This window comes from Netta rufina (assembly GCF_964035555.1).
Source record: "Netta rufina genome assembly, chromosome: 2".
Taxonomy (NCBI): domain Eukaryota; kingdom Metazoa; phylum Chordata; class Aves; order Anseriformes; family Anatidae; genus Netta; species Netta rufina.
This window is the reverse complement of record NC_140124.1, coordinates 3,936,708-4,065,573: the sequence shown is the minus strand read 5'-3', so window position 1 is coordinate 4,065,573 and position 128,866 is coordinate 3,936,708. Positions and strand designations below refer to the sequence as shown.

Genomic DNA, 128,866 nt, shown 5'->3' with positions numbered 1-128,866 from the left:
AGTGCATGTCTTTGGAAATGTTGAGAAAATTTTTACAACCTGTTCAGACTGTCAGAGCTATATAGACTCTGAACTTTCTATATGGGCAGAGCATGACTTATCTTGGGGGAGAGCAGAAATTTGGCTGAAATTCAGGCATGTTTAATGCCCTCGAAAATCATGTTATTTTGTACCCAAAATGAGTGAGGATTTTTAACATTGTTATTACTGAATGGGATTAATCTCACCTGCTAAATATGTGCATGGTGTAGCCCTCCACGGCTTAAATTTAGGGTCTTTCTGGTAATCAATGGAGAGAAACATAAACTTTGAAGCTGCAGCAGGGGGAGGCTCAGGCTGGATGTTAGGAAGAGGTTCTTCACTTAGAGGGTGGTCAGGCACTGGAACAGGCTCCCCAGGGAAGTGGTCATAACACTGAGTCTGTCAGCGTTCAAGAAGTGTTTGGACAATGTTCTCAGACACATGTTCTCATTTCTGGGTGGTCCTTTGGGGCTCCAGGAGTTAGACTTGATGATCTTTGTGGGTACCTTCCAACTCATAACATGATTCTATGATTCTAAACTCTACACAGTCTTGGATCTAAACAGTCTAAACTCTACACAGTCCACAGTCTTGGACCATAACCTGTCAAGATTATGTTCTACAGGTAGAGGAGTTCTGTGTCATGAAAAATAGGTAACTAATGAATGAATTTTCTGTTCTTAATCATGATTCCTTATTTAAGAAACATAGACTCTATCAAAAAGATGAATTTAGATGCAGGCTGCATTTTCAGCCAACATAAAGTACTGACTTCACAGAATCACAGAATCACAGAATTTCTAGGTTGGAAGAGACCTCAAGATTATCAAGTCCAACCTCTGACCTAACACTAACAGTCCCCACTAAACCATATCCCTAAGCTCTACATCTAAACGTCTTTTAAAGACTTCCAGGGATGGTGACTCCACCACTTCCCTGGGCAGCCTGTTCCAATGCCTAACAACCCTTTTGGTAAAGAAGTTCTTCCTAACATCTAACCTAAAACTCCCCTGGCGCAACTTAAGCCCATTCCCCCTTGTCCTGTCACCAGGCACATGAGAGAACAGACCAACCCCCATCTCGCTACAGCCTCCTTTTAGGTACCTGTAGAGAGCGATAAGGTCGCCCCTGAGCCTCCTTTTCTCCAGGCTGAACAAGCCCAGCTCCCTCAGCCACTCCTCGTAGGACTTGTTTTCCAGGCCCCTCACCAGCTTCGTAATCCTTCTCTGGACCCACTCAAGCACCTTGATGTCCTTCTTGTAGCGAGGGGCCCAAAACTGAACACAGTACTGGAGGTGCGGCTTCACCAGAGCCGAGTACAGGGGGACGATCACCTCCCTAGCCCTGCTGGTCACACTGTTTCTTATGCAAGTTAGGATGCTGTTGGCCTTCTTGGCCACCTGAGCACACTGCTGGCTCATATTCAGCCGACTATCAACCATCACTCCCAGGTCCTTCTCTGCCTGGCAGCTCTCCAACCACTCATCTCCCAGCCTGTAGCTCTGCTTGGGGTTATTGCACCCCAGATGGAGGACCCGGCATTTGGCCTTATTGAACTTCATGCAGTTGACCTCAGCCCATCGGTGCAGCCTATCCAGATCCTAATTTGATCATTTTGGTGAAAGGGTGATTTCAGTCTAATTGAATTTACGTCCTTAAATCCTAAGTTTTACTGGTATGACTGACAATAAATTTCAAAGCTATGCAGTAAAAAAAAATAAATAATATTTTGGTATCCTTCTGGACACATCGAATACGCCAATTCCACATGGTTTCTAAGCAAAAATTGAATTATATCAAGTTTAGTTGCGTACAATTTCATCATGATTCTGTCAGTCTGAAACTTCAGCATCACATACCACAATATCCACAATCAGGGTTTTTTTTTGCTTTCACTTCAATCACCACATTCAATAGAGAACAATAACCCACTTTTTATAGATTCTATTGGCTCCTATTCACACAGATTTTAAGGTTTTCGACATCAGAAAAATTCTGCTGTAATACACAGGAGATCCACTGAAATAAAAACAAAGCAACAATGGATACAGCTGATCCCTTCTAGTTGCATTTTAGTGGATTTATTTGCATATTTTTTATTTTGAAATTTCTTGAAACAACAAAAGAAGAGAGCATGTCAGATCTTGGCCAATACATTTTTCATTTGTGTATATGTTTACATGTCTAAGACAATGTTTATATGGTCAGGGCTGTCCCTATTCAACAGATTCTTCTAAGCTAATCAAACTGGCTTTCTGCTTTATTAGCTCTCTGCTTACTAAGATGAATACATGTTGTTCCAGAGCAAGGCTAACCCATGTGCCGCTGAGGTGCATTTTTCATCTTTTGTTCACTATAAAGGTAGCCAAGAGAAACCAGCATGGATGTAGACATTTCAGTTTTAGACAGCTGGATTTATGTGACACAAATTCCATTCTTGGTGTTGCAAGACCACATGCTGTTGAAGGTCTTAATGCTGTCTAAACATAATGAGTCCATTAACCACAAGATGGGATAAAGCTGCGCAAATTTTAGGCTATTTGAGGCACAGTAGAAAAGGAAGCCAATAATAAATGTGGGTGGAAATCAAAGGAATTATGTAGCTTGTCAGTGCTTATATCGTGACTTAGCTTTATCTCTCGGTGTAGGAATGAAACTCTTCTTTGAAACAAACAAACAAATGTTTTTCATCACTATTAAGACAGGGTTGCATTCCCAGACTTGTTCTGGGATACATTTCCTTGATAACTGAACTGAATATATACTTGAGGAATCAAGAAAGTAGGGGATTCATTGTCTCTGCACAGCAAGGAATCAGGAAACATATCTATTATTTTTTTCATCACGATAAGTTTTCATCACAATAGGAACTTTGGCCTGTAAAAGCTTTCTATATTGTTGTTCATATCTGTGGAGGAGGCCAATGGCTATTCGTCTGGGACATCACCATAGATTGCCAAGTCAAAGTGCTCAATGAAGTACAAGCTGTTATACTCAGAATGGCTCTGTTCTTTTTGTGGGAAAATAGCAATGAGGACTTGTAGATATAAGTAAAAAAAAAAAAAAGTTTGTTTGGTTGTCCTTTTTGAACACCTTGGTGATTCTTCACACTTCCAAAAATCCCTCTGTCAGTGCCTGTCTAAGTTCTATCAGACAGTTTTCTACAGACCAAGGTCATGCATTTTCTTTGGCATCAGGCAACTACTTATTTTATTTTCTGTCTTCTGAAACAATGGGTAACTCCCTTTCACTGTTTATTGTATTACTTTGGTTCTGCTTTCAGACTTGTTTCCCAGAGACAGTGCAAGTTGGGTGTGCAGCTGCTGTTCAGTGACTGGGTTTGCCTATAGGTCCATCACCTAACTGTAGGACGACTGCTCTGGAGCCTGCCTGTGCTACTTGGTGAAGTGCCTTATTAAAGATACCTCAGATGAGAGCACACATCACTTACACAGAGACTAGCTTGGGTATGGAAAGGAAATATAGGTTCTTAATGACAGCTCTGTGCTCAAGATAATCACTTCAGCTCATCAGAAGAGCTAACTAAGGGTGCTAAGGGTGGCTTTGCATTCAAGAAAATGCACTAGTTCCAGTTCAGGAGTTGTTTTGCAGATAATGTATGAATACTGCACTCGGGATGATCTTCAAACACAATAGGAATAAAAGGTTCTGATACAGAGCTACGCTTTTCTGCTCACACTCTTTCCTCTAGCCTCTTCCTTACCTATTTTAAGTGTTAAGGACTTGACAGGTATATTACAGATTCATTGACAACTGGGTAAATTAGATAAGATTATACTAACCAAAAAAAAAAAAAAAAGCTGTCTCCTTTACCCTTCTTTCAGGATTTTGATGCTGCAACCAAAGAAGTCACTGGTTCTGTATGACTGCGTGCATCCCAAGATCACGTGCATCACCTGTTCACAGCTTTTCTGTTACATCAAGCAACAATATGAGAGTCTCCCCTGTGGTTAACCAGCAGTAAGCCATCCTCATCAACAGAAGTAGATGAATGTACACACAGGAGGAGTCCGTCAGAATCATAGAATCATGGAATTGTTTGGGTTGGATGGAACCTTAAAGATAATTTAGTCCAAACCCCCCTGCCATGGGCAGAGACACCTTCCACTAGATCAGGCTGCCCAGGGCCCCAGCTAACCTGTCCTGTGGCAGTACTGTGTGGTCACATATGATGATGAGCAAATTGCGTTGGAGTGAGGGACAAGTGCAGCGGTTCTGTTTCCAGAAGTGTGTTTACATGCATAACTTCTGTCTTCATTTCATAGACTGTTGGAGGGTAGGAGTGCTTGGGAAATTCAAATTCTCATCAATGCTTTTAAAATTTTATCATGTTTCCTAGAAGAAATATGAAGATCCTCAAGCTGTTCACAGCAGTCTTGGTAGGACTTGGGTCCTGCATAGTCCTTAGCTGTGTTTTGCCTATTCTCTTTAACAAATTTCATTAAGATACACTCAGTTCTGGGTGAGGGTATATAAGTAGTTGTCAGACACAGAGAAAGAAACTCAAAAGACAAAAGGAACGAAATAAGTCAAGTGGTGTTTATGAGCAGACATCTGGCTAGCTAGTTGGGTTCAAATCAGAGACCAACGACAGTGTTGACTGTGAGGTCAGCAGAGTCCCTAAGAGATCCTATGTGATACTGAAAAAAGCAGTAGGTACACCTATGGTCAGGGAATAAAATGCAGATGACCACTCAAGGAAATCAAATTAATCAAGTAGCTGTTGTAAAACTTTGTTATGCCAGCTGGAGAATACATTTGACTGGTTGCATTGTAATTCTTTTAAAGGACCTTGCCAAAGAGATCTTAAAGCTCTTCTGGAATGGAGCAGCATGTAGTTATCTTCATAATCTCCTATTAGATTCATATTAGCTCTGAAGTGCTGCATGCATCACAGATGCTTCATACAGGTAATCAACCTGCCTGTGAAGATAAAGTTTCTTGTGCCATATTTTTACTTTGACTAATGCTTATTAAATACATGGTAGTTTAAAAATATTTAATCACAACTGATTATCTGTAGTCTTTAGTTAAAGAAATAATGCCATTTTCCTAATTCTTCGAGGAAGTCAAAAAAGTAAGTGCACAATAAAACCAGCAGATAACAGAACAGTGAAAAAAATCCGAATCAAGACAAGAATTGCTGGATGAGTTTTACAGGTGATGTTAAATGGGAAATCTGCCAAACAGCTATCCTGTACACAGTGAGTTATCAACTACATTCAGTAGTTGCTGCTACAATTGCAAAATAAGCTAGAAAACTTGACCTATAGACAAATGATCCACTCATGTCCATATCAAACCCTTTTGCAATAGCTCCAACGGAGAGTTTCAAAGTCATTGTCAAAATACTCAGATATCTAGAACAATCCTTTAAATGTCAGCACCCTTCAATATTTTACTGTTCATTCATATAGTTCAAACATCATAATATGAAGAAGAATTGTCATATCATGAAGAATCACTTAGAAAAGCCAAACTTTTTAACTAGAGTTTGTGAAAGAAAGCAAGCAAGAAAGCAAGAAAGCAAGCAAGCAAGAATCATCTATCAGAATCAATAAATAGTGCCAGAAGGATCTACACTAAACAAATCTGATGTAAGGTTTAAAAAAAGTGCTAGCAAAAGTGCTAGCAAAATTTTCAGATGATCAAGAATTGCTTCAGACCTTCAGAAGGTGTAAATTGGGATATCTTTCTTGAAATGAATGAGTAATACTTAACATAAAACTGTTCTAGAGTAGTTTTGAGAGTTTTTTCTTAATGTTAGGAAAATTCTGTAAAGTTAGACAGCTGGGAAATACGAGAGCTTAGAGGGCTATGGCAAGTATAGTCTACTCTTGCTGCTACATTTGTGTAAAATCTATTTCATGATTCTGTTAATGACAAGGGTATATAGAAACGATAAGGACTGTATTTTGGAAGAACCAATTATAATAGTCTTACGTCTTCAGGGAATTTCAATTTAATTGAAACCACTGAAAGGAAAAGAAAAAGAAAAAAATAAGCCTCTACCAAATTTATAATTGGGAGCAGCTGAACTAAAACATGCACGGAAGCTATTAGGCTATGTTAGTAGAAGGAATAAAGATAGTACTGAAAGTACAAAAATGCCATGACATAGATGGAAATCAGTTCTCAGTTTTGCTTACCATTAATATTTTGACATCTTAAAAAGATGGAATTTTCTCTGTTCACCTTAGTCCATCTAAGGTGAGTAGAAAGAGAAAAAAAAAAAAAATATATATATATATATATATATATTTACACATACTGTATCAAAGCAGAATCTTGCTTTTTCCAATATTAGGTATCTATCAAAAAGATACTGAAATTGTTCCTTGAGGATACTTACCTCTTCTCTAAGAGAAAAAAAAGAGCCTAGTCTGAACTATAAGTGTCTAAGATATCAATGGTGTCAATGCCTTTTAATTTTTTCATTAATGACCTGGGCGCAGTGCAGTCTCATTAGTTTGGATATGATACAAATTTTGAATGAATGATTGTGATATCAAACGATGGGTTCTGCTGTCATTCAGAGGGAAAGAGACAGACTGAAGAAATGGGCAGAGAAGAAATTCAAGCTCAACAAAGACAAATGCAAAGTCCAGCACCTGAGAAGGAACAACCCAATGTACCAGTACAGGCTGGGGACCAGATGGTTGAATAGCAGTTTTGCAGAAAAGGACCTGTGGCTCTCAGTAAACACCAAGTTGATCCTGATCCACCAATGTGCCTTTGTGGCTATGAAGGCTAAAAGCATCTTGGGTATGAGGAAAAGCACTGGAGCACTGCAAGGCAGGTGATGCTCTGTATTCAGCCTGGTGAGACATAACTGGAGTGCTGTGTCCAGTGCTCACCCGCTCAGTACAAGACAGACAAACACACCAGAGTGAGTCCAGCAAAGAGTAACAAAGATGAGTAAGGAATCAAAGGGAGTCTGAGAGAACTATTTTCAGTTTAAAAATGGAGTTTTAGTAAAATTCATAGGTGTTTCCTTCATGTTATATAATAAAAAAAATAATAAAGAAAAAAAACAAAGAACCTATTCCTCCAGATAGAGAGATAAATATTACCATGTATTACTAACAGGTTTGCATATTCGTTAATACTGCAATGTCTAAGCTAGGCATCAAGTTGAATATATATTGATTTTTATATCTTTAATATCTTTATTCATGATTTAGGTGAGGGAATTGAGTGCACCCTCAGTAAGTTGGCAGACGACACCAAGTTGGGGGGAAGTATCTGTCTTCTGGAGAGTAGGAAGGCCCTACAGAGGGACCTGGACAGGTTGGGTCGATGGGCAGAGGCCAATGGGATGAGTTTCAACACGGCTCTGTGTCAGATCATTCACCTTGGCCACAACAACCCCATGTAGTGCTACATGCCTGGGGGAGAGTGGCTTGAAAGCTGCACAGAGGAAAAGGATCTGGGGGTGCTGATTGATGCTCACTTGAACATGAGTCAGCAGAGTGCCCCGGTGGCCAAGAAGGCCACTGGCATCCTGGCTTGTATCAGGAATAGTGTAGCCAGCAGGGCCAGGGATGTGATTGTCCCCCTGTACTCTGCTCTGGTGAGGCCACACATCAAGTACTGTTTTCAGCTTGGGCCCCTCACTACAAGAAGGACATCAAGGCCCTGGAACATGTCCAAAGAAGGGCTACAAAGATGGTCAAGGGCCTGGAACACAAATCCTGTGAGGAGCAGCTGAGCGAACTGTTTATCTGGAGAAGAGAAGGCTCAGGGGGACCTTATTGCTCTCTATAGCTATGTGAAAAGAAGTTGTGGGGAGCTGGAGGTTGGCCCCTTCTTGCAGATGACTACTGATAGATTGGGAGGAAATGTCATCACACTGTGCCAGAGAAGGTTTAGGTTGGAAATTAGGAGACATTTCTTCTCAGAAAGAGCAGTCAGGCATTGGAACGGGTTGCCCAGGGAAGTGGTGGAGTCACTGTCTCTAGGGGTGTTCAACGAAGGGTTGGATGTGGTGTTTAAGGACATGATTTATTGGGTGACATTGGTAGTAGGGAAGTGGTTGGACCAGATTATCTTGGAGGTCTTTTCCAACCTTAATGACTGTGATTCTATGATCACAACTATTTTAATGAAAAATCAGCTTTGTATCAGCTGCTTGCTTTAATTTTGTTCTCTGAAGTCAAAAACAACATCTCTCCTAAATAGTGAAAACAAAGGATGTTAGAAGAGACTACCTGATTGTACAACCAATGTATATTTTGCAGCACATGACCCACACATCAGTCCACATTTTATAACATGTTATAACATATGAATCTTTTCTCATGGACAATCCTCCTACAAAGTCCAGGTTGCTCTTTACCAATTTTTTCAGACAAAAGTGTGGCATTTCTGCCTAGTGCTGTCAAGACATTTCTATATATCTGGAAATGGCTGGCCAAATTTACATATCCACAATGTAGATGTCAACATAGCTAGCTGTTAAGAATTCCTTTACACTCAAGGGAGAGAAGTTGAATGTTTAAAGTAGACAGCTAAAATAGGTCAGACAAATTGCTCTCTTCCTATGTCTACTTCTCTCTTTATATACTTGACTATATAAAAAGAGACTTAACAATGAGCTCATTTATGAGTAAGTGTCTTCTGTGCTTCTAAAATTTGGTGACAAGTCCTAGGTCACTGAAGGGTTGCTTCCCCAACTGTGCTTATTTCTTGCTAGCAAGAGTCTCAGTTGACATGAGAGACACATTCACTATGTCCTTTAATATAAATTATGAAAGTGGCATGTTACATTCAGGGTGTTTTAGGGGGGAAATAATAAAATGCTCTGAATTCTACACTTTACATTGAGAGCCTAAAGAAGATAAATAGAGTATCAATTACATAACTACCTGTTCATTTCTAAGCCAAAGGTGTCCATCTAGCAAAATTTGTGTCAAAACCAACCTTAGAGTCCCCCTTCCCTGGGGAGAACTTGGAAATGCTGAGGTAGTGTTCTGTGAGACAAACTGACTGGTAACAGCTGGAGTATTCTCCTTGGCTGCTTCTTTCTTTTGCACTCTTTCATTCTCCACCCATGTGTATTCTGCATAACAGAATTCTGTTCATGCCAACAAGAAACACTGAGATAACTGTGCAAGGAATGGGTGGCTTTGATGCAACATATAATTTTCAGTCTGCAAAAGTGTGATCGATCTTGCATATTTTCAGAAGCTTTCAGATTTCTGCACCTGTGCAGTAGCTCCAATATGCTGCATGGGAAGGATGTGGTGAACAGCCCTGACCAGACTCTGAATTAAGATTAATTAAGTAATGAACTCACAATTGATCACCTCTGGTCTAAGCCTTTGTTGGTCAGCTTTGAAATTTATTACTTTTCTTTCAAACCACTGGAACACAGTCAGAAGACCACAACCAAGAGCCTTGCACATCACGTTTTCCTTTTTTTTGAGTGTGGTCTCAGTAACAACACATAACTGCCTTATGCAGTCTCTAAAATCCTCTTTTGTTCATCCTATATGGGTACAACTCTTGAGTTACGGTATAACAATTCCATCTATTATTCGATATGGGATTCGATATCGAATTTGATATAATTGGATATGAGATTTGTTTTAAGTATCAATTCTTTTATGCCTACCTGGGAGCAGACATGTCCTGCTTGGAAGGGTCTCACTATCTATTTTTATTGGTCGCTGACATCATAGTGTATACTCTGCGTTTATGGGCTTCCCACAGTGGGATCCTCCTCAGCAGGCCTTAGACTTCTGTAATATATAATTCACTTATGACCTAGGTGCACCAGAGTCCTTTTTTAGATAGGAGAAAGAAATGGACACTTGCAGCAGAGCAAATTACCAGAGCTCTTCCAACCTGCCCTTGAAGGACCTATGATTCTCCACTAAGTAACACAAAGAATCTTCTGTGGCACTGAAAATGTCTGCAGTGGATAGATGAATCTCCTTTTATAGATAATGTCTGACTTTCTTAAGTCATCAGTTGACCTAAACAAGTCATTTTTCTTCCTGTGTTTCAGCTGTGCTTGAAATTATTCCCTGAAGACCTTCAAGGTTGTTTTTTTTATTATTATTATTTTTATTTTTTTTCCCTTGGAGGGTGTAACCTCTGTACTGTTGGCTATTCTGGTTTCACTGATTTTAATTATGGTAGCAGATGCAGATAAAACAACTGCATGAAGCACCAACACCTCCAATTTACTAATAAAATGACAGGATGTGACTAGAAGTGACATCAGAAATCTATACAATAATTCAGACTTTCCTTCCAAGCCTTGTATTAATATTTTTATTTCTTCTCCCAGTACTGAATGAATTTGAAATGTTTTATAGACAGTGTCTCTACTTTTTTAAAGTTCATTTTTCTTGTAAAATATAGCTGATTGTACCTAATTGTGAGATAATTAGCCTTTTATTGGTAATAAGTGGACTCTGCACCTGTATGTGTCATACACTGTAGGAACTGCTAAACTATATGTGCAGATTTCAGGTCCAAGACACAGATTCATGGGCCTGGTAGCTGGTATTACCGAAAAAACACTTGGGCCTCTGTGGATGATATGAAGACCTCAGTCCATTTTTTGATACAGGTTTCCGTGACTACCTTGAAGGCAAAAATGAAGCTGATTCTTTTACTTGCCCTGCAAAATGTCAAAGAAAGGCAGTAAAATGGTTAGCAGATGTTCTTATATCTTTAGAAGTTTCTTTGAAACTAGCATAAAACACAAAACCTCCACTCTTCAAGCCTAGTGAATGCCAGATTAAAGTAAAACCCTACCTTTAAAAAGGTATATTGGAAAGAGTGTGTTCTAAAGGTTACCGCTTTACCACAGGTTATCTGTCCATACATTTAGTCAGCCCTCTCCCACCCTTCTGTTGTATTTAAATCTTGTTTTTGATGCATTACAGTGGCACAATCCAAAGACAAAATTAAATCTCCATACCACTCTCTGGCCTTTCTGGCCAGGCCTGCCTGCGCACAGGAGTGCAAATTATCAAGGAATAATTTCCAATTCAATGTCTGCTGATGCGTCTGCAAGGTTGTCTGTTGCTTCTGTTAATGGAGTGACTTTCTTTTTCCATCTTTTTGCTGCTGAATGTCACCATGGATGTTTTTGCTCCTCCTCAGTAGAGATCTTATCAGTCCCTCATTATTTGATAAACCATCAGAAATACAGTTAAGTAATTAAATTCAGTACCAGAGCAGAGCAAGAATGACTGATCGAGTGGGGATGGAAGAAGGCAGATCAGTTCAGAGAATTTTATGAATCATTGTTCTCCATTTAGTCAGGGTCTGGATAAAGAAGACAAAAATCTATTGAGAGCTTAATTTTCTTTTTCTTTTACTTTTTTTTTTTTTTTTTTTTTAATTGAAAGACTTTAATTTGTAAATGCTGATGTGTTTGTGGTACATGACAGTAAATATAAAAATTGAGTGTCCAGTGATTGTAAAGGTTATTCCACATTTGCCTTTACCATTCCTGTATTTACTTTTTGTATTCAGTATGATTTCTTTTCAGCCTTTTCTCCTTTGCCACATTCTGATTTTTTTTTTTTTCCCAATATGACCTATTCTTTCTACATACATGTTTGCATGTTCTCTATCCCTGAATTTTTATTATTTGTGACTTTTTTTTTCTCCCTTTCTCAAGAATTTGTTTACATGTGTAAACGTTACTCTAGTTTGGAAGATGTATGCCAGTCTTATTTATGCCCACATAGGTAATAGGTGGCATACAAAAAACCTGCATCACAGAGTAAGATTTTAAAAAGCACCTCTGCATTCAAAGTCTTCATTTACATATGTGTGGTGGTTTTACCTTGTTAGGCAGCTGAACTCTATCACAATCATTCTCTCACTGCCCCTCCTCAGAAGAGGAGGGGAAGGAGGGGAAGAAGAAAAGGAAAACAAACAAACAAACAAAAACAAACAAACAAATAAAACAACCTACAGGTTAAGATAAGGATAATTTAATTAAAGGGGAAATTATTATAAAGATAAAACTATTAATAATTAAATAATTTAACTAAAGGGAAAAGAAAAAGGGGGAAAGAGAAAAAAAAAAGAAAAAAAAAAAAAAAAAAAAAAAGAAAAACAAGTAAAGGCCACGTGGAAGCACAGAGGAAAGAAATTACTCTCTACTTCCTTAGAAATTACTCTCTACTTCTACTTAGAAAGAAATTACTTTCTACTTCTACAAGCAATGCTTGACCACATCCTTGAAGTAGGGCCTCAATGCACATAGCCAGTGTTTGGGAGGACAGACGTTTTCACAATGAGAGCCCACCCCTTCCCTCTTCTTCCTTTTTCCACCTTTTATTGCTGAGTGTGACATCATATGGTACAGAATATTCCTTTGGTTGGTTTAATCCAGCTGTCCCGGTGATGTTCCCTTCCCACCTCTTGCCCACCCCCAGCCCGCTCTCTCTGGGGTGGTTAAAGGGGGTCCTGATGAGGTGCCAGTATTACTCAGCAGTAGACACAACACTGGTGTGATACCAGTGCTGTTCTAGGTTCAAGTACAGAGCACAGCACTGCTGCTGCAGGGAAAGTTAACTCCATCCCAGCCAGACCCAGTACAATCTGTAAACAAAACAGATGAAAGAATTTTTTCTGGCCTTGAGAGGGCTAAACTCATACCTTCCTAAGCAAAAAGATTTTGTATAAACTACTACAGCCATAGCCAAAGACCACTAGCTGAGTTTATCTTGTAGGAATTTGGTCTGGAGTGCAGAGATAAATGGAAGGGGATCCATCTCAGGTGATGGACAAATAAATTTTTAATGAATATCTCAGTGCTAAAACCTGCCTGTAGGTAGGACATCAAGCTCAGACCTCTATCACCAAGACATGAATATCTCAGGCAAGATGTTTTTTTAAAAGGTAATGAGGTTTGGATCCTGCCAGAGATTCAAACAGAAAATTTCTTGTCAATATTATGTAACTATTTTGAGAATCTTAATGAATTGGACTACATGGGAGTTTTTAAACAACGAATTATGACATAAAGAACTAGGATGTATTTAATGCAAGGGATACAATTCTGATGGTGTCCTGACCACATGTTTAGCTCCTTGTCACAGACAAAACAGCGAAAGTCACAGATATGTATGGCACTGTCACCCATGTAAATCAATCCTGCTATGGATAAAACTTTAGCCTGTCTGAGAGTACAATTAATTTCTTTCCATCTCCATTGGTGTGTGCTTGAAAAGCTATCAGTTTATTAACAAATCTGGTCATGGATTTTGTTGTCTGGACAAGCAAACTCTAGGAATAAATCTTCAAGTCATACCATCTCTTAAAAAATCCTCACACAGTCATGATTCTGAGCCATTACTGAAATCAGGACGGTCAAATCATGACTTCAGAAATGAAGCAGACAGGCCCTTTGGCTGGTTCAAAATGTTCCATTCTGCCTCTTCTTTAGGTACAATTGAGGCCTTTGTTGTTACAGAGTCTGTTTCAGTACTTTTTATGATGCAAGTGACTGATCTTAAAGCCGTGTCCTCTGGCCTTATATTTATTGTCCAAAAAGGTCTATAGTAGCTGCAATCAATAAGTATGATTGACTTCTAATATATGCAACTGACAGTTCAATTGTTGTGCTGTTTTCTGTCCATTTCTTTCTCATCCTCCACCATGTTTTACATATTTATAATCATTTTCTTCTTTCACTGCAGAAATTTGAGCCTTGACGTGAAGACATTGACAATAACATCTGCAGAGAGTGTGTGCTTCAGCCCCAGTAACAGTGTTAAAAAAAAGCAAATCTCAAGTAAAGATCAAAATTGAGAGACAAGATGGCCATCAACTGGAAGACCTGCTTCTTCACTCTCATATTGTTTCCCATGGTAAGGATAATTGACCTTGTAAATAAGATGTTATTATTTAAATACGTATTCCCAAGTCTAGCACTTGATAAACATTAAGGTTCTACTGTTAACATTCATTCTGTCTTTTTCTGTGTGGACCCATAAGTTATGATAAGCCTTTTCCGACTTCCTTTGTAGTTGCAATAGAATTGGGACCACTGCTCATCCTGCACAAGGGAAGTCTGTTCTGTGAAGGGATTTGTTCGGTGCTAGTGTCTGAGATTAAAAATAACAATAAAATAAAAGTAATAATAAAACAACATAAATAAATAGTGGAATGCCTATTTGCAATCTGCTTAAGATTGATTTTTCCAGGCAAAAGCGATAAAATTAGAGGTTTCCATCAGTCCTATGAAGACTAAGCCTTCAGATATTTCAGCCAGTGCTTTTGGTTGCCTCAATTTTCAGAGGGTCATTTTTCAGAAACTATACAGGAAGGCCATTAAAGATATAGGCATTCAAACTCTTTAGTCACTTTTATGAAGAACTTGGGCTTTTTATGAGTCGTACTTGGATTTATTCACATCATAATCCTTCACTTACCAAATAATGTACTATCCCTTGAATCACTCAGTCTTAACACATTTTTGGGGATTTGTCATGTAAGTCTATTCTTGCTTGTTGTCCCCATTTGCATTGTGGCTCTATCTAGTCTCACATGAAAGCTGTAAGAACATTGAATAAAGCATTTTTTTTTTTCACTTTGAAACTGTAAGCAACACTATACAACCACTATAATAAATTCATCTTGCATTTCAGCTCAGCTCTTAGCTAGATTATTGATCATAACTGTGCCTTTCATCATGTCTCAGGAAGCACTGCACAAAGGGATACCAGAGAAATAGCACTGGTATTTAAATTATCTATCTTTCATATTAATAGCTTTCTATAACTTCCATACAAGTACTTTACAATTGCTTAATATTCTCTAACAGACAGACATTTTAAAACACTCTTGAAATATAGTTTGGTTTTATTTTTAAGGAAGAAATAGTTAATATGGTTTTGATTTGACTAGAGCTGTCACTGTAAACTAGATATATTTTACCAGTTTTTACAGTTTCTGGCTTATTTGTACTGATTGTGTAACTTGTCATCTTCAATGCATAATGGTCAGCATACAGTATTCACCTTTTTTTGGTACACATAAATATGCATTTTTTCCTCTAAGGTCTTATTCAGAAACCGCTGTAATTAATTGCATATCTGAAATATAACATTGTTCAACTAGATTCTTTAAAATGGGAATGTTCATTCAAATAATTTAACCCCTCACCATATAAATATCTGATTTTTGATATTTTTTTTCTGGTAAATGATGCTTCTGACTATTCCTATTCAGATAGAAAATACTACTTACTATGTTTAATTTTTGTGTTTTATCTCTGAAATAGTTACACTAGACTTCCTCTAAGGTAATGGGGAAGGAAAAACCCATCAGTTAACCTATTTCATATGATTATTTTAGCATGACATTCCTGTCTTCCAGAGGTGCATGTATCTATCCACTATAAATGGAGGTTAGCTCAAATTCAGGTGCTGTGGTTTTGTGCATAGATTAGATTACATAACCTCACCTTGATGTGTCTAGTTTGAGACCCAGAAATGACAAATGACATGTCTCAGTCTCTTAGGAGTTCCCATCATACAATTAAGCCTAGGTCAACCTCAATGTTTTGTCATCTTAAGTGACAGTAAGTGGTATCCTACATCAGGTGAAACTGGAATGCAGATTGGTAGAGCTGCTGAATTCCTGGGTAAGAAAGAACATTTTTCAAATTGTAATAAAATTAGTTATGTGATCATGTGAAGTGAAAGTCAAATGGAATTTTTTTAATGACCAGTGATCACAGAATCACAGAATCACAGAATTTTCTAGGTTGGAAGAGACCTCAAGGTCATCGAGTCCAACCTCCAACCTAACGCTAACAGTCCCCACTAAACCATATCCCTAAGCTCTTCCACATTTCAAGATTTTCGGTGTTCAGCTTGAGACATCCAAAAGGTATCTACTTATTTAGAAGTGAACAATTTTTAATTAAGGAAAATAACTGTGACTGAATATATCTCTTGAGCTTTTAGATAGATGACCTTCCTGGCAAGTGTAAAAGGACAGAAAGTTTCCAATTCTTAGCATTTCAGGACATAACTGTGATCACTGAGCTGGATAATCAGTGATCTGCTCTTGCTTTTGGAAAGAACAGCTCTCTAATGAAATACTATGAAGCAAACCAGAATTAATAAGAACAAATATGCTTTTGTCTGTGTGGTTTCTGCAATGTTTATGAGCTTATTTCTGAATGCAAGTTTTAATCATAGACTCCTGCAGGAATCCAGGTAGTAAAATTAGTGATATTACATGCATGAACCTGTGAATATGCACATACATTTCTTTGGTCAGTGAAGAGACTTATGCCCATGACAGAGATTATACCATAATTTGTGTATACTATTCATTCTTTATTACCTCCCTAACATTCATTTTCACAGACTAGAACTCAGGAATGCTGAATGTTATTTATGGTTCTTCCCTTGCTGAGAATTTTTATAATGCTTGTGGTAACATATTTTCCCTCTGTTGGGACTCACTTTCTCTTTGAATCATCCCTTATATGCTGTGCTGATGTCCTCAAATTGATACTATTCTGTCATACAGATTTCCAGATTTTTTGGATGTGACATTTTAAAAAATTAAAGTAAATTTGAATGTCATCCTGCCCTCCAAAAGGTTCCTTAAAAAGTCTTGTTTTACCTTGCTGTTCTCTAAATACATCTGGTACCATTCAAGAAGTATCTGTTTACCTTGAAGAAGAGTTATTGTTTTCAGCAGTGGTATAATTCCCAATTTCAAGGCACATCTCCATCCCTCATTAGCATTAGCTCCTGAATCTTGAATCTATATACCTGTTTGGATGTGCATGTTTTTGTTACATCAACAGATAGTCCTATTTTATTCACAGGTAGCCAAACCACACAGACTATGGTCTACAATCACATACAGGTCAAAAAAGGGCAAAAAGAGGACAAAATGTATTAATGGAAAGCTATAGTTGCCTTCAATTCTAGTCTCGGACCAGAAAAGAAGAAAATAATATGCTACTTAAAATTTAGATGCTGTCATGTTAAGCCAATTCTAATTATCATAGACTAGATTGATTAAATTTTCATGTGTTTAACAAGTTATTTTGTATTTGTCAATCTCAAAGGTATTCTGGTACTTGAGGCAGGATCTAGAAGAAAGATACATGTAAGACCTGTAAAGGAAAATGTTTGAGAGCAATTCTTGAAATTTATTTTTTTTTCTATTTGAAATGTTTTTCAAACTAAATGTCTATATTGATATTTATTTATTTATTTATTTATTTTTTAAAGCCAGACTGCTTATTTTCAGTCACTCTCATAATTTTCGGTTTAGTCCAAACACCTTATCTTTTCATTTATACATCAGTTTTCTTCATCCCACCTATTTTTATTGTTTTTTCAATTCATTTGAGATAGCACTAGGCTGTTGCTTTTGGGGTTTTAATTTTTAATTGGAAATGTTAACAAAATTCACCATAAAATTAGTGAAAACATAGGATCCATAGGATCCAAAGAAACCATGGTTTCTTTGTCTGGCTCCAAATGTACTTGAGAAACAATGAAATTCATGACTCACAAAGTTGGCTTAGTATATGAACTGAATTTTAAATGTAACTGCAATGCAGGTGTTCTAACTGTCTGTAATAATTCTTTCATTTTTCAACTAATACTTGGAAATTCTTGTGGATGCGTTTTTAATATTGCTAAGCTTAAATGTTTGAAGTGAAAAGATATTTCTTGTAGTGTTTCATTAGTTGGCAAACATGTTCATGGACTTCCTCTAAAAATAATAATAATAAATGCAGAGATGAAAAAGAAAGGTGTTAAGTGATGTCTCTTGTATACCAACATTGAAGTGCAATCTCAGTATGAGGGTCAGATGTATAAATACAGATGTGTAGGCAGCATCTCACAGATCAGAGAATCAGACCTCAAAGTGATTGTTTTCAAGTCTCCATTCATTAAGAGAGGATGAGAGAAACTAGGTCTTTTTTCTTAGATCCTGTTTACTGGAGAGGTAACATCTTCTAAGGGTTTAGAAGACCTCTGTTCTTCTCTGTTTAGTCCATAGAGAAGAACTATAATTATTAATCTGTAGCTGTCATTTCCAGTGGCTAGCTACAGTCAAACAGAATCATCTACATTTCAGTCTCTGTAATTTTTTTTTAATATGGGAAGCAGTATATTCAGATACACTATTCCACTACTTTCTCTTTGTCCCTGCTATGTTTGCTTGAGCATCCATAGCTGAAATGATGTCCCCTCTCACTGGGGACAGAAGTGTGTATGCTTGTGTTGGTGTCTGCTCTTTAAGGAACCTGTTTTTCCATGTAGGATCTAATGAGCCAGCTTTTGATCAGTTTATTGGCCTTATGATTTGTAAGAGCTCATGAGTTTACAAATCATGAAATGTCAAGCTTTCTGTAGGATTGCGAGCCTCTAACACAATGCACAGATGCATGGGACTTCTCTGTTAATTGCAATACCACAGCAGCTCCTGTACAATGGCTAGGGACCTGCTGGGAATGTCCTCCAGAGGAGAAATACCTCGGCCAGCCAAGGTGTTACTGATGCTATGTTTTTACTTCTCATCACAAGATGGTGCTGGGGGGAATCAGCAGAATATAAAGACCTCTTAAAAGCCTGTGATTTATTTAAAAAAAAAAAAAAAAAGAAGAAGAGTCAGGATTTGTAATATTGGGTAGGGTTGTTTCAAAACAAGCTTTCAGAAAGTCTGTCACAGAGAACATCTAAGGGATTCCGTGCTGCAAAATAATAATGCCTTGGACACCACACAGCTTAAAGAACCTTGTTAGGAAACAAAAAATTTTATCCCAGGTCCCAGATGTTCCTTGCCTTGCCAGCAAGGGAGGATGAGTACTTCTAAAGGGTGACTGATTCCACCTGAGAACTCTGTAAATCCCTTTGTTTCTCTGGGAAACTCCTCGTGTGTTGACACCCCTAGGACACCAGAGGCTGGTTTGAGGCCTCCATTTTATGTTGGTGCTGTGATTAGTACACCAGGACTTGCCATCGCACCTTGGGGAATGCAGGTGTTAGTTGTGGAAGAAAGACACACTTGATTAAAATATTTTAAAGCTTATTATACTTATTTGCACAAAACATGAAAGTCAAGCAAACAAAAAAAAGAAATTCTAGAAAAATGCTTATTCCATCACCCTCTGGTTCATAACACTACACACAAACATAGGCTTATATGTGTAATTTTCCTTATTTAGGTAGGCAAGATATCTAGGTCTTAGAAATGCAAGGCCTATATCTAGGTCTTAGAAATGAAAGGATTAGGAAGCAGAAAATAGTTGTCCTACATTAATGCCTTCACTTTTTTGCCCTCTGGTAGTAGTAATAATTTTTGTGACAGGCAAATATTATGATGACAACACTGATTTAAGGATATTAATATGATTCTTTTGCCTGCTGGTTTTGAATTCATGAGCTTGGAGGAGTATTGGATGAGCAGTCAAATACCAAATTAGGAAATAAAAAAAGATGTCTTGGAAAATAAGCCTGTTTAATAATAATAATAATAATAATAATAATAATAATAATAATAATAATAATAATAATAATAATAATAATAATAACTCAAAATCAGTGATTTTTTTATGTTTCTTAGCTATTAATATCCAATACCTGGAGGTATATTACTCAAGTCTCTAGCAAGTCAGCTGCTGGCCTCCTCTTCCTAAAGTTTGCGGATTCAGCAGCTTAAGATTTACCTTAGAGGCAGCTTGAATAGATAGCTGTGATGCAGAACCAACGCTGCATTAAAGAGAAGGGGGAAATGGAAGCAAAAGAGCAGGATGAGAGGAAATGAACAAAAAGTAATAATAATAAAAAAAATGTTAGAGGTCTGGTCTTCTATATGTCCCCTGGTCCCTCTCACCATCATTTGTAATAAATAGCTATTCTTTACTTTTGCTTCCCAATCTGCAAAGTAAACACTCCACTGCTTCTTAAAGTTAATTCACCTCCTTCAGCAAGAATCTGGGCCTTCTTGAGGATCAAGTAGTTATGCCTTAAGCCTGCCTGGGGGAGCATACATGAGCAGTGCTTGCCCCAGGATTACACATCACAAGGCCCTCCAGATCAGTGGTTGCTTCTGAAATAGCCATAGGGACAGGAAGGAGATGCGAGTCAGAGTGTACTGTGCTTAAGGCTGCTTCCAGGGCTTCTTTTTCAAGCCAACAGAGACACAGCTATTTAATCAAAGACTATGAGGCCTATTAAAAAACACTGCCAACCATAAAGCCCAAGTGTTGCTGTCATTGTAGTCCCCAAGGGCACAGAACCCAACTCAACAAAACTCTCTTTGTATTTCTGGGCAGGGGGTGAATAGCTCACTCCAGGCTTCCTTGTGTTCATGTTCCTGAAAAGAAAACAGGGTTTCAGTCAGATTTACTTTTTTCCCATGTGGAAATCACTTGGAAGAGAGGATTGGTGAGGTATGGGTCCCCTTCTGCACTAAAACATGGTGATCTCAGTGATATCTCAGTGCTGTATAATTTGTGATATTTATTACGTGCTGTATAATAATAGTTGTGTCCAAAAGAGAATTATCACCATCCTAAAGAATGGGAACTGTCTACGTATATTTCTGTTCCTGTTAGAGCTGAGGTTTGTACCTAACTGATGTCAGCAAGTGCACTTAAGACAATATTTAGCCTTCTAAAATCTGGATGTCTATTTTAAGATATTTATCCATATTAGAATCTACTAACAATCATTCTGTAGTCAATAACAAGAGATGGGCACCTCCAGGCATTGGTATGACCCATCATAAACTGCGTAGTGCTCTCTTTGCTGCAGAGTAATTAAAAAATAGCTTAGACTAGACTTTGATTTCTTTAGCTCTTAGAAAACTCATCTTTATTGAGTAGTATGTTACCTTTTATGGATATCATGTGAATGCTGAATGAATGACTAAGTCACTCTTGTGCAATTGATTGTCTTGCATTATCAATATCTTGGGACTCATTTCCATAAAATGGCTTGTCAGGTTATCACAAATGCTGTTTATTATGTTTCCTGGAATACATTTTTAAAATCAACTATTGAATATGTTTTCTTGTATGGATGAGGATAGACGCCAAAAATCACAGTGTCTCTAGAAAAAAAAAAAAAAATATATATATATATATATAAGAAAATTAATAATCCATACCATTAAATACTTCATGATCTTTCAAACAATGAAAGGAAATCAATTTTTAAGAGAACAGGAAAAATATTTTCCCTACATAATGCAATTTAGAATTATTTTGTAGCACTTGGATATTTTTCTTTCCAGTAAAGATTAAAGCATTTTTCTTCACAATTTCAACCACTTTTTTTTTTTTTAAGAAAATAAAATTTCTAAATAAATATTCTATTCAAACAAGACACTTAAAACATAGAAAGCGAGCACTTGATAACAGTTCTCCCCCTTTTTAAAAATGAACAAATGACAACTTCTTTGCTATTGATACAGTTTAGACTGTAGACTTCATCAACATATTTCCTAAGGGAAAATACTCTCAATAAATGTCTTTCAGCCAGATCATGCTTGTGTCTGTTGGCAACTTTAATGGTTTGTCAGCCTTTGTATGCAGTCAGTACACACCCTGCACCAGTATACTTTATAGATGTACACTTATTCTGGACTGGTGAAAAGTTCTGTTGAAGATGCAAAGTGGTAGTTTTTTTACTGCTTCTGGCCTTCCTGATAACATATTTATGCAATGTCCTCTTATGACAAATATTGCTCTGTATGCTGTTTTAGGAGTGCAAAATTCTTATTAGTTCTCTAGAGCTTTATACAGAAAAAGAAAATACTTTTGCTTCTGTGTGCTCTTTTAAAATGCTTTTGGTCCTACAGTTTCTGTCTGACTCAGCATCTGTGGCCAAAATATGTTATATGGAAGTTATTTAGGCTAAATGCAGACTGCTGATTTGATGTTTGAAGCCCCCTGGGGAAAAAACAAACAAACAAACAAACAAACAAACAAAAACACTATAATGTGAACTACTTGTATTTGCAGGTTTGGGAAGGGGAAATACAGACTTATTTGTTTGTTTGTTTGTTCGTTTTCATTACTTAACAGCAACATCTAAGCATGTTACATATTTGGGCTTAAAACTAATCAGATCTTTATTTTGGCTTTAGTGTTTGTGAAACGCTTGCCAGATAAATGATAATGTAAAATGCATTACTAGGTAAGCATAGAAATACATTGAAGCTCAAAGGTACAAGTTTATGTTTACTTCCTCAGAAATATTAAGCTGACTTTTTGTTTATTTATTTATTTATTATTTGCTGCCCTCTGGCTGAGCTGTTTTTAGTTATGTTATTTCTGTTAGCCAGGTTTATGATAATTTACTCCATTACTTAAAAATGTAAAAACCAAACAAACAAACAAACAAACAAAACTTGTTATTTTTGCACTAAAAACAAGTTAAATTCCTACACAATTATTGGCTAAATTAGTCCATTTTAGTATCTCTTCCAGCTACATACACGTGTAAAATCAAAACCTTTTTGCCCATCATGTGTTGCCTACTATGCCTGAACTGACAGCAGGCACACCCACTAAATAAACTGTAAGCTCATTTAAAGACACACATTTTCTTCATGTCTTCAGTCTAGTAATTTTGGTATTAAAAGTAGTGAAGTCATCATTTGCCCTGTAACTAGGCATGTCATAGAATCATAAAATCACAGAATGGTTTGTTTTGGAAGGGACCTTAAAGATCACCTAATTCCAACCCATGGGCAGGGACACCTCCATGAGACCAGGTTGCTCCAAGACCCATTCAGCCTGTCCTTGAACACTTCCAGGGATGGGGCATCCAGTACCTGTAGACACTCACTTGTCTACTACTGCAGGACAGGAAACAGAAGTGAGAATGGGCTGTAAAACAGCGATGGGTCTTTAATATCCCAAGGAAGGAAGACTTATGTGATCCCATCCATGCATATGTATTTATTTTTCCATTCCTCCAGGTCATCTATCTATCTCCAAATTCTGAATGTTCTGGGTAATTTCAACTAACTTTGGCAGAAGGGTTGCATTCTCAGATGAATTACTTTTCTAAAACTTTCATGAGAATGCTTGAGTAAAGACAGAGATTTTGTTAATTCCCTGCAGAAAAATGAACTTCAGCAAAAGCTCAAACCTCATTAGAAAATACAGTATCCAATCTGGAGCTCATCTGGGAGATACTAATCCACATGATCAATGACTAAAGCTTTGTGCTATTGCTCACAAAACTCATCAGCTTTGTTATCAAATAAAATCTTAAAGCTAATTCAGGTATCATTTGATCCCTGATATTAGATAGTAACATAAAACATGAGAGCTGGAAGATCAAATGTTCATCACGCCCCAGATTAGTGTTTAATTTGAGAAATGCTGCAGCTTCTTGTTCCTCAGTTCTTTCTTTGCCAAATAACACCAGCTGCACTGCTCTGCCTTCTTCATGTACGGCTAACATGTGTTCAAGTGTTAGAGCAATGGTGCAAAGACAGATGTATAAGATACAAGAGGTTTTGTTAATCTTAATCTAAACACTATAAGAAAAAAGTGTGAGTTTGCCTCCTGGAGATCATGATGTAAGTCAATGGCTGAGGAGCTCTAGACATAGCTTTCAGACACGCTGGGGTCTATATGTTCATCTAACCTGAAAGAAAAAACGAAAATGCTGGCTTCTGTATTTGTTTTATTTTGCAGCTTGGACCATAAGCAAAACCCCCATTTGTATCTAAGTGAAACACAATATCATTTCATAATGTAGCTTGTTTTAATGAACTTATGATCCAGAACTGATGCTCTTTTTCTGCCTTTTGTTTCAGACGTCTTTGTGCATTGTACTTTTGCATGTGCAAATACATTGTATTTGCACCCTTAAAATCCATGGACGAGTACTGATAGTACATGACAGAAGTAGAGGGCACACCTGGGTGCTCTGGAAAACCATAGATGGGGCGGGACAGGACACTGTGAAGAAAGTGCCTCCTGAGTTTTCCAATGCTGATATGAAGTCCCACATAAATCTTCATCTGATGCATACTTTCATCTTCACATTGACATACTTATTCCTTTTATACCTCATGCAAGTATATTTGTTATATTTTTTCAGTTGTGTATACCAGATATATTTTTTCCTTTCAGAGATTACTTTTTTTTTTTTTTTTTTTTTTTTTTTTTCCCCCTCAGGGTTAGAGGAATAGATAGAGACCAGAAAATATAAGGTTGATTTTGCTTTGGTTTTCTCACTGTTACCTATTGGTTAAATCATTAATTCTGCAGATATTTAATTACAGGACACAAAGATTTTTTTTTTTTTTCCCTGTATCTTTGTTAATCAACTCCAGAATAACACCTTGTGGATGACACTTACTATTCAACTATGTTCATGGCTTTGGGAAAGAAAAAGAAAAATAGAAACAGAAAAAAAAAATAGGAGAAGGAAAAAGAATTAAATACTGAGTTTAAAATGATGTAACAAAAATGAAGGGAAAGTGACAGGGATGTGCATAAATAACATTAGTCTAGAGACTTATTTTTTCATATTTGAAAATGTGAAATATATGTATCTGTTGTCAAAGGATTAATGTAGAACATCTGAACGTGGTAATCTTGAGGGTCAAATAAATGGAAGTAAACATATATTGGAGTCACCCAGAATAACCCATGAGGGACAGCACAACTTTGCTTTCAAGTCTTTTTTTAACTTAAGTGTAAACACAATTTGCTCTCATGGGAGAGGAATTTCATCTCTCACTTTCTCCGTTCAGTATGTATTAGGTATACATTATTTATATGTATCAATGCTTTCTTCTGATATTAAGAAAACCAAAGCAGTCTGAAATAGCTTCCCCCTATTTCTAACCCTACCCATCTCCATAGAAAATGACACTTTTTTATTAATAACAAATTGAACCAAATCAAAACATTACTGCAATTTAATTTTTCCATTCCTAGGGCTTCAGATGTATATCTCTTTTTCATATAAGTCATACTTCAGTTCAGAAATAAGTGAGGTTATGAAAATTTAGACCATTTACCTTAGAGTAAATGCTTCACTCATCATTATTCTCCTGCACATATATGTCTGTAAAAGTAATATACTCTGTGAAACTGATTTTTCTCTCTGTAATTGGAAATACAATATCAGAAGTGAACTTCTTGGGAGGAATGCGTATGAGCAGAAAGCTGAAAATGAAGCTGGTAAGGTTAATATCTGAGAAATTCTGGTATCTTTCCTAAGATTGTGCTACATGTTGGCTCTCACCAGCTTCCCCTATTAACTACAGAGGCAAAATTTGCTTGTAGTGTTGGGATGTGTACTACATGAAGACTTTTGGAATCTAGAATGGCCAAAAATGTCAGAACCAGGTTTCACTGAGTCTATAATGTGGTCATTACCACTGATGAAGCAGCATCCAGCATTTTTGAGGCCAAACATACAAAGTTAGGATCTCTTCAGGAACCCTATTAAATCTGGCACACATAAATATCCCAGCAGAACCCTTCCCTCTTTCTCCAGAATGCCAGTACAGGGACTCTTCCATGCAGAAGAAAAACTTTAAAATATTGGCCAGCATTTAATTTCTTCACTGTAAAGTAGTAACCCTATATGTTTGGACTTCAAAGTTTCCTTGTTCATTTTTATTTTTGCTTTTTTCTCTTTTTATTTTTATTTTTTTTGACACTGAAAATTTGTCTCTTGTTTAAATATGCAAAAGATTCTGAGTCCTAAACGTCTGCGCACTGCAGTCAGCTGCAAACAGCACAGCTGAAGCATCTGTTATCCTTGGAGAGATCCCCTGTGCCACTGTGTTCTGCAGCAAGAATACCCTTGTACCTGCCAGCTAGGCTGGCTAGCTTAACACTTCAGATGCCTGCTGCATTTTTGGGGGGCTGAGCACAATAAGGGGGATGTACCATGAGGATAGTAAAATGCATTTGGAATCTGTCCTTATTCAGGAAGTTATCACCGATCTGTGCAAATTTCTATATAGCAGCAGAGCAGAAAATGCTGGAGCAGAATCTGGGTCATGACAAGACTGAAAGTGAGACCTGTGGCTTAGCTGTCAGGGTCTGAAATGGATCCAAATCCTGCAGGTTTCTTTGGAACACAGTCACCCTTTAAGGGGGAGATCTGTTCTTAGAAGAAGACCACGTCTGTAATTGTATTGTCCTTCCTTAAATCAAATCATTGCCTGCAGTGGCAAATACAATAGGAATTTGAGGCAGGGTATGCAATCTGGCTCTTTGTGTTTGTTGTTTCTTCTTATTATTAGTAGTAGTAGTAGTTTTGTTTTCGAGTAACATGTGCAGTTTTATTTTGTAACACATCATATTTCAGAATTTCTTGAAATCATGACTGACGTTCAGCTCATGTAGAATAGTGTAGTTACCAGTAAGATGTTCTAAGAATACCTCATGAGCAAAACATATATGATAAATGCATTTCTGGGTGAATTTTATACCTAGCGACAAGCTAGAAGAGCAGGGGCTGGGTCCTGCCTATCTCCTGTCCACACGATTGCCTCCAGTGCAGTCTGTGTGCAACTTATCTGTTTTCGTTTAGTTTGGTGAGTCTGCATTTTTATAGTGTGTAACAAGAAAATCCCACTACATATCACAATGAACCTAATCTAATATGCTTTAAAGTTCAACTCTTGAATTTAAAGAAAAGAATTCTGTGGATTTTTATTTTTGCCAGTACAGATCAAACTCCAATTACTTCTGTCTGTCTCTAATGTTTTTATTGTGGCTAACACATGGGCCCCTGCTGATACTCAGTATGAGCATGCATTTCTCTTTTATGATGTATATGACAGAAATGCACTTTTGTCTTTCCTTTGTAATATCAGAAACGGGCAATTGAAGTCCAATATTGCACTCAGTCACCTGGTCACTGCATGTTCTTGAGCAGGACACATTTGAACTGCATTCAGATCATAAAGCATGAGCCAATTTCAAAGCTGCATGTTACAACCAATGAGGTTAAAGACAAAGGCTTATTTTCCCATTGTAAAGTATTACAGTATTACAGGTGTTGGCTACTTTAATTTAAGATACATACTACACAACAGGTAATGTGGCTGCTTCCAGTTATCTACATCTAGGGTGTCTTTAAACAGGTATCATTTTTAAGCTTACAAATGCCCAAGACAGAAATTTTTCATACAGCTAAGTTTCTATGAATCACAGATGTATTGAACCGTCTGCTGTGTCAGTGGAAGGAATTGTGTTGATCACCCCTTTGGCAATGGTTTACCTACCCAGAACTTAGCAACTGTCATGATATAACTGCATATCACCAGAGATGATGTTTTCTGAAAATTGCATTTAAATGTTAATGTGTAAATGTGTAAATTAAAGAGCTATTGCCAGGTATTTAAATACTGGTGATCAGCTATGATTAAATCACACACCCAATGAGAGTGCAATTCTTCTACTGGCCTGTTTGAGGTGGAAAAACAATGCACAGATAACAGTTCCTGAGACGTAGAATGGGGATGTGATTCATCAGTACAATGTCTACACCTTCACAAGTCACTTTGGGCTTGTTTTTGTTATTAGCAAGAAACAAGCATTGATGCTGCAAGTCTCTTTCTGTACCACGTTTTACCTAGATAACTTAAGTGACAAATATTGACCAACACTGAGTGTCCAAACCATTAACTGGCTGTGAGAGGAGCTTCTTCTGATACTTCTCAATAGCATGGTATCAATGTAGCCCTAAATAAGGAGTTAAGGCACTGATTATTTAGGCAGACAATCCTAAGGACAGTCACCTGTTACTAGTTCTCAGGACTAATCACCAGATTAGATCACCTAATAAAAGTAGCATTAGTCACATATTCTCTGTGGTATAAACCCAGGCTGAAGGATTATAATGGTTATAACGTTATGCAGGCAAATTTTGGAATTTTCTATCCTGTGGAATACTCAATGTGCGTTGTTTCAATGTCTTTTGTCATCTTCATCCAGCAGGAATATATGAATATGCTCATATATCTAGCCTCTCTCTCTCTCTTTTTTTTTTTTTTTTTTTTTTTTCTCCCACAGAGTAAATTTCATCTCCTTTTAAAACTTTGATTCCAAAATACTGAACTATTTCATATTGACATCTTTAAGCAGAACAAAAACATTTCTTATTCCTGAACTGGATTACTTAAATTGCACCTCAATACCTCAACATTTCATACGTTTTTTATTTGTATCAATGACAAATGACTGTGAATGTAACTGACACATAGGAAAGTATAGGTACGTCACACTCTTTACAGTCATAAGCTGGGACAACAGAGGAACAATGCAGCTTGTGAACCATGGATCTGCCAGAAATATCTTTATAGTCACTGCTATATTTTCCTCCTACACAGTGCCAATAGCCCAAGAACAACGAAAGCCCCAACTTTATGTTTCCTCCTCATCTGCTTTTAAGAATCTCTTAAGCAAAGTCATTCTCTGAAAAATGGTAATTTGTTTTTGGTGGTACTCCTCCTTCTGTGTGCAGTCTCACTGATCATCCTTAGGAAGTTTTCCTATAATATTTCTTTTCCTTTCTAATCCCCTTCACTCAGCTCCACATTGGCTCATCTCAAGGTGTTGATGCTCTGCCACACCATTCACTCTGTTTCTTCACTTCCTTCATGAATAAAAACTTTATTCCCCTCTTTGAGATTTTACAGTGAAGTAGTGGTGAAACTCTCCAGACACGGGAATGAGAAAGAACTGTTTGTTGAAGAAGCTAGCCTAGACGAGATCTTTTGTACAAGGTTTTGATTCCATGTGGGATCTGAGGGTTTTTTGTTGGTGGTTTTTCCCCTCACTTTGGCACAATATCTGAACCAATGCCTCTTAGTACTGAAAGGAGGAGGGAAATTGAGAATAAGCTTGAGTACTTCCATTACCACTGCTGTAAAAAGCTCTTTGCCTCTGTTCTTCAGTATTCTCCCCAGTCCCAGCGCCCCTTTGGGGAATATCAGACTGAAAGCTGTAGCACAACACACTTGCTGGAACTGCCTGTGGGGAGGACTGAAAGGGAGGAATGCATGTGATAGTTGAGGGCAAATAGCTTTAATTTAATTAGTGGATTAATTAAAGCTTTCTCCCCTGAGTAGGCTATATGTGTGTGTGTGTGGAGAAAGTGTTTCTGCAGCCTCCTGTAGCTGTTCATCATGCATTTCTGTTCCAAGTGTGACTCAGATGGGGTTTCTATTGAACTTGCTGGGAGCCTGCACAAAACAAATTTCCTGTCTAAGATCTTTTCTCTTTGGGGTTTTGTTTAAAAGTAATGAAGTATAAATGGGCAAATAATAACAAGTAATAACAAAAACTTGCCTTGTAAATGAATGTGGCATCCGGCAGCATGACAAATACAGAAATCCTAAAAGGTTCTCTGTTCTCAGTGTCCCCTCAGTGAGAGGAGTCTTACGTTAGCACAAATTCCCTCTGCCTTCACTTAGTGAAACTCATCAAGAGATTTTTCAGTGTAACAACCCATTCAATTACTTGATACCTTTGTCTCCTCACACTTTACAATGATCCTAGGAAATCAGATTAAGGCCAACAGTGTCCTGGGCTGTATTAACAGCCAGCAGATCTAGGGCCATGGTTATCACCCTTTACTTGTTAGACCACATCTAGCATGTTAGGTCCAGTTTTAGGCTCCTCAATACAAAAAAGGTGTTAAGCAACTGAAGCAAAGCCATCAAGATGGCCTATAAGTAAAGGATGAGGAAAATAGCCTTGTGTAGCTGGTGGAAGGAGAGGCTTTTGGGATAACCTAGTAGCAGCCTTACAATAACTATGAGGAGGTCATCAAGAAGATGGACCCAGGTTCTTTGTCATGGTGCATGTCATGAGGACAACAGACTATGGACTAGACATAAATTGAAACAAGGGAGGTTCTGACTGAATTTAGAGAGATATTTTTTTACCCTGAGGACAGTTGAAGTTGCACAGAGAAGCTGTGCAGTCTACATTCTTGCAGGTTTCGAAGACCCAGCTGGGAAAAAAAAAAAAAAAAAAAAAAAAAAGGAGAGAGAGAGAGAGAGAGAGAAACCTGTCCTGACCCTACTGCTGACCCTGCTTCGAGCACAAAGTTCAACTGAAGATTTCTGGAGGTCCCTTCCAACCTGAATTATCCTGTGATTCAATGATTCTATCTGAGAGGTGTGTGTCATAGATAGTTAACATGTATGTTAAATTACAGTTGCAGCCACCAGAGACAAGGATACATAGGTAAACACAAATGTATATTAATGACCGTTATATTAATGATGTTTAATTATATTAAACACTAAATCTGTAGATCAAAGAAAAAGGTTAAGACTATCTTTTATACACTCTATTTTTCCATTGCTCTTATATCCGATGCACCCTTCCAGGGCTACTTTAAACAAGGAACAGTGCTATATTACCAGTGCTCTCTGATGAGTGACAAAGAGGTGTGCCTTTCTCAAAAATCCTCTGGAGGTAATATACAAGGGAAACAAGCCTTTCTGTCCATTGCTATTTCTCTCAGAAAAGGCTATTCCAAATAATTTGCAGCATGATCGTCAGGGACATTTTAGGGATCACAGGGAAGCAATGTAGACCTCTCTCTATTCAGAGTTCAGGTGGGAATTTTTCATACTTTAAAACAGACCAGACTAAGAAGATGAGGCTGTGGAAGACTAAGTTAACAGAGCAAACCTAGGAGTTGGACAAGCAAAATCTTTGTCACCTAATGTTCACCCCATTGGATCAGCAGTTCCCCAGGTGAGAAGAGTATTGTGTCCCAGACTGGTCAGAGATTCTTTTTCAGTTTCCCCATTGCAGATGTCCAACTGAATTTGAGCATTATACCCCAGATTTCTGTAAATATAACTCCTAATTTCTCAGTTAGTGAATCAGTGTATTAAAAAAAAGTAGATCCTACACCCCAACATCCATTCCAGCCATTTCTCCTTACTAATCAGTCTGAACTGTCATGCTGAATGTGCACAAAATATGTCTACACAGAACTGAAGCAAACTGACAACAGAACCCCAAGGAAAAAATATTTATCGTTTATCTTTATTTATTCTCCTTTATTAAACATGAATTCCACCAATTTACATATGCACTATTTGCCTGAAACCCCCATTCAGTGATCTTCTGCTTGCTGAGACAGGCACTTCTGGATGCTTTGCTAAAGCTTGGATCTACACTGGGTTGTTCTGTTTCCAGCAGCTTTGCTATGTTTTAGGACTGCCATGTTGCAGGCTATGCCAATGACTAGGAGAGTGTCCTCGGAAGTGATTGGTGATGATCTTTGCAAGTACTGCACCACCGATGGCCTGCAGAGAGGCCTCTCCACTCACTTTCACCCAGCACTGAAAACTCAAGGAGGGGTGAGAAACTTTCATGAAGGCTCAGTCAGATTTGGAAAGGGCCAGAGCCTGATTTGGACACTAAATCACATTGCTCTTGAATATTTTTGAAGACAAGTGGGAATTTCAATATTGGCATGAGACTATCAGCTTTTCAGGACTAGGATGACCTATGAGGAATGAAAGAAGAAGACATCAAGCATGTGTTACTGGGAGATGCATTTTTAGAATTTTTAACTTTGGAAATTCTTAGGAACTGTCAGAGAAATCCAGTTTACATAATACAATAACAATCAGAAAAGATTATCAAACCTTTAGCTTCACTTCAAGCACATTTTCTCTACCAGGATTTTTAAATGCTTTTCCAATGAGTGGTTCTTTCCCTTCAGTGCAAAGTTTTAAGAATTGTAAATTGATATTGCTTGCTGTTAGATAGCAAGAGATAAAGGTATGCTTTGGTTTAACTCAAGATGTCTTTTCCTGTGGAAGACATCGACTATATTGATAAAGCCTCATCATGCTGAAAGACAAAGTTTTTGAACACATTTCCAGGATATAAAGATGGTTAGAGTAAACTCTAAAACACATTTTCCCAATGTTGCATAACACATCTTTTGTCCAGACTTACCACTTCAGAAGGTATCCACTGAGTGAAGGGAGCTGTTGATTATGCTGCAGCTATTTTCTAATCTGCAGTGAGACCTACATCTCTCCAGGAGCTGTCAGTGTTAGAAGGTAAACATATCTTAAATTCATATAAGCCAGTCTGAGAGAGATCAATGCCCTGTTTTGGCAGTGTGCACTATACTATTGGACTTGTTTTGTTGTTTTTTGTTTGTGTTGTTTATTTAGTTGGTTAGCAGGTTGATTGGTTTTGAGGAGTAACGATTAAATCTGGTGATGTTTCCATTGAAAAGTCAGCTTTTTTGTGTAATGTATGCAAATTAATATATAATTTTTGAGCTAACTTTTTAAAACTGAAAGTCACAATACTATTAGCAACAAGTGCAATTCAGTGTGAAGCTAGTGATCTTATAAACCTAGTATATTAAACTCCTCTCTCGTATTACTTTAGAACAAACGCTTAGACAAGTGAATTGGACTCTACCTCTACTTAGCCTTCTCCTTATCACTGTGTCTGATATGACACATCCTGAATGTTGTAGAAATATTCTCAATCACTTTACAAATAAAAGGTCAGGACTTTACAGGCAGAATATGAAAAATCACAAGAAGAAAGACCAGTAAATGATCTTCTTTTTGCCAGAAGAATTGCCCTGTTCTTTATCACATCTTTATTATGACTTCAAAGTGCCTTGCCTGATCCCGGAGTTTCTCAAGAACACAGGATTTTTCTCGCTTCTTTAGCTCCAATGAGTTAACTTGTGGAGAGAAAATATGTTTTAAAGCAATAATGAGTAAAGTGACCAGAACTTTAAGTATTTTTGAATGACTATAGGTAGTCAAAGACAGCTCAGGATTCTTGAACAGACCCTTCCTTACTGCTTGCCCACAGGATGATCCAAATTATTTTGGATAACTCTGGGACCTCTTTCAATACCCACATTTTATGTATTTGTATTTTTTTTTTCCAAATCCTTCCAGCAATCCATATAACCTCTGCTATGCACAAACCTTTATAAGTGACCATGAATGTGTCACAAAGATTATGTTGCCTTTCATAGAGAAAGTCCTCTTTTATCTCTGAGAAGTATATGCACTTGATATAACCAAGGAAATGAGTCAGGTGCCAAAATGTAAAAGTCTTTTGACATTAGATACGCCCTACAGGGTCCAAAATATCCTAACAAAAGGCAAACATAATGGCCAATGCAAGCAGAAGCAACTGGAGGTCAAGCAATATAGCCTAAGGCATATCAAATGGTCTTGGCATCTGTGCTTAGGTTTCTGACTTGCTCTCTTTGGGTATAGCTGCATGTCAAGCAGTGTCATATACATACATTTTGATATACAGTGTCAGGACAGGTAACTAAGAGTGGTGCTCAGTTTCAGTTTATAACCACTGTTCCTCAGTACAAGTGGTTAGGAAGCATCTTCTTAATGCGGTCTAGTGCTGTTCTTTCAGAGGTGTCTACTCGCAGCCCTGCTTCATGCTCTTTGGACATATTTTCAGGACTGTTGTCTCCCAAGTTAGTTGCGCACTTACTGGACATGAGGGTCTGGGGAGCAATGTCAGTGGGGGACCCACCAGCCACAGGGGAACTTGTACTGTGTGCCTGGAGCACCTCCTGCCCCCCTGCTGCCCTCACCTTGGGGGCTTCAGGGCTGCTTCCCTCACATTTCTCACCCCTCTCTCACAGCTGCTGTTGCACATCAGTTTTTTGGGGGCCTTTCCCAGAGGCCCAAACAGTGTCACTCATGGCTCGGCTCTGGCAAGCAGCAGGTCCCTTTTACAGACAGCTGGGGTTGGCTCTGATGCATTAATGCATCAGATACATCAGAACACATCTGATGCTGGCTCTGGCTTCTGCCATGGGGAAGCTGCTGGGCTCTACTCACAGAGGCCATACCTACAGCTCCCACTCTGACCAAAATCTTGCCACATAAGCCCAATATGTTTAGCTAGATACTTTTGTCTCTTTGCGGTTTTGCACAATTGAACAGATACTGATTAGGTTTACTGCTTTAAAGCTTTCATCTGAATATGTTTTTCAGAGCTTTATTATTTGGTGTTTATAAATTCAGGGCTCCTGTACTTTGGGATTGACTATCTTTTTGTTTATTATGCCTTATCTATAGAAATGTATGCCTTTTCAAAATTGGTTTGAGTTGATCTCCTTCACTTCACTGAGAGTGGTAAATTAAAAAAAAAAAAAAAAAAAAAAAAAAGTTAATTTTGTGTACTTTCCACCTATTTTCTAGATTTGTCCAGTATGTGTCAAAATATTCTTTTACTGCACGTATTACTGATATCTTCTGGGAAACAGAAACCAGACTGCCTACAATGAATTCAGGAAATTGCAAATGTCCTTGAGGCAAAAGAAGCAAAATCAGGAGTCCATGAAGTTCAGGCTCACACTTCTATGTGAACTGTCTCTGCTGTTCAGTTGTTAAAGACAGACTTGACAGATTAAAGGCATAAACTCTGCCAGTACATAGTGGAGACTCATGAAACATATGGATCCTTTCAGGAAAACATGATAACCTTAAAACATCTCTGCCTTCAACAAATAAATGTTTTGTTATAAGCAATCCAAACATGGTTTTATTTTCTCTGAAAAGGCACTGCTAATTAGCAGAGATGACAGGCAGCTTCCATTCTTTCTTCTGTCACTGAGGTTACCGATTCCTCTTGTTCTTTGTTTTCTGTCTCAGTTTCCTTGTTCTCTGGGAAAAAAAAAAAAAAATGAAGTCTGTTGATGAAGAGTGCTATAAAGATAGTTATTGGAGGCCATAGCAAAGTGTTCTGCCAATAGGGAAAGCTTAAGGAAAGCTACAGGTACAGGTGAAGCATGTTGGTCTAGTGCTCTCCCTGTGTCCAGCAGTCTGCATCTCCAGTATATCCTGAGTCAGACTTACTCAAATACAATTCACTAAATTTAGTCAATTTAGTGAATTGACTTAGTCAATACATCTTACTAAATATGCTGTCAGCAAGGAAAACAATGAAACCTGAGCTGTTCACCTTACACTCTCTTTGTTGCCATTAAAGACCTGGCTTTGGTTTACTCTCAGTACAGAAGAGGCCAAAAATAGGAAGGCTAAATCACACTCTTCTGTCCTCTGGCTATAGATTTAATCTAAAGATACTTGTCAAAGGTCTTTAGTTACTGCCATCAGAAGTTGGGCATGGTGGGTTTCTTAATGTTTAGTGTACTTTGATGTATTTTGCATACTTACATACATATATATATATGTTTTGAACTCCTGTAAACAGTTAACATCCACAATGTGAAGCTTCAAAGAATTCTGCAGATTAACAATAAATGTGCGAAGAAACATTTCCTATTGTTTATTTGTATCCCGCTTCTGTAGATTTAGCAATTATAAAATGACAGATTTTCTAATCCGTACATGTCTAACTGTATAGAAACCGTAACATTTCTGTACTGAGGCAGACCCTGAACACTCCTTTCAGACCTGCGCAGAGTGAACTACTGCTAGCAACAGAAGCTTGATTTGTTTTGATTTTTTTAATATATTTTATTTATTTTATACTTTTTTTTTTTTTTGGAGATTCTAAGAATCTTTGTTGGCCAAAGCAATTTCCCTATCTTTGGCAAGGTTAGAGGATTATGTAGAAAAGCCATACATTCTTGGGAGATCCCAGAGACCTGTGACAGTATGTCTTTTCCAGGCCCTTGAGAGCCCTTAGAAGAGAACATAATTTCTTTTGAAGATAAACAACTCTAATATGGTTATGCTTGGTGTATCCCATGGGAAAACTGCTTAAATTTATTACTAGGACTTTGGGGAGCATTAGCTTTGGTGTAGCATTAGCTGTTCCCAAATGGTGAGTAAACCTCTACACTGGCGATTCATTAAGAAATCCTCTATCTTTGAAACAGGGGTGGTGGCTTGTAATTGTTATGTCAAAAGTGTGCAGATGGGTCCCTGCCTCCTAGCATACACAAATGCACAACATAAGCATAACCAAACTAGGATTATGCATGCCTTGGGATGTGCTGTAAGTATTGTGTATTGTGTGTGCATAGTCTATTTGATGCATCACTGACCCAGTGTTCACACCATTCTGTTCCCTCTGTTGGGATATGAGAGAAATAAAGTTGACCCATGTGAATGGGGTTCCAAAAATAAATTGAAGCAGATTGAATTCAAGTATTGTTTTCCCTGTTTGCTTGTTCCTACTTATCAGGTAAGAGAAAACAGACCACTTGGCAGGCACACTCTACTTCCTCAGTAATTCTTTATCAACTAGGGTGAAGAAAATGGTATGGGGAATATGAAAAAACAAAATTGCTTACATGGGTTGACCTATCCCATCTTCAACTAGTGCACAGATTTTTATGGGTCTTTCCAGTGAGTTTGATTTGAACCTTAGCAGTGCCCCTGTAAAATGGTCTAATGAAACCTGAGATTGTATTTTGCTTGGATTGATATTCTCTGGTTACTTTGTGCAGCAGGAATGAAATCTTATATTGATTTCTGGGAATGGGTCCCATTTTCAGTTTGTTGCAGCTTTGGAATTGCCTACATTCCATTGGTCACAGTGTTTCTCTTACACATTTCCTTCCTTCCTTCCTTCCTTCCTTCCTTCCTTCCTTCCTTCCTTCCTTCCTTCCTTCCTTCCTTCCTTCCTTCCTTCCTTCCTTCCTTCCTTCCTTCCTTCCTTCCTTCCTTCCTTCCTTTCTCTCTCTCTCTCTCTTTATTTTTCTTCACTTTTTTTTTTTTTTTTTAAGTAAGTTTTGGATCAAATCATCTCAGTTGAATTGGCATTGCATTCTCTTTTGGCAAGAAAACTGCCTTGTATTCACTGGGAAGAAAAGACGGAAGCATTAAGGAATGGACAGGGTGAAAGGCTGAGAGAAAGAACTTTTAATTTAGCTTAGAGTCCTGAATGAGGTTAATAGATTGTGTGAGACTCACATGGAAGTGGTGGAAGATCAAACAGAATCTTAATTGATTTCTGATTCAGCTTTATATTATTTCATTATTTAGAGGTACCTTCTCTTCTGCCTTTTTAGAGAAAGAAAACCAAAAGTAAACCAAAAAGTAAACCAAAACCAAAGTAAACCAAACATATTAGAAATTACACTTTGACAGGTGGAGTAAAATTAAAAACAACAACAACAACGAAATAATTCCATGGTTTGACCTTAAGCTTTCTGAAAATAAAACAAAACAAACAAGCAAAACACGAAGTTAGTTGCAGCTTCCTCTTATTTTCCAAGGATGTTTTAATTACTTTTTTTTCTTTTTGTAAGGTGACCTCAAAGCTTACTGATGTTTCTTCATAAACCCTCCAGATATTTTAAGATTGTAATTGTTCTTTCTCCACATTTTTTCCTCCCATTTCAGGTTACAGCAACACATTCCAACTGCATTATTAAAAAGGAGCAAGAAACCTGTCTGGAGAAGATACGGAGGGCAGCTGCCCTGAACCCTCTTAATGACTCTTCTCCAGGTGAGTTTTAGCTTGGGATATGCCACGTGAACTGATTGTGTCTAAATCCTTTCTGTTATGCCTGTAGGGGATTCCAGCAGTGTCAATGCAAACATCTTACTAAAAAGCAACGGGGACATACCGTGCCAGTTATTACGAGACATCATGAATTTGCTTCTATACATTAGGCAATGTAGTGACATATCTACAAAATGAATCAAAACACACACCGAAACAGCAACAACAGTGTACCTGGAAAGGAAATGTCTTGATAGGGTTTATGACTTCTGCTCGTGTAGGTGGCAACATCAGCTGTTGGGGACTGGACATAAGGCTTAAGTGCCTCAGTGGTCTGTTTTGTAACAGCAATTGCTCTTTTCTCTTCATCATCTCAGTAATAATTTGTGCCTCTCTAACATGATCTGAAGACCTTTACAGGGATTAACATTTTTGATGACTATAATCTTGATCAAGAATATTTATGTTCTTGTTGAGATAAGAAACTGAGGCAGCAAGCAAAGAAGAAATTAATAGTTTAATATCCTGTCTCATTTCCCACTGACTGCAGCAGGAGCTGCTGATGGCCAGCACCAATGAAAGAAGGACAAAGAATGACAAAGAAACTAATTGGAAATCAGAGTCTATTTTCTGAGTCATGTCCAAACTGCTTCTACTGTGACTTGAATTGGTAAGACTGAAGAGAACTGCAGATAAAACACAGTGTGTGTGTAATAAAAGAGGGGAAATTTATTTCCCTTTTAATTCACCACATATTTTAGCTCGGAAGCAAGAGAGGGCAGGGTGCAGATATCTGTGTCACCACAGATATCTGTGTCACCACTGTTCCTCTGCAGCAAGCCATTTTAGCTGGTAGGAATATTTCCATCAGTGTCCTGATATTCAGCTCAGATGTAAACTCAGTTTTGTTCTGATTCCCAGCTTTGGGCAAATGTTCTGTGTGCTTTGTCAAAATTGAGAAAAAGATATAGTTAAGGTGTGTTCATTTTAGCCCCATGGTTGTATTTTTGAGTCCCTCTTTGTCCATTACAGAAGATTTCCCAATTATTCTTCAGCCCAGAAGTGACATAAGCAAAGACAAAAGGGAAAAAAAAAGTTTCTTCCCCAAAAGAATGATGTCAGAAGCTGGCCATGATCCCTACTTTTAATGATTATGCAATTACTATTATTTGGATTCAATAATTTACAGATTTTCCAAGTTGAAAAATGACCATTTCAGCAGCTACCATGTTCTTTCACTCAGATCCAGAATAACCTTTGCTTTTTGGTACTTGAGGGCTATTCAGATCAAACTCTTCCCTCCTGCCTGTTTCAGATTCATAGAGCACAGTTCAGAGATAGAGGAGGTCCAGAGCCATTGGAAAGCCTTTTGCATATTTGTGTGAGGAAAAAGTATCACCCACACAGGCAGGCAGAGATTGAATCTTTTCAAACACTATCTCAGCAAAACAAGTAGCACTCTTTATTATGTTCCCCCAATATTTTTTGGTTTTAAAAACTGTAAACATTTTTTTTTTTTTCCCAGGCTTATTCTGTTTAGACCTGTTAGGGCATATGTCAAGTGAAGAGGGACTCTTCACTCAATCCTTCACATTTGCTCTTCTTTCTTGAATAATACATGAATATGTGAACAGGCAATGCCTCCACAACGTGAAGAACTGCTGCATGCACAAGAGTGATATTGCTCATCCTCAATTTGACACATGTGGAGCACAGGTTCCTTCAGATGTCTAGGATACCTGGTAAATTTGCTGGGGGTGGAGAATGCAACTGTTCTTCCAGAAGCTTAGTTGTATATGAAGGTTTTGAATGTCTCTTACACTGAAATGCATGTAATACTTGTTCATCTATGTCTCCGACAGCAGCCAACAGTGGATGACTTCAGAGAATACTTCCACAACATATTTTTCCCCTTTACAGATATCTTTAGCTTCCTACCCTACTGTCTTAGTGTTTAACAAGCTGCAGACGTTTTGATTTCATGAATTTGCCTGAACACATCTGAATTAAAACAATCCTTTTGTTGTTCACCACATCCTGTGTCAATGAATTCCATCATATACAAGGCTTTAGGTAAAGAAGCCACCTTTCCTCTGAGATTGTTATTTTCCATTAAAGAATTATGTTGTTTTTGTTTTTGTTTTCTTGCTTGAAAGACAATTATTTCAAAAAATCATCTTTACTGCCTTTTCCCCCTACCATTTCTAGTTCTTGTAGATATATTTTAAATATATTTCATTTCACTTCTTGTGCTGGACCTATAACATTCCGCTCTATCTCCTTTACAACCTCATTTCAGACTCACCTTTTATTAAATGACACTTATTTCAAGCCAGATCCTGCCACCTAATTCCCAACAAGCCATTAGGATGGGACATCAGCAGAGCTCAACTGCCTTCTTCCTATTTGCTCAATGGTGTTGGGTTTGGAACTAGATGATCTTTAAGGTCCTCTCCAACCCAAGCCATTCTATTCTATATACTACTTACATACTACTCACTCTGTTTTGAAAGGCACCTTGATGGTGACTGCTAAGAATAGGTGTTCTAATAAGGGATAATCTACCTGACATGAATTCACTCACTGAAACACTTGGGAAGCACCTGCTTACTCCCAAAGCTCTTTTGCTGCCAGTCTTTTAGTGGAATAGAACACCACTCACCATGATTGAACCTGTCTTGTTAAATTACCAAGCATTTTTTGGAGAAGTTTGATGGACAGGTAACAACCGACCGTTAAGTAAGCAGCCATATTTGCAGTGTGTTCATTTCTCTCACTTTTAACCTGCTGCAGACAAACAATTTTTCACCCGGGAGAAGTGAAAACGGCCCGTTTATTTTTTGTTATTCATCTGTAAGAATAGGACTTACTAATAACTTACTAAAGACCTACTTAGTACTAATAAAACTTACTAATAAGACTCACTAAAGACTTGCTAATCCTTACTAAGGCACTGGAAAACATGTTAGCTCGTTTTTCTTCTAAGAAAGAAAAATCAAGAAATAACTCAGAAAAAAAGTTGAAAGAAGGAAAAAATCCTTCCTAGCTAGTAAATACTATTCTGTTTATTCAAGAGCAAAAAGGAGCATAAAAGTACCTCTTTTGACTTTTTTTTTTTATGTATATATACAAATTTACATAAAACAATTTCATACAAAAGTTTTCTGATGATTTATTCCTTTTCATAGGGGCTTCAGGGTACAAAATGAGATTGTGAATTTTTGGAGAGTCTGCAGAGGCTCAGCCACATGCTCAAGTTACTGTGGTTTATAAAAATAATAATAATAATAATTTAAAAAAATCTTTGAAATCAGCTAAACTACAGAAACCTCTGGAAGAAAGATAGCTCCATATTCTTCTGTTGCAGGTGACACAAAGTCAAATGATTACATATAAAACTTGAATCTGGGACACAAACAGGTTTTGTAAACTGTATTTCTACAATACCTAGATGAATGATGTTACAGAACCTATTGTGCCCAAAGAATACTCCACATCACATTCATTCCATAAATCCTACTACATGGTGTAAAAACTAATGATAGTAATAGTAGGTTCTCTGGTCCTGTTCTTCTGAGGCCTGGTCTTCTGTACTGATATTTCTCCTAGCTAAAAGTAGTGCATGGAAGGCAATGCACTTTGAAGTTAAAAGCAGAAAACCATATTATGGATTCCTACATTTTGCAACAATAACTTACTTCTCCTTCCTTTGCTTTGCCCCCTTGCTGTGTTCAGCATCTGTGAATACAGACATAAACTAAGAGGTTCCCCAGAGCTCCTCTGGGTGAGGTCCAATAGGAGCACAATTTTGATGTTGCAACTGTAACCATAGGCCTTGAAAAGCAAAGCTGGCACTCTATTATGGAAAGCAGCCAGCCCTAAACTATCAGGGCTCTGATGTTTTCCCTCCCACTCTGCCTCTCAGGCCCAGATGTTATGCTCATTACTGTTTTATCCTTCACAGTAGTTTTCCCTCCCTCTGCTGCTGTGCTCTGCCTATAATGCTTCAGAAACAATGATTGCATTGAGATTTTCTGTTAGTTTTTCTGTGAGTTTTATGTTGTCTTCTTCCCTTTTAAATGCTTTAAATTCTTCAGAAGCCTTTATATGAAGAGAAAAAAGGTGCATGTGATTACCCTATGTGTCCATCTCTGTCCAGCCATCACCTACAAAATCTGCATGAAAAAGAGAGTTTGAAGAAAATGAACTTTCAGAAGAACTCAGAATTTGATTCCTTTGCTGTGGAGAGAGAATTAAAATAATAAAGGGAAATAATAGAAGCTAAGGGCAGAAAAAAAAAAAAAAAAAAAAAAAAGGATAATGAAAATTATGCCTCTAAGCTCAGCTTCTCCTGGTGGTGGGACCAGGCTATTTCTTATATCAGTATTTTCAGTCTCACTTGTTCATTTTCATCTTTCTTGCATTGTAAAGCTACACAAATTCCTGCTGGACCTTGTTCTTGCTGCCATCAGTCCAAAAGGGACTTTCTGCCACACAGCAATTGATAAAGCTCTCTGCTGATCCATAGACACTCTTTTCTATTATTTATTTGTTTATTCATTTATATATATTTTTTTTTTTTCATCCAGATTGTGTTAACCTATTATCATCTCTGGTGTCTAGGAAAGACTGTTAGAGGAGATATCTCATGCTGGATGAGAGTTTCTTGGGTTCTTGGGTCATGCCAATCTTAACGCGGGATGCATTAAAACAAAACAAAACAAAACAAAACAAAACAAAAAAAGCAAAACAAACAAACAAAACAAAACAAAACAAAACAAAACAAAAAAAAAACAAACAAAACAAACAAACAAACAAAAAAAAAATGTCCCAGCCTTCAAGTTGCTCAGGGCCTCATCTAACCTGGTCTTGAACACCTCCAGGGATGGGGCATCCACAGCCTGTCTGAGCAATCTGTTCCAGTGCCTCACCACCTTCTGAATGAAGAATTTCCTCCTAATCTCTAATCTAAATCTCCCCTCTTTTAGTTTAAAACCATTCCCCCTTGTCCTGTCATTGTCTGATTGAGCAAAAGACAATCTGATTGAGCAAAAGACAAACAATGGATGGATTCATGTCACCTGAATGTGGTTGTCTAAAGTAGAGAGACCTTTATTAATGATAGCTACTTAGATTGTGATTATAGTCAATATATGACGATAAGTACCTAGAAGTCACTTACCTTTACAAGTATTTACAGGACTTAAACTTGCCTTAGTTTATACATTCAGCTTACACAGAAGACTGTGGTTAGAAGTGCCAATTTCTCTCTCTTGTCTATTAAAGCAATCATTAAAGGGACCAGAAGTTAGATGGTATGATTTTTTTTGATTATACTGCAGTAGCACTGGAATTAATATAACCTTCACAGATCAGACATAAACCAAGCTGCAGGCTATTAAAGGAATCTTGTTCTCAAACGGAGCAGCAGCAGCTAAAGGGGATGTTGTGAGCCCTCTGTAAACTCAGTCACAGTAGTGAAGTTGAAAGCCTGGAAGTGTGTTGCAGTGAAAAAAAAAAATCAGGATCATCTGTTACAGAGGAAAAAAAGAATGCTGTGTCCCTGCTATTCCTAATGGTAACCCAGTTTGATATAATTTGATATGGGTTCCTGAGCTTTTGGGGATATATTTTTTCTCTGAAATGTGTTTTTTTGTTGTTGTTGTTGTTGTTTTATAAAAAAACTCTAGAAGGAAGCTGGAGAACAAATTAGTCTATATGCTCTCCCTAAGATAGGTAAAACTTAGGTGAAGTGATCATCAGCCTGGCAATGGTCACTTACGATGACTCAGAGAAAAGATGTAAAAATTGCTGTAATGGAGCAGAAATTTCTATTATCTCCTTGGACTGTATGAACATATTCTGCCGACACATTCAGTGGCATTTTGGTGGTTCAAGTGAGGACTACATACTTTGTAAGCCCTGATAATAAATCTGAGTTTACTTATCTACTCAGCATTTGCTGGACTTTGATTCAGATGGGTAGAGAAGAGAATGAAAAATACAGAAACTTAATGCCTGCAGCTCTGAAAGTACAATTAACTGGAAAACGTGTATGAGCTACTGTTTCCATGCCATAATGTACTTATAGTAATAATTCCTACCTGGTTCTTTCAAAGCTATTACTTTTATAATCCCCAGAACTGCCAGGAAGTCCTTCTTTAATAACAGAGGAACATGAGTTAAAGGAAAATAAAAGGTGGAATGGATTTTGTCCAGGCAACTTGCTAAGATATTAACTCTGATGAGATTAATTTCTGGGAGTAGGTCTGGAATCCTAGAATCACAGAGTGGTTTGGGTTGGCAGGGACCTCAAAACACATCAAATCCCAACCCCCTATCATGGGCAGGGACACCTCCCACCTGCCCAGGCTTCCCCCAGCCCCATCCAGCCTGGCCTTAGGCACTTCCAGGGATGGGGCAGCCACAGCTCCTCTAGACAGCCTGGGCCAGGGCCTCACCTCCCTCTGAGTGAAGAATTTCTTCCTAATATCTAGACTAAATCTACCCTGGTTCAGTGAAATCCATTACCCCTTGTCCTATCAACACATTCCCTGACAAAGAGCTCCTCTCCTGCTTTCTTGTAGCCCCCTGTAGGCCTCTTCTCCAGGCTGAACCATCCCAGCTTCCTCATCCTTTCTTCACAGCAGAAAAGCTCTAGGCGTCTGAGCATCCTTGTAGTTTCCTCTGGACTCGCTCTAATATATTCCTGTCCTTCTGGTGTTGGGGCCCCAGAGCTGAGTGCAGGGCTCCAGATGGGGTCTCACAAGAACAGAGCAGAAGGGAACAATCCCCTCCCTCACCCTGCTGCCCACACTGCTTTTGGGGAAGCCCAGGATATGGTTGGCTTTTGGGTCTGCAAGTGCATGTTGCCTGCTCATAACAAGCTTCTCCAACAATCCCAAGTCCTTCTCCTCAGGGCTGCTCTCAATCTATTCCCTGCCCAGCCTATATTTGTGCTTGGATTGCCCCAGCCCAGGTGCAGGACCTTGAGCTTGGCCTTGTTGAACCTCATGAAGTTCGCACAGGCCTGCACAGGTCCCTCTGGGTGGCATCCCTTCCCTCCAGTGTGTTGAACACACCACACAGCTTGGTGTCACTGTCAAATTTGCTGAGGATGCACTCAGTCCCACTGTCCATATCACCAACAAGGATGTTAAAAAACATTGGTCCCAATACCGACCCCTGAAGAACATTATTGATCTCCACTTGGACATTGAACTGTTGACAGCAGCTCTTTGAGTGTGACAATCCAGCTAATTCCTTACCCACCAAGTAAGCTGGTCCTTCCCTCAGATCTGTGTCTCTCCAATTTAGAGACAAGAATACAATACAGGAAATAAAAGTGATAAAAAAGTATAATGATAAATAAAAGTATTTTTCTTCAAGCAGAATATTAACTTGTAGAAAAAGAAAAAAAAAAGGGGGGGGGGGGCTCAGGTAAAATTTTGAAATAATTTAGGCTGAAAAATAATAACCATTAGCAAATTAGAAAAAATATATTGTACTGACATTTCACTACTGAACATTGTTTTAGAAGTATTGCTAACTAAATTTGATTTAATTTAAAAATTAATGAAATGTTAAAATTAAAAATAAAAATTCCTGCCTGCCTGTTAAATTCTTTATATTTCCTGTCAACTGAAAAGAAGAAAAAAATCTTACCACACTGAATTAAATGTTTTGTTTTGTTTTTCCATGTTTAATTTAACCTTTGAAACAAAATATTGTTTATTATGCAGCTCTATTTTGAGTTTCTTGTTTCTCTGATGACAGCTAACTCATTAAATCACCCTGCATCTTTTTTTTTTTTCTTTCTTTCTTTCTTTTTCTTTCTTTTTTTTCTTTCTTTTTTTTCTTTCTACTGAATATAATGTGCAATGAGAAGGTGATCTAGAACAAATATGGAGAGTGTATATAGAGACTACATGTAAATGCACACTGTTAAAAATGAACAATGACTATCAGTAAAACTTATGCAATGAAAGATGTGATGGTCTTTCATGCACTTGTGTTATCTGTTGGTACCTTCGGATTCATTGACAGATTCACAGGTAGAAGCTGTGACCACTTGCAAATACATAGGTTTTTAATGTCTATAGTGCTGTGGCTGGGATGAAAAATCATCTGAATTATAAATCAATGACAATATATGATTTTAGTATGATTTTCATCAGATATTTGCAGCTCCTTTTAAACTGCATACTTGTGTTGTATGCCATGAGGCAGTTGCTGCAGACTTCTCCAGAAGTGAATAAGTTTGATTGCAGAATTAGTGCTTTCATGAATTCAAACCACATTTTCAAAATCTTGAATACACTTTATGTTTCTGTAAAAAGAGTGAGTCGGGTGTCAGAGAACTGGATATTCTTTTAAAAGGTTATCCCGTAAAAATGTTATTTTCTTACTATTCCCACAAAAAAAATTGTTGTTTTTTGCTGTATTTTCTGATAAAAGTACTTAGAGCTTCTTTAGACAGTTAATGTCACTGTAATAAGATTACTAAACACTGTAGTAAGAGAGTGAGTTTGATTCTTTCTAGAATCAATGGCACAGTTCACTGGTTTCTAGGATCTGCAGCACAGACTTACAGGAGTAATGCCACTGGATCAGAAACAGAAGGTCAAGTAATAGTTCAGGTGCCCCTAGTTACCTGCACCAAGGCAGAAGAAGTCCACTTAATTTCACATACAGAATAAAAGAGCTGTAGGACTCACTAAAGCTCAGTGGAAAGAGATAGGCATCTCCAGAGAGCCAGTCTTGTTTCCTAAGTGACACCTCTAAAAAAAATAATGGCAAGTTTGTTTGTGGAAGGATATTAATCAACCTATGGGAACTATATGCTTATATATTTGCATTGATTGTAGAGACATAAAAAAAATAGATCAGTAAAATTTTATTATAAGTACGACTAACAGGGACATAATTGGTTGTTCTAGCAGAGGAACTAAAGGATTACCATGTACACACACATACAGAGTTTAGTTATATTAGTTAGAATTAACCAAAGACAGAAATAAGAAAGTACAACAATAATTTGTGATCTCTGCTTGAGCTTATAAAAGCCTGAACAGCTGTAAAAGACACTGGTACATAGGCTAACGGGTAATAAAGAGAAAATGCAAATACTGATTCCCTTCTGTAATTCCTCAGGTTTCAGCATCTGTTGCTAATGAATTCACAAAGTATGACCAGTAGATATAGTAGGACCTACCAATACAGACTGAAAGTAGGATTCTTGGTTGTGTTGAGCATATGTTTTATCACCCTGCTATGATGAAGTATCTATAATACACCTGTTGATTCCCATTCTACCCTGAAATAGCTCCCCACATGTAATGACTTTTCCTGTTGATGGTAATGACATGATTCTTGTTCGTGTTTATGGCTTGGTGTTGGGAAGGGAATAGAGAATAGAGCAGAGATCCAATGTGTGCCACTGTTTTTTCATCAGCTGACAAGGCTATGAATTTGTAGAACACAAGGCTTTTCAAAGACAAGCGTGCACAAGGAATGATGCTCCAGCTTGTGACCTGCTGCAGGAGAGTGTGACCAGATTGCCCCTTTTTTCTTTCGTGTGAGGATTATGGTCAGCCACTCAATCATTTGCATGAAATGACCAGGAAAATCAAGTATCCTGCAGTGTCTTTCAATTTCCACCTCTTCTGTCTATTCAGTCCTTCATCTGGGCTGAAGGATTTTTTTTATATATATTTTTTTTCCTCCACAGAGCCAGCATGGAGTTTTTCTTATGGAGTTTGAGATTTCTATGTTTTAGGTAATTTTATCTCAGCTATTGTCCCACAGCTGCCTTCACAGTCAATGGCAAAATTTGGCTTTTTGAGGGAATGAGTCATCAGACCTACTTCAAATGTCTGCTTTCAGATGAGAGACATTGTTCTCTAGGATTACCCCTCTCTGTCTACTACTACAAAAATTTTGGCGACTATTCAAATGTAGATGTTGGCAATTGGTCAGGTGAATCTCACTCTGGAAGGCACATTTGCCAGTTACTGATTCCTTTGTTAATGGGAAGGGTTACCTGTACTTAGATCACCAGTGACAGAACATTAAATGCAATAGGAAAAAGAAGGAGTTAGCACTAACTTCAATGGCTTTTAGTGAAGAACTTCAGTGTTAAGGTTTTCTGTATGCTCTAAAAATCACTTTCTTTTCACATTCTGACATACTGCATTTGAAATATTTAGAATTACTCCTTTCAGTATCTGTATGTATTATAGGATCATTTGGGAAGCTCTAATCATGGATCAAGTGCTGCTCTATCAAATGCTCAAGAGATTGTTCTTAGACTATTCTTTCCTGTGAAATGTTTTTTATGATAAGACTTCATCAAGCACTAATATTCTAACATAGGTGGCCAATGACTAAAATTACCCAACTGTACAATTTAATTTGTTTCAGCTCATTCTGAGCTACATCCACTACCTATTAATACACCTCACTTACAAACTTAAGCCAAGAACTTCATTATGTAAAACTGCCTACTCAATAATATATGTAATTGAATAAGTGTAATAATTTGGACTGCTGACAGATTTTGCATATTGATTTTTCCTCAGCAAAATAAGACTGAAAGACAGTGAGTTAAATTATCTTCAGACAGACAAGGAAGCTACAGCAATATAACAAGTATAGCTACTCCATCTGCTAAGCAGTAGAAAAGATATCGATATCTACTCCTCTCTCCATGGGGAAAAAAAAAAAAAAAGACATAGTTCAGCTTTGATTGCAGAAGTGTAAGAGCTATTCTATAATTCTATGATTCTATGCCCTTTCTTTTGTTGAAAGTTGTAGTGGATCAAACCTTTATTTCCTCTGTGGGATGATGAAGAGAGATAAAATGTGGGGACAGTCCTCTAGCACCTGCTTAACTTCACAGCACCTTCCATCACTGGATGAGCGAAGCAGCAGGAACTGCATGTCCTGTATATTATATTGTTTTTTGCTTCTGGGTTAGAGAGCATGAGGGTGGAGAAAGGGAAATCCTTGCGTGGCTTTGCCCATATGCTAGCCAGCATTGCTGACTCAGAAAGTGGATTACAATTTGCTCCTGACAAAAGAGCAGAAAAGAGAATGTACATTTCCTTCCCCAAAATTCTCTTGTAAAATAGAAGGAATGGGAAAGCAGAAAGGGAAAGATCTCACAATTTTACATTATTTTCCATCATTTTTGTGAAACAAATGAAGCAAATAAGAACTCTTCTCAATTATTTTATCGTTGTGGGTATAGACTTCATCCTAGAGGGAATAATTTTATATGCTATAGTATTTAAAAAGGGGGGTTGTCCTGTGCTGTTTTTATGATTTCCATCTTGAGATTTTATTTTGTAATATGAATTCCACCACACACACACAAAAAAAAAAAAAAAAAAAAAAAAAAAAAAAAAAGTTATTCAGTGGTGCAACTGTACTGCACCAAACTCTAGAGGCTAAATTCAGCTCACATTAGCTTGTTGAAAGCAGACACGTAGGCTACTTAGCAAAAGAGGAAGAGAGGAAGAGAGGGAGAGAAGACAGGAAGAGAGAGGGAGATTCAATGACCCCATCTCTGTCTTTGACATGTATTTAATATAATCTGTTAATTTCAAATACTTCACAAGTAGGATAATATACCTTTTCTCCTACTGATGTGTGATCTTTAGTTTTTGTTTTTGTTGTTTCTTTTTTGTTTGTTTATTGTTTTCTATTTCACAGCTATAGGAATATTGAAGGTTAGAGTCCAATTCTAATTTTTATTTGTTTGTTTTTGAGGATATGTATTGTTCCTTTAAGATTGTAGGAAAGGAGTAGAATTTAGTAATCTTATCATCCAGAATTCAGAGTGACCTCACTTAAAATAAACATTCTTTCTTTTTCTTCTCATCTCTGAATTTTGTTCCTGGATGCCATGACAACTTGTGATTTTGACAGCTTGATGAATACATGGTGCTTTATAGGTTTATAGGTGAATCAAAGTAATTACCTGCCTCTTACACTATACTGTAAACACATATTTTGGAGGGTCAGCACCAGGAACAGCTCTTACTCTTCTTGAGATATCATTATGCTGCTGTCAGTCTGCAACCTCATCTCCCCCTGACTTCAATAGGCATTATCAATATGTATTTCAGTATAGAGAACTCTACTGTAAAGAGTACTGGGCTCTGTATTTAGGGAAAAATGTCCTTCTTGGGGAAAAATTGCAGTATTGGATGTAATTAACTGGCTAGTCTCCCAAGACTCCTTATACAACTGATAGACAAATACTGAGATTCAGATTCAGTTTGCATATTAAAACGCCTAAATCCAAGTGTTTTAATGTGTAAAATGAGTCACAATCAAGCTGTATCCATAACCTAAATGATTTTAGCTTCATATTTCACTTCTGGATCCGCAATTCCCTGATTCTCCATAATTTGCTTATATAATTTTCTTTTCCGACTCCCTGTGGAACAAACCAGAGGAGGAGCCTGCCAAGCTAGTTTTGCCAAGTAAGACACATGTCTGAAGGTAGTTCTACTGGGTCTGGCTGGAATGTTAACTTTCCCGGCAGCAGCCCATACACTGCCGTACTCTGTACTTGTAGCGGGAACAGCAGTGTTATCACACCAGTGTTGTGTCTACTGCTGAGCAGCAGTGTCACAGCATTGAGCCTTTCTCTAACCCTCCTAGGGGGTGGGCAAAAAGTGAGGAGAGAAACATCACTAGGGCAGCTGACCTAAACCAATCAAAGGGTTATTCCATACCATGTGATGTCACACTCACCAATAAAAGGTGGGAACAGGAAGAAGAGGGGAGGGGTGGGCTCTCGTTAGGAAGACGTTGGTCCTCCTCTCGAACACCGGCTGCGTGCGTTGAGGTCTTGCTTCAAGGACGCAATCATCGCTCATTTGTGGGAAGTAGAGAGTAATTTCTGTCCTCTGCACTTCCTTATAGCTTTCATTCATTTTGTTTGTTTTCCTCCCTTCTTTTTATTTTTTCCCTTTTCCCCTCCCTTTTCCCCTTTCCCTTTTTATTTCCCCTTAGTTAAATTGTTTAGTTCATGGTAGTCTTTATTTAATTGTTATTATTATTTCCCTTTAATTAAATTATCCTTATCTCAACCTGTGAGTTGTTCTTTGCTTTACTTCTCCCCCTCCTCATCTAAGGGAGGGGGAGTGAGAGAGCGGTTGTGGGGTTTAGCTGCCCAGCACGGTAAAACCACCACAGTAGTACAGTTTTCGCTCTTCAAGAGCAGATAGTTGAATCTTGTGGACAAGCATCTGGATGCACTGTTCTCATCTATCCTTTCTACTGCCTTTCTGATTACACTAAGAGCCATTTCAGTTTTCCTGAATGCCTGCCTCTCCACATCAGGTTGTACTTTTGATAATGAAACCATATGTTTCATACTCAAACAGTTGCTCAAATTGATTGGTTTGTTCCTTTTTTTAAAACAAACAAACAAACAAACAAAAAAAAAAAAAAAAAAAAAAAAAAAAAACAAAAACACATAAGACAGTAGCAAAGCCAAACTGCAATAATAACAAACGATTATTTAAAATGCACTGGAAAACTGTTGCATATATTCTGAAAACATGCCTCATCTTTTCTTCACAAGACATGAATACTTGAATCCATTCCAGGTTTTTGGACGTACAGCAAAATGACTAATATGATTCTACCCCTTCTCTGCTAACCTGCAAGTGACTTAAGACAGAACCCATTATTATCATAACTGAATAAACAAGAACAATATTAAATACAGTACTCCTAGTCAGTCTATTGTATGATCATTTGTTTCACATTATTCTTCAAAGATCAGGAACTGATAAAAGTTTAAATGATGCAATTACAACAACTGATCATTTCAATACATATAAGATTTCTTGATTGTTTTATAAACAGTGCAACCTTTTATGTGCTTTCTAATTTTGGTTCGACAAGTGCCCTAAAAACATAGTCCATGGACATAGGTATCTGAGGATACATATATTATATACATATTATTATATATATTATTATATACATATTCTTGTATATTATTATATATTATCATAAATAGTACTATATACATCCATCTGTGTTCCATACCTATATAAATACACACCTATATCTATAAATACCTTCTACACTCTTAACTGTGTTTTACAGTATGGGTTAATTTCCCGTCTGCTTAGGAATTTGACGTCTATTCACTCTTAGAACATCATAAAGAAATCTTTTACCATCTTCATATATGACACTGATTCTATCACAATTCCTGGAAGTCACTGATCATCAAATGGTTGAAACATAAAGTTTCTGGACCTTTACTGTAAGTGCTAAGATGTCCAGAACTGTTCCCTGTAATACATTCTAATCCTTTGTCCAGGTAATAAGGAAGTCACCAATAATGAGAACTTATAAATTCACTTTTAGAGATTTTAGTTATAGTTTATTTTGTCTGGGTGCAAGGAATGAACTTTATTCATATAACCACATCTCCCTCCAGCCTTATTTTCTGTGTTTCTGTGATTATTAAACATTCTAAGAAATATCACCAGTAAAAGAATATTGATTATATGTATGCAAATTTTCATAGTTATTTATTACTTTAGACAGGAGTGTAATTACCTGCCCACACGTTTTATGAACAATACTACAGAAAAATTTCTCTTTCTAACAGGACTAACTTTCTAGTGAGAACAGACGGAAAAGGAATAACACAATTATTTCAATTTCATATATATTTTTAACTTATCTCTAAATTCTCCCAACTAATAGTCTCCAACGTACAGCAACTTAATGCATAAAGAAACTCAGTGACTTTGTTAGAATTAACTCCTAATTTACAGGAGTAAACAAAAGAAAAATGAAGATCTGCAGATTATTTTTTTTTGTCCAAATATGGTTAAAAATATATTTTAAACGTGTTTTTCCCAAAATACCACTTCATTCAATGCCTTCTGTAGTAGCTTTGATGGAGGTAGTGACTCCAACACAGCAGTGTTGGAGGTTTGATGTGTATAGCTGTATATTTGGAAGTTTAAATTAATATCACTGATTCTATGCTTTAAGTCAGGTAGTGATGACACCTTTAGAACACCTTTATAACTGCTTCCCATTTCTTCCTGTATCCTCTTAATCTTTAGACAAAGATAGATGGATCACACTTGTTCACAAAGAACATGATCCAAATTCTAACAAAGGCAAGGGAATAGTCTTGTCCCTAGTGGTTCAGATTTTGTATTACTTTCACTTGGACCTGTGACCTGTGACCATTTCCTATGGTTTTCTGGGCATTCTCACCTAACATATTTAATGTATTTAAGACATTGGAAATACTTTTGTTCGATATTGGAAATATTTTTGTTTGATTCTTCCCGGATCTCATTATAATGTTTATGGATTTTGTTTTTCTTTGCTTTACTATAGGCTGTTGGGAGAGATGTATGCTGTAGTTTACATACTACAGAGTTCAAAAAGTGTGTAAACTTGTACTTCTCCTGGATTAAGTACATATATGGCCTCTGGTTCCTGGGGATAGTACTGGTCTGGCTGTGATGTCACTGGTCATTTCTTCTCAGTCTACATCCCATTATGTTTGTGCCTATTCTGTCAGTGCTGAAAACCTTTCCAAAATCAACCAACCATCCAACCAAGAAACCACCAACAAATTACCAGAGTATCAGGGGAATGATCATGATATTTCTCCATGCCTCGCTAACATATCTTTATCCTTCTTTGTCATACACTCTACTTCCATTTTCACCTATCAGTACTACTCACATTGCCTTTTCACTTCAGGTAGTAAACTGCAGAGATCAAACCATCAATCTTTACTTAGGACTGGAAAACATCTTGCAGCTGAGAACTTACTGAATGATATAATTTACTTTAGTCTTTTATATACTGACCAAAATTTCCTAGGTGTATGCAAATCCTTAAAATAATGCATTGGATTTATGCTTCAGTAATGTTTTTGCTGTTTTCTGAATACACTGTGGGCCGAATCAGAGAAGTTCATCATAAAACAGGAGATACACAATGTGTTAACATGCCTTTTAACCAGACTTTTAAAATGCATTTATTTCCTTTGCTTCTTACAGTAGATCATCAGGTCCCATGGGCTCTAATAAGGAATTGTTTGACTCACCACTAGAACAATTTCCAGGAGAGATTATGGAATTTGCACACTGAAAGAAATTAAGTTATTTAATTCAGTCATTTCTCATTCTCAGAAGATTTGAAGGAGTAAACAAGGAATAAATGCCTCTCAAGTGTATCCACATTGGCGTCACTGTGGTTACATCAAGAACGAATTTGGCCTGAGATCTGTTATAAGTTATCTTCTACTACAGAAGTGCCTTCTCCATTTAGATAACTATTTATAAACAATAGAAATGCAAGAAAATGAGGACAGGAGTATAAAAATGAAAGGTCAGCTTTCTTCTGAGCTTTATTACAACTCTTGCTCTGGAGGGTGTTTAGTTTTCAATGTTATTTCTTTTGTTTGTTTTGTTTTGTTTTCAAGCTGTAAAAAGAGCAGAAAATCTTCTTACCCACAGAGCTACCATGAAACCTAAATCATTACCATTTGTAAGTGCTTTTGAGAGAAGTTAATATATATGCAATGGAATTTAACATAAGTTCTGAAATTACCAGTCACATAGCCCTTGAGGTTGGTTGATATTTTCAGTTGTTCAACGCCTGTCTGTTTTGTTTAGTCTATTTATCCTTTAAGAAGCAAGTCCAAGTTCTTGCAAATGTCATTGATTAGGCAGCTGTTCAGCTCGGGTTTGCTCTGAGTAAATCTCATTGAAAATCCTATTTAGTTATTTTTTAAGTTCAAAGCACAGCCCCACAGTGAGAGACTGTTTCAAGGCTTATGTCCCATTTTAGTCCCACTGTAGTACTGTTGTGCAATTTGTTAAAAACTGTCAAATCAAGGAAATATTTTTTATAGTTGTTGTTGTCTTTTGTTTTTGTTTTTCCATTTGTGTCAGAGCAGATCCTGAATTTATTTCTGTGAAACATTAATGCTCAAAAGACCTGCTACCAAATCCTCTTAATTTCTTCTCCCATACAGCCCCATCCTCTCTCAATTTCCAAAGGAATACAAGCTCCAAAACACCAAAAAGACATGACAAGAAAATTTTTATTTTCTCTGTGTCCATGGCAATGAATGAATCCCATTGATCTTTACATATGTCTTCTTCATAGGCCCATAAATATTACAATGGGCCAAATATCAACTACTCTCCATGTGTGGCAAAAGTGACAATGGACTCTTATACAGCTTGGAAATAATTTTTGTTTACAGCCATAGCTGAAAGCCAGGGCTCATTGTGAGGTATGTTAATACTTGTGAAAACTTAGCATGCACATATGTTTTGAATAAAAAGTTTAGAGACCTATGTTTCTACCCAGCTCCTCCACTAACACAGACAAAAATAGTCTTAGTTAATACTGTTAACTGAAACACTTCAAAAAGATAGGAAACAGTTTGTAGTGCTCCATCCTGTTGTCCTTAGTTAATCATTAGTTTTAGGCAGGTTGTATGTGTGAAAGAGATGAAACATTTAGGGAGGATCTGACAGAAGAAGATAGATGAAGCAGAGTTCTTCTCCTTTATAGAAGAACACACCTTTCTGGTTCTTATTCCTTTGTTTTCTTTCTCAAACTTTGTCTAACTCTGTAGCCAGTATTTTTCCTATCTTTTTCCCAGAAATGACTTTGATCCTAGTGACTTAGGGATTAAGATTAATAGCACTGTGATGTACACAAAGCCTTCTAGGCACTGGTGGAATAGGCTGTCTTTTCCCCTCTCTCTCAGCTTAGAAAATTAATGGAAGACAGAGTTGATAAAGACAACTGCATTATCTCTGCTTCTCCTAAGAAAGGAGGGAAGTGAGTCAGAATGGCGTGGTGGTAGGGCAGGGCGATGATAGCCATTTTGGCTGCCACCAGCAATAAAAGGAACGAGGGGTACCAGCTGCTGCCAGGCAAGGCTGCCTCCAGCAGTAACCCATGATCTCACATTACACATGCCCTGAGTGATGCCAGATCATCCACAGCTGGTGATCTTGGCACGGGGTCAGGTTTTGGCAACTTGGAAGTTTCATTCTGTACTCCAGCAGCACTAGAATAAAATCTCCTAATTTTCTGACTAATTTCACAAAGTTTTTCTGCCTCCAGAGTAGCAAAATGGTGACTCTCACAGATGAATAACCAATTCCTTTTAAAGGAAGTTAAATAAAACCTCTCAATTTCCCAGATAATTGGCTTTTTACTCCCCTGTGTAATTAGATGAAGAAATGTTCCAAAGATTTTGCCAAACGGAAGTTTCCCTTTAAAATGCTCCAAAGCTCACCTAAGGCCAATTGGTTGGCAGCACTTAAAGGATTTTTGAGATTTTCTTGGATGAGGTTTTCTTGGCTGGTAACAATGCAAGAAAAGTAACAAGCATGAACTTAGAATAAATATCCTGTGATCAAAAGAAATAAACAGCTTTAGATGAAGAAAATAGTTTTATAAGTTTTATATCTTTCTCATTGTAGATAACATAGAATAACAGAGAATCAGAATATACTGGTTGGAAGGGACCCACAAGAATTATCAAGTCCAATAGCTTCTGTCATTTAAAGGCTGATCTTTGCCATGTATAAAATGTTCAAAGAAAAATAATAATAATTTGGCATTAGGCTTTCCTGTTTAGATATATTTCACAGAAGATTATAGATAGAGACAAGACATAGACAAGATCTTTCACTGTCATGAGGAGAGTAGTTCTAATGGATGAATTGCTGGACAAATGAAGAGATCTTGGTTTTCTTTTCGCCTCTGAGACAGATCATGGTCAAACAGTGGTTAGTGTGTGTATTTGTATGTACTTGTTTCCCTACGTAAATAGTAAGAATAAGGATAGAGTTCTGATTTATAATTTGAGTAGCTTGCTCCTAAGATATATCAAGAAAGTGAATCAAACTGCTTGAGTGATGCAGAACAGCCAAAGCAGGTGAAAACCTCCCTGATGAATACTAGGAAGAAAAAATAAAAATAAAAATAAAAATAAAAATAAAAATAAAAATAAAAATAAAAATAAAATAAAAAAATAATAAATAAATAAATAAAATTTTCTAGTTCTGAAAACCCCAATTTAGGTTTGGTAAATGCAAGGCATATGTACTTCATCTCTTGTGAGCTAAAGCCTGCCATCTTTGTCTCATTGTTTTCTTTGTTTTCTTCTTCAGTATAACAGACCCACGGTTATAATCAAAGAAAGCCCTTTCTTTCTGTTTATTTCACTTCCAGTTCTTAATACAGTCTAGAATTAACTTAATAGATAAAAATTAAAGTATATCAAATAATTTTTTTCCCCCAATGTTTAGTTTCATAAATTAAGCCAATATTTTTTATAACTTATTTTAAAACAGTGTTGCACTCAGGAATTTTTAGATCTCTGTAAATATCATCCTATAAAGCAACTAACTTTACCGATAATGACATACCAGTAGAAAATATTATTATAATTTATACAGTTATCACTATATAAACAATAGATTTAAAATAGTTAAAAAAAGATTGTAAATATTAAAATTAAACAATGAAACGTTAAAAAAAATAGATTTAAAATGCAGCAGTGTTGCATAACTTTACAAGCATGTCAGGAGCAGCAGTTGTCTAGAGAAAGGCAATGGAAAATGTTAATGTGGGCAAACTGCTGGTAGGTTTGACCACAGTTTATTTTTCTTCCTATGCAACCCTAGATGAGTGACTTGAACAATAAGTGTTGAATTCTTATGCTATGAATACAGACTTTTAAAGCCTAAAATTAGTCTTTCTCCTGGTGCCTGTTCTAATCAGAAGCAGAAAATAGGCATTCCAGAAGATAATTTATCTTAGAAACCCTACAGCAGTGTCCTCAGGAGGTTTCCCTTTTTTGTTTGTTTGTTTTGTTTTGTTCTGTTTTGTTTTTGTTTTGTTTTTGTTTTGTTTTGTTTTGTTTTGTTTTTATGTGCTATAAAAGAAGTTGAGAAGAACATAACCCATATTTACACATCTAACATTTATATTTTAAAGGTGAATGAGTGCCATGATAGACAAAACAAGGTGCTTCTTGCTGCAGCAGTAGGAAAATTTGAATAAAGGTAGAAATTCTTAGTGTAATAGCTGGTTTAGATGGCATATCAATAAGCACTGTTCAAATAATGCCAGGAGCTATGAGAAATAGTAACTGGGAAGGGGAAAAAATGTTTCTCTCTACTGGGCTTCTTTCATTCCTGCTTTGTATGTAAGACATTTTAAGGAAGGAATGACCTTTTTATTTTTTTATTTTTTTTTTTTTAAGTTGCAAATGATCAAGTATTTTCTTTTCCAACATAGGATATATTCTGTTACTATTTTTTCCCTGTTTTGTAGCTTTTTCTGGAATTTCCATTGTTTTTTATTTTCTACTTTCTTATGTCCTGGGCTTTCAAAAAGAAACTATTGAATCTGACTGTTATGATTTTGCTGCCTAAATTGAAACACCTGCAGAGAAACCATTTCTGCAATAGGAGCTCCTATAAGGTAATTCTACTTTGAAATGTCAATCACCTTTGAAACTCCAAGCCTCGTACCCAGGCCTTGCTTAAACTTTTATTTGTTTTGGTATTTACCTAGATTTATGAAAGAACAGGAAGCACCTATCTCATATTCCCCCTCTCTCTGAAGGGCTTTATATGTAGTATGCCCTTTAAAAGTTATTGTGTATCACATAATTCAGTTTAATATACTGGCTTGTTACATTATGTTTTCTTTGATATTACTTTTCTGAAGGCAATATGACCTTGAATGTGACATTTTAAACTAATAAATGAGAAAAAGAGCTGAAACTAAAACTGAACATTGTAAGCCAAATGGACTGACTTTCACCTCAAGCCTTCATTTCCATACGTGAAAAAATATAGAAATATCATATTTATGTATTTGCATTTTTTCTTAATATTCCAATTAAACAAAATTTATGAAAATGTGTTATCTATTACCTTTTGTCTGTGTATTGGCCCATTAACCCCTTAGTCCATTGTCTTGTCATGCCTTTTTTCACACCCTCACTTCAGCCAACAATTTTAAGGTCTCTGAATAAATCAGCAATATTTGTCAGAGGTGTAGTAGTGTCAGAGATGCAAATTCCTATGTTTTGTGAAAATGGTGTGTTGATTACAAAGAATTTCACAAATTTCACAGAGAGGGGCCAGGTAAGACTGACTTAACCACTTTAAAAGGAGTGAACGACTTCACAGTAATTTACTACACAGGCCTTGCCATCCAAAGGCACATCTCTGCATTTGCACCTTCTCCTGCCAAAAATGAATGCCAGAAATGAGCAGTTATGTTGCACTAGGGAAAGAATGAGGAAATGGGAGGTATTGCAGATACAATAAAGAGCATGTAACTATACAGAGTGTGAATAAGAGTATTGCAGAAGAGGTGCCATGAGGTCATAGGACACAGATGTATGCAAAAAGAACAGTTTGCACACAGTCCTGGTAACGGTGGCTCCATGTTGCATGAAGATAGCAGGCAGCCAATTTAAAGCAAGGTCCTTTCCTTGAAACTGGGGAAGTTTAGCCACAGGACTGCCTGAAAACAGTTGTTATATCTAGCCACTATCAAAACTGGGACTGTAAAGAGCTCTTGACAGAGGTGAGGAAGAAGATAAAGAAAGCCAAGCTATTTTCAGAAGAGCTCTTTGTCACTGCTATTCTGTCAGAATAGCTTGGGAATTTTTATTTTATTTATTTATTTTCTGTCTCTTGTTCATACACTTCAGTGAGGAAGAGAATATTTCAGCTGCCAGAAGTAGCAAGGTAGAGAGAAAACATCTTGCTCCAAGAGGCTTAATTTAAAGCTAAGGAGAAGAACAAGACTTGTGTGACCCTCCAAGGAGGGAAGATGACTGGAATGGTTTTAGTGCTAGGCATAATCTTAAAATTACATCTGAAGACTTACAAATGATAAAAATACACAGTTTTCTCCTTGGTATGAAATTTGGCTTTTCTCTTGTGGAGCTATTACTTTTCAGTTGTTGCCAAGTCAAATCCATCCTTAGGAATGTGAAGCATCACCATCAATTTCAATAATATTGAATTGCAACTTAGCTGTCATGAGCTTCATATGAAATTTATATAGAATGCATATTGTTCTTCAGCTGAAATCAGGACCCCACTTTTTCAATATTTAACAGTCACAATAGAAGGTGAACACTGCCACAGGGAGCTTACAGTTAAAAACTTTTTTTTTTTTCCTGACACTTTTACAAGCAGAATCTTGAGATTAGGATGTACAGACTGACCAAGTGGTTTTCCATAAGCAGCCACTGTGGTTTGCCTGCGGTTTGAGTTGCTTGGGAGCTATATAAATATGCTGGCACCATTCACAGCCTGCAGTATCATGTTTCAGCCTTCAGCAAGACTCCTTCACTCAGGGCAGGATAGTGGCTAAGGCTGCATTGCTACTGGTCAGCTCTGTGCCCAGAAGGCTATTGGTTCATGTGTAATGCAAAAGACCACATAAACCCTATGGGGAATATACGCTTCAGATATTCAATAGGCAGATGTTTAGGATAAGAATTCTTATACTCATTCTACTGAATGTAATCAGTGGAGAGAAGGAAGTACACTTACAGAGCGATTCATCACCACTGCCATGTTAAAACGGGGTTATCCCTATCTGAAAAATGTCTCTCCATGGACTACAGAAGAAACTTCACTTAGCTGAGTAAGGTTACATAGGTAAGTCTTAGCCATCTGAAATTAAATCAATCATGACTAATCCTGTAGTTAAATTAACTACTTTGCATTTCTCCAAAAGTCATTGACAAATGGGGCTCCCAAAGGGTGAGATATCTCATTGAAGAGAAGGTAGCTAACTAAATAAGAAGAAACACTCTTCTGCTCATGTTATGAAGAGGATTTAAGTAGCTTCCCAAGGTCAGATTCCAAGCTTTGCATCACTTCAGCTAGCTGAGATGAATGGAACAAAGTTTAAGGAACATTTCCTTCCCCCTTCCCTCCCCCTCCCTCTCCCTTTCCTCTTCCCCTTCCCCTTTTCCCTCCCCTTTCCCCCTCACCTTCCCCTTTTCCCTTCCTCTTCCCCTTCCCCTTCCTCTTCCCCTTCCTCTTCCCCTTCTTTTTTTCCTGGCACACACTAAATCTTTTTCTTTAAAATTATTTGCTGATGTTTTTTATTCCTAACATGCTAAGAAACAGGAAAATTGCCCTCTTGAAGATGCATGTTCCTCTTACAGTGTCTAAGCCACCTTTTTGAAAGTGAGCTCATGTATGCCTACATCACATGGCAATGGAGACATACCATCAGTGCCAGTGAAGAACCCTGCTGTGCAGTTTCACACTCAAGTCACATTGATTTCCATGGGCAGATTTCACCCAGCAGGAGCTTGTGTCTGTACCATGGTTTATAAATGTAAGGGGATTGTCCACACTGTCTTGTATTACATTGAATTTTTTGTCATTTTTTTCTTTGCTTTTTTAAATTTTTGTTTTCCAATACAATTTTTCCAGACAGGATCAGGCAACTTTCTTAATGAATTCTTTCCAATCTTCATCACTCATCTATTTTAGTAACTTGGTCAAAGTATTTGACTACTCTTTGCTTCTTTCCCTTCTCTTTCAATGTCAGCACATCAGTCTTTTCTAGCACAACAAACTTATAGCCTTTTAAATGAGGCTATTTTTAGCTATGCATGGTAATATGAAAATAACAAACATCTAGTATAACTGAATTTGATACATAGTGCTATGAAATATTTGTTCATTTTCTTCCCTATCTTTTCTGCAGTATGATGATTTCCACACATTTCTCTAGGTTGGTTTGTAGTATCTATTGCTATCCCAGAGTTTAGAAGACAACTGATGTTAAAGTAATAATAAAAAATAAGAAAGCTTTCCCTGTTTCTACCAAAGCCATTTAATTTAAGTGAGCAAGGCTAGCAGGTGGTTATCAGAAGATCTTATTAGCTACTTTGATTGTTTCTAACACCTCCTGTAAGTAAATGTCTCATTGAAATGGATATTTACATGTGCTATGCTTTTGAACAGATTGCCATTCATTAGTGAACTATAAACCTATTACTAGGCATCTTCAGATTTAGAAGGTAAATACAGTTTCTCCTGTGCGGACAAACAGTAGCTATCAAAGACAGTAAAATCTAATAGTGCTCAATTTGATCTTGATTTCCATCTTTAGTACACTGACCATACCAGTGAACTTTTCAAAACCCCGTCTTCAATTCTTTTGGAGATATTCAATTCAATCACAGTATTCATACAATGAGATCTTCATCTGGTGAAGGAAACAACCTAGCGTATGAGTGAAAGAAAGGGATGAGGAGAAGGAAATGTATTCTCTTTTTTTTTTTTTTTTTTTTTTTTTTTTCTTTTCCCAACTCCTGTGGTGATTTAATGACCAATTTTCTAGTAATATTCTGGGGGGTCTGGAAAAGCTGAAAGATTTTTAGATAACAGAATCAGAATGTTATATGGTAACTTTTTTTTTTTTTAATAATTTATGTAATCTGATGCTACATCCTGTAATTTGAAAGAAAGATTATCAAATGCTTATAATATGGAGTCCTTATAACATTGTCGTTTGACACTGACCTAATTCTTCAAACTCATAACTGTCTTATTTACCACACATGGTAGTATCTGGCTTATATTTCATGAGAGAACATAGGACTTGACTCCCTGCCACTGAAGCTGATAGAAAAAATTTACAAAACCCATTCCTGTGAAAATACATCCTCCACTGCTGTCTATCTATCTCATACTATCACACAAGTTGATAAAGTCCAAGCTATGTAAAGCAGTTGATCAGCCAACCCTCATGATACTGTACTTCTCCTAGTCTGAAAGTATGACACTTTGAAGTATTATCTGCTTTTATTGAAGATCTTATTTTCCCTGGCACATAGTCAAAGAGAAAGTATATCAACAGAAAACCACTTAGAAAAGTGTGGCACTTGCAGCTTTTAACAGTTGATAAGATTATGTGCTTGACTTCAACATCAAATGCAAAGAAGTCATGGGGACATTTAGATTTGGTCTTTCTTTATTCTCCTGCTGAGGTAGCTGATGATCACCATTTGAAATTCCTTCACTAAGTCATTATTTGTACATTAGTAGGAAATTTGAGAGATATTTCTGAGTTTTTCTGTATACCGTGTAAGTTTTTAGGTTTATGAGCTTCTAAGATGGTGACTTCAGGTTTACAGGAGTCATGCATAGAAAGGTGCTTCTTGAAAACCCGTCATAATCTGTCATGTTTCTGATGCATAAGACCTGACTTCTTCCTATGTCCTAAAAGATGAAACCTCCCATCCCCAATCTCATCACCTCCTATTTCTGCATGCTTCTTGTTCTGACTGTGTTTTGCCTTTATGTCAGGTATGTCCGTGTTTTGTTTCTGGTAAGATTAAAACCTACGTGTGTGAGCAGGTAGGAAACAGTGGGAAGCTTTCACCTAGTTCCTGACCTAAGGAATAGAGAACCGAAATAGAGCCAGATCTATATAATGACTGGAAATTTGAAATAGAAATTTTCAGGTTAGAAATACAAGGCACAATCTTTTAGTAGGAGGTCAGTTATTCACCACTCAGTTCTTTAATTCAAGGCTTTCTCCCTCAATGCTTGTTAAGGGCCTGATTCTGCCTTTAGCAAGAAATCACTACAGGTAAAATTGTCCTTTTGATATTTTGAGTTTATACGTTCTAGAGCAGAGTGCTGAAAAAACAGTGGATGATGTTATGATGGGTCTTTACTAATGGAGTAATTTTTACTTCTAAACCCAATATTTTTTTGAGAGAACGAACAACATGGAAGAGATCAGCTTCCCTCACATATACACAAAAAGCAGTTTTAGGAGGAAGCAAAATGTGTTTTTCAGTTTCCAGTCACCTTCCTGAGTTAAATTCCCCAAAGTGCCAGTATCCAACCTTTGACAAAGATTAGAGTCTTCAGAAAGTCATGGTCTTGAAATTGAAAATAGGATCCACACATCCTATTTAACAAAACACTATTGAGAGACAATACAGATTTAACAAAACACTATTGAGAGACAGCTAAAAGGTGGTAGATTCCATGCTCAAGGGAAAATTCATTCCTGACTTACACTGGAATGATTTAATTGGGACTAAGAAATGACATTGTTCTGCCAGGTTAGAGTCTGTCCATTATAGAACCACACAACTATATCATACTTATGCTTCAATACAAATTATTCTTTTCCAGGGAAAACTGAGAAAAAAAATATTTATCATTCTAACCAAGCACACATTTGTGGATAGAAGAAGAACCAACAATAAACTACGATAATTGTTTTTTAAAAAAATAACAATAATAATGTGGATTTGCACCATAATGTATCTTTACTTCTCTTCTATAGGTTGCCCAGGAATGTGGGACAATATTACATGCTGGAAACCTGCAAGTGTGGGTGAAATTGTCTTTGTCAAGTGTCCTGCATTGTTCAGATTTATCATCTCTGAAGATGGTAAAGTATTTTCTCCATGTTCTTTGCCTTTGCATGGCCAGCATGACTATAAAATCTGACTTAACCGCTCAATTTAAAGGGAAAACAAAAACTCTTCAGTGGCCTAGGGTTGGTTGAGTTTCAGTTCAAAAGCATGCAGTAGAAAAATGGGATATGTGTGTTATGCAAGAGATGCAGAAGCTCCATCATGTGATTTTATGGTCTGTAGAAATGAGATGTCAGCATCCTACTGCCCCTTGCAACTGACACCAGCAACCAAGCAAGCAAACAAAAGTAAATAAAAGATTAGAAACTTGCCCAGGTTGCAATGTGGTGAAATGAAATATTTCTGCTTCCAGCATGCATTGCTTCCTGTCAGAGTTGTCCCTCGTCTTGCAGAATGTACTGCTTATGGCCATCCAGGCTGTTTCCTTTTTCTCTTTGCTCTCTTTTCCCAACTACTTTAGGCTCGAACCAAAAGCCTCATGAACTCATGCTTGATAACCGAACCCTATCAGACATTTGGCTTCAATCCATATGCAACCCAGCCCCTGCTGCCCAACTAGGTGCTATTAATATGGAAACCTATGTTATTAGTAGCAATAGTATTTACTTATTATTAATATTATTTAGTGTATTTTAATGGTGAGTCTGTTCAAGCTACTGTTTGTGTGATAACAACACCCCCTTATCTTTTCTTATATATGTATATCTTATCTTTTCTGTATATATGTATATATATATATTCACATACGTATATATTAACTTTGAAATACATGAAAATTTACTGGGTAAAAATGAGAGGGTATGGAGAGGAGGAAACAACTATTAAGATGTTCACAGAAGGTTTATAGATTTATTAGACGATCTCTTTAAAATTATTTTTTTCATGATGCAATGAAATGAGCTTCCCAGGTGAATGATTGAGGGTGGCAAAATTCAACTATCAGAGTTAGCTAACAAGACTTTGTCGGTCATAGTTTTTTCCATCTCACCCCAGCACCCATCTAGCTTAGCATGAATTACTTCATTAGCACCTTCCATTGAAGTAAAGGTTCACCATTTTCCCTCTGGGATCCTTCTTCCCAAAGATTATTTTGCCAACGAATTATTCATATATAATGTCGAGTACAAAATTCACCTTCTCAGTGTTCCTAAATGCAGAGCATAATTTTGGGGAGACAGTTAGTGTTTCATACACAGCTCCAGAACTGAGGAAATCCCCACCTTTAAATACAACCATTTGAACTCATCTAGACACAGAAGCAAATGTCAATACTCTTGTGAATTGGAGAGGAATGTAAGAGTGATCACCACCTCAGTAAAAATATCCATATGAAATTCAAATGTCTTCTCTAGATTAGTTCACTGGACTCCATCTTTAATTAATTGAAAGAAAATAAGGAAAAAAAAGACCAACAGAAGACAATGTATGTCATTTCAAGAAACACGAGGTAAATCACCCTTTGGAGATATCTCTCATTATCCAGCAAATACTAAAGACAACTCACATAAACAAGGCACCTAATTTTTGAAGGAAGAAATATAAATCCCTCTTTAAATTATAAAATAGATAAATAAAGTTATTACTATAATATTATGTGCTTCAATTATTAACAAAGATAATTAAACATAATCTTTACTGCTTCAATATTGGTCCAGTATTGATTCAGTGGGTACAATGATACTTACTGAACTGTCATAGTCAACCATAACAAAAAAAAAAAAACACACACAAGTATTCATGAGGTTTTGTATCTAGCATGGGAAAGGCAATATTCTTCCATATTCCAGGGTTGGTTTTTTGTTTTTGTATGTATGCTTTTTGTTTGTTTGGTTTTTAGTTCTTCATAATTTTGTCATCAATTTTTGTCATTCAACCTGACAGTCAAACCAGTTCTGGTCATCCTTTGAGCAGGATACACAATCAGCCAGAAGTTTTTGCTGTCCAGTTATCAGTGATGTTTGCAGCCTGCAGACAAAATACGTTTATGTTGTTTATTGTGCATCAACAGATGGCTGATCTACTGTTATCTTCTGATATAACTGCAGGAGGCCTGCTGCTCAAGGCAGTACCTCTCCAAATTTCTGTTAGGTGGCTTTTAATCTGCTTCCCCTCCATATCCTCAATATAAGCATGGTAACATAGGCAGAAATTTTCAAATTTTCTCCCCCTCTCTTTGTCTCTTTTTTATTTATTAATTATTATTATTATTATTTATTTATTGTTATTTATTTTACGCAATGCTCAGATATTACTAGTTTGATTGTCCATACAGAGTGATGTCTCTCCATACACATCTCCAGATGCACATAGAGTGTGCATTTAAAGTCTAGGAAATCTTAGACAATCTCTGACCATCTGTCAACAAACCTCTGCAGCAGACCTTTTTACTGTTCTTTTTTATTTCAAGGAATATCTCAAATGCTCCTCCTTTTATCCCCCACAAAAATAGTGCCTTCTCACTTTTATTGATGAAATTTCTTTTCTATGGTGCCCTCGTTTATGGAGTAATTATGGTGCTCTCAGTGCTTCTCAGAAACCATCTAGTCTGTCTAATCTGTCTCCCTCCTCAAAGTCAGCGTCAGCTCAGTGTTATCTATTCCATCACATAACTAACCTTTTAACTGGAAAGTCTTCTCCTGTATATATATAAATCTTCTCCTGTTATATATAAAACATATATATATATATTTAAATATATATATATATTTAAAAGTAATATACATTTTAGAAAAATAAAAATATTTCTTTATATAAAAATGAAATGCTCTACCATAACAAAAAATATAAATTAGATATATGAAATAAGATTTTTTAATATTTGCCTAGGATTTACAGCCTGGTTTGTATATTGTACTTCACATTTGGCCTCTAACAGGGTGATAGTATGACCCTAAGGGAAAAGTAGTCAGTCCAGTGTAAATATATGTCTTCTTTCTTTATCTCCTTAAGGGACCACTAATAAAAGTGACAGCTGTTACCACTTGTAGTGGTGGGTTTGAGGGTTTTTGGACATCTGTTCAGTAGAAACAAAACCGAGATTCATAATTCATTATATAAACAAATAAACATTTAATCTGGAGTAGTTTGAAACCTCTGCAGGCCTGACTGGATTTGCACTAGTGACCCCAAGGTGGAAATATCTACATCCATAATCACTCTCTTGGGTGAATCAGCATGGGCTTTCAGTATCATTACTGCTAATTTTAATTAGCCAAGTATATTTGCTTCAAGGAGCGCTTAATGAAAAAAGTCACATTTTATGGAGGTTCCTTAAATAAAGGATTATTAGATAACTAAAATGTTTCCAAGACATGGCTAATCACATTTTATAGATTGTTATAGTATTCTCTGGCTGCTTCAATGTTTCTAGATTATGTAAGTAAGCTAGGCAGTGCCAATAAAATCTATTAATAACATACTCATTCTTAATCCAACAAGGTTTTTATATGACAAAAAATGTTTTTTTATGTTTTTACAAATAGTAGCAATAACTTTAATTTATACATTAAAAATACTTGTCTTATGAAGCCCCAAAGCACCTGTAGTTACAGTTGCTTGGATGACAGCAGGGAAACCATATGGGAAAATATTAATTTTAAAGAGTGGGAGGAATTTAATTCTTTTGGTTTTGGATATCAAAAGTTATTTGTGTATGTCTAAACAGGGAACATGGATTTCTGGTTCAATGAACGGAAAGCAATACGTACTTGTAGATGTTTCCTCTGACCTATCTCAAATGCTTATCTTGAGATGAATGAAGCCACTGGAAAAGTCTTGTTTGTTTGATGAATTTCAGAAAGGAATTTGGCTGTCTTGACTTGGATGTCTGATTTCCACATGCAGTAAAATGAAAAAGAAATGGAGTCTAAAAATAAAAATTAACTAATTTAATTCCATCATCCATAGAGATGCTTTGTTGAAAAATGATTCAGAGGATCCAGTTAAAAATATCATCTCTTGCTGTTCAGAATTTGAAAATATACTCTGTTCTGACCTTCATTGTAATTGGACTGAGCAGTAACATCTGAATTGCTGTTAACATCATACAGAAATCCCAATGTTAAAAACTTTTGCAAATCTCATGATATATAATGACCCTTCCTTTTAAATTTTTATTTCACCTCTCTGCTCCCCTAAAATCATCAGAATTTTTCATTTTTTTTCAGATGCAGATTGTGAACAAAAAGATTACTCTCAAAATCTCTCCACCTGAAAAAGGCACAGTAGTTCCTCAGCCTTTTTTAAGCTAGTAGGTTAAGGATTTACAGTGGGTTTTGTTCTGGAGGATTCCTAAATGTTGATGTTTGGTTGGTTGGTTTGTTATTTTTTCTCTTCCAAATTCATTTCTTCTATCAATTCACAGTGTTATTTTCACTGGAAGACATAATTTCCATGATATTGCTTTTGTAAATTATGTTTTCTCCAGTGCCTTCCAAGTACCAACTCCAGAGACAACCCCTCTAGCACAGAGGAAATTTAAAGCATTCAAAGTTATCTTTGCATTGAAAGAAACAAATCAAACCAAACCAACCAACCAACCAAACAAAAAAAAACACACCAAAACAAAACAAAACAAAACAAAAAACAACATGGTAATCTGTGAAGTTGCATTTCAATATGACATAGCAAGACTTACACATGTCCCCAGCATAGTTATCTGCATTCATGGATATAAACTGTTATGTTTTATTTATTTATTTATTTTTATTTTTATTGTGGTGGACAGTGATGATAAGTCTAGCAGAGGAAATCTACAGATGCCAAAAGCTTTTCTTTCTTTGCACAGCTGAGATACTCTGTAGTAATAAAATTTATAAAGCCAAATTTCTCAAAGGGGTCATTGAGAGAAACCCAGTAACCAGATCAGAAATGAGCATATATTTAGATATTTTATTTGCAGTAAAAACTAATACAAATGATAATAAGCACTTTCTGAGCATTGCCATATGCTCTGCATTGAGAAACTGTCTTCTTTCACCAATCCAAATAATAAATATGATTAGCTCTTACTGAATCTTCCAGCTATTCAGAATGTTTATCCAGTACTCAGTATAGGACAATGCCTGCTGCACCCAAAAAAAAAAAAAAAAAAAAAAAAAAGCATGACTGCAAAGTCATAGTAAACATAGTTTACTATGTAAAACAGAGAAAATATACCTAATTTTTAATAAATGCACAAAACATATCCCATGCTGGTACCAGGATTAAGGGGTCTAATTAAAATTCAGTGGAATAAAGAATGCATCATGATGTTGTAGAGCTTAAGAGAGAATATTATTCCGTTCTCATGTTTTTGAACCAAAATATTTGTTTGGCTTGCTGCTGCTCTGATAGTCACAGAATCACAGAATTATAGGGATTGGAAGGGACCTCGAGAAAGATCACTGGGTCCAGCACACCTGCCAAACCAGGTTCCTTAGAGCAGGCTGCCCAGGTAGGCGTCCAGATGGGCCTTGAATATCTCCAGAGAAGGAAACTCCACAACCTTCCTGGGCAGCCTGTTCCAGTGCTCTGTCACCCTCACTGCGAAGAAGTTCTTTTGCATGTTGGTGTGGAACTTCCTGTGCTCAATTTTGTGACCATTACCCCTTGTCCTGTCCCCACAAACTACTGAAAAGAGGTTGGCCAAATCCCTCTGTCTCCCACTCTTAAGATATTTATAAACATTGATAAGATCCCCCCTCAGTCTTCTTTTCTCCAGGCTGAACAGACCCAGGTCTCTCAGCCTTTCCTCATAGGGAAGATGCTCCAGACCCCATATCATCTTTGTGGCCCTCTGCTGGACTCTTTCCAGGAGATCCCTGTCTTTCTTGTACTGGGGAGCCCAGAACTGGACACAGTACTCAGTCATGTCTTCAGTGCTAGCCACTAACATTTATTGTCCCTGAGAACAAGGATTGAAAATCCTTGTCTATTGAAAATCAGTCTATTACAGATCTCATTAGAAATACTGAGAGTCACTCAAGTACTTTTGGCAGAAACACCAAGCCTCATATATTCTGCACTAGGGATGCAACGTTGGATTTATGAATTCAGGGTTAACTGAATTTGGTAAATCGTCCTTGTCTTTTTTCTCCTGTTTGAGTTTGAATGTTACCCCTAATCAAACAAAACTGGATGATAAGACACAAGTTAATGAGAGGGGAATTGATATTACACATGCACATGTGGAAAGCCCTGTGTCACTTCTGGGGAAATAGTCCTGGCAGAAAAGCCTTTAATTGCTGACTGCATATTACTGTGAAAATGGTATTTAACTCCCAAACCAGGTGAAAGCAAATAAAGATTTGTTGTCTTCTCAAGGTGAAAGCTGTTCTGAATATTTTTAAGTCATCTGGTATTAGTTTGGCCTTTTTTTTTTTCATATATAAACACAAAGAAAAACTGATTCTTAAAGATCAAAGGCCTTCTAACAAATAAAATGCATCTGAAAATATTGTGCACTTATTTTCTACTGAAATAGAAGACAGAGGATTTTATTTTACTTTTTTTCTACTAACTAAAATTAAAGTCAGCATTGCAGCAGCCTGAAATTGGAAATTGTGTTTGCCAGTCAAATAGGCAAGGCAAAAGTTCAATGCAGAGGTCTAGATTTTCTGTTCAAATATCTCACCCCTGGTGGGTATTTCAGCATCCTGCATGAAGAACAGGGGAAAAATAGACTGGAAGCAGGGAGCATTCTCTGAAAATCAGACATAGATCATCCCATAGTGTTTCTGTCTCAGGAATAATAATAAACCATCAGCGCTTAATTAGTCTTTGAAGAGTCCAGGACTCTGTGTATGCCTTATACTTCACTTTATTTGAGATCCTATGTAACAGTCAGAAGGAAGTTCAATGCAAAGGTAGCTGTTTATTTATGTATATATATACGTATATATAAACCTGTATATTTAAGATAGATAGATAAATAGTTAGATAGGTACTAGCTAATGCCCTGGGACAGCTTTCAAAGCCGTCTGCAGATTGTACATATGTTATTGTTGCTTAGTGTTCAGAAAGTCCTAGATAGCACTTACTAGATAGCAAATCCTTTCCTACTTGTTTCCCTCTCTAGGTTTTCCACAGGCATTAAAGCCATGGAATTACTTCAGTTTTTCCAAAGCAAGGAGGACAAGCTATAATTAAACATGCCTCCTCTGCCACAGCATCATAGTCTATCATAGAATCATAGAATCATAGAATATCCTGAGTTGGAACGGACCCTTAAGGATCATCAAGTCCAACTCTTGACACCGCACAGGTCTACCCAAAAGTTCAGACCATGTGACTAAGTGCACAGTCCAATCTCTTCTTAAATTCAGACAGGCTCGGTGCAGTGACCACTTCCCTGGGGAGCCTGTTCCAGTGTGCAACCACCCTCTCTGTGAAGAACCCCCTCCTGACGTCAAGCCTAAATTTCCCCTGCCTCAGCTTAACCCCGTTCCCGCGGGTCCTGTCACTGGTGTTAATGGAGAAAAAGTCTCCTGCCTCTCCACACCCCCTTACGAGGAAGTTGTAGACTGTGATGAGGTCTCCCCTCAGCCTCCTCTTCTCCAGGCTGAACAGGCCCAGTGACCTCAGCCGTTCTTCGTACGTCTTCCCCTCAAGGCCTTTCACCATCTTCGTAGCCCTCCTCTGGACACTCTCCAACAGTTTCATGTCCTTTTTATACTGTGGTGCCCAGAACTGCACACAGTACTCAAGGTGAGGCCACACCAGTGCAGAGTAGAGCGGGACAATCACCTCCCTTGACCTACTAGCGATGTCGTGCTTGATGCACCCCAGGACACGGTTGGCCCTCCTGGCTGCCAGGGCACACTGCTGGCTCATATTCAACTTGCTGTCTACCACGACCCCCAGATCCCTCTCTTCTAGGCTGCTCTCCAGCGTCTCATCGCCCAGTCTGTACATGCAGCCGGGGTTTCCTCGTCCCAGGTGCAGGACCCGGCACTTGCTCTTATTGAACTTCATGCGGTTGGTGATCGCCCAGCTCTCCAACCTGTCCAGATCCCTCTGCAAGGCCTTTACGCCCTCATTTGAGTCCACAACTCCTCCAAGTTTGGTGTCATCAGCAAACTTGCTCAAAATACCTTCTATTCCTACATCCAGATCGTTTATAAAAATATTGAAAAGTACCAGCCCTAAAATGGAGCCTTGAGGGACCCCACTGGTGACCGCCCGCCAGCCTGACGCAGCCCCATTTACCATAACCCTTTGGGCCCTGCCCGTTAGCCAATTGCTCACCCATCGTATAATGTTTTTATTTAGCTGTATGGTGGACATTTTGTCCAGTAGGATCCTATGGGAAACCGTGTCAAAAGCCTTGCTGAAGTCCAAAAAAATCACATCAGCTGGTTTCCCTTGGTCCACCATACGGGTGATCTTATCATAAAAGGAAATCAGGTTAGTTAGGCAGGACCTACCCTTCACAAACCCATGCTGGCTGGGACCAATGACTGCTTTGTCCCCCAGGTGCGCCTCAATAAGTTCGAGAACCAACTTCTCCATGATTTTGCCAGGCACTGACGTGAGACTGACAGGCCTGTAATTGCTAGGGTCTTCTTTCTGACCCTTCTTGAAAATCGGCACAACATTTGCCAGCTTCCAGTCTACCGGGACCTCTCCAAATTCCCAGGATCGTTGAAAAATAATTGAAAGAGGTTCCACGATGACGTCTGCCAGCTCTTTCAGCACCCGGGGATGAATCCCATCCAGACCCATGGACTTGTAGGGATCCAGGTGGAGTAGCAAATCCCGCACACGTTCAGGGTCAGTTGGGAGTTTGTCATCCCCACCGTCCCGGTCCTCCAGCTCAGGGCACCCTGGGTCCCGAAGCCCATCATCGGCATTGAAGACAGAGGCAAAGAAGGCGTTAAGCGTCTCTGCTTTGCCTATGTCATTGTCTGTGAGGAGACCTTCCCTATCAAGGAGCGGCCCTATGTATTCTTTAGTTCTCCTTTTTCCATTCATATATCTAAAAAAAAACTTTTTATTTTCTCTCACAGACACAGCCAGCTTCAACTCTAGCTGTGCTTTGGCCACACGAACTTTCTCCCTACAAACACGAACAGCATCCCTGTATTCTTTCCATGACACCTGGCCCTCCTTCCAGTAGCGAAACACTCTCTGTTTCCGCCTAATCTCCATTAGAACGTTCCTGGTCAGCCACGCCAGCCTCCTGCCCCGCCTGCCTGACTTGCGATATTTAGGAATTGCCTGATCTTGTGCTTCTAGGAGGCATCACTTAAAGAGTGACCAGCACTGGTGGACATCGAGGCCTTCAAGAGCAGTTTCCCAGGGGACCTTGCTGACTAGTTCCCTGAGCAGCCTGAAGTCCGCTTTCCCCATATCTAGGGATGAGGTTTTGGTGGCACTTTTCCTTCTGTCACCATAAATTTTGAACTCAACCACTTCATGGTCGCTATGACCGAGGCGGCCACCAATCACCACATCTCCCACCAGACCCTCTCTGTTTTCTAGCAACAGGTCTAGGAGGGCTCCTTTCCTAGTTGGCTCCGTTAGCACCTGCACCAAGAAGTTATCATCTAGGTGCTTCATGAACCTCCTGGACTTGCTCGTGTCAGCCGTGTGGCACTCCCAGTTAACATCCGTCAAGTTGAAGTCCCCCATAAGGACAAGGGGAGTTAATCTCGAGGCCATGCAAATGCAAATGGAAATTTTGGCTATGCGCAATGCAAATGGAAATTGGAGGACGATATTGCCACCAAAGATTAATAGCCATATCTACATTTCCAATCATCTAGTTAAGGCTTCATGGCTACCTTTTTTTTTTTTTTTTTCCAGAAAAATGACATTTTTGTCCTTTCCCAACAAATTATGGGGACAAAGGATTCTGTGTCCCCGATACTCAAACACTGAACATGATCAAGAGCAACAATTGCTCTGAATTCTTCTGATCAATTCAGTTAAATATCAAGTTCTTGGTCCAGTACAAGATGACATCCTATGTGGTTACCAGGAAAAATCTGTAGCGCAACTCAAGGCCTTTGGCAATGTGATCAGAAAGCTAATTGGCCTTGGAGAACTCAAAAACTATGCTCTTCTGGGAAGTATCCAAGGATGGAACATGTTGAGAGCTGCTGAGAAGTGTGGAGAACACTTGGACTTGAAAAGGATAATTAATACTCTGAGTATCACTGTAGGTGCAACATGGACAGCTGCCTCAGCTTTTACCATCAGCCTCTGCTGTGTTGTTGTTTCTCCCTTTGACTCAAATAACTAAGAAAGGAATTCCAGTTGATTGAAATATTTTAGGTGTGGTGGGCACACATTCACTCTTGCCTTTAAGCAAGTGTTCTAATATGATTTCTTCTCTGGGACTTAATTCATAACTGATAATGTACGTTGGACAATATTGTTTGTTTGTTTTGTTTCTTGCTTGAAAAACACCTGTTTTTCTCTGAGATATGACCCTTCTCTGAGCTAGGAGCCTCTATGACAGTATTTGTGCAGATCCTGCACTCTAATGGGTACTCCTGTGACAGGCAGCCTCATAGGAAGGATGCACATAATGTTTCAATGATGCCTAGCAGTTGCCATGGTGACCTCAGTCCACCAATAGTTTCATAGCCTTTGATAAGGAAGAGGAAGAAAAGAAGTCATAATGTCCCTTACATGCTATTGATCACATCTGTACAGCAGCTCTGCCTCTGCCATACCTAAGTACAACAGCCTTTATGTTCTCCACATGTGACCTCATTGGGATTCTCCCATGATCTCCAGACATGTTTCACTGGGTCTTCTCGCCTTCTTGCCATGAAACCATGTGCCCTAAAATATGTATGGGGTACAGGACACAAGAGCTTGTATGTCAGCTCTATCTTTACTGCAATGTTTTGCACAAGCTAGTGGTTAACAAAGATGCAGAAGGTATCTACTTGTAATTTTCCACTGTCTCAATTTTCATGTTTGCTAAAAGAACAATAGCAGAACACTACCACTTAATTCTTCAGTGAATTAAGCCCTATGTTCTCAAACTACTTTGACCAGAAAAATGGCATTATGCAGTTAATACCAAGTGAACTAATGAATTCCAAACTGTAGTTTAAAGTATTGGCTATGGAGCATGAGACCGGAGAGACTGCAACCCCCAGAAACACTGGAGGAAAGCACTTAGCATAGGGAAAGGTGTGGGATCCTGTAAGTCCGCTCACTCCAAAACCTTGCCTGGATGCCACTTCCTACAGATTCTGCTAATGAGATTATTAAGACCTAGCAGCTGGATCTAGATCACTTTTCCCCCCAAAAATAAGGATGACCTGACAGTGTGTGTGCCCACATATAGAAGAGGGCAGAGGGCACCAGATATGGCAGGCGGAACGTGTGAACAGTAACAGTTAGGGGAGCTTAGAAAGTCCCAGAAAGCTGCTAAGTAGACTGCTGTTCCTGACTGTGGCTTTACCAGCCGGCTGAACAGATTGCTGGTGCATGAGAGCAGCATGCAGCAATGGAGAAGGGAGCAAAAAGGCACCGTGTGGTGGTGGATGCTGCGGAGTCAGGTGTAAGATCTGGTTGATTTATTTCATGTTTATGTATTCGATGTTAAGCTTCTAATCAATGCTATAGAAAATGGAAAAAATGGATTCCTGCCTAACCAGCTTGTCATTCACATAGCTGGACAGCACAATAACAAGTGATTTTATGAAATGTTTTTCATAACATGTCCCTCCAACAAATTCTGAGATGGGAATGGTAGAAATAAGGTAGAAGTGTGGACAAGCCATTTTAGGACAGAATAGTTTTGAAGCCTTTCATTCCCCTCCATGCACTAATAATGGGCAAAGGCTGGAACAAAAGGGTTAAATGCAAGTTGTGCTCAGATAAACAAATCAATGGGAGATAAAGCAGTTGCCATGCCAGCTGACACCGAAAGCAGCCAGCACGGAGTTGGCACGTAGGAGACGATCTAAAAGGCTGCACAGAGTGCCGAGGCTCATCATACACAGGCTGTTTCTTGGCTTTAGCTTTGCCAGTCCTGCTCACTTTAAAGCAGAAGCAACAATTGCTTTCATTAAATTTCTCATACTATGGAAGATAGTAAGGAGGTATTTGTTCTTTTTAGGCTCAGCAAATAAAATCTGAGAAAGAAATGTTTCTCAGATGCAAGAAATGTTTCACATGCAAGAAATGGTCATGAAAGAATTGGGTCTTTGCTACTAACTCTTTCTAGATCAATCCTTTGGCAAAGCCCTTTGAATTTAAATTTATTTTCACTTCTTCATGTAGAAAATAGAAATACACAGTATTTTCTCTATGATTTCTCTGTTCAGTCTTTGGAAATTAAAGTTCATCTGTCTGGTAGATCTTCTTTAAAGCCTCTAAGTAGTACCGCAAATAACACCTAATTAATAATGACAGTTAAAGTACTAATGGAAGATTTGCTTTACTTCTCAAATGACACTTTCCTATTCAAGCTGGTCAAAGAGTGAATAACACTATCTGTCAATACACTGGACAAACCATCCTTTCTCAAGAATAACATTAGCTTCCTCAGGAGTTTAGTGACTAATGCAAACAGTTATTGATTCAAAAATGGTGTTCTAAGCTATTGTTTAATAGCTGCTGTTGGCACCATTTTTCTGTAGTTTGGGCTGTGCTGTTATTTAAATATACGTGAGGGGCACTTATGTAAATCATTAATATAACCCTTAAGTTAAAATATTGATATCTAGGTTTCTAGTCAAAATGCAGGTAAAAAGGTGTTTTATTTATTCTCCCGCTCTGTGGGAATAATGTAATTCATCTAGCCTGTTTTATAATCATCTCAGTGGGCTTCCTTTGCTTCATCACTCAAGCCTAATGCACCAGTTTCTCATTGTCTATGTCCCAAGAACAGAGCAACAAGAGGATGTATGTGAGTGCCAACACAGCAAGGTGCCTGCAGTTTTCCCCATTACATTGCTGACACCAGAGCAATTTGCTGAGGTCTCTCTAGAGTCAGAATGGAACAAACAAATAAACAAATGACAACCCCAAATTAAAAACAAAACGAAAACAAAACAAACAAAAAAAACAGGTAGCATTGAAAAATTAAAGGAGCTGCTCTATGTACAGATTTCAATAAAACCCCAGACTACCAAACTCAAATGCAAGTTAACATCACCATGTATGTTGACATCTTAAATGTTAAGCACAGAAATAATCCAAACAGACTCCACACTCTCATACCTATGAGTAACCATACCCATTGGCACAGTTATATGTCACATGAACAGACATATTCTGGTGCTGGATACATAAATATTCGGTATCAGAAAGAAATGCAGCAGTAGCACATAGGAATTTAAAGCCCCATGTATGTTCCCTCACTGTGGTTTTATAAGTGTATCCATGTATTTCCTGCAGTGCTTAGTGACACAGTTTAATGGTGGACTTGGCAGTGCTAGGTTAGAGGTTGGACCAGATGATCTTAGAGGTCTTTTCCAACCCAAACAATTCTGTGATTGTATGATTCTATATACACAATTTTATACACCTATGTTATCTTAACACTCATTAGGTAAACTTTGACTTTCCGTTATAACTCAGGCCATAATGTTCAGTGTAAATCTAATTGACTTTCTAGTAGCTTAACTTATTAGTGCGAATTAGTTTGATGGATCAAGCCTTAAAAGCCTGTATAGTAAAAGGTTGCACTGGAATGTTCTTCAGTACATTAACAAGGACTCAGCTGTAGACAAATATGTTAATAAAAGGCAATCTTGCTCCTACAGCAATCAGAAAATGAATACTGTTGAAAATGTGAATCCTTTTATAGTGTCCAAACACAGCTAAAGTGCAAAAACAATCTGGCTATTAAAAAAAAAAAAAAAAAAACCATAAAAAGGCTCTTCATTTTGCAAAGCTATATTAATATAATGTAATGTTCACATTGATGTCATGAAATTCAAAATGATCTAAAATAGGATATTTTAACATCACTGTATCCAACTACCTCCCATTTTAAGAGTGAAATAATAGCAGATTTTATTTCCTCCTTTTTAGATTACAGGAGAAAAAATGTACATTAAAAATATCATTTACATTTCAAAAAATGTTTTGTGTGTGTTTTATTATTGTTGTTATTATTATTATTATATATATATATTTTTTTTTTTTTTTTATCTACCAGTGTAACATGCCAAGATGCCAGGAATACCATGTTTCAATCTACTTAAGAGTGTCTTGGTCTCCCTCCAACAAAAATTCTGTAGTTTGTAATATTGCATCTTAGGATTTAAGCCACACTACAAATGGTAACTAAAACCAGATTTTTGTGAGTCAAAGAGCTTGGAGTTTTTGCATCTTTTTCTTACTCTTCTGTTATTGGTCATTGTATGATACGGAATTTTAAGTGAAATGACCTCTTATAAAGAACCTTGATGACCTATTGGCTTGAGTGGATTTAGGATACGGACTTTATAAGACAGTGATACACAAACAGTGGCTATTTTCTTTTTTCATTTTTTGATGAGGCAAAATTTCCCACGTTATACTAAAGCTGATGATCTAAATTCATATTTTAGCAAATTCATATTTTATCTATATCTGAGCTGATCACTGTTAATAAACATGTTTTTTGGTAGGCTCAGGAGGGCCACAGGTCTGTCCAAAATATTCTGCAGAGGCATCTCTGTTATTCTGCCAAGAACCTGGAGCAGAGCTGTAGTGCTTCTGCAACATCTGGTGCTTTAATCTGCTGCAGCAGGTTGAATGATCTCCACTGAAAAATGTTTAGAATATTGGTGATTTTATCTTCAGTATAAATAGACCTATGTAGAACTTGAAACATCCAAGAAAGCTCATACATGGAATTTGGAAAGTGGTCAGAACTGGGCGGAGAAGCCAAAGGACTGAGGGTATTCTTATCATGGCATTGAGGATTAACTCTTCAGAGTAACTAGCTAGTTGAATAAGTAGGTATGTTGAAGATTGATGCTGATTACATACATCAAAGACACAGCGCAGCCTACCTGAAAGAGAGGATGTCAAAAATGTGATGGTTCTTTAGCAAATGTTTCAGCTTTGTTTCCTAGACTTCGTTCATCATCTTTAAACTAAACCATTTTATTTCCAGTTTGAAGATCGAAAAGTACATCTGACTAAAAGGACGAAGAGAAATCAATGAATTTCAAATAACTACATGATAACAGTTCTGAAAAAGTATAAAATCTACAATACATTTTAGGCTGTACTGAAAAGACACCCTTTAGTAGTTTGTTTCCTTAGATGCTGTTTTCTCCTCTTCCTATAGGATCAAAGCCAATCTTTGTGTACAACTTAACTTTTTAATATAAAACCTTACACAAATAGATGATGGGTGTTTTCAATCCCTAGTTAAGAGATGGCTGCATGTCCAGAGTTAAAGAACAACCAGAAGCCTTGCAGCTGTTCCAGGGAATACAGAGCTAAGCTTAATTTGTACATTTAACCTGATAGGACAGTCGTTGAAACGTTGGCAAGGTTTTTTCTTTGGTCCTATTTGATCAATGGGCTGGTGGCAAAGCTCCATCCAACTCCTCCATGTCTCACTGCATGTGATGCAGCAGCACCACGCAGTGGCTCAAGGCAGCTCCTCTATATGCATCCTCCAACATCCATCCCCAGCCAAAATCCACTGAGGATTCAGGAAAGTCTCATTTCAGTGCAGCTGGGTTAAATAAATAGCAGGCTTAGTGGGAGGTTTGTTTGAGATAATTCAAGCTTTTTATGACTAAAAAAAAATAAAGAAAAAGGAAGTTTTTAATGCAAACCCAAACTTTTAAGATTTCCTATTCTAATGTTTGTATTTCTAATAAGCAAATCAGCATGACTTTTGGCACAATATCTTGGAAATGTGTGGCCTCTTCTTATTTCAGCCCATTAAAATAAATTAAAATAAATTATGATTATGATGATAATAATAACAATAATAATCCCTTATCTCTTTCTCATATCTTTCCTAGAGTTCAATGAAGCTCCATGATAAACAAAGATTTAACAGCACATTGCAATAGACCATCATCTGAAAAACTCTATCTATAAACATTCCTTACTTAACTTGAAAATAATAAAAATAATAATAATTCTCTTGCAGTTCCACCATGAGCTCTCCTATTTCTATTCATTTTATGGAAAACAAACTATTTTCAAGATCAAAGTAATTTTTTTTCTCTTCTAATTTCAGGTTGGGAAGTAGATAACTTGGGCCAAGCTCATGCAGGTAAGAACCAGTTATGCTGACTACCTCCCACATAGTTCTTTTCTCAAAAATTTTCTGTAATGCAAATGACAGTGTCAGATTACATAAAAGTTATTTTGTATGCCAATTATTACGGTGATGAATACATATAACATTCAGACAAAAACTGAAAATAAAAAATATGATCTGTTTCTAGAATTCAGTGTGGTCTATCCTAGAAACAGAAACTTCAATTGTCTTCGTTAAAGCCAATTAATTTTCATTGCTTGTGACTGATGAATGGAAATCATTTTTCATGAATTTTTTAAAGTCTGTCCTTACTTAAATATCTATAGATTTCTAAAGCTACAATGCTTAGATTTTATATTTTTAAAGTAAAACTGGTCCTAGTTTGATGGTATTCTTTTTCATCGATTTGCTTGCTGTTTGCAGTAGCAATTTTTTAATTTTATTGCTTCAACCTTGATTTAAACTTACAAGTAAAACTATGTTTACTTCCAGAAAAGACAGAATCAAGAATTTATTGCCTTTGGGTCTGATCCAAACAAATAAAATCAATTTGATTCTATTCACTGACTTCCACTGAGACCAGTTTTGGTCCTAATAGAAAATGCAATCAAAACTATTTCATAACAGATTTCCACTTTCATAGGTGATTATGACCTGCTGGAAAGCACGGCCCAGTCTCCCCTAGGTAAGAAACAGATCCATGGAATTTTTCTCCTTTATTTATTTATTTTAATTTAACTCTCCTAAAAAGGAAGTGCCAGCTTTTTCTTCTGACACTTAAATATTATTTTTTAATCAGCTCTAATTATGGTGACACAATTTCTGCTGCCTAAATTTTAACAGTGTTATGAGAATTTATTCAAGCAGTCTTGCAATCTAGCAAGTAGGTTGTTAAAATTATATCTACCTGCTTAACAGTAATTACTAAACAGCATAAAGGAAGCTCAAAACCGTGATTCAGTGTTTATTTTCTATGAAAAACTAGGGATGAACATGAAGGAATAATTGACCAAAATTTACCACGTAGTACGATGTTCTTAAATGAATGTTGTGATTAAATTGATATATTCTGCTACACGGGTGACAAACAGATTCTCTAAAAATAAAGTCACTGTTAGTGTTATGAGCTACTTGACTAAATTGCTCTAATAATACAAAGCTTCATAACCTCAGCAAAGCAAATAAACAACAACAACAATAACTTTGACATTTTCATCAATTCTCACCATAGCTTAAATTCCAAAAAGAAAAAAAAAAAGTAGTACTTTGAAAAATGATTATTATTATTTTTTTTAATGTTAAAGAGAAATAACTGCTACTTAAAAATAGTACTTAAAAAGAGCAATAAGGGGGCCATCCCACCTGAGGCAGACTTGGTAACAAAGAGAGTGTCAAGAGACACTTTCCTCTTCTACATTACCCTCTTGATTCCCAAGGCAGCTTTAAGTCTTTTAACAGTGCCAGAGAGAGACACTTAGGACCTAGTCCTTAAAAGAGATTAACTAAACAGGGTAAACTGAGAGAAAAAGAGAAAGAGGTTTTCTCTAAGCCAGTTTTAAAACTCCTTGCAAACACGTGTTTTAAATCAAGGTCATAAACTGTGATTGGCACAGATAATAAACAAAGGAAAGTGAGAAGATCTGAAACAGGTTTGTTCTCAGGGAAATTACCAAGTGAAGCCACAATGGGCAATTGTTGTCAAGACAACAACAAGGAAGAGATTCCTGCTGAATCATTCCTTTGTTTTCCTACAGACACTTCTTAAAGGGTCACTGTCAGAACAAAGCCTAGGCTTGAAGATGTATGTGCTATATGACTGTAGGGGAGTGTCCAGCAGCCTCACCGGAAACGTATGATGATTATTGTAAATACTGGACAGTATTCTGCCTGGCTTTCAGCAGCTGTTCCAAAAAATAAATAAATAAATAAAATAAATAAATAAATAAATACATAAATAAAAAGTTATTAACACCATGTTTTCTTGACAGTCCAATGCAGATGCCTCAAATATAGATCATCTCAAATAGCAAAATGTGCCTATATTTAAGCACAGGACTGATATTTTACTCTGAAATGCAAATGCCTATGTCAAGGATGTATTCCCAACATGCCTTTCAGAGTCAATGGAGAGGTATGGACATTTAGCTGAGCCCTGTTTTTCGTATCTGCTTTGGAAAGAGTCCTTGATGCTCTGGAAACACTGACTATACTTGTTAGATCTCTATTGCTCTTTGGTGACCAGTTGTAAAAGTAGGTGCCTAGTGTAGAGCTGTGTTATTAAAGATACAATGGTATCTATTACAGGTTAAAGGCGCCATTAAAGCTTTCTGTGTATACTCAAACAAATAGTACTCCCAATGGTACCATGGAGTTTTCCTTGGTCATGTACCAGGGGGATGCAGGATACATTCTGGTGTTTGCTTCAATAGTGTCACATTCCCAATTGTACCTGGTATGTTTGACATAGGGGACATCAGCAGAAATTGCACTGAAGATGGCTGGTCTGAACCTTTTCCTCATTATTATGATGCCTGCGGCTTTGATGAAAATGAAACAGAGTCTGACAATCAGGTGGGAATTAATCTTACAATTAAAAATAAATGGGGAGAGGAGGGAGGGTGGAGCTAGCTGCTTTTTGTCCAGCTTCTGGTCATGTTCTGATTTGATGGTAATTATAATGAAACAATCACAAATTTATGGATGTTAATACATGAGACTGAAGTTCTTCTTAGCTCAGTGGTGAGTATTTCCAGAATGTGAATGTTTACTCTTGATGCAGCTTGTAACTTTAGGAAGCACAAGTTAGTCCCCATTTCGTTTCCTATAGACTAAAGTCTCCTTTAGCCAACGAGTTTTTTTCTACAGGTACGTGCAGAATGGTCACAAAAATATAGACAGCTTCTGCTAGTTCACTGACAAATAAGATTCACGCTATGCAAACCCAACGGCATGCCAAATATAAAGCAGTCATCTAATACATAGTGAGATCTCAGGGGAAACAAGTGGAAAAAACAAGTGATCTGTTCAAGAAACAAATCTTGCCTATGGTTCATTCTGCACATTGACAGGGTAAGGAAGAGGTGAATATAGATAAATCATTTAACCATGTGATATTTTTCTTCCAAGGATTACTACTATCTATCTGTGAAGGCTCTATACACGGTTGGATACAGCACTTCTCTTGTTTCCCTCACCACCGCCATGGTTATCCTGTGTCGTTTCAGGTGAGTCAGGATGTGAGCAGTTTGCTACTTAGTCACTGGAGAAAACAGACTGGCTCTCATTGGCCCAAAACAACATTTAAGCTTTTATCTCCCCAGCTGCAAAATAAGTGGGGAGAAAAGCCTTTAGCTGAGTTGTTCCCCCAGGTTGGAATCTCTCCAGTAGTCATATTTCAGTAAACTGCAGATATAATTGCAGAAACTCTCTGCATTGGATTGAGTCTATTTTATGTTAATTAGTGTGGTTTTGCAGGACAATCCTCCTCTTGCTTGGTTTTAGGGTCAGTATTATTTACACTCCTCCTTTTCAGAATTTCAGGCATTGTTATTCTTAGTGCCAAGGTACTAGAATGTGCGATTTCTACAAAAAGCCTTTCTTTTTTTTCCCCCCCCCTTCTCTTCTTTTCCTCTTTCTTATTCCTTCCTCTCTAGGAAGCTTCACTGCACTCGAAATTTTATCCACATGAATCTCTTTGTTTCATTCATCCTACGTGCGATATCTGTATTCATTAAAGATGGGGTTCTTTATGCTGAACAAGATGGCAATCATTGTTTCATCTCAACTGTAAGTAAAAAGAAAGCCCTTTCCATTTTTATTTTTTTTTTTTTTTTTTTTTTTTTAAATAACAAAAAGTGTGAGGCAGGTATCAGCCTGTTGGGTATCAGAGACTGAGGAGACTTTGGGAGAGAGGGTAATTGCTGGTATACTTCCCTGCCAGTTCACAATAAAAGTGTGAGTGGTATGGTTCTGTGATGTCTGCAGTGCTTACTGGTCTGTGCTTTAGGAGAAACTTACAAGGTTATTTCATTTTCTGACTTCAATCAAGTTGTTTCTCTCATTCATGGATCTGCATAGTGACAGGTCCAATGAGAATAGAGATAAGCAATTTTCTTCACCTGGGGTCTGGATTTTTCTCCAGGGCCTTACTTGCTATGGATGTTGGGCAGAGTCATGTTAAAGAGAATGAACACTCAGGCACAAGAAAATATTACTGATAGTCATTCTCAAAAAAAAAACAAAACACTAATATTCACTTTTTTTTTTATGTATTTGTCTCTGAAGAGGAGCTGTTCATAGCGTGGTTTCATGGAAAGCAGTCTCTTTCACTATTGTACTTACATATACTTTGCATCTAATATATACATCATTAATCCTATCTTATATTTAAGGGTAATATTTGATCTGACAAATCAGCTCACTTTGTGTTTGGCAGAATTATAGTGAGTTATCTTTTATCTATCCAGTTATGAGATAAGTTCCCCACGAGTCACTTCTACAAGTGCATCTATGTTGTTTCATAGACTTTTCTTCATCATTTAAAATAGATTCTGCTTTAATTTTTTCTCCTTAAAAATCTGAAGCCATATTAGATCTGTAGTTTGTTCATATCACTCTTCCAACAATGGCATCTGTTTCTTTGTTTTAATACACTTGAAGCATAAAACATCTTGGAACCAGTGATCTAATGGCCTGAGATCAGCTGGCATAAACTAGTAGAGCTTCCACATTAGCAACTCAAGTTTTGTTGGTTTAAACATATTGCTTATCCCAGAGGATGGAACACAATTGTGAACCATCAAAATTGTCAACTTTCTATTGCCCCAGGCAGGAGCTCCCAGTTTATACTGTGATTCTGCTGTGATGTGTTAAAAAGTCACTTCGGTAGGATTAACGAGGTCTCACTGGGATGCAGCGCTGTTAAGACAAGTGTGTCCTGCTATCACAGAGTTATGGCAGAGCTCAGTTGCCACTTAAAGCTTTTAGAATGTTGTTTGTTTTGTTTTGTTTTTGTTTGTTTGTTTTTTGTTGGTTTGTTTCCTGTTCTTTTGCCCATTCTTTTTGGTTGGTTGTTTTGTTTTCCCCAATAAATGAATGAAAGTATCTATCATTTTGTACAGTGAATCACTCAATTTTCTTTACACTTCTGCTCACTTTCATTTTCAGTCCCTGAGTTACAACACCTGCAAATGGCCAGGAAGTACAATTCTCAAGAGCACACAGGAGGGTGCAATTTTCCAAGCCCACTCTCAGGGCTTCCAACAATCATCCTGCCATTTCACATCCTTCCTTAGGTTTCTCAAAGCACAACTGGATTCTTTTCTTGTCTGCACTTAATACTTGGAAGGGGGCTTAAATCTAGCAATTAAGGTCCATTGCTGATGTGAACTCCCACTAAGGCAATAGCTTCTCAAGCTGTCTGCAGACGCTCATCAGCCACCTCCCACTGATAAAATTGGTTACCTGCCCTTTACAGCTTTGCTCTCTAAGTGGCCCTTCACATTACTCTCATGATTTTAAAACTTTACTATTAAAAGTGTATAATACTAATCCCAACTGTGTTCCTTTCCACTAACAGGTTTGGAGTGGTTGAAAACATTTTCTCTGTCTGCTAATCTCCAGCAAAACAACATGGATATAACTTTGTTTTTGCTTGATTCTCTGCAGGTGGAATGCAAAGCGGTGATGGTGTTTTTTCACTACTGTGTCATGTCCAACTATTTCTGGCTTTTCATTGAGGGATTGTACCTTTTCACTTTGTTGGTAGAAACCTTTTTCCCAGAGAGGAGATATTTCTACTGGTACACTATTATTGGCTGGGGTACGTGACATTTCTTATGTAAAATGTGTGTCAGTGTGCAGACGAGCTTTCTTCTCTGTCCTGAAAGGTTCACTGCAGGCACAGGAATGTTTCATACACAGATTCAAGTATTTCCATCCACAGATTCATATACAATTTCATATCACGTCAGTTTTAGTCTTTGTTTAGAAATGCCACTGCAGACCAAACTTGTTATTCTTCTTCAGATAGACTTGAACTGGAATCATATCTAAGTATGATCTTGCAGAGTTGTGTTCCACAATTCAAAATTGTCTTCTACGAGATATTATCTAAGTACCATGTTATTCAACATAATCAAGTATTCAGTGTTTAGTCTAGCCCATTCTCTAAGACCTCCTTTGTGTCTTTCTCCCAGCTAATAAATAAACTGAAAACATGTTCAAGGGGTACCCACAAATGCTCATCATACCGGAGTGAGAAATGGGAACTTACAAAGTTGGGAAGAAATAAGATTTGTTTCAGAAGGCCAGTTGTAAGATGATAAGCAGTGTAATTATTTTTCATGATGGCCTTCTGGAGATAAATTAATTCCTGTAACATATTAATTCAAGCTATACTTTGGTGACATTTTTGTGCAGAAGTCAGAAGGTGGATGCAGAACACCTTAATTTTAAATGTGCTCTAAGAAGTTTAAACTAAATATTTGCACTTAAACAACCTTGCTTCTGAAATTACATGGAAAAAACCAACATAAATTCATGCATAAAAACTACATACAACTCACATGCCTTAAACTGTTCTTCTTTGAAAACAAATCCCCAAATAACATGAACTGTCAGGTAATCTGTAGCTTTTTTACTTTTTTGCTGTGGTGGTGGTGGTTGTTTTTCTTTTTTTGTTGTTGGTGGGGGAGGGTTGTTGTTGTTTTTTTGTTTTGTTTTGTTTTCTTTTTTGTGGTGGTGTTTTTTTGTGTTTTTTTTTTTTGTTTGTTTGTTTTTTCTTTTTTGTTTTTTTTTTTTTTACTCCTGAGGCAAGTGCATATACATAAAATTTTCAGTTCCTGGCAAAGATTCCCTAAAATGGAAGCAAAGAGACAGAGAAGAAAGAAGAGAAAATGTGATCAGAAATAGCATATCAAGGCTGGGAAACTATTGAAATAGGGTGTTCAAAGTTCCCTTTGTACCATCCACAGATCTATAATTACACTATTGATGAAATATAAGGCTGTTATAGAGAACTTGGGGATGAATATATGAAAATGTGATAGCTATAAAAGAAAACATGTAAATTTTTGCAAATCAAACGCATATCTGTGGTTGAGTTCCTTTAACAGAGTTTGCACAAATTTCACATCCGTATGTTCATCTGAATGCGAGAATATTGCGACACACAGCATATTAACTGACAAAAAAAGTCAGCATCTGTAAAGAAAGGACTATCCAGATGGGCTTATTTTGTAACATAGCCTCACAATTTTTACTCCTGAGTTGAATACTCAAAATAAATACTCTAAATAAGATCTAGCTATTTATGGATGCCACTTCATATTCAATGCCATCCATTAATAATAAGAGGATCTCAAAATGTGGGATGTTGTGGTTTTTTTTTACTTTTTTTTTTTTTAAGTGCAATATTTTCTCAGTTCCTGCTTATTTCAATTTGGATAATGGTTTCCCAGGCACAGTAAGAGTGATTGGCACTTTGTGAGAATAGAAGCTCTTCCAGACTCTGGATTCAGGTTTTCAACTCATGTCGGGCAAAAGTGGCCCCCTCGGCTCAGAGCTGATGGGAAGAGGGTTGCATTGAAGCAGCAGTAGGCAACAGCTCAGCATTTTACAGCAGCTGGATGTTTATCTGTTTCTTGAAAAGTGCTGAGCCCATCAGTGCCCACATGTGATTAACGAGAACTACAGATGGCTGAGTCAATCCAATTTTGTCCTCTTAAATATTCAAGGTGCTAGTAGGCTCACTGGATAGGCTAAGATCTCTCCTAATGTCTGTGCCTTATTGAGGGCAGAAATACAGTCAGCAAGAACAGCTCTTTTCTGCAGCCCTTGGGGTTTTTGTTTTCTGATGTTACTCAGAAGATGAAAAGAATGTGATGAAGCTATATATATCTTTTGTGTAAAGAAAAGTGAGTATGTATGTATATATATTCATACAGCAGATGGTTCAAAATTCCAAGTTGATCCATTTTTTTTTTTTAATTATTTTTTAAACTATATTTTTATGACACATTGAGTGTCAGGTGCCTTCCTGACCATGTTTCAGACATGGAACTTCATTTGTAACAACAAAATTTCTATAGTCAAATAAGTACAAACTAGGTAGCATGTCAGAGCTGTGACTAATATTTAAAGACATTTTAATTATTATTATGCATCTCAGAGCACAAAGATCTTAATGTTTTCTAGGTATTCTCATGTGAGAAAAGCAGACTCCAATTTAAATTAAACATGCACGATTTCTTCTCTCCAAAGCCATTTTATTTCTTTTTGTCATTTTCTTTTCAAATTTATTTATTTATTTATTTATTTATTTTAAGAAGGAGGGCTTCATCAGGTATAACAGGGATATTTTTATTTCTAATACTGGGAATATGAAATTTGACAGAGACTCGCTGAAGTAGATTCAACTGAATGACTAATTAACGTGACATAAATGCAGTCTTGAAAAAATGTATAAAATATAATTGTTCTTGTCAATTTATGACAGTCTCATTCAGCTCCTGCAAGCTGAGGTTATCAAGATACTTATTTTGTTTGCTTTTTAACACTTTATCTTTCCAGTGGTGCCTGAACAAAAGTAGGCAGTTTTCTAGTCAAGGATATTATTTACCATAAAAAGTAGAAACAACCATAGTTTTCTTGCAAGAATGAGTTAACTTTTTTTTTTTTTTTAATATATATATTTCCACTGAAAAAAAATACCCTTTTAGTGTTTTCAGAAAGGAAAACAAATCCAGATTTCTGGATTTTTACTGTTTTGTTTTAATTTGTATTTTACATGCATTTTTTAAACATTAAAGAAATCTCTGAAATAGAAATGAAACACTCCCATTCCCAAGTTTTTGTTTGTGTCTTTGTTTGTTTATTTGGTTTTAGATTATTTTTTTCTCAGGAAAGAAATGAAATATTCCCGTGAATAATGCAAAACTGTCCTCTACTGATGTGCTTTGTTTGAATAAATAAAGCAAAAATCACTTATTTATAAAATAACAGATAAAATGCAATATATTCAACTTATTTACAGCAAAACCACATGGGAATACAAAGAATACAATAATGCCATTACAGCTTAACATCTGCCACTCTGCAATCATTGCATAATTATGGTAGCTTTAGACATTGAAGCTGATGTCACTGGTTTTATTTTATACAATGTTTTATTGCTAATGTAACAAAATGCAATACAAGAAGTTTGAGCAATATTGATTTGAAACAGCATCATTATTTTCTTTCATCAGTTTTACTTTTACATTCCCATCAAGCCAAACCTGTACTCTGACTGAGAAAGCTGTTTCTAGAGCTCTCAATTAATGTAATGAATTGCACTGTTTGGTTCATGAGTGTTATCAGGAAATAAAATCTCAGTGGAGAAGTGGTCTTTGCTGGGTAGTGAATAAGTCTAGACTAATAATGATAACAACATCTTGTCTTCTGCAGGCACCCCAACAATTTGTGTCACTGTCTGGGCAGTGCTGAGACTTCACTTTGATGATACTGGGTAGGTATCACTGTGTGGAAAAACATTTCACATGCCTTTGGCATGATGACAAAGGTGAAATGGAAATCTAGTGATCGGAGGACACAGTTAATTTCTCCTTCCACTTCCAATGCTGCTTTGAATATGCAAACAGGTTAGGCCAAATGGTTCTTGTTCAGCTGCATAAATAAAGCCAGAGAGACAATGTTTATGTCTGTATTCCACTGGTGAAATTATGGAAGGCCATGTAGACATCTGTAAATTTGCAGCTGACCCAGTGACTCTCCATTCCTGTTCAGTTAAGCCAGCGGAGTTCAGGGTATGCTTTATCTCATCTTAAAAGAGTGATCAAATGTATTGAACTTATGATACCCTGCTCCTCTCCAACTGATTATGAAGAAAGACAAAGTTGATAAGCTCAGCTGTAGAAATTATTGTGGATGTCTCTGATAAAATGAATGAAATTTGCACAAGGAGCCGCTGAGCTTCAGATTACCAAGGTAATTGTGAGTTTAGCTCCCCCTTGAGGTTTTTCCACAAATCTAGTTTGGTAGATGAGTAGGAGTGAGAAAAAGACTCTCATTTAGTCTTCTGTGTGAAAATAAAATAAAATTTAGGAAATTGAATAATTTAAGAAAGAATTCAAGAGGGTAGATTCCACCCAAATAGTATCCTTTGGTGGAGAAAAACCTACAAAGATCCTGTATCCTTTGCTAAAGACCTGAAGGAAAGGATGCTTCCAGACTCCCAGAGATGGTCCTGTACATCCACATAGTCAGAAGACTGACTGGTATGACAGAGAAACAGGCGTAGCTTGTAGGAATGGATATATGATTTTTTTATTTTATTTTTTCCTGAAAAATATGTTTCAAGATGATTGAGTGGTAGGAAAACTGCTGGAGAATGAAGGATTTTGAGAAAAAATTTGAAAATCCAGCAGTGGTCCTTTGAAAACCTAAATCTGAGTGAAAGATGTTACTCTGTGCCCAAATCTGATTCCCAAGGTATTTAGGGTCATATTTTAAGTTCTCCTTATATTAGGGTTACCTGGAACTAAACTAGTACAAGACTTGCCGCTCTGTCATGTTTTCTTCATCCTTGTTCTTTCTTGCTCTTTTTGGAAAGCACATAAAGCCCTTCTTCCACTGGGGAAGCCAGTGCTTTGACCCAATGTTCTATTTTGACATTAAGACAAATTAAATCATTTATTTCCATGCAAAACAAGCCAGAAACCCCTGTTGTGCCATTATTATGATTACAACAGAGGTCTTAAATGCATTAATTTCTCTTAGGAGCCCAAACAGTCCTTGTGTTTTTTGGGGAAGAGAAATATTTCAAAGAAGGAAAAGGAAAAAAAAAAAAAAAAAAAAAGAAGAAATAAGAAAGAAAGAAAAAAAGCACCTTTTCCTCTCTTTTAGTTGCAGAACCTATTTAGCATGCAACACATTTAGGCAGATTCTAGCTGAGCGTCTCAGTGGTTACTTTTTAAAAATCAGCAAGCATTGTTCTGGGGGTGGGGGAGAAGCCAGTATGAGCTTGAAAACATTGCAGGAATTACTGAACTAGGGAAACCACACTGACAAAGGCATGGACTAAAATACAGACTCTGAGTCTGAGTTTCCTCCTGCTTGCTCCTTATAAAACTGGCAGAGCTCCCTTGACTTCAATTCCTGATTCACATCATTGTAAGTGACAGGTTTGTGGAGATAAATGCAACTGTCTGTTTATCCAGAGCTGTGCTACTGAATTAAATGGAGTTATACCAGATGTACACCAGAGATGTAACAGAGATCAGATTTTGGCCTTTTCAAATGGAAACCACATCCCTCCCCCATCTCACTGGCTCCCTTCCCATCATCCATCCTGAAAAAGAGTTCTGTATGCCTGATCTCAACCATAGCGATGTATTTGTAATGAAATTAGGAAGCCTGTTTATGTGGTACAGCTCGTTGGCTGATACTACAAACTGTTCTAATGATACTCATCTGAGGAGATGATGCTTGTTTGTGTTTTTTTTTGTTTGTTTGTTTTTATCACATCTATCCTATAGATGTCATGTAGACTGAATCAAAAAAGTACTTAATAAAACCCTTGTACAAGCTTGATCTGGTTCACTGTTAACATTTCAAGAAAAGACATTGACAACTTAGCTTACCATATAGACTTTCTGCAGAAGCAGAAGAGTAGATCTAAGAAGAAAAGGCATTTCTAAGGGAAGATGCATCACCCCAGAGTACACATTTAAAATCCATCAGTGGAGGAAAAAAAAAAAAAAAAAAAGAGGGGGGAAAAAAAAGCCTCTGAGAGCCTATTTGTCTCAGCTGGAATCTGAGATAATTAGCTGGGCTTTAAATGTTTTCAGTACAGATGACTGAACAAAGAACAGGTAGATTCCATCCTCTGTAATTTCATATTTTTACCTAGACAAATTGGCATATATTAATGCCTAATTATATGGCTAGAATAATAATACTAGAATTTGACCAGATTTTTCCAGTGTTTGGCAAAGGAAAAATATGTGCTTTTGTGTAAAATTGATATCTCATCTCTAAATTTTCTTTCTTCTCCCCTGCTCTACCACATGCATACTTATTGTTGCTTTTACAGGAAATCTAGAAAAATATTGCATTTGTAAGTTCAATCGAAATTTCTAAGCCAGATGTCAATCAGCTGCTTGCCACACCCACTTGGATGATGGAATTTTAGCTCTGCCTCCTCACTCTTAAACGTGTCTATAGCTTCTGTACACAATAGGTTTTCACTTTTCCCCCAGATGCTACCAGAGTACTGTTTAAGTGACATAGAAATTGTATGAAGCTCTCATAAGATCAGCCATGTTTTACCCCTGTATGCTCTTCCAAATTGTTACTTGTCATCTGAAAAATGTACCATGACAACCACTGCTGGGACTTTTGGCTGTTGTCCCAGTGGGAGGGAAACCATCCTCCTCTGAACTGCAGGTACGAAGACATTTTTCTGTGTTTTCATGGGTTTTTTTTAGAAGGTAAGCAGGAAGGGAAGAAAGCAGACACAAATAAAATATGTTTATTAACTGACAATCAAATTTTGTAATAACTTAAATTAATGTAGTGTGGTGGTGTTGTGGCAGGGCAAAAAAAAAAAAAAAAAAAAAAAAAGTCATTTTCCATTATTATCATTCCTCTAGCTTTAAAAATAAATGTTAAAGCTTAAAACCCATATGGGTCCTGCAATTAATTTGCTCTACAAAGGAATGTCCAAATGAACCTATATGGAAAAATCTTCAGTGTAATCCTTCTGTGATCTGGAGGAAGATTTTAAGTGCTGAGGTGGAAATGGCACTTGATTTATGATCATTCACTCCTGACAGCTTAAAAAAGGAGATGACCCCAACTGTTGCCCACAACTTGAAACTTCTCAGATGAATCATTGCTCCTTGGTAGGACTGACAACTCAGTGACTGGAAAATCATTCCTGTGTGTGAATATAGCTGGTCCCTGCTACATTGTTGTGTCCAAGATGTGTGTCAAAATCCTCTTGTCACGGTCAGGATCCAAAATTCCTATCTGCTAACCCTGGACCTTTCTTTCCTGTTAATTTTGTACTTCTGCCTTTTTACCCCTTCTACAGAGATGTTGGCCAAAATGGACAGTTTTACAATTGTACTTTGTGGACACAGGAACATGCATAGAAGTATTTTCTAGAATGTCTAAACTATTTAGTAGAAGGTACTATTGAAATCACAGTATATGTATAGGTTTGTCCTAGTTTCAGTTGAGTTGGCTAAAATCTGTAAAAGAAAGCTTTAACAGGGATAGACTAAGGAACTTTTGAAGCTCAATAAAGTAATTTAGCTACAAGACCAACATCCCACTCTCTGCCTCCTTAGAAATGTTTGTAAACATTAATTTCCTTGTTGTATCTTCATCTTTTTCTTTCCTTCTCTCTCCCCACCCCATTCTTTCATTACTAACTGCAGCTGTTGGGACATGAATGACAACACGGCCTTGTGGTGGGTGATCAAGGGTCCTGTGGTTGGATCAATCATGGTAAGTAACACTTGAAGGAGGCACTTCCTCAGCACTTCTGAGGGCAAATGACTGATGGAAATTTCTTCTAATGACTTCACTACATAGTGTTCAACTGTCAACAAGGTATCTAAGCTCTCTTTAGATGATGAAGGCCTTGGGTTTTACCCGAATGGTGCACAATACCTACACATAGACAACTGAGAGGCATTTGGTCTCTGGGTTCTGCCCCAGGGTTAACAGGAATTTTTAAACAGCTTTGAGCTCTTCAATATAGTAAATGAGACTGAGCCTCTCTGCAATATGGTTAGTGGCACCTAAAAAGCAATTTGTCTTACTGCACATAGGTGTCTACATGCTAAGTTGCTCTCCATACTCCAGTGACAATATTGGCAAGGTCTCTGTTTACTGTTGTGTGAATTTAGACATCAAACTCACAGATAGATACTTAGATATAGATGTCTTTATCATGTGGTGCCTCCCCTGTTAAGTGTTTGGACACCTCTCTCAAGTACAGTAACTTTCACACATGTTAAAGGTAATTCATCTAATAACGTAAGAGTTCTCCATCTACGTGTAGTTTTCACATCCAGATAGAATATGATTCTTAAAAAAAATAGATGCTGACAACTCTTTCAAAGAGAAAAAAAAAAAAAAAAAAAAAAGTAAGCAAGCAAAGAAACAAGCAAAACCTTAAATTTCGTATTTTCTTCTGGCCTATAGAGTAGGTCACAGCTAAATCTGAATTCAAAACATCAAAATGAACTGCTTTTGCTCTTCTCCAAAATTTTAAAACTCTACTTGTAATGACACAATTCTCTGGGAAAATAAATAAATAAATAAATAAATATTCAGGATGAGATAAAACTAAAAGTCATAAAGAACATAAAAGAAAAAATATATATACTTATTCATCTCATCTTGGGACAGTTCAGCCAAAGTGATAGAAAAAAGTGATAGGAAAGTGATAGAACTTGGGATTTTCAGGAAATGGCAGACACTAAATATTGTCTGAAATAAATGATGGTGGAAACTTCTAAGCTGAGAAATGCTTTAGTTCAGACAACGGAAATTAAGCATGATCAGTGGACAATGACAAATGTTTAAAACTTTGTGTTTATACTTGTCTTACCTCATTCTTCTGATAAACTACATTCTTCCTTAACTTCAGTGCTGCCCGGGGGATATTTTTGTCTGGAAAAAGGGGCAATATGCCTTTTGTAAACTTAGCTAATGACCCTATAAAACTTTTAGAGTGCAGTTTGGAGAAGAATAATACAATGGAGCCAGCAAGTCATTGTGAAAGTCTCATCTTATATTTGAAAAAATATATCACAGTCATCATAATTTCCTCTCTTTTCCCCCCAGATAAATTTTGTGCTTTTTATTGGCATAATTGTGATACTTGTGCAGAAACTCCAGTCACCTGATATTGGAGGCAATGAATCCAGCATTTACTTGTAAGTACAAATAAAGCAGTAATTAATTCAGATTTCTAATATACACATAGGAAAAAAAAAAAAAAAAAAAAAAACTCATCTGAGTAAATTTGACTTTAAAAAAGTCACAAGATCTATTAAAAATGACTTGATTGATTTAGATTTTTTTGTATTATTATTTCAAAAGCCACTGAAGTACATTTTAATACTCTTTTTCATCTTTAAAGCACTTAGGAAATAAAATAAAAGAAAAAATAAAAAAAAAGAAAATATAAATGCTAGATAAAAATAATAATAATAATAATAATAATAATAATAATAATAATAATAATAATAATTCTTATTTAAAGCTCAATTGTTTGTAAATTAACATATTGACCAAGCATAAATATTATTGTATTCATGAGAGAGTCTGCTGTGCTTCATAAGTTCCAGAGACGTGGTCCAAAGTTGACTGAGAGCAATGAGATTTGGTAAAAAGATTTCAGGATCTTTGGCTAAAGCTGCTTATGTTCATGATCATGTTTCTGGTAATTTTGAATTCAACCTAAGCAAAATAATTCATAACATACCTAGAATTGCTTAAAAGTGCATAAGAAATCCAACTTTTAATCCGTTAGAGGTTTTAAAACTTTATCGTGCCCATTTTTATTAAAGCTTGCATCCCCTCCCCACCCACCTACCCCCCCTTTATTTACCGAGATCATTAGAAGATTGAGGTTGGTCATTTGAGACAGTCATTTCTATTTTGAGTGCATACAACCATATAAAATATTATATAATCATTGTGAATATGTAGCGAATGTAGCAGCACTTTTGGTGCTTGCTTGGCTTTGTAGTCCAAACACCACACACATTTGTTTTGCAGGTTTTTATGAATTCCAGCATTTTCTAGCACTCCTAAACTTATATAAGACTATTTCTTTGATTAGTTTGCTAGTGAAAAAATGCAAGTTATTCAAATAAATAAAAATTAAATATGTCAGGGTAAAGTAGGAGACCTTTATTTTGTAATACTTTTTTTGTTTGTTTGTTTTTTAATTATCTCCCTAAAGATCAGTTTCACCCAGAGTATAATGATATAATCCATTTAAAAAATGATTTTCAGGTAAAACTCTGACCCCCAGCTGCCTATTTTACTTTCCTTCTCGTCTTTATTCTTCTTTGTATTTTCATGAAGTGATAATATTTACATACTGAAAATACAGCCCTTGATGTTTGCTCTAAACTATGCCATAAACAATGAGCATAATCTCAGCCATAAACAATGTTTCAAATTAATTCTGCAGGTCAATATTTCTCTGGATTATAACTCATGAGAAATTATAGTGCATAAATTAACTGTCTCCCATGCATGGTTTGCCTACAGTTTGCATGAAGTCTTCCTTTGTATGTGCTTCTGGGAGGTCAGCCACTGAACCTTAGACTGTCATTGGTACCCAAGATGTGCAGAGCTAGTTCTGATTAAGACCTGCTAAGTGCATGTTTGACATCTGCTACACATCTCGCACATATGAAGCAAAGCATGCCACAGACTCTAAAGATTTGACTAGACTATAAAACATGTTTGTCATTTTTGACCAATATGGTGACTGGGTTTTACTGATATTTTTCCTATGTGTATAGTTAGCAAAAAAAAAAAAAAAAAAAAAAAAAACAAGAGAAAACATCATTTTTTTCTGTTTCATTCGCTGCCATTATTTTTCATATTTCTTTGCAACTTTATAAATGGGTGTGTATAAATTGATCTTGCCTTTATGTATGTGTTATGAAGCGGAGTGTTGTTTATCCAAACAGATTCAACAACAGAAATGTCACACAGAAATGAAACTAATAAGTTTATGCAGATACACACCAGGCATACACTTTATTTTTGCACACATATCCTGTAAAAAGAGAGTCATTATAACAAAGGAAAAGGCTAGATCATAGTATGGTAATGTCACCATATTGAAATCTCTGCAGTGTATAGATTATGGCCCATATATAAGCATTCTTCATGTCTTATATTGCTACTTCATACTAGTGAATATTTAAAGCTCATTTCATTATCTCTGAAATATGCAAAATACAGATCAAATATTTCCAGTACTTTCCTAGTAGACTGATAAATCCTCAGGAAAGTGCATGCTAATAGCTATTTGTTTAAGCCTTATCTCTCCATGCCGATAGATTATTTTAAGAACCCCTTAGTTGCATTCAAACCTGTGAAGTGAAATATAAATGTTTCCCCATTTTCATTTTGAAAACACAGATATTATTTACATGATGAAAATAGCAAACAAATGAAACTTTTTAGAAAAGTTCTTTTTCCAGCAGTATTTGGCTGAACACTGTAGAATGCAACAGAATCACAATCTTTGTAATGGAAAAACAAAACAAGCAAAAATAAAACAAAAAAAAAAAAAAAGAAAGACAAAGTAGTTTGATTTCTCATTCAATTCCCCACCAGGCCAAACTGTTCATCCAGATCTTTATTCCACAACATAATTAAATAATTAGTACATAGATCATATCAGCTACAGTTGAGGAAGTGTGCTCAGCCTGTTCATAAAGGTAATATCACTGAAGCAGTGATTAAGATTTACTCTGGTATCAGCCTTCCACTCTTGGGAACAACATTTAAGCCAGGACTTCCATCACCATTAGCCGAGCATGGACAACCAAAGGCTCCAGAGAGCTCTTCACTGGATCCACCTCAGTGCAAAGTTGCAAAGGATCATTTAAACATTCTGCAATTGTTTAATTCACACCATCTGACCTTACACCAGTACAGATGAAAAATGCTGACACAATCCCTTGCTTTTCCTTCAATATGAGGGTAAATACTGCCACATCATGGTGATAACAAGAAATTTAAATCACAGTTTTGTAGTGTTTGTAGTGATTATGTACCTGTTAGACTACAATGAGGCATATGAGGAAATAGTTTTTTACACCACAATCTTCAGATGTTTCAGATTCAAAATTTATGTTGAAATTTGACCTCTGACTCCAGAGAAATTGCCTGTAAATAATCTGCCATCAGATTATGATCTAATGTGGAAAAGATTATAAGACTTTGTTTTGTCTACTATAGACCTGTGACTTGGGAACTCTGTTTAAAAAAAAAAAAAAGACAAAAATAATAATTCATTTTTTGACTTCAGAGAGAAATTATTTTCTTCTTACATATATGGTATATGTTCAGGTTTGAGAGCTTTTAATGTTTATTTTCTGTCAGGAAAATCTGCATCCAGTTCAATTTTGTAGACACAGAGGTCATGATTCTGCAAATCACTTAAGCCTGTATTTAAATTTACAAGCCTTAGGGATGCGCTTAAATTCAAAGATTAATTATATATTATTACCACACTGCATTCATTATTAAAAATTCCCACTACTGAAGTTAGCTTCAAGCTATGACAGGAACACAACAGAAGATTGCACTACTGGGGAGCTAACGCTTAATTAACATAGTGTAGCCACTAGAGATTGCAAGACTTGCTTTTAAAAAAATAATAATTTGTATAATCTGCAGCACAATAATGAGAGCTTCACTCTCGTAAAAAATTGCCTCTAAAAACCTTCCTTATGATTAATATATGTAATAGCCTTTTCCTTTAGGCTGACAAAAACTTGGAAACGTAGCTAACTCCTAATTATTTTCTAAAGTAGTCAAAGGCTTTAGTTATCATAAACTTCCATTTTATCAACTTGTATGTTCAATCATTCATTACCAGTCTCATGGCTAACTGATCTTTCATCATGCATTTAGTTCCCCTCAAAGCTGTTTGCATGCTGCTTACTTCATTTCAGACCGAATTGCTGAAAATGTGTCAGTTGCAAGAGAATAACTCTGTGCTTACTTCACTGGTATTTTTTTTTAGATAGAAACTCCTTCTTATGTTTGAAATGACTGGGGGTTAGATTCATCAAAAATATCTAAGCAGCTGAGGTAGGACTTAAAAAAAAGAAAATAAAAGCTACACTTTTTAATTTTGATTTTGATTTTAGGATTCCTTTTTATTTATTTTTCCCTAAGAATTTAAAGCAGCTTTCATACTTTCTCTCAGTAGTCAGATTTGTTTGTTTGTTTGTTTGTTTTGGTTTGGTTTTTAACTTTTAAGTGTTAAGAGGGAGTAGCCTAAGTCATCTAAAAGGACATATCTTCACTGCTTGGACCATGTTCTGGTTTCAGTTAATCTGAAATCATTAATTCAGTTAATGTCAGTCCTGAATAATTCCAGCAAATTAAGTATCAAAAGAAAACAAGCCCAGTAATGCACATGCAATAGATTTTTTTTTTTTTTCCTGAGTGAGAAGTTCTGAGATCCTTGGGTGCTAGCAAGTCAAAAAGTGACACAGATTGTATTCCTGGTACAATTAAGACAGCTATCTGCATAGTCCAAATATGTCTCTGGCCCGAGCTGGTAAATGAATTCCATAAAGAATTTTAGTTTATTGTGGTTATGATCATGACATACTTAATCCTATAACAAAAATGTGTTTGTATCTGTGTATTCAATCCAGGTAGATCTTGCTTATTGTGCTTCCAAATAGAAGACACAGCCTGATTCTTACCAATATCCACTTGTGTAGTTTGCAAGTATTTTGAAGAGGTAGTAGTAAATTATTTAGGGACACTATTACATCATATGCTGAAAGTGAAGTAGCAGCACATCAGAAGTTCATAAATACAATATTAACATGCACTGGTGTACTGGGTCTGGCTGGAATGTTAACTTTCCCGGCAGCAGCCCATACAGTGCCGTACTCTGTACTTGTAGCTGGAACAGCAGTGTTATCACACCAGTGTTGTGTCTACTGCTGAGCAGCAGTGGAACAGCATTGGGCCTTTCTCTAACCCTCCTAGGGGGTGGGCAAAAAAGTGAGGAGAGAAACATCACTAGGGCAGCTGACCTAAACCAATCAAAGGGATATTCCATACCATGTGGTGTCACACTCAGCAATAAAAGGTGGAAACAGGAAGAAGAGGGGAGGGGTGGGCTCTTGTTGAGAAGACGTCGGTCCTCCTCTCGAACACCGGCTGCGTGCGTTGAGGCCTTGCTTCAAGGACGTGGTCAATCATCGCTCATTTGTGGGAAGTAGAGAGTAATTTCTTTCCTCTGCACTTCCATATAGCTTTCATTTATTTTGTTTGTTTGTTTTCCTCCCTTTTTCCCCTTTCCCTTTTATTTCCCCTTAGTTAAATTGTTTAGTTCATGGTAGTCTTTATTTAATTATTATAATTATTTCCCTTTAATTAAATTATCCTTATCTCAACCCGTGAGTTGTTCTTTGCTTTACTTCTCCCCCTCCTTATCTAAAGGAGGGGGAGTGAGAGAGCGGTTGTGGGGTTTAGCTGCCCAGCACGGTAAAACCACCACAACTGGAAACATACCTAAGGACTAGAAACACTTATTCACAACCCTACTGAAGCTGGATCAACATAGTGTGTTGAGCCCATGCTGTATGGAAGGATTTTCATACATCAGTCCCTGAACTGGAGTTTTAAGAAACAGTTAATAAGTTATTCTGGAAAAGCTTCATTATTTGTCTTGGGAGAAATCCAGCCGATAGTGTGTAATTTGGTATGTCAGACTCTACTTTCAGACATCTGAGATTGAGTCAAGTAGTTGTAGAGAGAGTACATTCACCCATTATAAAAAACATATTCTTCTAGCAATGCCTGCACAAACTTAAATCCAGGCTACTATTTTCAGGATCAGTGTTGAAAGCTTCATTATAGACAGATCATCTAATGATATCACTACCATAAAACAGTACAGTAATTAAGTAGGTATGCATGGTGAAGATGCGTGCTGAAATAACCTTTAAAATTAAAAAGGCCCAAACATTTCCATCAAGTCTGCTTATTTATTCATTTTCAAGGATCAAAGCACATTTAACTGGGAAAAAAAAAAAAAAAAAAAAAAAAAAGCTTATTTTTAATTGCTTATTTTTAATTTACTTTTTTTTTATTTTTATTTTTATTTTTTGGTCATGAATAGTATAACCTGGGAGGGGGAAGCTTGTTTCTGCTTTTGCCTTAACAGATTCTTCATCATAATTTTTGTATCACAAGTTGAAAATTCAATGAAAAAGAAAATAAACCCCATAAATACCTAGCTAATTCAGGTCTATGTCATTCCTCCAATCAGCATCTTGCTGGAAAGAAAGGAGAAACATGGCATATATCATAGGTAGGTATGATTTTACATATGGTGCAACCTAGAGGGTTAGGGCAGGAGAGGCAATGTTGTGACAGAAATGTTTTGGTAAACAACACTCCTCTGCAGTTCACCTACAAAGTCACTGGATACTCAGTGATTCATTCTGCTACTGCTTTGTCTTGCTGCAAGTGCTCCGACTGCTGGCATTAATAATTATTGACAGGGTCTTCATGGCAAGAAGTCTAATTTCTGACAGGAAAATGACAGACAGTAGATGAACGGTGTATTTTTTAGCATGGCACTTTAATTTCCTAATGCCAGGTTCTGTCAGTTGAGTGCTGGAATGCCCACTAACCCAACAAAGAAGGGAACTCATGTCCCTCTGCTAACCAATTTCTGTCATAAGAAAATAAAATGGAAAACATAGAAAAAGATAATTTGGTGTCAGTGCATGATCACCAAGGACCTAGTTCTCATTCCTAAGAAATACCAGGAAAGCAGATGTTTACTACTGTGATTCTTAAGACTAACTCTCTACTAATTTATTTAATATTCTAGAGAAAATGTTTGCATTCACAACTACTATACTTTCCATTGACATTTTCCAAGAAAAACAATTATCTGGGGGGTTGTTTTTTTGTTTTGTTTTGAGGAGTTGCCTTTGGTTTCATTTATTAGTTGTTGGGGGTTGGGGGTGGATAGGAGTGTTAATTTCTGCAAAATCTTTTCAGGTAGGGATGTGGAAAAAAAATGAGTACACTCCTTAGGAATATAAGATCATATAGGCTATGTACCATAATTAATAAGAATATAATTGCACAGGGATTAATTTATTTTCAGATAAAATAATTGAAGATCCTATTCTGCTTTGATTATTTATCTACAGATTTTCTCTGCTCTCAAGAAGTATAAAGCCAATCAGCAAAGCATATATAGTGTGTTTATAATGCTTCTGTGAGGTGTTATTTCTGTTGAACAGCTGAGTCTGATGCAAAAGTCTGAGGACTACTTAAAATCCCCCCAGATGCCTGTGGCAGGTAGAGGAGCTTGAACTTGGTCTTCTGTTTTCAAATCTGGCTTCCTTTCATTCACAAGGCTGTCCTTTCATTCACTGTGCATCTTTTCCATTCTTACAGTGATGATGGGATCAGGCCTAAGTATGTCCACCTTGATAGAGGTTTTGTTATTCCATGGAGCACTTGCCTGAGGAAATTACTGCTACTATAAGAGCAAATTACTATTTCTGAAAGGAATTCCATCCACTTCCAATGATTTGCAAACATTTTCTGGAGGTTTAACAGGCTCTGATTTTGAAATCATTGATAACAAAACTTGTTTATTGTGGTTGCAAGAACCTCTGTGATTAATACAATGTTTAAAAGTGCTCTGCTTCTGCAATTTCAAGTTCTTAGGAGGTGGTTAGAGTGGAAGTCCATTGTGTCTTGGCCTGCATAGGTGATACCTGTATACTGGAAGTTGATGACCATTTTATTTTGAAATAATAATGAAAAATATGAAGACTCTCTCTTTAAACACTATTTGTGCACATTGCTGTAAGGTATTTTCAAGGGTAAGTTTATTGTTTCAGTGATTATACAGACAGAGGAAATGATACACCCCTGATTTCTGTGGTTCATGAATTAGCTATTTTGAAATCTGTTTAACTCAAGTAAGTTTCTTGCTTAACAGTTCTCTAACAATGTCTCAGAATTCCCAAATGATTCTATCACACTCTGTGGCTGTCTCAGAGATTGAAATTCTCTGTCCACAGACTGTCCTAAATGTGCAAACAGACTTTTTTACCTTACCTGTTACAAGAGCAAGACACGAACTAGAAAAGAGTGTGTTTGCATTAAAAGAGAGGCCACTTCTTTAGAAAGATTAAGGAGAGATGTTCCGATCAGTGAGGGTGAGGACAATATTGTGTTAAATTCAAGAGTGTGGTTCTCTTGATAGAAATGTTTCTTCTTTATTTTTAAGAAGAAACGGTAGTATAAAGCTTGATGTTCTCTCAACAGTTCCATCAAAGGCTGAATTAACACTAAGCGCTGTTGCCAAGATTATTTAAGTGGAAAAAAAAAAAAATGTATTCTGAATTCATATTGAAAAAAAATATATATTAGTAGCAAACATTTGTACAGTTGGTTCTTTTTTTTTTTTTTTTTTTTTTCTTCTTTTTGAGACCTTTCATACCCTCTACCTAAAATCTTGTGGCTTGACTGTCATAGATGGTATGAAACTAGGAAACAGCACTCATAACAACTGAAGGCTCAAGTCAGTATTATTTATGTGTGTAGGGTCCATGAGTACATATGTAAACATAGGTCTTTAACTACACAAGTGTGGTTTGAAATGCTCTATGTAAAGTAGTTCCAGCACTGCTTTTTAAAAACTACAAATACTTTAACAATGTGCACAATATAAAACTTCTTCCTTTAATAGGAAATCAATTATAGTAACTAAACCCTCTGTAATACCACTTTTGCCACACATTCAAGTTCACTAATTAGCAAAAATAAGGTAGGCTTCCTGAAGAATGTGTTTCTATAAATGTGTTTCTAAAGTCACTGCACCTCACTAAAATGAATAACCTAATTTTTATCTACATTGATAAATGTTAGTGGTCACTGAAATCAGTGGAAGAATGTCCAGTGCCAAAGGCAATGTGTCTTCATGAATTACCCATAAATTTGAGAGCACTATTATATCCTTTAGTTTGTTTAGTAGAGAAGATAATGTTGATAATTTTGGAAATTCAGATCATTTTTTAGAAACCTCAAATTGGAAGCTGAAATGGGAGCATCCAAATCAGATCATTCTAGATGTTTTCACTCTCCCTCCTGCACTGCTAATAACTATTTTAGTTGCTTTAAGGCATTATTACACTAAAAAGGAAAAACTTGGAATTTTATTTGTCCCAAGTGAGTTTGCAGTGTTATTTCTTGGAATTTACTTAGTGTAAAAGTAAAAACAAAGTTGAAGCAACTGGTCATGCAGCAGTTGTTAAAAGACTGCAGAGAATGGGGAATAATTCTGACATCTCTGATCTTGAACGTGCTTTCAATTTATGTCAAAGCTCGATGAACACCAGCATCCATGGTTTTCCATTCACTTTTTGCTGCCATTCACATTTTTGCCTCTACCATGTAAGAACAAAAGGAGTTTAATTTTCCCTCAGTGTCTCTGCTTCTCCTTACCATTGATTTCTCGTGTCTCACTTCAGCAACTAACATGCTTCACATTCAGTGATTTTGGTTTTATGTCTGAAGAATTAGACATCCTTCCTTAGAGGAGATTCTCCAAGCAAGTAGATAGTCCTTAGATCCTGAGGTATGGAAGAGACAAGGAAGAAGGCATTGAAAGCATAAGATTTTCTATTTTTATTTTTTAATCTGGAATGGTGAAATGCTCATGAGGCTTTTTTTAACTAATATTGTGCATAACGGTAGCCATGTGGTGGTAACTGGTTAATTCCCCAGAAGAAATTTTTCTCGCCTTGGATAATATGAAAACTCACTTAAAGGCCACCAAGTTGCAATGGCTTAATATTGAATTCAGTCTTAATGAAGGTGGTTTAAGCAAATGTATTTTACCTCACAATTCGGCCAGTCTAAGGTTGTACACATGGCTTACATCATAGTTTTAGAACTCCAGCTCCTGTGCATTAGTATCATTACAGAGAGAGTTTCTGAACTGTAATTTGTCTTACTCCAGTTGAAATCACTGGTGTTGTTCAGATGATTAAATGCCTGAAAGCCCAAGCCTTTTCAACAAAAACATCATTCTCTTTTCTTCACTAAGGAGGGTTAAGGAGATGGGTTGAAACTTGGATCCTTCCCCACAGGGATATTCTGAAATATGTAAGGCAGGTGAAGCACAGCAACATAACTGAAGCTTTAGAGCTCCAAATTATGTAAACCCAATGTAGCTACACCAATGCTGAGCTTTGTTGGCTGACCAGACTAAGACCTGTCTATAACGCTTGAATGTCCACTTCTTCTGCCTGACTGAGACAATAAACACACTGCAGATTTTACTTGTTTATATGTTTTAAAGATTATGAGGCATAAACTAATCATATTCTCTGATGTTTAATGGTTGGATTTGGGCATACATAGTCACTGTTTCAAGCAGTAAACCTAAATTCAAAATCATTTAAGAATCTTGTTTGATGTGGTACATTTTTCTCACTAAACACACTATTGTCTCCTTCCCTGAAGTTATGTTAATGCACCTCCATCAGAATTAGTCCATTGTGCATGACATTAAGTTATATTCTAGAGTCAGTGAGAATAACCTATCATGTGGAAGTAGAATCTCAGAGTTAATATAGAAGGATGAGGACATATAATTTTGAGGTTACATTTAATTCAAGTCTATTTTTTGATGGAAATACTACTTGTTTTCTTCTCTAGAACACAGCTAAACTTTAAACTTTACCTCTTTACTTTTTGACCTTTGAGTATAAACAATTGTTTTCTCTATCCTTGCACGACCACCCTATAGATGTTAGCAAAGTCAAGAATGAAGAAGCTAGAGTTGACTTTTGTCTCTCTTTATCCACTCTGTTTCACTGTTTCATCTTCAAGGTTCAGTACTGGAAAAACAAATATATATATATATTTATATATATAAAATATATATATATATTTTGGCCAAGAAGTTTCAGTTCTAATTAGTTTTTGTTAAACATCTATTTTTAACTGCATCTATAGTATGCAAACACTAATCTGGTCTCATTCTCTGTAGAAGAAGTACAGGTTTCCTCACAGACATGTAATTTCCGTGTCAGTTTTATTTATTTATTTATTTATTTTACTTGCCATGCTAGCTTTCAGTTTCAGTGATTAGATCTGTCTTTGGTGGAAATAAAATGTACACTCATGGAGAAATTTTTCTCCATGTGCTTTTTTTTAAGTGGAAGCTTTGAAATACATAAGACACTCTTGTGAGAATTCCTGCATAAACAAGTCTGAAGTTCATTGCCTTTCTTAGATTCATAGACACAAAAAGTGAAAATCTTCTGTGCTTCTACAAATCACTGGGGAAAAAACTAACTAAATAAATAAAAATAACCTGAACCGTGCAATATGCTCCTACTCAGAACAGAAAAATAAATAAATAAAAATAAAAAATAACCTCGTACATGTTAAACAGATGGAATAAATAAAAATCTACCACCCAAGGATGTCAATTGAACCAATGTGTTTGAACAAAGACTGAAAACGTGATGTAACACTTTGCCTCATTTATCCAAACTTGTTTTCAATTTATTCCCATTTGTCAGAAGATGAACCTAGAATACCTCAGACCCCTTAGAGATATCAGAAGAAAGTTTTTTAGTTTGGTGGTTTCAGGAGTATAAAGTAGAACTTTATAACTATAACTTTATAACTAGACTAAAACATGACTAGACTAGGACTTTTGGACTTGTTTTCAATTGCAGAATAGAGAAACAGCAATAGCTTTTTACTGAGAGCACAACAATGGTTGTACATTTAGAAAGACAGTATAGGATCCAACTGATTTAATAGGCTAATCATATTGGTCTCTTGTAGTCAGTAGAGATCTACCCGTTTCATTGAATAAGATCCTTGGTAACCTCTTATTTCATTATAAACAAGATGTTAAAAGAGGGCAGACAGATCTCATATAATATCTGTTTCTCACCACTGACTGCAAAGTGAGTATGGGATGACAGGGTTAGAGGCAGATATCTATATTATAAACTGCGAAAGTTACATGAGATGAAACTAAATAACCACTTTGCTGAGTAGCATCCATGCTTTTTATTCTGTCTGAATGAGAGAAGTGAATGAGTCTACTTGCATGCAGTGGATAGTGCCCACATTCACTGCAGCGGGGTAGGATTGTACAATCCTTGCTTTTTGCTCACATTTGATCTGTAAATAAAGGATTTCTGTAAAGCTAGCTTGTGTTTTGACCAGTAAACAAGTCAAGGTGCAAGAAATCCTTAGCTACTGAGTAGCAAGGAAAGGATTTCCCACAGCCTGTAGCAATATCGGATATAAATATTAGATGGTACAGCTGCATTTTTCAGTTTTTCCGCTCTCTCTCCCATACAATCTTTCAACTTTCACTTTGGTTAACTTTTTACTGTATTTTCAGCAGTTATTTCACTAGTTTGTTTCTACATTTCTTCCCTACTGCTACATATTTTGTTTTATTTTTCTTTTCCAGTGACTAGGTTGCCAATCCTATTTGGAGTAAGGTTACATAAAATTATTTGAGCAGGGTGCACAAAGGTTCTTAATGAGGCACAGTATTAAATTCTGTTAATCAAATTCTACCTTCATTATGTTTTCCCAGAGGCTCTACCTTCAGCATATTCAGAGACAACCCACAAACTTTTCCTTTCCCTGTGTACTATTAATGACCAAAACCCAGAGCCCTGATTTTTCATTATGTATGTACAAGGGCTTGGTAAAAATGCATAATGTCACTCCCCTGAAAAAAAAAAAAAAAAAAAAAAGTACTCATTTTACTTCTCCTAAGCATCTCTGCAAAACCTACAAAGTCCTTAGGACTGAATTGTAACTACTTTTGCCTCAAATTTGTGAACTCTCTCATTTGCATTAACTTGCTAGACGTAAGGTGTTCAGTCTGACAAGATGGTCTTCAGCCACATCATACATCACTCATTTCATCCTGGGAATGTTTAACTTTTTCTTTCCCCTTCCACCCTAGCACCCTCCCTCTTCCTTCCAGATGCAGCTGCAGTCCATGCACAGGACACATGCGGTGAGACTCAGCTTGTTTGCCTTTAGCTGTCTAAAGTCTCGTATTTAATCTAAGCAGTCTAGTTGTTGTCTATGGTCAAATCGAGAGACCAGGGCACCTCTCCATAAGACAATGCATCCCGTATGTCTTAGATGCCTCTGTTGCATAGGTTAGACCAACCTCTGGAAGTGCCTGTTTCTTTCCATGATTGAGTAAGTTAAAGATGGTAGTTCAGTTTAAATTCTTCTTAGATGCATATAGTTAAACGTGACCAGTTCCATTTTGTTTGTGCCTACAGAAATCTGAGGCTTCTGCCCTAATTCATGTAATGTTTTGATATCCATAATCTCATTTATATTATTTTTCTCTTATTTAGTTATTTTTCCTCCTTTTCATTTCTTTCTGATTCTTGCCTCTTCTGTCTTTTCTCTTTCTCCATTTCTTTCTATTGATGTTTCAACTTTGCTTAAAAATAAATTAATAAATAAATTAATAATAGCAAACTGAAAAGGAAAGAAAACTCTTGTCAGTTCTATATTCTGAAGATTTTAAGTGACTTTAAAATATCTAACATCAGGGAGATGATTAGGTAAATTAGATATGATGACAGAAAAATGTTAAAAGCATGCTAAAATATCAACATTTTCTTAAGAAATGCTAAAGAAGTTTTCCATTCTAAGGTATGATCTTACCCTCATTGGCAGTAGAATAGCAGTTATTTCTTAGATATCTTTTTTTTTTAGAATCAAGTCTTACCTTTTTGATAATTATATCAGAAAAACAAATGCTGTCATATTAGTTCTACTCACTATAATGAAAGTCAATCCTTGCCAAATAAAACAGGACATAATCAGTAAAGGAAAGAGTTATAATCAGTGACATTTTTTTTCCAGATTACCTGTGCAGCTTCAAGCATGTCAGTGAAGAAAACAATCTGCCACTACACCCCATAACTAAGATTTTTAAAAGCGATTATTGATTTTTAGATTATTTGATTTTTAGTTCATTTTCAGATTATGTACCTTAAAATGGATTCATAAACACCATTTTTCAGCACAAGCTGGGCAGCCCTGTTGTGGTAAAAGTTGTTCTGATAATTTTCTGCTGTTTCAACTCAGGTTATCCAAGAATGAGACACTCAAAATCCAGTCACTTTTGAAAGTCTCAGCCATTGTAAAAAGGAACTTTCTCTGAACTTTTTTAAAACTTTCATCCATGTTTTTAATCAGTTTTAAATATTGAGTAAAGCACAACTCACTTCTGTAAAAGACAGAGGTAGTGCAAAATTTTATTCAATAAATGATTCTGTAAAAGGAACAGTCATTTTCATATTTCCTTCAACTTCATACAAGAAAAGAGTTTTGTTTTGTTTTCTTTTCTTTTCTTTTTGCAAGTTGAAACATGATTGATTTTTCTATCTGCTGGATGTTTGCATTCCACTACACTGTAATTTTTCCAGCTCTTAAGCTATAGTCTCTATAGTCACTAATAGAAATGTAGGTTTTTGATTATCCTACAGGGGAAAAAAAAAAAAAAAAAAAAAAAAAAGAGTCCCATTAAATGGGATTGGCTTAAAAGTGTTACCAGTAGGGAAAGATTTAACCTGTTTTCAACTTACTTTATTATACTGTTAAAGCTATGAAGTGTTTCTTCCATCTATAACTAGATGAACAGAAATCATAGACCATTCATATTAGCAGAGAAACAGAAGCAGCTTTTGATTCACTTTCTAGGAAATTGCTAAAAAAAAAAAAAAAAAAAATTAATAAAAATAAAACCAGAGTATCCTTTAGAGTCAACAAAGATTTAATCAGGACACTTATTGGAGTTTTCTATTCAACCCATCCTAAAGTAGACATCTAAAATAGATATAATTTGACCAACAAGTATGTACTTCTCACATGACCATCCCTCTGATGATTCCCAATGGGCCAATTCATGTCCGGTTTAGTTAGACTGTAAATATCCAATTATTACTGTAAATATCCAAGCTTCACTGAGGTGAATTCCACCAAAATAACCATGTGTTGAAAACAAAACAAAATATCAAACAGAAATCCCCACATATACCTCAACAACAGATTCCTATTGTTAATTCTCATGGTTTAATTTTTAAAGTCTGACATAGCAGATACAACATATCTATCCCTCAGATCCTTCAACATGCTTTCCCATGTTGTTTCAAGATTACTATTTTTAACAACTGATTCAAATTAGCCTCTCTGTGGTTAATTTTAAATGTACACTTCCCATTCTCTATAGTTTCTTTTAGAGTACAGCATGTAGGGATCACAGTTCTGGTCTATCATAATGAGCCTGCTGCTTATACAACCCCACCTTTCTTAGTGTGCTGGACAAAAAATAATATGTATCTGGTCAAAGAAGTGCTTTGGTGTCCTTAGTAGTAATCTTCACTAGAAAGAAGGGATTCACACCACCTTGGGTATTTATACATGAAAATGAAGAAATCTGCTCCAACTTCACCATAGATTAATTTCCATCCTACAAGTTTATGTTATTATTTGATTGTTCTCCACAAGCGTGCAGTCAGCTTTCATTTAATATATTGTTCTGTTACCCTCTGTACACTACCAGACTGCAAAAGTCATGTGTATTTTGGATGCGTAAAACTGCCCACCTGCCTCCAGGTTGTTTGATCTTTGGTTTGTCTGTGAATCGACACATCCCAGTTGCCAGTGACACCCAATGCATTTTATTTTTATTTTATTTCTTTATTTTTGCTTCAGTCAAGCAGCTGTTTTGTGTTGTAACTTCATTCTGTCATGTCCGCTTTCCATCTTTGTGATGTGTCTCATGAAATGTGTTGAAAGTGACCTACCTTGGCCTGTTCACAATATGCTGAAAAAAATGCTAATCTTGTCATATTTAGCAGCTGCGTTCAGAAATGCTACTGTAAGCCTAAGAGGGCTAACCAGCACTCTTGCAAGATGTCAGAACTATCAACCATTACCCTGTAAGTGTACGCAATCCTGTAACATTACTGTGTTTGTATGAAGCATGTTGCAAATAAATGATTGAATATAAGCAGATGGGTAGTAACTGAAGAGCAAGCATTCATTTAGTTATTGTTGCATGTAGAATTTTTTGTTGTTCTGTGCTTTTGCTGATGCACCTTGATCAAAGATTTAAAAGCTTTTTTTTTTTTTTTTTAATTTGTAATTATCACTGATGCTATTTATGATTTTGGATAGTGTCTCTATAGAAACTATTAATAGATAGTCTTTATTATACAGCAAAGTGGTGTTCTCTGGTCATTCTGAGAGGAAATGTTTCACCTGAAAGTTTGCTGTAACAGTAGGGGTAGAGTAGGGCAGGCTTGAGTGAATCAGACATTCAGTTGGTGTACAAGTCTGATGAACTGAGTGAGGTTTGTCAGTATACATGAAGGAATGAGGAAAAATGTGTCTTTTTGTTTAGAGACAAGAACTAATAATGTTCTCATAGTGCATCTCACTCTCTGTTACTTGTGCAAGAAGCCCACAGGATTCGTTTAGATGAGATGTGTACCTTTCAGAAATCTTATACTCTATACTTTCTGGTGAACATTCCCCTGAATTTTATATCAGGCTTATGAGTGCAAATCAACACTCCCAGGGATCTCCGGCTCCACTGATCCACAAGTACAGCATTTTGCTGAAGAATAGTATTTGCTGAAATCATTAAGGAAAACAAATTTTTAGTAACTTACAGTTCTGTAATTTGATATGTCTTCTTACTAACAAAACCCATTTTAAGCGTGAATATAAGCTTCCCCTGATTGTGATTCTACATCTCCTCAAGGTATTTAAAAAACAGAGCTCTGACAATGCTCAAAAGATTCAGTCAACAGACATATGTCATGCAAAAACACGTGGAAAGAATAGAGACTAGCAGAGAGGCAGGCAGCAGGTCCATTTTCTGCGTGGAAAGAAGTCTGAAGTCTAAAAAAAGTAGTGGCAAAACTGGGATGCACATTTAGGAGGAGATACTTTAAATACAAGGTTCTCCTCTTAACCTTAACAAAAATATAGATTTTGTGTTGAGCCTTCGCAGGGAAACAAACTTCATGTTAAGTGCAGTACTTCACAAAGACAGAGGACTGACAGCTGCCAAAGGTGGAATTCTCTACATAGTCAATGGCAGGGAGAGTTCAGCCTAAACAGGAGGCCAGAAAAATTATACACTTCCCCCCCAAAAAAAAATTTAAACTGTACTTTTTGTGCCAGAAATGGAAATCTCAGTAAGCCTCCACTGCTTTTCAAGCAAGTTTCAAGCAGATATAAATCATGCTGAAAACATGATTTATACATGGGAAAATAAAGACATCATCAGTTATTGTGTCTAGGTCTTGCCTCAAGTCTTCCAAAGTCCTACAGACCTATTTAAGCTTCTGGATAAGATATGTACCTGTCAGGGAGAATACAGACATTCACGAAAGTCAGGTTAACATGTTAGCATCCTTTAGATAAAATAGATTCTCTGGCTTATTAAACAGGAGATCTACTAAGCATATCACTGATGGTAACATCCTTTATCTTCATGGTTTACTGTTTATCTTTCTATTTGAAATATTGTCATTAAAACTTTTTGCACATATTCATCACTGAGTTAGGACCAAAGAGACGGAATTCCTCTGATCTAAACTTTACAAGTCTTTTATCGCAATTTATGTCACAAACCTAGTCTAAACCTCCTTTACAGTCAATAGAGAAACATGGAGATGACATTTAAAGGACTTGGGAAGAGACAATTCATCTTCATACATAAGTGCCTGTTACTCTTTATTGACAATAAAGGGAAAATATAACAACAATTTTCCTCAAAGCCTGTGGTTTTGAAGGTCTTTTGCATCATTTGAAAGTCTGTGATAGTCTCCAAAAAGTTGAATGATAAGATTCTCTAAGCACAAGGCAACAAACTGTTTGCCAGAATACAAGTTATTGTGTATTTTATTTTTACCTTAATAGCACAGTGCTATAACATCTGTCAAATCTTATGTAAATACACTTTTTTTTTCTTTTCAAGCTACACTACTCTGCACTTAGTCCAATAGGAGCAGCTATAGTCCCAGGAGAAAAGGTTCAAGACACTATTTCAGTGGGAATATCTGGAACTAATGGGAGTGAAAGCTCTAAGCTACAGCTTTCACCTCTATCTCAAAGACAGAAAAAAAAGTAACAACCACAAATTTCCTCAATCACTTCTTGAGCTTCATGTCACCTGGTGTAGAAGACCCATGTTTTTTAATGCCTGCCTTCAGTTATTGAAAATAACATCCTCACATATCCAGAGCAGATTTTCTTACAGTTATATCTGCAGATTGTGAATCTAGAGATATATCTTTATTGTCACATTCAAAGAAGCTGGAAGAACCTATTTAGACCATTTAGACCTCATTGGTGCTTGTTGCCTGTAACATCTCTCTTTCTCTCTCTCTATTTCATTTGAGCAGTAGTTACTGCATTTGTTTAGATAATAGCATAAATTTGTCTCATAGAATCATGTTTTAAAATGCAGAATATGATCACACTGGAACACTTAGTAGAATTTTCTTAGAATTCTATTCAACAATGCAATATGATGTGTATTTTCATTTCCATTTCAAGCCTGGTTTTGTCCCATGTAATATGCACAGACATTTCGGGAATCACCTGAATAAGTGTGGATGTGCAATGGCAAAATAGACATGGTTGCTCCAGAGACAGGTCAAAGTTAGATGACCTTTCTACTTTTTGTTACATTTATTATAAGGATATCTTTCTATAATTTCACTTGGTTAAGGAAACACACTCAGGAATGAGGAAAAATAAGAGACACAATTACCTTTGTCTTTTTGGACTAACTTTATGGAAAGTTGATATTCCATGGAAATGTTCATTCCATACTATTGGAATCTGATTCTTAAGCTGTTTTTAAGGAAGGTGACAGATGGAAAATAGAATGCCGGCCTCAAATATATATATATATACATATATATATATATATTTGCACACAAACTTTTTTTTTTTTATTTATTATTATTATTGTTTTACACTTTTTTTTCTTTTTTTCTTTTTCTTTTCTTTTTTTTTTTTTTTTGGTAAGTAAGCTTGAAATATTCCTTTACCCATTGGAAAATTATCAAGTTTTTTTCTATACCTTTGGAGAATATGCCTCTTCCAGTCTGTTTAAAACTCATGAACAGATTATTGTCCTCAAAACACTTGGATCTGTCCCCCATGTTCCTTTGTCTGAAAAAACGTGGGAAGAAAAGAGGATGGCCTTGTCTTGGATGGCATCCTTCATGTTGCACTGCTGAGAATTTCACTATATTCTTATCTTTAACACCTTCATTTCACCATTGCACATATACACATCAGTCTCACAGCTGCTGCTTTGTCTTTCTTCCTAATATTTTCAGAAAAACACAGTTCATCATCATCTGCACAGCCATTAGTAATAGCTTAAGTTTTTCTTCCTATTAAAATCTTATTTTCCTCTCTGTTGATCTTAATCATATAGAAATTTCAGGATGAAATTTCAGGATGAAATTTCAGCTTCTTACATTTCATATATTTTCTTCATGACTCCTATGACACTACTGAAGACAACATCTCAAATAAGTTGATGATGACATTATATTTCAAGATCTTATAAACTAATTTAATGATTAATTAAATTACTAATGCCAGAAAACTGGCTATAGAGAAAATTCTGCATCTTTCCCAAAAGTAATCCCCTATGACTGCTGTGAAATACACCATACTAATTCACAGTAATATTTGAATCAAAATAGCATTTATCATTTGATTGTTATTGACATTAAACCCGAATAAAAAGCATAGCAGAACTTTAGAAATCATACTTATTTCTCCTGTTTACAATCTTCATTTGATTTCTTTGTATCCTATTGGTAGTTGAAGATACTATTAAATTCATTACAAACTTTATTTTTTTATGGAGATTTTATGGAAAGCATTATTCTATAATATTTTCTGCAATATTTTCATTCCTTTTTATCAATCTAATTTCATACTAATAGAGAAAAAGGACTAGAAGAGACCTTGAAACTTCTTAATCCACTGTACTGAGTCACTCCTGTATAACTTACTTATTTTAGAGGTCACCAAAAATGAAGACTTTGCACTCTCTTTATCTCATTTCAAGGTTTTCTTCTTTCTCTAGTTAAAATACTTTTGGCCAATGTCTAACTTGATATTTTGCATGAACTATGCTCTGTGATTTGTGGGGTCTTTCACGAAGACTTGAGATTTAGTCTGCATCTGACTAATGAATCATATGCATTTAGTATCATCTCAAGGCAAAGTCTGTGATGTGTTTATCACCGCTAGTGCACAAAGTATGACAGAGGGACATTAGCAATGCACTGATGTCCCATTTGAACAGGATATGTTCAAAGAGTTCTTGGAGATATTAAATAAGTCTTCATTTTCAGTAAGAAAACAACATAATTTTAAGGATATTATAGAGCATGTAATAAGCCAATTCAAACTAGTCTGCAATATCCTGCATAAATATAAGGAGGCCAAAAGTTTGAATTTAAAAACAGCATGGAGCTCTTCCAAAGGTCTTTATGGTTTTATAGATTTCCTTGTCCTCCATCTATTTCCTCAACTTATTTAAGAAAATCAGTAACACTTTTTCCTCAGAACAAACCCTCCACTGGAATTAAGCAATTATGTGAGAGGTTTATAATTGTTTTATGGTAGCAGTTTGAATCCCATGCCAAGATTTCCCATGTTTCTCATGTTTAGCAGTGTAGGAAAAAAAAATTATTTATAATAATATAAATCGAAATAACAATACAGGGTATAATGTATTACTAATGTGTTATAATTGTACCAGTATGAAGAAACGGAAGCAAACTACAGTTTAAAATTACTGTTAGGGAACAAATGGGGATGTTGTATATTCGTTTGTTTAATTATGAAGTGTATGTATTTCCTGAAAGGGAAGCAACAAAATAGATTCTGTGTTTTCTTCTTTAATTAAAGCACAAGTTGTTTATTACAAGGCTGCATTAAAGTTCTTTCACTCTATTACAACAGGAGACTGGCTCGTTCTACGCTACTGCTTATCCCCTTGTTTGGAATTCACTACACGGTGTTTGCTTTTTCTCCTGAAAATGTCAGTAAGCGGGAGAGACTAGTGTTTGAATTGGGACTGGGATCTTTCCAGGTGATTATACAGTGAATTCTGCTTTTGTTAAAAAGAAATCTCTTATAATGACTATGCACGCACAGTTCTCAGACCATGTGTTTATTCATTTATGTATATGCTTTGTGTACAAATATTTTGGGTTTTGTTTGTTTATTAAACTCCATTTTCCAGCATTTCCTGAAAGATTTTTTTTCTCTCATGTTTACCTAGGGTTTTGTTGTTGCTGTTCTCTATTGTTTCTTGAATGGGGAGGTAAGACCTTTAATATTTATCCTCCCTCACCCTCACCCTCAATTTCCATTCCCATTCCATTTCTTTGTAGGAATAACTGTTATTCTAATTTTTCCCTATAACATATTTCTCCATCTACATATTTCCTAATACCTCAGTCTGAATTTCACAATATCTCAACAAAAGAAGGAGGATGTGTGATGTTTTTATCAAAACAAAACATTGGCCTTGCCACAAATGATGGCTCAGATTAATGTTCCCTAACAGAGGTAGTTATGTTGTTAAGTGACTTGTTTCCCAGGAGTCCTTCTGAAGTCAACAGAGAGAGAAGCACCTTGAAGGAGAGACTCAGACCTTAGCTAATCTGACTCATTCTCTGCAGTTACCTGTATTACAGGATAATGCAGTTTTAATATAGTTTTTTACGGCTTTCAGTAGTAAAGTAAGACCACTCATCTTCAACACAGTTCTACTCGATATTTAAGGCCTAGGAAAGATTAAAGTTGTAGAATGACATTCAAGTGTGCTTAAGTGTTGAAATATTCAACAACTTACTGGGGTAACTGTGGACTGTCTTTGTAATCTAGAGGGGAAAATAAACAAACAAACAAACAAACAAACTTAGAAGGTTGTGTCTTACTCAACAGTGTGTATTTAGCACAGGTTAAATGAATTATCTTCCACAGATGTCTGTTAACCTGACTATGAAAAGACTAGTTCCTCACTAATTCCTCACTCACCCCCATGAGGTGGGGGTTGGTCTATTCTCCCATGTGCCTGGTGACAGGAAAAGGGGGAATGGGCTGAAGTTGCACCAGGGGAGTTTTAGGTTGAATATTAGGAAGAACTTCTTTACCAAAAGGGTTGTTAGGCATTGGAATGGGATACCCAGGGAAAAGGTGAAGTCACGATCCCTGGAGGTCTTTAAAAGACGTTTAGATGTTGAACTTAGTGATATGGTTTAGTGGAGGACTTGTTAGTATTAGGTCAGAGGTTGGACTTGATGATCTTGAGGTCTCTTCCAACCTAGACAATTCCGTGATTCTGTGATTCACTTAAACTTCTAACTTCTGACTATCCAAATAAATAAATAAATAATAAAGAAGATGACTTAATGAATCATCCCCCAAACACTCTATCTTGGTTTCATTCAGTGGGGCTACACTAGTTTATATTGGCCAATTTCATTATACAGTATTTTTAAGCATGACAACTGTAGAGGTGATAACAGGGAAAACTTCATCATTGTTCATTTTCTAATTAGACTTCTGAGCAGGGATTGCTTTGCTATGGGTGATTTACTCTGCCCATGATAAAAGGTCATAGGAAAGGAAGGGTTCTTAGATGTACATGGATGCAAGAAATGTTGTCTACTGAGAGGTGAGCTGAAAGCAGAAAGCGAAGTTTTCTCTGGGCTGATCCTAAGTTATCTGTAGTCAGAGACACTGAGTCCAGGCTGTTGTTCCCACTGCATGCCTGGCATTCTTCATACACACAGAAGTCATCTCAGATAAAGTAAGGGGTTTTTATTGTCATTAAAATTGTTCTGTCATTTTTTTTTCTTTTTTATTTTCTTCTAAGCTTGATAATTTGTCAGCATGTCCTCGAGCGGCTAAGTACATAAAAAATGACCTTTTGAAGTTTCTCCCTAAAGGTGCAATCAGAAATAAAGAGAAAATGGAGGAGCTGGAAAGTCAACCGGTATTTTGCTGTGGATTTCAAACATCGTCATCCTTCTCTAGCGAGCAGCGGAGTGAACGGGGGGACACAACTCTCCATTCTGAGCAAGAGCAGCTCTCAGATTCGGATGTCCAGCATAAATGCGGAGAATCTAGCGACATGAGCAGCTAAGAAAAACAAAACAATAAATAAGCAAACCAAAAACCACCCCTTTAAAAAGAAAACAAATAAACATAGTTTTGCTGGTGGTATAGGTTTCCTTTCCTTTCCTTTCCTTTCCTTTCCTTTCCTTTCCTTTCCTTTCCTTTCCTTTCCTTTCCTTTCCTTTCCTTTTCCTTTTCCTTTTCCTTTTCCTTTTCCTTTTCCTTTTCCTTTTCCTTTTCCTTTTCCTTTTCCTTTTCCTTTTCCTTCTCCTTTTTTCCTCTTTTCCTTTTTCTTTCCTTTTCCTTCCCTTCCCTTCATTTTTCCTTCCCTTTTTCATTTCCTTTCCTCCAAAATGTCTTTGATGGTTGTAGAGGTGAAAAAGCAATGGAAGTGTATATATATATCTTTTTAAAAATCACTGTAAATACACAACTGTACTCAAGGCCATTGATGGAAAATATTTAAAAGCCAAGCCCACCTGCTCAATGATTTACATTTCAGAGCATCTGCAAGTAATCTGTTGTCAGTCAAAAGTAACAAGTAATTGCTGTGCAGTTGTGATCCTTGGTTGCCAAACTGATACTAATCTGTGAATGGACATGAACACTGCAATTTTTTAATTTGGTTTTCATTTTGTTTTGTTTTGGATTTTTTTAATTATTTTTTTTAATACTAGTCAAATGTATCTTATCCTGTCCCTGTCTTCTGGCATGTGAATTTCCAGTGTTTCTTTTTTGAGTCTTAGGATGGAGCTAACATGGGTTGATCATACTAGGAGGTTCAGGAAGAACTCCAGGAAATTAACTTCATGGTTGGATTTAGTCAGATGTACCCAGTGGACTTAAAGAAAATTCTGTGCCAATGTGAAGATGCATAGCTATCATCAGTCAGTGGGGGGACTCCAGGCAAGAGAGATGAAATCAGCTGTCTTTTGCCATACCCAGGGACACTTCTGGGAATGCTTTATGTTCTAGCTAAGCTGTGAATTTTCTAAAAGGGCCATGTAATTAAGATATATCTATATTTTTGGCATTGATTGATTGGGAGTTGATTGATTGATTGATTGGATTCTTTGAATAATAGAAATAACTGTCTCCTCCTTCCCACCTTAAAAGCAAAAGTGAGTTCCAAGATGGTGTTTCCCTGCACATAACCTTGAATCTCCTGCACTTGTGCCCAAACACAGCATGTTTTGGGGTAGTGCTGTGGTGCCTTTGCAACCTGGTTGACTTCTGTGTATTATGACTCTTCCTTCCCAGAGCAAGAGGCACAAGAGAGATCTGGCATGATCGTCTTGGAAAGTAAAAGTCAACTGCATTTGGTGAGAAACCGAACTGAACAATAAGATGCTATAGAAAGAAAAGATAAAGAGTTTGGATGACTTCCCACACCTGGTGTTTTTCTCTCTCTTTGGATAATTCATTTATTTAAATACTGATGTACTTACTGGTTTTGTTTGGTTGGTTGGGTTGGGTTTGGTTTGGTTTGGTTTTGGTGTTGTGGTTTTTATATTGTTTTGTTTCGTTTTTGAAAGAAACTAAAACATTCTTTCCAACTTTGCCTTGTTTTAAAGCCACGACTGGTACACATCTACTTCAGTCAAATGTCAATGATGTCAATTCTTAAAAGTCTTTATACATAAAGGCTCTGATGACCAACTAGCTTTCACTTCATTTTGGATTTAGAAACTGATATACATATATATATCTAAATTTATATATATATGTGTGTGTATGTGTGTGCATATATTAAAAAAAAATAAAAATAAAAAATGAAAATGACATTCTAAAGGTGAAGCTACAAACTGAAACTAATAGTAACCAGGAAATTTAAAATTCAGGCTTGTTCTTTGGTGTTAGTTTACTTGATCATAAGTAAAAAATAAAAAATATAATAATAAAAAAAAAAGAACAATTCAGAATTTTAGTGTCAGCTGAGCTTTTAATTTCACTGGTTTTTGTTAGTTTAGGGGAAAAAATGTCATTTTAAGTATAAATTTTTAAAAATAACACTAGCTTCCTTATTTTTAAAAGGAAAAAAGAGTCAGTTGTGAAAGAAGTATTAATTGTAATACTTAACTCTTACATAGTGCTTTATGGGACATACTCTGCTCTCAGTTGTAGCAGTGTAAATGAATGTAAAAATCACTCTAAACAGAGAGAAATGTTAAGACTGACTTCATATCATACAAGATCGTTCTAATATGAGACACTTATGCCCCAGTCAGGTTAAATCTACCCTTGTACGGAGGACCAGAAAAAAGATTTATATCAGTTAAATTATACTACAGTACCTTAAATGAGAGTTATATGACCCAGACATTGTTTGCAAGTCTTCAGCACTGGTTTACTGTTCTGAGAGCAGAATTTATACTCCTCTTCCAGACTCTGTGCAAAAATCAATGAAATATTTTTAACTGATAGATTAGAATTTCCTATCTCATTAGATGATGCTAAAAGCTATTTTATAAAGTTTTCCAAGGAACCATAGTATTTGCGAACCAGAAAGACAGAGGGAGATGAGGAAAGTCAGATCTAATATGAATACTTATACTTTTTTTTTTTTTAATGAAATTAATATTAGATGAATAGATATCATTTAGTTTTGTATTTTCTGTAGTATGGGATTTCACAAGGTATTATATTGACAATACTGTAAGTGTATTATTAAAACAATCTAAAGTTTATTTTGCATGAATAGCTGGTAGTCAGTTTTCAAGCATTAATAAATTAGAACCTTTGGGAAAAAAAAAAAAAAAAAAAAGTGTTGATTAACTGCCTCTGGTTGGAAATTTTATGCCATGTTTCAGTCCAGAGCAAGAAGGTGTTTAGATCTTTTTTTTTTGGTCAAAGCTTTTTCTAAGATTACTTTCAGATTCTGTTGTTTTCCTAGCTGTCTTACAGTGCTTTGCAATTTGAATTGGTGGATCTTTCTGCAGTGCCTCGTGGGCAAGTGTCCACAACATCAAAACTATCCTCCAATCATGCCCCCTAGAGATCAGGTCCTCAGCTATGTTAGAATCAATACAGATAACCATTGTAATTGTTAGAACAAAGCCACTTCATTTTGGTTCTGGATTTGTGCCTCAGAACAGTATTATTAATACTATTTTTTAGGCATTCTCAGCAAGAGAGGATAAGGACTGAATAGTCATGAAAACATGGACTTGTCCCTTACACTCCAGAGCCAATGCTCTGGAGCAAGGCAAGTTAAAGGGCATTGGAGGGGAAATTTCTACTTTTTCAGTCCACGTGTTTACTGTTCAATGGACAAATTGAAGTCTACAGTACCTTTCACCAGCACTGAATTTACCAGAAGAAACGATGTATCTCCACATATCTAATATATGTTATTTTATACAAGCAATCCCTTCTATTATATTTTTTTATTGTAAGTGCTGACACACTTGCAAAGTTATTGTGTTTTTTTTTTTGCGTTTTTTTTTTTTTTTTGGTTTGTTTGTTTGTTTTTTCTTAGTCATTCTGACTTTCTCAGTGTTTCTGGAAAGATCAGATTTCAGGTGTATATAGTAAACTAAAACAGATTCTGATGCCATCGCACAAATTACTGTCTCAGAAATCTTTATATTGAATGTAAGCTGAAGATACTGGACATGGATGGCCACCACTCACTGTGTCTGACATTTTTATTTGTTTCAGGATGGAAGAAACCAAAAGGTGGTTTGCTTCTGGGTGTGTGTAAATATCAATTCAGTGTAATAGTGCTTTGTTTGATTTTTCACTGTGAAATATATTTTGGAGCTAGAAAGACTATGTTATTAAAACTATGTAATTAAAAGGAAAACAAAAGTGTGCAGTGCAGTACTCCTTGAGCCATCTTTTCTACCATGTCCATAATGTATTTCTAGTTTAATTTTTCTTTTTTTTTTTTTTTTTTTTTGTAAGAGTTCAAAAACCTGTTGTACTGCATCTTTTGTGAGTATTTAATGTACCTAACCACTGCTTTATTATTGACTTTTGATGTGGACTATTGGTATGACAGAACTATTAACATCCCCAAATGAAAAATAAGATATATATTTCAGAAGTACAAGACTTGTTTCATTGTTGACTGGTGACCTCAAATGTTGTTACCTTTACCTGTATTGTGTTCAGTTGTGTGTATTTTTATTTTGTAGAAGAAATGCCCAGGTTGCTCTGCTTCATTTAAGTACTTATATTTGAAAACCAGGTGTTAAAATTGGATGATGGGAGAAGGGAGAGAGAACAGTTAAACTGAAAGTTGTTTGCTTTTTTTTTTTTTTTTTTTTTTTTTTTTTTTTTTTTATCCAGGGGTTTGCTCTTATGAACAAAGCTTCCAGAGAAATGAGAGAAATGTTGGATATTTAAAATCATCTTCTACCTGGTGCTGCAGAAAAATAAATGTGACCCTAGGAGATCTGTTATAGCCTGGGAGTTCTAGGGAAAGCAAGATAAAGACAATTAGAGCAGGATACATGGGATCTTGATTGACCTCCAGCTGTCAGACAAGATTGGTGTCTCTTATAGCTCCTATCTGTGATGTCTGTGTGGATTTCCAGGAACCTGAAATAAACTCACTGACTGAGATAAACTAAGCTTATCTACTTTTGGGTAGCTAGACTATGTCTATGTGAGAGTGATGTCTGTTGGATTCCTGAGGTAGAACAACTTTAGAGGTGTACATAATGCAAAGATACAACCAAATATCTGATTTTGCCTGATTTCCACAGTATGTCCTAAAACCTAGGTCTGTGGGTTTTAATTAGGGCTTATAAGAGATTCTGTGAAAGAAAAAAATAATATATATATATATCTCCATAGCTATAACTGCAAAGCTGTTTAGACAGGCTCCAAAGGTGCTGAAATCTCACTTAGGCTATATTACACGTCTGTGTCCCTTTCAACATCAGGCATGTTCAGCATTAAGGATTGTGGATCATAGGAAAGCCCTGGGAAAGATCTTATGTCACTAAGGTAGCTTACGACATCCACATCACCACTGACAGCGAAGTCTTCCTCTGATATAGTTGTTCTGGTTGTAGCCACCAGAGAGAAATGAAGGATTTTAGAGTAAGAGCATTAAACATATATATGATGTCTACTCAAGGGTGACATGATTCATACTTTGCACATATCTGTTTCTTTCCACCAGGAAGTCTAACTGACCAGATCAGAGACTAATATCTGTACTATGAAAGTCTATATGTAGTTGACTTTCCCCTAGGGTCTGTGCTTAGTCACTATTATTCTGTTTCTTGTATGGTGAGGAATAATGGTCTTGAAAATCTTGAGGTTGGCTTCTGTTGGATGTTACCAAGCAGATCTGGGGGAGATGCATGCCTGATAAAGGCTCTAACTCAGTGCAGTTTTCAGGAGGTCTTGTTCTCTCCACTCTTATCACATGTACACATGTTATCACATGTGATAAGCGTTTCTGTGTCTAGAAACAAACCATGGTACATAGTACACACACAATGAAAAAAAGTTAGCATTTTATCCTCTGCTTTTAGGAGTCAGAAACATGCAACCTGTTCAGAATTGCATTTAAGAGTAAAGTTGGGAAGATATGGAGCATGAAGGAACAGTTAATGATGCTCTGATGTTAAGCTCCATGCACATCTGTACTGAAGAGTGAAGTTCAGCTAAATACACATTGTACTTTGTGTATGGAAACACACCAGCAGAGCTTAAAAAATGTTTTAAACTTCATGGTCATTTCACTTTCTTATGATTAATATCACAATTTCCTATTGGTCTTCTGGGGAATTCATCCATGTAAAGAATTACTCTGTGATATGATGTCATGTGAAATGACACTCTTTAGTGTCTGAAATGACAAACATCTGGATATGCCTTTTCCAATGGAGTGTGTCCTTGCAGAAAAGTCTGAAGAGGCCTTCATGTAGCAGTGTAATCTGTAAAAACAAATATTTAATGTGTTTGTTCTCATTCCCTTCTTTTTGTCCATTTAGCGGTGATGCAACATACTGTAGCTCTGAGAAGAGATATACCAAGTTATCATATGGAAAGCTGTATTTTGGCTTTTGACTGTGTCAAGGTACAAACCTACTGGCCTGCTGGTTCTAATACCAGTCTTTTTTTTGGTCAAAACTGGTTTAACTAATAATGGTATCTGAGGTTATTCAGCTTTGTTATAAGGTGGAAAAACATACATGAATTGCTGCTTTGTAATAATTTTTGTGTTTTGAGAAATTGTTTTTAACATGTAGACTGCTATAGATGACACAATAAATGTATTACCATTTTGTATAAGTCCATTCTGATATAAAATGACAACAAAGAGAGCTTTTTGTCTGTGAAGTTGCAGGGTAGCATATTTCTATATGAACAGTTGGGATGGAGTTTGGGGGGCTAAAAACATTAGCTTACTCATGGAAAGGAGTCCCTGAATTACACTTGGCAAAGTCAGTCCTGGATTAATTAGGCATGAAGTCTTTGCTGTTAGTGGGCCATGCACATTTTTCCTTCACCATCAATCAGCAGAGTAATGCTAAGAAGGTGTTTAGTCCACCACATAAGTATCAAAAGTGAATATAGTTTGATATTGAAAAAACAAACAAACAAACAAACAAAAAACAACACACTCTCTCTTGTAACTAATAACCCCTGTTTTTCTAAACTTCAATCTACAGGTCCTTTTGGGCCTGTGGATTATTTCTAAGGGGTTTAAAGTGGAAAATAAAGTTTGTTTTTCTCAAAAAAAAAGGCATTGCCAGTTGGCAAAGTTGGAAAAACACTGGTCTCTATCATATCTGACATGCTTTGAGGTTCCATTTCTTTTCCAGTCAAAACAAATCTCAAGGTTCTTGTCAGGGTCATTTTTAAAAGATCATGGACATTCACCCTACTATTACAGAGGACTCTGCACTAGACAATCTATTCATGAGCCTTCTTCCATCTTTTTCCTCAGCTTCTGTAACTCTTTGTCTGTCCCCCCCCATGGGGACATGATCTGTGATCATGGATCATTATACAAGATCATAGTGGCAAGGTAGGTGCAAGACAGGTCGGAGACAAGGTCATGATGTCAGCCTATTTCAACAGGACCAATGGTGGGGCAGGCCTGTAGTGGAACTGGAGATCAGCATATAGTGTTACTATAGGAACTGGGATGAAATGGGATGCTAGGCTGTGGTGGTTTTACCCAGCCGGGCAGCTGAGCTCCACCACAACCACTCTCTCACTCCCTCTCCTCAGAGGGAAAGGGGGAGAATATACAATGTAAAGGGTCAAGGATTGAGATAAGGAAGGGAGATCACTCAAGTTATTGTTACAGGCAAAATAGATTCAGCATAGGGAGATTAACAAAATTTATTACCTATTATTAACAAGCTAGAGAAGTGAGAAACTGCAAAAAAAAGACAAACCAAAAACACCTTCCCTCTCATCTACCCTCTTCTCCTTCCTCCCCATGAGCAGCACAAGGAAATGGGGGTTGCAGTCAGTCCCTGATGCTTCATCTCCGCTGCTGCCTCACAGCCCCTCTCTGCCCCTGCTCCACGCGGGATCCCTCCCACGGGATGCCGTCCTTTCCGAACTGAGCCCGCGGGGCTACCCACAAGCAGCAGCTCGTCAGGAATTGCTCCCACATGGCTCATTACCACAGGGTCCATCCCCCAGGAGCAAACTGCTCCAGCGTGGGTCCCCCATGGGCGGCAGCTCCCCCCAGACCCTCTGCTCCTGTGTGGGCTCCTCTCCATGGATTGCAGCTCCGGCCCGGGGCCTGCATGGGGGACCTTCGGGGGCTCTCCATGGGCCTCAGCCTCCTCCAGGCCACATCCACCTGCTCCACCAGGGGCTCCTCCATGGGCTGCAGCGTGGAGATCTGCTCCATGTGGAAAACATGGGCTGCAGGGGGACAGCCTGCTCCACCAGGGGCCTCTCCACAGGCCGCAGGGGAACTGCTGCTGCATGCCTGGAGCACCTCCTGCCCTCCTGCTGCACTCGTCTTGGGGGCTGCAGGGCTGCTTCTCACTCCTCACTCTTCCAGCTGCTGTTGCACAGCAGTGTGTTTGTTTCCCTTCCTTAAATCTGCTCTCCCAGAGGCATGAACAATGCCACTTATTGCCTCAGCTCTGGCCAGTGGTGAGTCCCTTTGGAGATGGCTGAAACTGGCCCTTATCTAACGTGGGGCACCTTCTGGATTCTTCTCACAATCCACACCTGCAGCCTCCCACTACCAAAACCTTGTTATGTAAACTCAGTACATGGGTCCATGGTCAGGTTGGGGGAGTCCTCAGTGCAGATGCGTGGGATATTATTTTTCTGTATCACTGTGAATATCTTGTGACAATCCACTTACTTGGGGATTTACTGGGTGAGCTGGGCCAGCATCAACCCTTTATTTTGGTTGTAAGATGATGCAGCACAGGATGTGTCTGCCCTTTCTACCACATGCTGAAGAGCTACATCAGTCACTGTCCTACTAAACAGGGAGCTTAACAAATGTGGAAGAGGGAATCTGGAGAATACTTTATTTCTAAAGGTTATGTGTCTAGTCTGAGCAGATGTTTTAGGCTTCTTTTGTAGTTAACAGACAGAGAAAGACAAGGCACATATAAATGTATTTAAATGTAAAAGTCTTGCGGTAAATATCCATAACTTTAAAGACACAGTACCACACTAACACATTTGCTACAAGAATCAGACATTAGAAAACCTTCATTTACTAAATCTGTCAAAATATCAAAGAGAACAACTTTAACAAATTCTCACTGTCTAGTTCAAATGGATTTTAACACAACTTTTAAACGAATATCATGAAGACTTACAAGTAGGGTCTCTAAGTTTACTAAAACACTATTTCTGGAAACTTGCATCTAGTGGGGCACAGTCATCAAATTGTATCTGAATTGTTACAATAGTTGAACAATAAATGAATACTGAATTTCCAAAAATCTTGACCAATTTTGGCATCACAGGATTTAGTCACTCACCCATTATCTGGCATTGACTCCCCTCACACCAGTTTTTAATCTCAGTCCTGCAAGGGTGTGGGTTTAATCAACATTGCCCACTCACATAACTTGGCCTGAGAGTGAGTTTTTTGGACAGGAAACATTTTTGTACAGCATTTTAAAAGATTAAAAGAAAGTCATAAGATACTGCTGATGTAACCACATAGGTAGCCCATATACAAGGAGGCTATGACCCTCCTTTAATAGACTTTACCTACAGGGCTGAGTTTATCTGAGTTTATCAATTGGTTGCTTAGATTAAATAGTGTCATTTCAGGTACAGTGTGGTGTCCTGTTTGGTCTCCAGATGAGTGTAAGTGTACAAAAATCTGAATCATATCTCCAGGACAGTGTAGATGTTTTGGACGTCCCAAGAGCATTTGATAACTATGTTTATAAAATCCAACCCCAGATTAATAGTTAATGATGCTTAGACAACTCTGTAGTTAGCCAAATATAGGTGCTCACTTCAGGGAGATCTGTGCAGCTCAAGAATTTCACTAACTGTACTGCTAATAGTGTCACTGGCTTAGGCATCCAATCTTAGTTTATATCAAACAGCTTTAAATGACACAGTTGAGTAATCTCCATTCTCTACACCCCTCTCGTATAGTGACAGAGCTGCCTATGATCCCACGATAGATTGTATGTACCCTCATATATACTCTAGTACGTATGTTGCAGGCTCTAGTTCCTCAGTTCAGCCTTTTTCTGAACATAATCAGACTTAATGTTTTTTGGTCCTGTATGTTATTGTTGTTCTTGTTTTTTATTTAATTGGTTTGGTTTGGTTTAATATCTTCTACTATTTCTCTGAACCATTCTGAAAATCCAACTGTGTATAGAATATGCAACCTTGGGAAAGGTCAGCATTGGTCAGCATTGCCAGCACAGGCTGGAGGATTTTCTTTTAATCTGGAATCCACACAATAAAGCTTTCAGGAGAGTTAAAAAAAAAAAAAAAAAAAAAAAAAAAAAAAAAAAAGAGAGAGAGAGTAAAATTAACAAACTACTACTACTACTCTTAGTACTCTTAGTGAGAAGTTTCAATCACCTAATCAACTTGACTCTGCTGTGCCATGCAACATCGAGAGAAACAGATGAAACAATTGTTTTTAATCTTTCTATGAGTAGTTTAGAAATGGATTTTAAAATATGTAGAGTGTTAAACTATGTGAAAGACAACAGAATTAGAGGAAGAGAAAACAGCTTTTCCTAGCTGATATACTAAATGATACACTTGAGTAATCTCCATTCTCTACACCCCTTGCACATGTCCCTTGGTAATCATATAAATCTCACTTGGGAGAGGGTACACCTCAGATCCTCAGCTAGTTAGGCTAGCTGTGAACAGTGCTTGAGCGTGCTTCAGCATGCTTCATGGCTGTTCTGACTGTGCACTTCCAGACAGTGCAGTAGCATTCCCAGTACACACCATGAACCACTAGATGGCAGTGCCTTCACACAAATGGCACAACACTTCTAGGCATCCTTTGTGACAACGCCTTTGCTGCCTTCAAAGGCGTGGAATGGAGCAGTACGTATCCATAACACATTCCTTTTCCTGCATACACCATCATGTTCTTACATGTGCCATGAAGCAGCCTTCTCAGTGCCCACATAAAATCTTTATCCAAGAAACTTTTGTTCTCCCCAGGGTTATCAACTTCATCATCATGTTGTTCCAAGTGTGCCCTTTATACAAATTATGCAAATAA

At 36.8% G+C, this 128,866-nt stretch overlaps 1 protein-coding gene across 3 annotated transcripts; it reads left to right on the top strand.

Annotated features, from left to right (window-relative positions):
* Window positions 1-13,838: 13,838 nt before the first annotated feature.
* ADCYAP1R1 (ADCYAP receptor type I) lies at window positions 13,839-118,216 on the top strand (the record flags this gene model as incomplete). Of its 3 annotated transcripts, XM_084282318.1 has the most annotated exons (16): window positions 13,839-13,889; window positions 37,369-37,474; window positions 63,881-63,988; window positions 80,122-80,157; window positions 80,789-80,830; window positions 82,613-82,716; window positions 83,272-83,369; window positions 83,799-83,931; window positions 85,813-85,966; window positions 89,593-89,653; window positions 93,591-93,660; window positions 95,008-95,099; window positions 110,865-110,948; window positions 116,023-116,152; window positions 116,345-116,386; window positions 118,020-118,208. In XM_084282318.1, 16 exons carry the CDS (start codon window positions 13,839-13,841, stop codon window positions 118,206-118,208), a joined length of 1,500 nt encoding a protein of 499 aa, XP_084138444.1. The 3 variants fall into 3 exon arrangements, with proteins under 3 accessions (XP_084138444.1, XP_084138445.1, XP_084138446.1); XM_084282319.1 differs by lacking the exon at window positions 110,865-110,948 and having other exon boundaries at window positions 118,007-118,216; XM_084282320.1 differs by lacking the exon at window positions 110,865-110,948.
* Window positions 118,217-128,866: the final 10,650 nt, after the last annotated feature.